The 141,599-nt window shown below is 45.4% G+C and overlaps 7 protein-coding genes across 10 annotated transcripts; 4 read left to right on the top strand and 3 right to left on the bottom strand.

The window, feature by feature from the left end:
- Positions 1 to 13,521: 13,521 nt before the first annotated feature.
- Positions 13,522 to 19,519, top strand: PSCA (prostate stem cell antigen). Its single transcript, XM_025169912.1, has 3 exons — positions 13,522 to 13,573; positions 16,774 to 16,881; positions 19,305 to 19,519. The coding sequence occupies exons 1-3, from the start codon at positions 13,522 to 13,524 to the stop codon at positions 19,517 to 19,519; spliced, it is 375 nt and encodes a 124-aa protein (XP_025025680.1).
- Positions 19,520 to 29,618: 10,099 nt separating this feature from the next.
- On the top strand, positions 29,619 to 32,640 carry LOC148214732 (secreted Ly-6/uPAR-related protein 1-like). The gene is made up of 3 exons (XM_088149262.1): positions 29,619 to 29,670; positions 30,815 to 30,934; positions 32,429 to 32,640. The coding sequence occupies exons 1-3, from the start codon at positions 29,619 to 29,621 to the stop codon at positions 32,638 to 32,640; spliced, it is 384 nt and encodes a 127-aa protein (XP_088005388.1).
- A 5,527-nt stretch (positions 32,641 to 38,167) lies between these two features.
- THEM6 (thioesterase superfamily member 6) lies at positions 38,168 to 43,262 on the top strand. 2 transcript variants are annotated; one of them, XM_007433308.4, is made up of 3 exons: positions 38,168 to 38,805; positions 40,795 to 40,912; positions 43,137 to 43,262. In XM_007433308.4, the coding sequence occupies exons 1-2, from the start codon at positions 38,296 to 38,298 to the stop codon at positions 40,906 to 40,908; spliced, it is 624 nt and encodes a 207-aa protein (XP_007433370.1). In that variant the 5' UTR covers positions 38,168 to 38,295; the 3' UTR covers positions 40,909 to 40,912; positions 43,137 to 43,262. The 2 variants fall into 2 exon arrangements, with proteins under 2 accessions (XP_007433370.1, XP_088005018.1); XM_088148892.1 differs by lacking the exon at positions 43,137 to 43,262 and having other exon boundaries at positions 38,170 to 38,805; positions 40,795 to 42,194.
- Positions 43,263 to 43,693: 431 nt separating this feature from the next.
- LOC103067171 (protein THEM6-like) lies at positions 43,694 to 49,234 on the top strand. Of its 2 annotated transcripts, none has more exons than XM_007433306.4 (3): positions 43,694 to 44,213; positions 46,542 to 46,651; positions 48,547 to 49,234. In XM_007433306.4, the coding sequence occupies exons 1-3, from the start codon at positions 43,701 to 43,703 to the stop codon at positions 48,611 to 48,613; spliced, it is 690 nt and encodes a 229-aa protein (XP_007433368.1). In that variant the 5' UTR covers positions 43,694 to 43,700; the 3' UTR covers positions 48,614 to 49,234. The 2 variants fall into 2 exon arrangements, with proteins under 2 accessions (XP_007433368.1, XP_007433369.1); XM_007433307.4 differs by having other exon boundaries at positions 46,542 to 46,695.
- A 6,090-nt stretch (positions 49,235 to 55,324) lies between these two features.
- Positions 55,325 to 87,801, bottom strand: LOC112542394 (ly6/PLAUR domain-containing protein 2-like). Its single transcript, XM_025175113.2, has 4 exons — positions 87,741 to 87,801; positions 80,789 to 80,890; positions 57,620 to 57,739; positions 55,325 to 55,527 (listed from the first exon to the last, which is right to left on the bottom strand). The coding sequence occupies exons 1-4, from the start codon at positions 87,793 to 87,795 to the stop codon at positions 55,325 to 55,327; spliced, it is 480 nt and encodes a 159-aa protein (XP_025030881.2). The 5' UTR covers positions 87,796 to 87,801.
- Positions 87,802 to 92,160: 4,359 nt separating this feature from the next.
- LOC112542393 (lymphocyte antigen 6E-like) lies at positions 92,161 to 110,276 on the bottom strand. Of its 2 annotated transcripts, XR_015797543.1 has the most exons (4): positions 109,887 to 110,074; positions 96,623 to 96,742; positions 92,542 to 92,987; positions 92,161 to 92,509 (listed from the first exon to the last, which is right to left on the bottom strand). XR_015797543.1 is itself a non-coding variant. In XM_088148891.1 (3 exons), exons 1-3 carry the CDS (start codon positions 109,936 to 109,938, stop codon positions 92,779 to 92,781), a joined length of 381 nt encoding a protein of 126 aa, XP_088005017.1. In that variant the 5' UTR covers positions 109,939 to 110,276; the 3' UTR covers positions 92,161 to 92,778. The 2 variants fall into 2 exon arrangements, 1 of the variants encoding a protein (XP_088005017.1); XM_088148891.1 differs by having other exon boundaries at positions 92,161 to 92,987; positions 109,887 to 110,276.
- Positions 110,277 to 123,601: 13,325 nt separating this feature from the next.
- Positions 123,602 to 135,723, bottom strand: LOC148214731 (lymphocyte antigen 6E-like). The gene is made up of 3 exons (XM_088148889.1): positions 135,394 to 135,723; positions 127,530 to 127,649; positions 123,602 to 125,377 (listed from the first exon to the last, which is right to left on the bottom strand). Exons 1-3 carry the CDS (start codon positions 135,443 to 135,445, stop codon positions 125,169 to 125,171), a joined length of 381 nt encoding a protein of 126 aa, XP_088005015.1. The 5' UTR covers positions 135,446 to 135,723; the 3' UTR covers positions 123,602 to 125,168.
- Positions 135,724 to 141,599: the final 5,876 nt, after the last annotated feature.

Here is a 141,599-nt window from a genome sequence, read left to right as displayed (position 1 = left end):
TACAGTGCTTATCTAGTTTTACTGAAGGGGAGATAAATGCAAGGAGGCTATTTTTTCCCCTTCACTCTCAGTCAATTAAGTTTTAAAAGTTTCCTGCTCCAGGATTCAATGCAGTGAAGATAGTTCACTGCACCTTGGTGTTTATATCCTGTGGCTACCGCCCCATCTCACAATCAAGTCAGCTTCCATAAGAGCAGTTGCAGAAACTAAGTTTGCACACAACTATGTTTGGTTTTGTGCCTAAGAATTTCTGATGTCTTTGCCTAATCCATGGTGGCCCTAGTCCAGCGTTTCTCAACCTTGGCAGCTTGAGGATGCGTGGACTTCAACTCCCAGAATTCCCCAGCCATGCTGGCTGGGGAATTCTGGGAGTTGAAGTCCACGCATCCTCAAGGTGCCAAGGTTGAGAAATGCTGGACTAGTCAGTCCATGCTGAGAACATGACCATCCGGTCCAGGATAGGTTCTCTAGAACAAAATGGGGTAATTGAACGAATACATTCCAGAGTAGGAAGCAAAAGATTCTGACCATTTCAGAAAGTAAAATCTGGGCCCATCCATCTTTTTTTGCAGTGAAACTTCTCTAAGTTTGGCCCTGGCGTGTAAAAGGACTCCACTGACAAGGTGGATATTGGTAATCAAGAAAGAAACACTTGTTTAGGACCTGTTATTAGAAGCACAATGCATGACACCAGCCATCTATCCTCATTTTTATAGGACACCCCAGCCCCCCCCCCCCCATGGTAGCAGCACACCTGCTGAGGTGATAAAACTTAGGCATAAACATTATTTTCTCTCCAGGAGGGAATAAAGTGGATTTTTTAAAAATGAGAAGATGATCTTGTTTTACAGTAGCTGTTGGTGAGGTGCTAATTGAGAAAGCTAAGAGGAACAAGATAACATTTGGAGCGACAATATGCTTTCCGTCTACTTCTTTTCTGTCTTCAAAGCGATGACTTTTGAGCCGGGCATTTATTTAAGCAATTGATACGGCCGCCCAACTCACTCACGGTGACTCCGGGTGGCTTGCAGGAACAAAAATCCCAAATACCAAATCCACTCCACCTCGTCCAGTTTCCCCATCTGATCCAGTTTCCCCATCCAATAATCTTTCCACACTCTTGACGTTTCCTCAAATGATCCTACTTCAGATACCTTATGCCAAGACCCAGCTCTCAGGAGAAGGCTGTAATGCTGGGAAAGGTGGAAGGAAAGAGAAGAGGACAACCAGCAGCAAGGAGGATGGACTCAGTTGCAGTGGTGATGGGTGCACCCTCGGAAGACCTGAAGGACCAGGTTAGGGACAGACTGTCATGGAAAAGATCTATGTGGTCCCGAAGAGTCAACACCACCTTCATGGCATGTAATCAGTCAATCAGTTTCCCCATTCAATCTTCTTTCCATGGTCTCTATATTTCTATTTCTTGTAGCTCTGAGCTACCAACAGCAGTTTTGAATCGAACCCTTCCCTTTGCTCCTTCTTCACCATCCATGCGCTATTTGTTTCTGTTTTCCTGCCTCTTCAAGTGACTCAAACCAACTTGGCATCGTCTGTGGAACTCATCAGTCAGTGCGCAGTTATTACGGAGCCACAAAGTTCAGAAGAAGAACACCAGTGCGGATTAGTTCAATGTTATGACTGGGTTGATCTGCTACTGCTTTTATTGCCTTTGTATTTTTTTAATTAGCTTGCATCATAAAATTATGAAAAAGAAGCACAGAAGTCAGTTTCAGGGGATCAGCAGGGAAACTGTATGGCAGCAATGGGCTCCAAGGTGGGTTTGTGGACTTCTTAAAAGCATCTGGGTGCTTATGGTTGGAAGCAGGCTGCTGGCCAGAAGGACCCACAGTCAATTCTGCAGAAATCTTCTTCCAGACATCCTTCTGGGTGAGCCGACCAAAGAGAAGGAGGAGATCATAACACTGTGCAGTGTCAGTGTATTGGCAACTCTAGTATAACTAACTATTTGCTATTTTATTTATGTCATTTCATTTATAAGCTGCCTGATTCCCAGACAGCTCTGGGTGGCTTACAACAAAAAAAACAGCTTGTCGAAAGGAAAATACAATAGACCAGAAGAACAAAATACTTCAAACCAAAATGAAACAAAACGGGGCTCTCCAAAGGGGCGTTGATTGGAGACCAAGATCTCACTGCTTACACAAGTGTACACTTTAAGTAGCAATTTGCAACTTAAAGATGTTAACCAAAAAAACAAAAAAAAGGGAGACGAAAGGAAGCTTTGCCGTACAGTGGCCGAGGGGTGGAAAGCCAAGGGCCGTGAAAGGGTTAGATGAAGCACGAGCTTCTGGGGCTGAGGTCGGTTCGATGGATCGACCTCAAGCTTATTTTAAAAATAGCAACTGCCGACCAGCAGAAAACTTAGGACCCCAGGAAGAAATGGCTACCCAGGGCAGTGAGGAGCTGCTGGAGGGGAGGGGGCTCCCCGATGCTGAATCCAGCGGGAACTAAGTCTGCTATTACTAGAAGGGAAGGAAGCACTGGGGATCACCAGCTCCGAAGCATCTGAGATGGTTTGGCTCAAAAAGCAGCAGTGTTGAAGTTGGGAAACGGGGGCAGAGGGCACATTTGCAATGGGCTGGGAGTGGGGGAAGGACAACATCGTCCGTTCCGGTGCTCAAAAAGTAGGGAGCGCCCCCTACTGAGAGTGGGCCAAGCAGAAATGGCTGATCTGCCCACAGGTGTCTCTTTTAGTCCTAAAATGGGGGGAGAAATTTTGAAAATGCCACTTGGTTAGCTGTTCGGTTTTGATTCCCTTCCTACCATTGCAATTTAGCTCCCCAAGTGCATCAGGTCATCGGCCATCCGTTTCTAAAGGATTGTTTGAAAAATAATACAACTGCAGTTTTGGGAACAAATGCTTTAGCAATCATTCCTACCCGTTCAGCGTTGGACTGAGTGGGAAGTAACACCGTTTTGCTGAACTTTCATAATATTACATTAAACACAGAAGGAAGTACACAGATCCCAAGTACTGCTAGACAAGTGCCTTGGAAGAGGGTGGGGTTTTTTACACATGCCTAATGATTGTGCCTTGCGCAAACAGAGATTGTGGCAAATCTTTGGCTCTGGTGCATTCTCTGTCGGTTTGATTCGCACGTCAGCACTTTCAAACGAGGGGACGCATCACCAAATTCCACCTGCAAAGAACCAGGCGGCGCTTGGCGCCTGAGATCCCGCTTGCTTTCTTTCTCAGCAATGAAATAAAGTGGAGCTAATTAGCAAAATGACAAAAACGTCAAATGCTTTTTTGATGCCTTCATGCAACCAGGAACTTAAAAGAAAGCGTTTGGGGGGGGGGGCTGACCATGGAGGCTCCCAGTGTGAGCAGAAGTGCAACAGCACCCCCTTTGGGCTAAACACCAATCCTGCAGGTCTGGCTCTTACAGCATTTTCATACCTGCAAGGGAGGGGGGGGGGGAAGAATCATCCCTTCGATGATCAAAGCTTCCCAAATCAAAGAGCTCTTGAAAAGGGTCACAATGAGCCTTTCCCTAAATGGAAAATGAAATAAAATACTGAAGTAGAAATGCTCAAAGTATAAAAGATGCATCAGATTCTTGGGCGAGGAAATGGAGGATGTTCTGTGTTCATTCTGCAGCAAAAGGAAATCCTGCCTGCTTCAAACTGCAAAGGAGGATTTTGAAGGCCGATGCCAGGTGAATACGAAGAAAACTTTCCCAACTAAACAGCCATTTGAGAATGGAACCAGTTCTCCAGAGTGGTGGATGACAGTCATCTGCCAGGGAAGCTTTCATTTGGAGGACTGCACTGACCAGCAGGATGGACTTCATGGCCTAACTTCCCTCTCCAGAATTATAAGATTCTGTGATTTTCAATAGCTGTGGTCCAATCATCCTGCAGAGGCTACACTCTAAATCTAAAGGGATTGGGGTCAACTGCAGGAAGTAATCTATGACCTATTAGAACCTCTGAAGATATGAGGATATCATCCTGAGATATCAAAGGTCTGTTGCAACAGGTTTTACATACTTAATGTGTGGAATAATGATGATTCCTACATTCAAGAATATATCTTGATTTCTCTCTACTCTATAGCAGATGGCCAGCTCTAACCACCAGGTTCACACAACATGCTAAACCCTCAATCTGGGTAACACACTGTCATTTCTCTGTTACAACAGCAGGCTACATCCAATCAGAAAAGCCAGATGATGGCTTCTTATGATGATCACCCTGTTTCCCACAGCAGATGCTGGCTCTGAACCATAAATTAACCAGCACCATGTTAGCCTAGTCTAATATGTTATGCAACCCAATGTCTATGAGGACAGATTCCACTGAATAGTGTGGCGACCACAAAGAAAGAAAGAATTTGCTGTGTAGCCCTATTCACAGAGATGCTAACTCTTGCCATGGCCCCCATCATGTCCTGGACATGAGAACATAGACAAGTCTATAGGATCTAGAAGTAAGAAACCAAACAACCTCTGACTCTTTTATTATTCCTTGTCATAAAAGCAGATAAGTAGTGCTGGTGTGAACCTCAGATCAGTGTTCCTGCCACGTTTGCCTGAATTAGTTCCTTGACTTACAGTCAGGTGCCTCAATCTGACCAAGCCGGGTCATTGCACAAGGATCACACAGCCAACCTTGACTTCCGCTTTCACCATATGCCAGCACCTACCCACCACACTGTCTCTGCCATAAAAGCGAAGGGAAAAAAATATTCAAATGAATAGTCCCAACGAATCACCTGAGCCACGAAGACAGAGGCACTTTTTATGGGAAAATCTTGATCCTGCTAACTTGGCAGCTGCCATGGCTCATGACAGCTTATAATAAAGTGTGTTGGTCTGAAAAGATGCTGTCAGACTCTTCCTGATTTTTGGCTCCCATACACTCCACAAACCCTACAGCAAAATGCAAAGAATGTTGCCAGACTACCTTACAGAAAGAATCAGCAAAGGGACTTATCTATCACAGTTTGATTTAAAACAAAACAAAAAAGTTGACCAAGCTTCTCATTGTCTGGAGCACATTGCAAAGGGATGTAATTCTTGGCCCCGTATTCACTTGTAGTTTCACTGGTAAAGCAAATAAATCAAAGCAAACACCCTTCTTTTTGCGTTTTCCTTTGTCACCCTTTTGTTTCGCCAAAGCACTTCAAACACATTGTTGTTCTGATGCTCTTGCAGAACAAGAATATCCAGTGCTGAGCATCAAAGGCCCTCTTCAGTTCAATGGAGATTCCCAAACCCAGCAGGGACACATCACGCTTACCAGATGTGCTCATCCCACAGCATCAACCCCACCCCAATTACAATGAACCCCACGTCTCATTAGCCCCCAAGTTTAGTTGCACGGTGGCTTATCTAAGCCTTCCTATTTCAGGGACAAAATTAGATGCTTCGGTGTCCTGTTTTCCAGAGGACACACAGTTATTGTTTGTTTGTTCATTCTGAATGCTTTTATGACACTCCAATCACCTGACTCTAAATGGCTGACAAACAGCAGCAATATAATAATAATATAATATTTTTTAATTCTTTATTTACACAATTTATTAGCCGCCCATCACACTTTTGCAAGCAACTCTGGGTGGCTAATATAACATAATATAATGAATACAGTACCATACAATACAACAGACAAGCCCCTGCAGTTTTCTGGGCAATATTTCAGAAGTGGTTTGCCATTGCCTCCTTCCTAGGGCTGAGAGGAAATGACTGGCCCAAGATTACCCAGCTGGCTTTGTGCCTAAGGCAGGACTAGAACTCAGAGTCTCCCAGTTTCTAGCCTGATGCCTTAACCACTACACCAAACTAGCTCTCATATCACACTGTATAATAATCTTTGACGTTGCCCTCTTCTAACTGTCAGTAATAGAAGTAGTGCCCATCTGTGCTTCCAGACTTGCGTGACCAGGGATCCATCCCATTTGATTTCACCCCACCAGGAATAATTGCAAATACTGAACCAGAGATGACTTTAGCAACATGTTGTTTTAGGACTAGTAATGTTTCCTTCCAAACTAGAGGTGTTTCTAGTAAAATCCCCTCTCACCCCTATGGGTGATCTGTGTCTTCCTCAATCTTGGGTCCTCTCCCAGAGGCCTGGGAGTTTGAGGGTTCTGTGCAGGATCTGAGCTGTTGCTAGCACTGCACTCTTCTGGGCAGAGAGCTCTGATGTTGCTCCTGGGATCCGTGAGAGCCCCTCTCTCAGCTTAGCAGTCACAGCCCCGCGTGCTCCTACCACCACTGGGACCACTTTGGCCTTGACTTTCCACATCCTCTCTAGTTCTTCCTTCAGGCCCTGGTACTTCTCCAGCTTCTCATGCTCCAACCTGAGAAGATGCAGTTTCTGGGTGGTCTTCAAGGCCAATCCCATGTAAAGAACCTTATAGTAATCTATCCATAAGTTGATAAGGGCTTAAGTAACTGTAGCGAGTGCCTTCCACTCCAGGTACAGTTACAACAGGTGCACTAGTCAAAACTGGCTAAAGGCCCTTCCACCTGCTGTTCCAGCAGAAGCTAAGAGTCCAGGAAACCCCCAGGTTGTACGCCAACTCTTTCTGCCAAGCACAACCCCATCCAGAGCTAAAGGTTGTTTCACCCAAGAGTCAGTTCGGTTCTGAACTCCCAAGCACACTGCCTTGCTAGGACTGAGTCTCCATCTATTACTCCCCATCCAGACCCTTACATTTTCCAAGCATTGTGACAAGATAGTGACCCCAACTTCTGGATGGTCCAGAAGGTATCATAAGCATACCAATAATAGAGGACCCATCGCTGCTGTAACTGAGTCCATCTACCTTGTTGCTGGTCATCCTCTTCTTCTCTTTCCTTCATCAGAGTATTAGAGCCTTCTCTAGAGAACTCGGTCTTCACATAATGTGTCTGAAGTAGGATATTTTGGGTCTGGTCATTGGTGCCTCAAGTGAGAACTCTGGATTGATTTTTTTGAGGATCCATTAGTTTGTTTTCTTGGCTGTCCACGGTATTCTCAGGAGTCTTCTCCCACATCAAAGTTCAAAGGCGTCAATACTCTTCCAATCCTACTTCTTTAAAGTCCAACTTTGGCTTCCATAGAGTGTCACAGGGAATACCATGGCTTACAGAATTCTGATCTTTGTAGGTACAGACACATGATGGCATTCAAATATCTTTTCCAAGGCCTTCATGGCTGCTCTAACAAGTGCTAATCGGTGGTGTATTTCTTGACTGCTGGTTCCTTTACTGTTGATGGTTGATCCTAAAAGGCAGAAGCTCTCCACCACTTTGATATCTGCATTGTCAATTCTAAAGCTGGTTGTTCTACCTATTGTCATTAGTTTGGTCCTGTTTATATTTAATTTTAGTTCCACTGTGCTCTTTGATCTTTATTATTAGAGCTTGCAGATCCTTTGCATTTTCAGCTATCAGGATAGTATCATCAGCATTATGCAGATTATTGATGTTTCCTTCTCCAATTTTAAAACCATGCTCATCTTCCAATCCAACTTCCCTTAATATATATTCAGCATATAGGTTGAAGAAAAAAGGGGAGGGTATACAGTCTTGCCACACTCCTTTGCCAACCTGGAGCCAGTCTGTTTCACCATGTTGTGTCCAGACTGTGGCTTCCTGACCTGTATAGAAGTTTCTCATGAGGACAAGGAGATGTTCTGGGATTCCCATTTTTCTGAGCACATTCCGCAGCTTGACATGATCAACACAATCAAAGGCCTTTCTATAATCAATGAAGCACATAGTGACCTTTTTTTGGTATTTTTCAATTATCAGCAATAATGTCTCATGTTCCTCGGCCTTTTCTAAAGCCAGCTTGAACGTCTGGCATCTCTTTTTCCATGTAGGGCTCTAACCTGTATTGGATGATCCTAAGCATTATTTTGCTAGCATGCAAAATTAAGGATATTGTGCCATAAGCACCCTCTGTTAAGTCTTCTTTTTTTGACATTGGAATGTAGACTGACCTATTCCAATTGGTTGGCCACTGTGTTGTTCTCCAGATTTCTGGTATAGCTTGATTAGAACCTTGACTGATTCTTCTTCTGTTGCTTGCCATATTTGAGTGGTATTCCATCAGTTCCGGTAGCCTTCTGACTTGGTAATGACCAGAGTGTTGATCTAACTTCATCTTCTAGTACTAGAGGTTCTTGTAAGTAAGGAATATCTTCTAAGTTATCTTGGATGTTCACATCTCTTCTGTACAACGTTTCAGTATACTCCTTCCATCTTACTTTGAACTCCTTTGAGTTGGTTACTATCTTTCCATTGGCTTCCTTGAGCATACCAATTCATCGTTGGAATTGCTTTCTGAGTTCAGAGATCTTTTGAAAAACTTCTTTGTTCTTCCAAGTCTGTGTCCATCTTCAGTCTTTACAGATGTTGTTGTAATACTGCTTCTTGCTTCTAGAAGTCCAAAACACAACCAGGAAGAAGATGATGGGAAACATTTTTGTGGCAATGTTAAGAACGCAATATGGAAGCCAAATGACATCTCAAGGATGGGAAGGCCCAAATCCTTTCATTCTTTTGCCAGTGTTGCAGATATAAGGTTCTGAAAAGAAGCTTTCCTCAATGGATGCTTTGAGAACACTCTTATCTTTCCCTTTCATTCAATGGGTGAAGACAGGGAAGCCTCCTGGAATTTATTCTCAAAATAGATTCTGAAGCAAATTAATGGTAACACCCTTTTCAAACAGAAAAGCTTATTTTCTATGGAAGCCATCTGCTAACCTAAACTACAATTCTCCTCCTTCAAAACCAATTGCTTTCATTAGCAGTAAGATCTCAGAAATCATTTTGATGAGATCTCATGGTTCCTTCAGCCAAACATGACCAAGTCTCAGATTTAGGACTGGAAAAATCTGTAATTTGGGGTTGATAAGAACCTTAGAAGAGCCTGAGGCTCTGTGAAAAAGCATTTCTTGAACTATTCCATGTCTTTGGGTTATGACTGTTCATCACTGGTATTTCCTGCTTTAATGATTATGTGTTGCAATTGTTCATTTTGGTCCTGATTTGTTCATAACACCATTGTGTTATGAAGTTAAGACTGTAAGTTAATGTTCTTACCATGGAAAATGGCAGTTTCATTTTTTGCCAGCCACCCTGAGTGTAGATGATTTGGCAGGATACAAATGTACTTGATGGTGATGATGATGGTGATAAAGATGATTTCCTGCTGCTAGTCCTAAGCCTTCTTATTTTAGTTTCAATGAATGTCCTAATATTGGGAGGAAGAGAGAAAATCTTCTCTCTTTTCAACTTACTTATGCCATACATGATTTTAGATACTTATCTCCTGTTTCCTACTATCCACCTACATTCCAACTAAGGAGCACCAATTCTTGCAATCTTTCCATGAGCTTTAAAATGAGAAACCATGTCCTGTTCCAGAAGCCAGCCTGAATGGCTTATACCTGAGACCTATTTGACAACAGATATCCTCGCAGTGATGCAATATATATGAAATTTCCTACCCAGATTCTTTGGCTGGATTTGAAAACACATTGTTAGGAGCATCACCATAAAAACCACATGAACTAGGGTGGAGGTAGCAAAGAAGAATTCTAGACATTCTAGAAGAGCAGATGGCTTTTGTTGGTCAATTCTAGAAGCCCAGAAAGCTACACATAGCTTCAGGGGATTGTAAGATGGCTGTACTGGAGGAATCTCAGAGCTCCCTCTGGGTGTCCAGCCTTGACACTCAGAAGCTAAGGGGGGTTTCAGGCTCATTCCAACATGTGCTTTAGTGCATAGAACAAGTAACTCTGCCAGAGGGAGAGACAGAAAATCGTTGCTACATCCAGACACTAAAATGGTTATCCCTAATATTCTTCTTGGATCTCAGCAAGGAGGGAGCACTAACTGACTTTGGCTGATCTCAAAAAGCTAACCAGAATCAGACCTGATTCATACTTGGAAGGGTAACCACCAGAATTCCAAAGGCTATAGCTTACAAGGAGATTTTTTTTAAAAAAAATCCAGAAGATTGATGAATATGTACTATCAAGTTGGTGTCAATTCTTAGTGACCTCCTAGGCAGGGGCAAATCCTTTCTATATTGTTGCCAAGAAAGCTACATGGGTAACTACAATCCATCAGGAGTTAAGCTGTGTCATTTAACATTTTCTCCACTTAAAAAATCAGATAATATCAGCAAGGATCCATATTTGGACTGAAAGGTATTTGTTGACTCTGGTCTTTCCCTGATGACACAAGGTTTTTAAGCTTTTAAGACTAACTTTGAAACTAAGCTTCATGGGCTCCCAGTTAGGAGGTCCTGAAACATGTATTGTTGAACCATCTCTCATGCTCTGGAAATCTTCCATGAGCATATGGAATTGCTGGTATAGTTCACATCTGGTCCTAGACCTTTGCTTCTGGGATTTGTTTTGATTATGATTAAATGTTCAGGACTGCCAACTTTCCAGACCAGTAAGAAAAGTAACCAACTTAGTCTTCTTGGTTGCATCTCATAGCAACTCCATGCAGAAATCACAATGTCATCAGCTGCAAATGTTTGCAGAGCTGGCAATGGCTAAGGTCATACCAACAATGGCCCATTCAAAAGATGGCAGTCCTGGAGAAGAACAATAGGCCTACTCAAGAAAAAGCAATCCACCACAGACAGAACAGCAATCAAAATATCAAAAACTCTCTACAGCAGGTTGGTGATTTTCTACAGCAGGTTCGGGGATTTTATTTACATAGGAAACAGCAATGACTCTCCAGACATTTGTGGTCTCATTCTTTGATATCTCGAGACAAATGGACAAATTGTTTCATTTATATTTCTGACTTTAACAGCCAGTTTGGTCTAGTGGTGAAGGCTCCAGACTAGAAATCAGGAGATGGTGAGTTCTAGTCCTGACTTAGGCATGAAAGCCAGCTGGGTGACTTTGGGCCAGTCCCTCTCTCTCAGCCCAACTCTTCTCACAGGGTTGTTGTTTGAGGGGAAAATAGGAGGAGGAAGGAGTATTAGGTATGTAGGCCACTTTGAGTTATTTATAAAATAATAAAGGTAGGATAAAAAATCCAACAAAAAGAGTTGTGTACCTCTGATCTTACTGTTCTTCCTGGTGAACATCCCACTTCTTTGGTGGTTGGAAGAGCAGAGAAATCCATTATTTGGGCAGGAGAAGCACACGGTCTCCATGGTTTGCCACCAGCTCTTTCCTATAGTGTATACAGTATGTCCTGAAAGTAGATGATTCAAGAGGCAGCATTTGTGATGCTTCACTCAGCCCTGATGTCAGAAAGCTGGTAGAGTCAAAGTCCAAGAAGTCTTCCCCTACAAGTCTCTCCAGACATCCCATGAAAGTTCAGTAAGTTTCTCAGAATTGTCCATGGTTCATTGTAGAACCTTTGCTTTCCCATCTTGATAGTCCTGGCTGAGTTCCTTGTCTTTCCAGTTAATGGATCTGCACATACTAGAGAGCATCCAGCAGAACAGTCCACCCTCTGTTAGAACTTCCTTATTCATGTTCCGAGTCCCAGTGAGTTAAATGGCTGAGGATACCTTAGGAACTTCCTTATCTGGATCCCATCCCATCTACTGACAATCTGCCTGGAATACTACCAGGCTTCCTTATAAGATGTTGTATGAACTGCAAACACAATAAATGTGAAAAGCTTTGAAATGAGTTATGCATCTGTTTACCTGCAGGAACCCCTATCAAAGCTTTGGAGAACTTGCCACTCTTGGTGATAGATCGAACCACCTGATGTCAGAGTCTTGCTTAAGATCAAGGATGGGGAACCAGCTGTGTTGCTGAATTACAGAGCCCAGCACCCCTTCCTCTGGCTATGCTAGCTGGATCTGGTAGAAGCTGTCAGTCAACAACATCTGGAAGGGTACCAAGTTCTCCACTTCAGTGTTAGGTAGAAATTCACCAGCTGAATCCACACGACATGCTAGATTAGTAGTTTGTGGTTCAGGATATTAGGAGAAACTCAGACATTGCTTTTTTGTTTAAGCAGACTACATTATGGGAACACAGCAGTTGTTTCTTGTTAACCTTGATTTGGGAGTTAATGTTAAACAACCCACAATGGGATTGGAACTATATGAACTTCAGTGAAAGCTATCCCATCTATATTCCAGTGAATGGAATGGCAAAGCAAAAGGATTTATTACATATTGTCCATTTATGTATGTATGTATGTATGTATGTATGTATGTATGTAATGTTTCAAGGCCTTATTTGTTTTTTACTTTATCTGTGCCTTTGAATAATTAACATAGAAGGTAATATTGCTTACTTAAAAAAGAATAATGTAATGAGTCTACCTGTATGTAAGTTTAAGTGAATAAATGTTCAAATTGTACCCACATACACACACACTGCTTTTTCTGGTTATCATATCAGGCAGGTAGAAAAAAGTAAAGAAATTAAATAAAAGTAACTAAAAGAAGTTTAAACACACCCATAAATTACCATCCTCTGCCACCAAAACATTAACTCCTTTAGAAACACCTATAAAAAAAGTTACAATATTCTCAATAGCCTTTATAGGAATTTCCTTTAAACTGAATGTTACAGTTCTTTTTTAAAAAAACAGCAATGTTAAAAAGAAAGACAGGGCAGAGGAGAAGGCATGGTAGGAAATTCCAAGAGTAGGCCATCCTACAGGAATGTAGAAAATGCAGTTTCAGAATTAAAACCGAAATGTTTTTCTCATGAGATCTGATGTCGGAAATAGAGTCCTGGCCATAAGTATAGTTGCAGGACCATGGTTTATTCTGGATAGGTGTTGGTGTGCAATCAGAATGAACTAGGACTACTGAATCTGGGTTGCAACAATACAGATGGCCAGTAGATGGCAGCACACTGTCAAAGTTTGATGCATCATGTGCCCCCTCTAGTGGTTACCTGGAATTTTGCAACTTCGATCTGCTAATTCTTGAGTAGATGCCCAATGTAAGTGTCTGATCCTGGGACTAAGTGACCCTGACTTTCGATTTGTTAGCTGTTCCCTGACAGAACCGCAGTCACAACAATCCTGTGGGCTTTTCCCTTGTTGAGGTTTCTGAGGTAAAGTTGGTTGAGGAAAAAACTTTCAGATTTAGGTGCCCTCAGGTCTTCTCCCACCTCATCATAATACTCCATTGAATTCAGACAGACAGCATTTGCATGAGTTGAAATTAAAGGACCAAGTTAAGCTGAAGATGACAGTGTGGGTTTGACTGAGAAAGGGAATTTGTCATCTTAAGAGATGAGCTGGAGAAATTTCACCCATACTTTAGAGGAGGGAGAAGACCATTCTGTCGTTCCTTAGTTCTGCTAGTTTACACTTGCCTAAAAGCTCTGATATTTCAGGCAAGGTCAGGGAAGCATCAGTTCACAAAGCATTCTTGAACAGGAGGAACGGTGGTGTCACAGAAGTGCTGGGAGTGATGGGAAGAACCCACTGGAGCTCTAGATGGTCCTTCCAACCACACACGGTCCAACAGTTATTTTCCAGAGCTTATCAAGCAAGGTGGAGAGACGCTATCCCATTCTCTGCAGAACAGATCCAGCCACGAATAATGAAAGCAGTTCTGATCTTCCTGTTGGCTGGAGTCCTGTTTGTACAGCCAAGTGAGTCTTCCAAGTGTTCTTTCTCCATTTCAGCAATGTTTTCCCCGGGAAATTTAGCTTTACCAAATCCACCCTTCCCTTTCCTCATGTGTGTCTTGTGCTCATTTGGGGCACTCCTTTCTACAAATTTCTCTCATTCTACTCAGGCTAATCTTTATCTTTGAAATGGGAGAGCATATCTAGAGGAGATGAAGGGTTGACTCGTGATTGGGGGAGGGGACTGGCCACATTGTAGTGCCAGTGGGCACCCATTTGAAGCACTGTCCCAAAATGGCTGTCATGGAGGGGAACATTGCTAACTTATAAAATTACATCCATCTTATATGTAGTTATTCAGAAAGTTGATTAGGGTATTTCCAGAAACCCCATCCAGTCCCTCCCACCTCATTCTGTGCCTCAACTCCACACCAGTGGTCTGAGTGATTTGGGGACACTTTCAAAAGCGCGCTAGACTAATCTGACTGACAAGCCAGAGGCACAGAAGACAGGTTGTTAGGAAGATCAGGGCATTTCTTTCTTCCTCACCTTGCACCTTTTCTTCTTGTCTGTGGTCTATCAGTTAGCTTATTTGCATAGAAGGGGGTACAGTGTGAAGTAGAAAGGGAGCAATTGACAGCAGGCAAGATCTGACCTCAACAGGTCCTGCAAGGTGAGTGGCTGTGGTTCACAGCACCTGAAATAGCCCATAGAATATGCAAAATTGTATAGAAAGGCAGTCTTAGGTACACCACATGGAACCCTTGGTTGTCAGAAGCAGAGGAAATCTATAATGCACCCAAGGTTGTCAGAACCAACAACACACAGGTGGCAAAACCTGTCCCCCTTTCCTGGTTTGAATCAACCTTCTGTGCAACACGTTGCTAGCACTCCTTCAAAAGAGAGCTGGGCCTGTTTTAAAACACAGCTCTAGTGCTCTTTCTAGAGAGTGCTAAACCCACATTTAAAAAAAAAAAACAAGCTTAGTGCTCTTTCTAGGGAATGCTCAACCTGTGTTTCTTAGAAGCCTGTAAAAAAATCTGAGAAGTACTTTGAAAGCATCAGTCAGGCATTATGCCCACAGATGCCTCTCCAAAAGCTGGGCCCAGTTTTTCCTGCCAAACAGACCAAAATGGCTTCGAGGGCAGTTCCCAGGACCGGATAGGAGGGAGCATGCCCACAGTAGCCTGAAGTGGCTATTAAGAGCTAGACAGTTACCCTCCTTGATCACATTATCAAGCACACTGTTAATGAAGCCTCCTAGATGGGATCCATGGCAAAACTGTGTCAGGGGTAAAGGACACCACCATTTTCAATTATGCTCCCAACTTTGGCATAATTCAGGAAATAAAAAGGGAAGCTTGCCTGAAGATAGGAGGAAGCTTAAAAGGAAGATAAAGAGAGTCTGACTTTTCATTGATAGCTTTCATCTATGAATTATGATCACTGTACTTTCAGGGTGACATCATGGATTGACCAATCTTAGAATAAAATTGGACGCATCTGGCCGTTCAATTATTTTTAACAAATGGGGGAGGGGCACTGATGTTCTCACCCAGGTTCCCTATAACTCCAAGGCCATCACTGACCTTCTACAATCTCTCACCTTCCAGATATGTGGACTTCAACTCTCTGCAATGCTCAGGGTGGCTGGAATTCTCAGAGCTGAAAACTACATATCCTGCCAGAGTGCAGCTGGGGAAAGCTAAATCCTGCCTTGCTTTGATTTGGCAATGGGGTAGGGAGTATAATCTAAGTGAAGAAAGGAAATAGAATCATTTTCTTCCCAGAAATCCATATTTTTCAGTGGACTGCAAGATTCTGAGAACAGCAAAAGCCTTGGGAAAATAATTACTTCATCTACCACTCACTGGGGACAGCATTAAAACAGACAGCAATTGAATATTGTAGACAGGAGGGTCTGCAGCTACGTGGGTTTCAAGTTATGGAAAGGCATTCCTCTCAGTGACATCACTATACAAGCTCCTCCTTTATCTGCCTGCATTGCAATATGGCTGCCAGGTGGTGCTTGTGAAATGATTTCATTGCACATGCTCAGACATCAGGAGAGAACATCTTGCTTGCTTGCTTGCCAGCCAAAAACAGACCAGCTAAACTGCACTGTTTTGGGCTAGCAAGCAATAATTATTTTTTATTATTTTATTTTTGCCACGTTCTGTTTGGATTTTTTTTTTTTTTAATTCTGGGAAACAAGTTCTGCCAAGTGACTTCACTGGCTATAGTAGTGGTGCCCTGATTGTAGGTTTTTAAAAGTACATTCACAGAGTGATGGTGGTTCCCCCAGCCAATATGATTTTTCCATTCAGTGCAACTTTTGTCAGTTTTCTCCTGCTCTCTCTTTTAATAAAAATTAAAAGCTGTGTGGTCATTTGTCAAAGATAATCTAGTAGGTCCTGCATTGAGCAAGGGGCTGAACTAAATGACCCCTAAGGCCTTCCCGACTCTGTGGTTTTGTGCGTGCCTCTTGCAAAAAACTAAGTACTATTCTTGTTAAGGAGAGCCAGTGTGGTATAGTGGTTAAGGCACTGGGCTAGAGACTGGGAGACCCTGAGTTCTAGTCCCACCTTAGGCACGAAGCCATCTGAGTGGCCTTGGGCCAGTCCCTCTCTCTCAGCCCTAGGAAGGAGGCAATGGCCAACTACTTCTGAAATCTTGCCAAGAAAACTGCAGGGACTTGTCCAGGCAGTTGCCAGGACTCAAAACTGACTCAAAGGCACACACACATACAGTACTTGTTAAAGTCAGAGATTTAAAAGATATCCCGTGTGATATTGAGTGGCTGGGTTAAACCTATGACTCAGTGCAACTGTCTCCTTTATTGCAGTTCGCCTCTGTTGCTCGGAGGCAGATTCATGCATCACCTGGATGAACATGAATCACCTTGCTGTAAAACCGGGCAACGTGTATCTTTCTGAACTTCGAGGAAGCAAATGCAGCCAAGGCGGGAATTGCACAACTAAAACACCAAACTAGGCTAAAACCAAAGGAAGGGATCACGTGTCCCCTTCTTATAGCACTAAACACCCGCATAAATTGTGGGGGGTTTTTTGTTGTTGCTGTTTTAAAATCCCTCCTGGAGTTTGTTTCTGACAGCAATAAACTGCTGAGAACAGCCTCCAGCTGAATGCCTCCCTCTTTTAGCCAAGGAGGCTGACTTTCCTGCCCTATTCCTTCTTCCTATAAAAACATGTCTTCCCTTGCAGATGGCTCACTCAGGTGTTACACCTGCAACACACAATTCAACATTGACAACTGCAAAACAGCGGTAATCTGCAAGGAACAGGCGAGAGCGTGCAAAACAGATGTGATCAGTAAGCCAATTGCAAAGTGTTTCCCTCTGTCTTCTTTCTGCAGCATTTTCCTCTTGCTTTGTATATTGCAAAAATAAAAAATAATAAAAATGAAAGGTTACTTTCCTGGGGACTGCTTTTGGATCCACACCCAAAGAAGAAAGGTATTTTTACCGGCTGATATGCACGTTACATAGCCGTTAGAAAGGTCTTTAAAAACGGACCCCAAATCTCTAAGTCTTGCCCCCATCATAGGGTGTGACTGCATCTTGCCCCCGCCTGCTGTGGATCAGGACTAGCAGGGAGAAAACGGAGCCCCCAGTGAAAGGTTGGCGACCCATCATGGAGGCAACAGTGATCTGGCTGGACAAATGATCTGATAGGTTTCAGTGGTCTGGGATTAGGGAACTGTAGTCCAAAGCATTTAGAGCAGTGTTTCTCAACCTTGGCAACTTTAAGATGTGTGGACTTCAACTCCCAGAATTCCCCAGCCAGCCATGTTGAAGTCCACACATCTTAAAGTTGCCAAGGTTGAGAAACACTGATTTAGAGTCTCCTTGTTGTCAACTCCTCATTTAATGTCTGCACTAAATGCATACATAAACACATACCCCAACTGCAGAAATATGGCCAAGTGTTGACCTCCCTTCTGTTGTTACTGTCCCCCTCTTCCTCTTCCTTCTCATCTTCCTACCTCATCCTCATCCTCCTCTTCCTCATCCTCCTTCTTCCCTTCTTCTACTTCCCTCCTTCTCCTTCCCTCTTCCTCTTCTTCTTCTTCCTCCTCTTCTTCAACCATATCCCTTTCCTCTCTCCATTATTACACCTATTTCTCTACTCCAATCAGTCAGAGAAGCTGAAACATTATAAGGTTGTCCAGCAATGGAGGAAAGTGAGCTATTCAATCTAGACAGCCCCACATTCTTCATATTTCAAATGTCATTACATTATGGGATTTCCGGAGATCCCTGCATACTCTGACTTATCTATCTGAGAGCAGATGAGAGCTTTAAAGACACGTAAAATTGGCCTGACCAGCTTGGTTTCCCCATCCAGACCATCCAAGACACATTCTTCTGAATCTGTATAGCATCTGTAATCGGCTTTTGGGAAAATATTTTAGCAGATTGTATCATTGTTAGAATATACAGCGGTACCTCTAGTTACGAACTTAATCCGTTCCGTGACTCTGGTTGCAACTCGAGTTGGTCGCAACTCGAGGTAAATTTTCCCATAAGGTTCAGTGTAAATATGGTTAATCCGTTCCGCCCTCCGAATTTGGTCGCACCACGAGGCAAATTTCCCCATAAGGTTCAATGTAAATACATACGGTTAAACAGTTCTGAAACATATGCATTTTATTTTTAAACCACAAAAACATGAAAATAGTCGAGATGGTCGACTTCGCCATCTTGTACTCCAAGGCCAGATCAGTCACACGAATACCACGATCATGCTTTTCTATAATGTCCTTCTTAAGTTCGATCGTCACTTTTTTCTTCAAAGCCTTATTCTTGCCAAGCCTGCTCTGCATTTTCTTTGGAGCCATGCTGACAAGCACACCAAACACCTTCCAAATGCCACAAAACACACCACAAGCCTCACCGAGAGCCTCACCACAAGCCTCTCCTTGCTACCGCGATCTCACCCACAGGAAGCCGCGACCGCGTGGCAGCAGGGAAAATGGCCGCGGATCCGGTTCGTAACTCAAGGCAGAGTTCGCAAGTTGAGGTAAATTTTTGGGGCCAGAGCTGGTTGCATCTCGAAAAATTCGTAAGGAGGGGCCTTCGTAACTCGAGGTACCACTGTATACCCTTGTAATCTCTGCCCAAAAACAAGTGATCTTGCCTTGCGCCTTGGAAATAGGAGTCTAGTAGGGCGTAAATATATAAATATTTGCATGTGTCCATAATGACAGGGCTGAGCCTGTAGGACAAAAAGTGGGGGTCTCAACCCTCTTCTTCCTCTGGGTTTATGTGATGGAATGGAATTATGAAGGCCAAGCTCAGGGAGATAAGCATTTTCTTAGCTCACCGGAACCGCGTGGGAGGAACAAGAGGGTGAGACTGGCACCTCCCTAAGGAATTCACACTGTTGTGGCTGGAGGACTTTGGGAGCTGGGGTTTTAGTCTGGGAAGATTCTTGCTAGAGGTTGTAGCTAATAAACATAGCTGGACTGAATTTGCATGGTCTCTTGGAGTTCCTTGGGCTAGGCCTGACATCAATCTTCCCAAGAAAATACTTATCTCCCTGAGCTTGGCCTTCATAATTCCATTCCATCACAGTTTACAAATCCTGCCCCACCTTTTTGGGGAGTTACTGTTGTCAATGCCCATCATCCGGAGGGATGCCTTTAGGTGGGTTGGATAGGTGAGATGGATAGGAGTCCCACAGTCTATGTTCCTTCTGGGCATCATCAATAACCATACCAATCTTCTTTCCAGATACAGTGGGGTTCCTCAACATCATCTCTAAGGAATGTGTTTCATCCTGCAATATGTACTATAAGGACTTCTTCCTGGGCAAAAGAAATATCTCCTGCTGCTCCACCGATCTCTGCAACGCTGGTGGCATCTCCGCCTTCCGACCCAACTGCACCCAGATGGTGATGGTGGTTTTCATCAGCTTTGCCTGCATTATTCTTGGCAGTGTACTGTGAGGGGCAAGATGGTGGGGCACCATGTAGCTAGGCCAAAGAAAAGCAGAATCTAAATTTCCAACCAAGGCTACATTTAAAATGACTGACTAGGACTTCAATGCATTGATCTGTTATAAAGCAATCATGGGATTCAATCACTTATTGTCTGTTATTGGGGATATTTATTTGTTTAGTTAGTTAGTTAGTTAGTTAGTTAGTTAGTTAGTTAGTTAGTTTTTCAGCTGCCCATCTCCCCCCAGTGGGGGAACTCTGGGCGATTCACAACAAACATTAAAAGCATAAAATATATAAATACATAAAACCTTAATTAAAAACATATGGGATATGGGAGCTATTTGGGGCTACCTGGCATACAGAAGGGAATTGTAAACCAAGTTTTGGTGCTCATGTGGTTAGGGCGTCAGACATCCTCGCAAGTCATCTTCTGTATGGATGCTCACTTTAATTTGGTTCTGGCCAATGAGAAGCTGGTTTCTATAGGAATCAAACTGGGCCACCATTAGCAGAGGCTTTAACAGTCTAGGTCAGTGTTGTCCAAACTTGGCCACTTTAAGATGAGTGGACTTCAACTCCCAGAATTCCCCATGCTGGCTGGGGAATTCTGGGAGTTGAAGTCCACTCATCTTAAAGTGGCCAAGTTTGGACAACACTGGTCTAGGTTGTAGGGTCATGTTACAATCAGATCAAATTGAACAACAGGAATATCCATGAAGTTGGAATCCAACATTTCCAAGAGTAATTAGGAGTTCACAGACCTTCAGGCAATTAACGGTAGAATAAGAGGTTGTGAGAGGGAGGAACCTCAATGTGGCCTAGCGATGCAACCCCCCAAAAATACCTTTGAAAGATTATTTTCTAAAACATTCTACAACCTAGGTAGCAAATTCGCGTGACTTATTTAGGGTTGACCATCACCTTGGCAATGATTTCCAGCAAGGCATTTCCCCAAAACAAGAGATGAATTAGTATCAGCCTCTTCAGATAGCACCCACGGGAGAGAGATGAGGGAAAGTGACCAAGTGTGTAGTAATGTCATGATGCGAACTCCATCCCTTTGTTGCACTACAACATCACCAGGCACATTCCCTACTTTATCATCGTTGTGGTTAGGAATGGATCCCTGCAGCTCTTAAATTGGGAATTTGGGGGATTCAGCCTTGCTCATGCACACAGTTCAGCAACGGGTGTGTCTGCAAACTAAATGCTTGGTACTTTGCACGTGGTCAGGAGTAGAGCACTTTGGAGCATGCCATTAAAGGGGAGGGATTTGTTCTCAAGTGCCAATGCAGATCTTGAGTATCAGCTGCAAGGGGAATTTGCTTCTGGAGGTGGGAGGTAGTATCACCCAATACAGCTGCTTGCTGAAGTATTTGACCCATGGTTCATCTGCCCATCTCATCTCATCTCATCTCATCTCATCTCATCTCATCTCATCTCATCTCATCTCATCTCATCTCTATCTATCTATCTATCTATCTATCTATCTATCTATCTATGCCTACCCAGTCTTTCTATTCAAGAATTCCCAACTCTGTATGTAGCACTGGCTCCTTTTACTTTTTCCCACAGCCACAACCCTGTGAGGTAGGTTAGGCTAAGAGGGAGGGACTAGTCCCAAATGCCCCAGAGCTTCCATGTGGGGGGCAAGACCTGGGTCTCCCCATTCCAACACCTTCACTGCCACATCACAATGTTCACACCTTCTGTGTTCTTGTTACACGCTTCCCACCTCAGTTCTCTCCCCATTCGCAGCTTTTCCAATCAAGGGAGGGTCCCTTGGAATGACAGAGAAGCTGGAGAGATGGTGTGGTGTAGTGGTTAAGGTCTTGGACCCATCTATGCAAGACTATTTGAGCTGAACCGAACCCTTCTGCTGGGTGGACATGAGGATTTGCTAGGCTCAAAGACCAGCCCGAATTACTTTTTTGCCTCGCGTTGCCCCTTGGCAGCTCTATTCTTCTCACAGCCAGAATGGTTCAGACCGACACGGGATGCAAGCGTGCAGCATTGCGTAAGCCCAGAGGGAGGAGAGAGGATGTTCTGCCTGGGAGATTTGGAAAAATGCAAGCTGACCAGCAAATCTCTGAGAAGCCTTCCCTGTGCTATCACATGCTCTCAGTTTTATCACCATGCCCAGGAGGGCTCTCTTGATCCTTTAATTCTCCCTTTCAGAAGCCCAGTGCTGCTTGCAGGGAGGAGAAGCACCCAACCCAGCTATTGTCAACAGAAGCCCAGAAAGGTGAATGCCAACACTCCCATCCCTGAAGCACCATTGGGCCAGGTCCAAACTCCCAGGGAGGCTGTCATCCGCTGTCTCAGCCCTCTGCCAATTCTTTTGCCACTGTTCCCCTTTCGGAACACCTTGAAGGTCATTGAAACCAGCCCCCTGCCCAACTCATTCCCCAAGGGGAAAGTTTGATCTTGCCTCTTGTAACTTTTTTTCATATTCCCACCCAAACAGCCACATTCCCCCAGATTTGCAGAAAAGGCAGGCAGTGGGAGTCAAACGGAAACTCCATCATTCACAGGAAGGGGCATCATTTAAGGCAAGGCAAGGGAACTGGAGTGGAGACCACTCAGAGGGCACTGCTAGTAGAGCAATAAATATTTTGTGGATGGATATATTGTAGTATTTAGATGCTGCTAGCCCTCAGGGAGCTCAAAGGCGGCAAATATGGGGCAGGTGGGAAGTGAATTGTCGTATTCTCACAGCAACCCTGTGAAGTAGGTTGACCTGAGAGAGACTAGCCCTAAATTGCACTCTGTTCTCTGGTCAATTAGAGACTCGCACTGGATCTTTTCAGACCCAAGCCAGCATTTTAACCATGATCTGATATCCTTAGATAAATAAGCAAATTCCACGAGGCCTGAGCAGGCTCAGAAGAGGCAGTGTAGAAAAGCAAAACCAAGCTGAAATGCTGGATGGAAGTACTTCATACTACAACGTTGTGTTGCAGCTCCTAGTACCGTAGTTCTCCTAGTTTCAACTAATTCCACCGCAGTTTCTTGGGGGTGATGCCTGTCTGCAGTGAATGAAATTAGCAGCACTTGCGGACAGAGCAAAAAGCAATTATATTTTGGAATTCTTGTGGTCTCTGAGATCGGTTCTTGGTTTGTAGATGTTTCATTACCCAACTAGGGAACATCGTCAGTGCAATGTTAGGTAATGAAACATCTGTAACCCAACAACCAAGCTCAGAGACCACCAAAAACTCCACAACTCAACCCTGAGCTACAGATTTTCTCTTCTACTGCAATGATACTTTATTTTAAATTCCAGAATTAGGAGAATTCTCTTTACCGTGCTACACCCTTCTCAGTAGAGCATAGATTTTTATGCATATCAATAGGGCAATGCAAACAAAGGAGAGGAAATCATAGAAGCAATGACAGGTGAACTTTGACAGTCAAGAGTTTAACAGTGCTTCAGAAAAGTGCAAGATTCTCAGTACTTCCAAGGACTTAACAAAAGTCTTGAGGTGTGTAAACAGGGAGATTTTCAAACAATGTACACAGTACTTGTTGTTAAGTAAAGATCAATCTTAGCTGAGCTCTACCTGAGAGACTTCATTTCCTCAACAGTGGGGGAAGATCCAATAAAGTTGAAGATGCACTGGAATAACAGCAGAAAAGCCAGGTGGGGAATTCAAGGGTAGAGAAACAAGAAGGGAAAAAAATAGGAGGGTAGGCTTGTTCCTTTCTAAAACCCAAGATGTCCAGGGGTAAAACAAGAATCCAATGTAAAAACAGAAATATAAAATTTCCACCACAATCCTTAAAGAGAAATGTGACGGTCCTACAACAGATTTTTCCACCGATGGATTAAAATGGATAGCAAATGAACGGATATGATTACATGGGCTGTTTTCTGGGTGAACTCAGGGCCTTGCTTGGATCAGATCCGGTTTCTTATGCAGACCTTCTTGGCAATCCGGTGGTCAGCTGAACTAGTTGTTGACTTCCAGCCTGTAAAAGATGGATCAACCCAGAGGAAGGTGGGAGCCTCATGAGAAACTTAGTCCTAAAAAAGGGGTTTAGCCAAACAGACCTCATTATTATTAAGATGCAGAATTAGCTGAAACAACAAGGAATATTTAAGCAAGGTTGCTACGTTTACACAAGTGTAAGGGTGCATTTTGGGTGTGGTGAACAGTAGGTTGCTATGGAAATACCATTATTATATTCATGTGCAAACTTTTGGGGGGGTTCCATAGTAGGTTGCTATGGAAATACCATTATTATATTCATGTGCAAACTTTTGGGGGATTTTCCACTTGCTTAGAAATCTGCAAATAAGCAAATGTGGATTGGGGGACTGCAGTGTTCGCAATGCCTTGTGTGAAACTGACTAGGTAAACTGGCTTGTATGTGTATTGGGGGTCTTTCACTGGGGAATGTTACATAATGTGTCCTTGTGCTTCTGACCAAAACACTGTAGACCCATCATAAGTTTTGGAGACTTTTAATTCATGCCCTGACTGAGTAGATGAATGGATCTGAAGTGGAAGTGGGTGGTGGGGTATTTCTGCAACAAGCCCAAAGGGATTCCACCAGCAGATGTCCATAAGAAAACTTCCAAGAAGCCTAGTATGATTAACTGGACTGTTTGATTTCAACTGTTGTTCTTTCTGTATGATGAGACCTGGCCCTACCCTCCTCCATTAAATAAACAGCTTTTAATAAAATGTGAAAAAGTACATTGCCACATACAATTGTTCCTCTGAAAATGTTATACCTGAAGTTAAAGCCATATGTGATTCTAGTCTTCTTTTTTTCCCCTTGCTCCACGCTTAACATAACTGCTCCATGTTCCATGCTTAACATAACTGAGTACTTCTATTGACTTCTTGTAGTAACTCAGCCTTCTACAACCTCTTGTCCTTATAAATGTTGACTTCAACTCTCAGAGTACATAGCCAGAAGATTCTGGGAGTTGATGTCCATGTTTCTGGACAGCACCAGATTGAGAAAGATTGTAAGAATAGGTGGGCTTCCCAGGGATACCTCAGTTGGCTTCTAACAAAGACATGAAGAGTATTTGGCTGGGCCCAACCATGTTCTTCTTATGGTCCCACAGTTCTTCTGAGGTACTTTGTTCCCAGCAGATTACAGATTAATATCAGACACAGCTGTTAGGTCAAGAACCAAATAAGTTGTTTGCTCCAGTCATTGTCCCATCTCTTCTTGAAACAAATTGGGAAGGAAGGTAACTTCTGTTCTGGAAAAACACTCATTTGACTTCTCCTTATAAACTGTCTTCTTGAAACAAATTGGGAAGGAAGGTAACTTCTGTTCTGGAAAAACACTCATTTGACTTCTCCTTATAAACTGTCTTCTTGAAACAAATTGGGAAGGAAGGTAACTTCTGTTCTGGAAAAACACTCATTTGACTTCTTTTAAACTGTGGAGTGAACTAAGTTTGGCTGAACCTGTTGCACAATCTCTCCCCAAGGCTGCAGAGATAAGACTGCAGTTTCAGAGCTCCAAGACCTAGGAAATTATGACCCTGGTCTATCAGCCTAGAGCCACTTCTTCTGAAGACAGCACTTGGTTGTCTCCATCACTGATTCTTCAGCATATATTTTGGAAAGAGAAGTTCAGTGAGTCCTGAAGCTGTAATTAGCACTGCAGCTGACTTCTCTACGGAGCCTGATCACTTGGTGAGCTAAAATGTCTTGCATGCAAGGGTTTAAGGACAAAAAATGCAGTTCTTGGAAAATTGGTGGCATTCTCTTCAAAGGTTTTTTTTTTATCCCACCTTTATTATTTTTTATAAATAACTCAAGGCAACGAACATACCTCAATACTCCTTCCTCCTCCTATTTTCCCCACCATAACAACTCTATGAGGTGAGTCAGGCTCAGAGAGAGGGACTGACCCAAAGTCACCCAGTGGCTTTCATGCCTAGGGCAGGACTATAACTCATTGTCTCCTGCTTTCTAGCCTGGTGCTTTCACCACTAGATGTAACTGGCTCTCTGGAATTTCTGGAATGATAGAAATCAGAGACTGTTGGGAAAGGTGGGTTGGTGTGTGGGTCAGTGGAAAGGAACTAACATCAAACCTCTAGCAGTTTGAAATTCACAACCATCTCCAGTTGGGGTCCTGCTATGTGAAAGACCAGCTTCTCCAGCACAGATGGATAATATGTGTTCCTTGTGTTGTTTTGAGGCATCACCTCTCTTCATTGACCTTATTGGCTGAAACTGATGGGAATTATAATCCAAGAACACCTGGAGGGCAACATGGAATCCTGACCACTTATGAAGACTGGAAGTGTTTCTCTACTCCCACCTTTCCATCCTTGGGTCTCTCAGCTTTCGTGGCCTGGTAATATTTGGCAGGTGGTAGCATTTAACTAAGATTTTGAGTTCAGAATAAGTTAAGCAGGGATCAGACCTGGTTAACCCTTACATGGGAGACAGGAAATCCCAGAGGTGTAGGCTGGAGTGGGAAGTTGAAAAAAAAGTCCAGAAGAAAGCAGTAGAAAGGGAATTCTGTGTCGCTGCCAAGAAAGCAACATAGACATGTCAATGAAGTCACCAGTAATCAAGCTCAACTCATGAGAGTCTTTACTTCTTTAGTTGTCTTTATGAAGCCCATCCTTTCAACTCTGTAGCATGGCTGATGCTCTTTTGGTATATTTAACTGAAATATTCTTCTTAGCTCCTTAAAGATCTTCACTTCAAATAAAAGGCAGAGTCCAAACTTCTGGAGGTTCTACCATTAGAAGATGATGATGCAACTCTTGCTTGCTGTTGGCCAACTTCACTTCAGAAAATTTTGTCCTGAGATGACATTTCTTTTTAGGCTCTGCAACAAAGACATTCTTCAGTTTTTAGAAGGCTGGGCACTCCAAAGATATATTAAGACAAAACAGTGCCTCTCAAGAAAGCCACACCTATCACAGGTTCACACACCTGCTCCTTTCTTTGAGCTTTCGTGTCATCTCTCAGAAACACGTTCTTGTAAACAGAGTGTGAAAAGCAGCTGACTAGCTCAGTAATTCACCATGACTTTACAAGTCATTCAGGATCATCAAAAAGAAAAAAGAAAAGAAAAGAAATTAATGATTCATTGCCACAAATGCTTGATTTCTGAGAGTACCGCAAATTCCCGTCTCATGTTGCAGTGTCTTCCCAAAACAGAAGGGGGTGTGGTGTGAGATGTTTTGATTTGGTTCTTGCATGGCATGAGGCTCAGTTTGGCTTAATCGTCCCCACCCCATGGTTTTTTAAAGATTTCTGCTCATAAATTCTTGCCCTTATTTGCATCAAGCCTCAAATTCATCTTTCATCTTGCAGTAACTTGAGAGAGTTCTGTCCACTCAGAGGTGAGTCCGCTTTGCCCATTCTGCCTTGCTGCCCCCAAGCAGACACAGCTCATGATTTCATTTTCAGCTAGGTTCACGTTTTATTCAGCCGCAAGATCATTTCAGTCTGTTTCTGCATCATCAGGGCAATTAAAACATAAAAGTCTGCACAAACATTTGTAGGCAAATTTTCCCCTCAGGTGTACATGTTTTTACAAGCAATTTTCCCTAATATATGCCTTTTGCTCACTATAGAATTACCTATAACGTACAGACCTTTTTAAATGTAATTCAGCAAATGCAAAGGATAATTGTGTTTCCAGTCAATGCATTTGTCTGGGAAGTGCAAATTAGATTGGATTATGTTAAAATAAGAATAAAATAAATTGATTCCCTATCTCAACCATCTTCCTGCCTTTCATTCTCCTGCTTCCCCCATTTGTCTTTCTTCTCCATCTACTTCTTCCATTAAAAGTGGTGGATTCTCAGTTTTTTGAAGCCCAGAATCACCTCTGACTACAGTTGCCAAGAACTGGTTCCACGGTTTCCTGTCACCTTGTAGTGGAAACCCACACAGAGAAATAACTTGCATCCTACACTAGTTTTAACACAATTTATCAAAGAAAGGAACCCCTGACCCCACCCCAACCAAAACCTGGGCAGATGGAGTTTAAAAACCCTGGTTCTATCCACTTAGCCTCCTCGCCTGGGGTGGCCCTTGATTATCCCCAAATGCTAGGTGAGTTCTCCAACCATTCAACAGTTGCCCATCCCTTCCTTGATGTCTTTCATTCTGCTTTTTAATCCAGACTGCTCCAAAGTTTTATGGGGACTGCAACTCCTGGAATTCTTAGTATGCTGTTTCAGCTGCAGTTTCTCAACATCTGGAAAGCATCAGATTGGGGGAAACTGCTGTAATTCCTATCATTGCTTCTGTTAATCATCCGGAAGATATTATCTGCACTGCTGTTTCTAGATAAAGAGGTAAGCCACAGCAATTAAGAAAGATGCTTTTCAAGGAGACTTCTCCAATCTCACGTCTAAGAAAATTCCTGAGGAGACAAGAAGGTCCTGATTTGAATCTCAGGCTGGTTTGGTTTTTGCTTTGAAGAGAGGAGAAATCAACTCCAGGGAAGATGCCCTCGTGAACTGCCTCTGGCTTTATGCTGCTAAGAAAAAGTTAGGAGAAAGATTTCTTCCTCCTATCTCCATACTTTTCGAGAATCTGATGCAAAGCAAGAGGGCTTGAAACCCACCCAACGCCTGCAGGAAAAGGGGGGAGAAGAAGGAGAAGAAGAAGAGGAGGAGGAAATGTCCTCTATCAAATTTTAATTTAATCTGTAAGCTCCTGAACTCTGAGTGGTGGTGCGAAATTCGTCAGAATAAATACAAATTGCTTTATTGGTTTGCCCACAGTAGCAGGGAGGAGTTGAACTAAACCTGGCTGATTTCAACAGGCAAGCACACTCAAATCAGGTTAGTACCTGGATAGGGGACCAAGTGGGAATCTCAGTGATGAGAGCTTTTCTCTGGGTTGCAATATCACGGAGAAAATATCCTTGAAAAAAGTAATGGAAAATCATGTTTGCCTTGTTACCAAGAAAACTAATAAATGTGTCTGTTTAAGAGGGAAGCTCTGAATGGAGGAAATTTTATTCACACAGATCCGACCAGGTTCCTCTCTAATATTGGCCAAAGTTGGAGACTCAGAAGAAAAGGAATTCTTTTTCTTGTTGATATTGTTCTTCCTCTCCCCCAGCCCCCCCCCCCCACATATTTCTGTAAGCAATGGGGGGAGGGCAAAATCCTTCTTTCTTCACCTCTGCATTTACTACAGAAAGATGCTCAGCCAAGCTAAGCAAACCCAGAATAATCTCCAGCATGAAGGTTCTTATCTTTCCTTGCTTTTCTTTTTTAGCAATCCCATGCTTTAAAAAGAAAAGAAAACTTTTGTTCACCAGCGACACGGCATGAATGGTTGACATAAAACTGCTTTTGAAGCACTGAAAGCTGAATGATTGGCGGGTGGGAATATTCAGGGTTTCAAATTGATTTGGACCCCTTCAAATGGATTTAAGTCCCAACCAAATCTGGCATATCAAATCCTTTCTTCAGATTGCTGGAGAAGCACGCACACAAAGGGGGGAGTTAATTGGTCTGTTTTGGTCTGAACATTCAAATCAATTGGGAAAATTGATCCGATTCAGAGATTTTCCATGCACGTGCCCATACATTTTAATGATCCAAATCTGCACTGATTCAAAGTCCACAATGGGCTGTGATTTATTTTCCTTATTAATTCAGATCTTAGATTGGGAAGAGGTGCTTGGAACCACAGAGTCCATCTCTGCTCCGGGCTGGAACCCAAATTAAAGCATCCACTTGAAGACGTCCAATGAATGGGAACATCAAATTAGATTGAATTTTCAATCCAGTTGGGTGCATTTTGCCCACCCCTCCTAAAAAGGCACTACAGACATGGATCTTTCCACATGGTTCTCAACCAAGGAGCTTCTCACCACCTTTGAAGGTTCAAGCTCATATCCATTCTGGTACAAGCTCTGCTGACCAAACTCCTTTCTCCCACTCTGTTCCTTTTCTTTTTTAGCAATCCCATGCTTTAAAAAGAAAAGAAAAGAGAACAGGGAGGGGAAGAGGAAGGCAGGAGGTGGAGCTGTGCCCAAAGGAGGTCATCTTCTTGCTAACTGAGCAAACCTGTTCTCCTTGACTGCGTTGTTGAGCTCAGATCCAGAAAGGGCTGCAGGTGTATAGGCAGTTTTCGACCACGATGAAAGCTTTCCTTGCTACCTGGCTGACTTTTGCAGCATCTGTAGACCTTGGTAAGAACAGTTTCCATTGAGAAATATTTGGGTTGGACCATGTAAAGAGAAGAGACACTGAACCTTGCACAAGGGAGCTATGGCCAATTGGTTCTTCACAGGGTGGGGAAAATGCTTTATGGTGCCTCAGAAGTAATTTTTGCATGGTAGGATCTAGTTGATGCTAATAGAAAAATACTTTGGATGGTGATGATGATGATGATGATGATGATTTGAGTTTATTTTTAGATCTTTGCAAGAGTGCTTAAAAACATCGTTAGGAACTTTGCAGCTAATGTGCAGGAGACTGGCAAAATTATCTGATTCCCAGTTGCTTAAGAATAGCAACACGTACAAACACTCTTTCAGTTATTTTGCTGGAAACATTTGGAAGGAATCAGGGTCAGATGTTTGTGAGAAAAGAGCATGAAACCTTTTCAGGTTGGACACTTATAACCGGTCCCTGGGTTCAAATTCTTTGAGGATCAATGTGTGGGGTTTGTGAAGAATGTACAGAGCACAATGCAAATCCATGGGGGGGGGGGGAAACAGCTCTTTTTACATTACCTTAATAATAGAAAAGGGTTGTCCCATCTAAACTTAGCCTAGTTAAAAGTATGGAGCGAACTCAGCCAGGGTGATTTGCAGAGAATCTGCTGCATGCCAGTTTAAAAGAAAGTCGCCACGAACACAAGATGCTTACTCACAGGTAAGTTGCAGACTTAGCTGCCCGAGAAACAGCCTCCCTGCTCCTTGAGTAGCTTTTCTTGTTTATCAGCAATGCACAGAGATGTTCTCAAGCTCACCTAACGAAGCCTTACCTTTCCACTTTCTTCAAGACTTTTCCATCTGCCATCTCTGTTGATATAATTTGCAATACCCCATTCGACATGGGTTTCTGATGCAGGTCTTACAAGTTATTCAAGTTTTCTCTGTGCTTCACATGGGTATGGCTTTGAAGAATATTTATTCCAAGATGGAACCTCACAGGCTGATTCCAGTTATGATAGACAGACTGGAACTGAAATCATGTGCAGCAAAGTTCTCTTGCTTAGGCTGTCTTGCAAAGCTTCACCGGGTTGTCACGATGTGAATCTCACTCCCGCTCGAGGTGGAAATGGAGATATCATCCTGGAGATCCTGATGTTCTTCTCTTGCATTGTAGTTCTCTCTTTGCAGTGTTACACCTGCAGTGAGCCCATGGATGTGGGTTACTGTGTGGCCATCACCAACTGTACTATGGAGGCAACTGCGTGCAAGACAACAGTGCACTCGGTGGATTCAGGTGAGATGTTGCTCACCTGTTCATTTAGCTCCTGGGCTGACCTTTGACTGTTTGCATTGATGATTACCGCCAGTGAAAAGCTGTCTTCATTGTCCCTGTGGCTGATGGGTGCTGAGATTCTGAGCATTTTCTGCTCACTTCAATGGGAAGGGACCTTACTATGCACGAAACTGGCACCTTCATGGAAGGGAGAGTCCCAACCTGTTAGGGATTCGGGTAAATGATGGAGCATAAAAGGAAACCTGAAAGCTCCAGATTAAAGGGAGGGGGGATGTGCTTGGCTGACCATTATATCAGGTTGACTCAGTCCTAACTTCTTAGCCAGTGAAGAGTTTGAGCTAATATTTTAAGGCTTGGTGGGGGGGGGGGGGGTTGTTTGTTTTGTTTTTTGGATAAATGAATATTTAACCCCTAAGGGCCGGGTGTGTGCAACACATTTAACTGGGTCAAAAACTTCACCCCTGCAGCTACCCAAACTGCTAAGCTTGGTTAGGTTTAGCTGGGGTTGGTGGGAAGAAGAGAGGTGACAAAAAGACAATGAAAAAGCTAAGAAGGAAACAAAAAGTCCAGAACACATCTTCTCTAGCAACCAATACCCAGCTAAGCAGGGATTAACACCACACAAACAATCAGGCAGAAAACAATGCCCTAATCAAGGAACTACCAAGGAGAAAACCACACCCCACCAACACTGGCAGGGCAAGCAATTGTACATAGACAGGGAGCCAACCCCACCCTCACTAGCACTGATGATGTTGCCTCGTTGGGTGATGAAATATCTACAAGCAAACAACCAAGCTCAGAGAGCACCAAGGACTCCACAGTTCACCTCTGAACTACATATATTCTCTTTTAGAGAGAGGCGGCTTAGTTTGTTGTGCAAACCCAAAGGATATGGTAATTCAATAATCAAGCCTAGGCCAATCCCTTTTAATAGCTTTTCATTTATAGATAAAGCAGACCAACACACCAATCTAAGTCCATTAATTGAGCTGGGTGGTATGTTAATTAATTGAGCTGGGTGGTATGGGATGGATGGATGGATGGATGGATGGATGGATGGATGGATGGATGGATGGATGGATGATAGGAGATAGATTTATGATAGACTGATAAGTGAAGATAGAGACTGATTTATGGTAAAAAGATTGATAGACTGATAAATGAAGATAGATGATAGAGTGATGGTTTTATGATAGAAAGACTGATTGAGAGAGAGAGAGAGAGAGAGAGAGATCAAATTCTCCATGGACAGTGAGAAGATCCCAGAGATTCTTTACTGTTTTCCCTGAGCTGGGCAGGACATGACCTTCTGAGCTTGGGGAGAGATTCAGAGCCAGTTGGCACCTCCAGGTCTTTCTTCCTATGGCCTAAGCAACATTGAGGGCAAGGGGCTGAGTGTTCTAAACTTGTGGCAGAACCCCATTCTTGGATTTTTCCCTTCCCCCCCCCTCACCCCATCTCTTACACTTTGATAATTCTGATGTCTTCCAGGCTACCCCTTTTTTGGAAATATCACGGTTAGCAAATCTTGCTCCAAAAATTGCGTGCCCTCTGAGCCGGACGGAATTGGCGAGAGTCACCCCGACTACTGCTGTTACACTGATCTGTGCAATGTGGGAGCAGGGCAGGCAGCCAGTGCCGAGTTGGGTGCCCTGAGCTTTACTGCCCCCCTCGCCTTGTCCCTCCTCTGGCTCCAAGGCTAAGCCTTCAGGGAGAGGCTGGACTGGTTGCGGGGAGGACATCTCTCCCCAAACCCCAGACAAGGACCTGATCTGTTTTTCTGGAATACTGTTGAGATGTAGAGATGGGGGTTCAAGAGTCTTCAGGAACAGAAGAATGGAAAAGAAAGAAGAAGAACCACATCATTAGTATCAAATGTACTTTTCATCTGTTCTTACTCAACAGCTGAAACACACATACCCTCCTCCTCCTCCTCCTCCTCCTCCTCCTCCTCCTCCTCCTCCTCCTCCTCTTGTTATTACAATATGCCAGTGAGTGTCCTGTATCCAATCTGGGAGCAGTATTTCCAGTATACCTATCAAAAATCTTTGTTTCATACCAGATCCAGTTCTTTTACTTGTATATAGGATCCCTTGAAGCCATTTTGGACCTTCTTGTGTAAGGCAAAGAGGAATAGTCATCCTTTCTGTGACTTCCAGAGAGATGTGATTTCCGGTATTCCTCAATGGCGTGGATCAGTATCAGCCCTTCTGGAAGTATGTGGACCACCCTGTCTGTCGAGCTCAATACAAGCTTTTGTAACATAAAACGTGTACAGTTATGTTTTGCTTGACTAAGTACTGGAGAATGCAGATAAAGCTGAGAATCAACTATTTCTTCCTTGTGGTGTTTGTTTTTAAATCAGCGTTCTTGCCCTTGTGGTTACCAAGTCAAGGGAGTTTCAAGTAACGTTTGACAGCCAAATGCAGTTCTCCAACCCAGATTGCTTATCCTCTCAATCTATGTCTTGAATTCCCCCAACACGCTGAACCATACTCATCCAACTCTTATTTTACTCAAGCATGTTGTGGGGATTCTCCCAGCAATCTCTCTATGTTCCTGTGCGGCTTCCCCTTAGCAAATTTTCCCCAATTTGTGTTACTGAGCTATCCTTCTTATCCATTACTTCAGCTCTTCCATATACTGTAGTTCCAGATAATGGTGATTTCTGCCACTATCCACATGCTGCGGCGGGGAGAAATAGCTGATGATGTAGTGGCAGACAGTCCAAAACTCTTCCTGGTAGATAATCAGCAGCCATCTTGGCCCACACCCCTTTGTAGAGTTTTGATGGCTGGATTTTCTCTCATTCCACTCTTTCTCAATACATTCCTGCACACTTGTGTAAGAAGAAAAATGAAATAAAAACCTGTGAGGACATTCTAAGCTCCTGACTCCATGCAAACCAATGAAAGAGGGGTGTAAGCTCAGGTGTTCACCCTCTCTCTTCCATCTTCATATGAGACAAGCTGGACTCATGAAGGTAAGTAACTCCAAATTATCCAGAAGTGTTATTTGAAAGTAGAACCAGTCTAGAAACAACTGGGTTTCTGGTTTTGATTGGGCTAAAATGGGGTGGGCTGGTTGGTTGGCTGGGTTGCAGTACACCAGGTTGTGGGAGCCCCCCTTGTCTTAACATAGAGTGAGATCCAGGCCATCATATTAAGACATCATAGAGTTTGTCTATTTATCCCCCTTCTAATGATGAAATCCAGGTTTCCACACCCCCACCCATGGCTCTCTATGCCTCTTCTTCTTTGCCAGTGGCTGAGGATCATGGGCTTGTCAGTGGCTGGGGACTATGGGCTTGGAAGTCCAAGCCAAATGGAGGGCAGCTGGTTGACCAAAGCTCCTCTCCAGTGTTGAAGGTGGTAGAACAATCTTCCAGAACAAACCCTGACAGCTTCTTCCAGTTTATACATCACCGTGTAATTTATTTGGATTGAGCTGAACCTGTCAGATAAACCTAGCCATGATGATAATATATCACACTCCATGGTAACTTTTTCAATAAATCCTGATTTAAAGGAATCATGCCATAGCCCAGTAGGTGAGCCCAGACATAAGAAAGCTTCCAGTGGGATTCCTTGAGGTCTTGGGCCCCCTTCCCCAAAGCGTTGTCATCCAAATTTCTAAAAGGTTAAACACTGAATGTGGAGCACAGAATTCAGATTCTCCAGAGAGGGCTGACAATGCAACCTTCTTGACAGTTCAGCAATAAATGTCTTCTCCCCACCCCACCCCACCACACCCAGCTGAGAAACCAAGAAGGAAGCCAAAGAATCAGGAGGAGCCTGGGGGAGTTTTGGCTGACTCACAAATTTGATTCAGAGGCAGAAGTTCTAAGCTCCAGATTAGCTTCAGCCTTGGAACCAAATCTGTGAGTCAGGAAACACATTCCCAGACTCCTCCTGGTTTTTTTACTATCATAGACTAACGTGGCTCTCCTCCTACAACGTCTACAAAGAGGGGGAAGGAGGCTAAAGACAACCTGCCAAGATAATTAATTCATTGAACTTAAATGCAGTGCATGAGGTCCGGAATGCAGAGAGGAAAAATATAATAGCATCATTTGGGTCATTCTCAGCTTGCACGTACTACAAGAGAAAGAAAATCATCTTTGCTCCTGGACTGTTATAATGGAAACAGACTACTGGGAGTTTGCCAACTCCTCCTTCACCTTTCCATTGGATTCCCATAATCCATAAACTACCCAGTGCAGGGTGAGAGCTATAGGCCATAGTGGTTATTGGACTAGAACCAGAGAGAACCAGCTTCAAGCACCAGATTCATTTCTGGAAGGTCCCTGAAGAAGTTAGTGCCAGGTTGCTTCTCAGTCCGTTTCCTCAAAGGGTTCTGGATATAAAACAGAAAGAAAGGTTGGATCCAAATGTAACTCAATTCTATATTATAATTTCAGTGGTTAAATATAGGACAATTTGGCAGCTGCAAAGCCTCCTTGATGCTGGCCATGCAGACATCAATTTTAATCCAATTCTTTGCAGTATTATAACCATCAACCATCATCCACCATCAACAGTAAAGGAACCAGCGGTCAAGAAATATGCCACAGATGAGCACTTGGCAGAGCAGCCAGGAAGGTCTTGGAAAAGATGTCCAAATGCTGTCATGTGTCTATATCTACAGAGATCAGAATCATGAAAGCCATGGTATTCCCTGTGACGCTCTAAGGAAGCCAAAATTGGACTTTGAAGAAGCAGGAGAGGAAGAGTAATGATGTCTTTGAGCTTTGGTGTTGGAGAAGACTTCTGAGAAGACTATGGACAGCCAAGAAAAACAGACTGATGGATCATCAAAGAAATCAACCCAGAGTTCTCACTCAAGGCACAAATGACCAGGATTGAATTATCCTACTTCGGACACATTATGCCAAGACCCAGCTCTCTGGAGAAGGCTCTGATGCTGGGAAAGGGGGAAGGAAAGAGAGGAAGAGGACGACCAGCAGCAAGGTGGATGGACTCAGTTGCAGTGGTGATGAGGGCACCATTGGAAGAGCTGAAGGACCAGGTTAGGGACCAGGTTCGGTTACGGCAAAAATCCATCTGGGTGGTCACTAGGAGTCAAAAATGACTTGATGGCCCGTAATCAGTCAATCAATATGAGGCATTGCCCTTCTCAGTCGCCTTCCACTAAAAGCAGGGCCACGTCTGTCTTAGATTAAATATTCTCCAAGGACAATTCCACCAACTAGCCTGGGAAACATCCTGCCTCACTCGAATACCTTGCACAGTTTTTACACCAGTGCAATCATTCCCCTGCAGCTGGGTTGCGTGGCATCGGGCATCTTGAGAATGTCAGATCCCCAATTTCTAGGCCTCGAGATGAAATGAAAAGGAGTGGGAGGACAAGAAAGAAGTTAAAGCAGGCATGCAAGGACACAAATGTGTAGGTAACTGCAAAATCTGTGCATTGCCTTATTCAAGTATTTTTATTCCTTTTGCACGCAGTCACCATCACCCAAATGGCATGTTACAACTCAGTATATGGCATGAATCTCTCTGTATTATATTATATTATATTATATTATATTATATTATATTATATTATATTATATTATATTATATTATACTCTGCATTATCTTGCAACAGAGGGTGGGACTAGATGATCCTTGTGGTTCCTTCCAAGTTCCCTGTTTTATGAACAAGGTGCAGTATAGTCTCCCTTGAAACACTCTCGATTCCCAGCAGCCACACAAACACAGCCGAATACTTTTCTGGGCACTCATGTGCCAACAATTTCTTTCAGGGTTTTTTTTCCCCCATTCCCCAGCCTAGCCTACAGTCCTAAGCTTTCTTAGTGGTCTCCCATCCAAGTTCTAATCAAATCCGCCCTCACTTAGTATTGAGCCCAGACAAGGTTAATGCTGTCGCCAAAAGCCATCTTAATATCAAGCATAATAATAACATGGACTTATTTTGAAAAAAAAGAACAGTCATTTTGCGAATGCAACCCTTAAGAGAGCCAGTCTGGTGTCTAATTCCACCTTCGACATGAGAGCCGGCTGGGGGCCTTGGGCCAGTCCCTCTCTCTCAGCCCCAGGAAGAAAGCAATGGCCAACCACTTCTGAAATCTTGCCAAGAAAACTGCAGGGACAGTCACCAGGAGTCAAGGCTGACTTGAAGGCACCAGAGTAAGAGTAAGAGTAAGAGTAAGAGTAAGAGTAAGAGTAATCCTTAAAGAAATTCATGTGAAAAGCATGAATTTGTGTTTGGCAGCAGGTGGTGCTAAAAGACCAGAATATGCTTCAGGGTTTAATTTTTAAAGAAACTTGCATTAAGTGTGAAAATCTCAAATCTCCTGGTTTGAGGGGACAGCAGCAATAAATGGTTAAGGAGGTGTTGTTTTCAAATGTGGACGTCTGGATGCAGAGAGAACAGGGAGCATCCAGCCACCTCCTTCCCCTAAATTAATTCCTCCCTTCCTCCCTTCCTCCCTTCCTTCTATATATATATATATATATATATATATATATATATATATAAATAAATAAATAAAACAGTAGAAAAAGAAAATAAGAAAGGAAAAAACTCAGCAAAACAACAACGTTAAATGCATAAGGACTTCTCCTCAGAGGCGTGCTTGAAGATTTACCCCCCAGTTTCCATAAAGAGTGGCCGTATTTCATTGCAACCAACCCCCTCCATATTCTGTATCTATATGCTAGAGAGCCAGTTTGGCCCCGTGGCGAAGGCCCCAGGCTAGAGGCCAGGAGACCGGGATTCTGGTCCTGCCTAGGCATGAAAGCTGGCTGGGTGACTGTGGGCCGGTCCCTCTCTCTCAGCCCAGCCCACCTCACAGGGTTGTTGTGGCGGGGAAAAGAGGAGGAGGAAGGAGTGCATTGCCCTGAGTTATTTATAAAAAGACAGTAATCATCAAAGAGGGATAACAAGTGTGAAAAATAAAGGCACATCTGGTCTTCAGTCCCTCAATGAAACTTTGCAACGTTGAAAGACCAGGCCCTCTGCACCAGGAAGGGCACCCAGGATAAGTACCGTACTGTATATTCTTCAAAAAAAGGTGCGACGGCTTGCTTGGTGCGCTGCAGGGAGCGGGAGGGCCGCCAGAGGGCGCTGCTGGCTAAGCTTGGCCTAGAGCTAAGCATGAAATTGCACATTAAGGAGCTGCCGGGTGCTCAGAGCCGGAAGAAACCAAACCGCGGGGAAAGGAAGGGGGAGCCGGGAGAAGCAGCAAGAGCTGGAGCTCCCCCACCCATTGCAAAGTGGTTCATTCCTGAGTGGCACCGGCAGCCCGGAAGGGCATCAGGGCACGGTGGTGGCGAACGACCTCTCAACCTCTGCCCCCCCCCCGAGTCCTGGGCAAAGAGCCCGGGCTGAGCATGCAGGCGCTGTTCCTGATCTGCGGGGCGGCAGCCGCCGCGTTCACCTTCCTGGATGGCTGGTACCTGCTGAGGATGCCCCTCACCTGGCTGTACGCCAGGTGGCTGCTGCCCGCCGTTCCGGATCCGCTGGAGGAGCAGCGCTTCCACGCCTGGGTCCTGCCGTCGGACCTGGACTTCTTGCTGCACATGAACAACGCCCGCTACTCCCGGGAGGCCGACCTGGCACGCTGCGTGCACATGACCCGCTGCGGGCTCTTCCGCGCCATCCGGGCCCTGGGGGGCCACACGGTGCTGGCCGCCTCCTGCTGCCGCTTCCGGCGCTCCCTGCGCCTGCTGGAGCGCTTCACCATCCGCACCCGCCTGCGGGGCTGGGACCACCGGGCGTTTCTGCTGGAGCAGCGTTTCGTCAGCGCCCGGGACGGTTTCGTCTGCGCCGTGCTGCTGGTGCGGCAGCATGTGGTAGGCACCACTCCGGGCCTGGCTGTGGAGCAGGTGTGCCAGAGGAAGGTGAGGCCCGAAGGCCGGGCGTGGCGGCGTTGAAGCCTTTTCCCTTGTTGTCCTCCAACAGGTGCAACGGCTGGGTCCCGAGGATGGGGCAACGCGGAGAAGTCGAAGCGACCTCAGCAAAGCCTGGGAGAAAATGCCACCGAAGACCAGAAGAAGAGGCCACGCTTGGAGGGACAGCCTAGGGAGTTTAGCAATGCTTTGGCGTTTGATTGTAGGCTGGTGACATCCAGATGAACCTCTAGTGCAGGGCTTCTCAACCTTGGCCGCTTTCAGATGGGTGGACTTCAAGTCCCAGAATTCCCCAGCCAGCTTTGAAGTCCACCCATCTGAAAGCGGCCAAGGTTGAGAAGCCCTGCAATGTTTCTCAGCCTCAGCAACTTTAAAAGGCTTGCTGGCTGGGGAATTCTGGGAGTTGAAGTCCACACCTCTTAAAGTTGCTGAGGTTGAAAAACACTGGTCTAAGTGCAAGGGGGTTCCAGGAGAGGAACATTCCTGCCATGAGACATGGTTGAGTTTCCACAACCCACCATTTGCTCAGTGGTGGCACAAGGTGCTGTGGGAACCCTGCCCCTTGCAGCCCAATAGGGTTGTTCATTGATTGTAGGCCTTAAGGGATCTGCTTTCCCCAGGACTAAGTTGTTGGACCATCCAAGGAAACTATTGGCTGTCTTGCCCGGGAACAACTCAGCAGGGCCGAAACCCCACAGAGACATCTTTTAGGCTCCCTGGGGTTCTCCACACACAAGCCATTCATTCCACCTTGATGCTGCTGGAGTCCTTCTTCCAGACAAACCCAGTTGAAGGGATAACATCCGTGAGTGGGCAAGTAGGAGTTTGGGAAGGTGGTCCTTCTGAAAGGACTGTGTTCAGCCTGGTACTCTGTCGTTCTGAGTGCAGAGAAGTCTCCAGTCGTCCTGCCAAAGTCTCATTGGTGGCATCCCCTGGACCTTTCACAGGTGGAAGCTGGGCAAAGTTGATCTGGGAAAAGAATTGTCATCCCCTTGCCCGAGACGGACAGGAAAACAGGAAAGAGAGGAACGCACCCAAGGGGCGAGAGCAAAGGGCCTGGAAGGTGGAGGTCATCTCCAAAGGAACACTCCAGGCAGGAATCAGTGGATGGGAAGAGAAGTCCCAAAGGGCTATACGTTACGTTCCCATCTTGATTAGTGAATTCCAGATGGATTTTGATTTCCCCACTGTTGGAAAGAGATTGCTGGGTGCGGCAGGAGTTCTTGAATCACAGGCTTTGTCCATTTATTACAATCATTTCAACACCACTCAACCGAGCTGGCTCTGGGTGATGAAAGAGGCCCAGCAGCGTTCCTTGGCCAGGCGCATTCCAGCTGTTTTGTCCTCCAGAGGACATTCTGCTGAGCCAGAACGGTTGTTGGGAAATTTATAGTCCATTAGCTGTGCTGTAAACTTGTTTGCACTCTTCTGGTGAAGACGCTTTATCAGAGCACTCTGCTCATTCTCCATTTGTCCTCTTAGTAGCATTTTGAGGTTCTTCAGCAGAAAAGTGGACTGGGAACTTGCTTTTCAGTAGAAGAGGAGGAGGAAGAGGGAGATGGGGAGGAGACAGTTCTCATTCCCCCCCAAGACAGATATGGGTTGCCCACTATTGACAGAGCCAAGAAAATTTACAGTTACAGTTAAGGGCAGCGTCCCATCAGTTTAAAAACAGAATCTGCATCTCAACATTTGTTTTTTCAGCTTGAAATGCCAGCATTTCAATCTGGTGGAAGCAGTGCAGGACTGGGTGATTATAAATGTTATATACGGATTAAGAAAGACATTCAAGTCTGACCCATTCAAAAGTTGACCCACGTTCATGTGGGGTTTTCTCTTGAGGGATGGTATTTAAAACTGAATTTTGAGATCTGGATTGCACTGGCTTTGCTCCATGGTCATGGCGCCTCTGAAGTATGCTTTCCTGATATTATATGTTACCTTTACTGATGTGTTCTTTTGCTCCTGTTTGAATTGCAGGTAGAATCTCCAGCCCTCCCAGAAGAGATCCAACATTGGTTGAAGTACAATGAGGCCAGCAGCCAGACCCTCAGGGCGGAGAGTGACGTCCAAGAAAAGACCAAATCCCGATGATCAGGTTCCTCAAAAGCGTTGCCACCCCCACACACACACACCAGGCCTGCATTTCCAGAGCATCAGTCCAGATTCGCCATCTTTCCTTAGCTGCACCTACCTGAAGGAAAATCTGGAATTGCCGGATCTGAAGGTCCTGAATTCCAAACGAGCCACTTGGAGGGAGGCCAGCAATCCCAAAGTCCTGGTGCCAAGGTGTCAAAATAATCTCTCTCCGTCAGTGCTCATTAGCACCATGCTCCAGCGGTGGTCATGGGGCAGCCCTTGGCACATCTTCAGACAGCAACACGAGCGCATGTCATGGTACTCAGCCAAGAGAAGGGGGGCTTAATGTGTCCTCTCCTATGGCAGCCAGTCCTTGACATGGTTTGATGACCCAGATACATTAGGACTCAGTTGTATTTCAGTTCTACAAAGGAGAAAGCCACTAACTTCCCAGTTTTTTTCTCTACACCCCCCGTATAATTTCATATTTTCCTCCTCTCCCGTATTTATTTCCACTCAGGCATTCATAAACATTTCTTCCCAGTGCAAGAAGATCCTTACACTAGCCTGGCTCAAAGTGTTTGGCATCTGAAATGTTTGCTGTGCTACTGCAGTGTAGAAATATACAGGGATATTAAAAACCTAGGCTAGCCTGAAATATACATTTAGGGCATACAAACCGTCCCTGCCATGCATTCTTTATCCCGTCTCGGGAATTTTTCCCTCTAGACTTAAACACTAAACGTTGTTTAACAGGGCTGCAGAAATACTTCCTTTTGCCGTTTATACCCGCCTGTGTAAACCAGATCCCGCTATGGGACGCTGGACCTACATTTGTGGGAGATCTAGTAGTAAGAAGATGCTATTTCTCCAAACCCATTTCAGTTTTCATAAAGTCAGGGTAAACTTTCTGTCCTGCCAAATTCCCCATCCAAGGTCCCACCAGGGCCTGGACTTCAACTCCCAGAATTCTCAGCCATGGCCAGGGAATTCTGGGAGCTGAAGTCTTCCTCTCTGGAGGGCCTCCAAGAATTCCACTGCTCTGGTTAACTCAAGCCTTTGGAATTAACTCCAGAGGCAACTCAAAACTTACTCTGGATTGTGATTCTTATAAATGTATTCCTTGGATTGATGCTGTGGTGTTCAGTCTGGGCTATGTTATTTATTTTATTTATTTATTTATTTAATAGACTTGTCCCCGCCCATCTCCCCACAATGGGGGACTCTGGGCGGCTTACAACATTATACTGGTGGGGAGAAGAGTCAGTCCCATAATTTAAGGCAGTGTTTCTCAACCTCGACAACTTTAAGATGTGTGGACTTCAATTCCCAGAATTCCCCAGCCAGCCTTGGCTGGCTGGGGAATTCTGGGAGTTGAAGTCCACACATCTTAAAGTTGCCAAGGTTGAGAAACACAGGTTTAAACACTGAGCTGGAAAGATCAGCAATGGGACGAGTGGAAAAACTGGGGAGGTTGAGGTCCAGCCTGGTCTGCGATGAAACAGAAGCAAAACAAACGATGGGAATTTACAAATAAATAAAGCAACTGGAAAATGACACAAATGGGTGTTCTTTGCAGAAGCTGTGCAGGGTGTAACAGCTCTTTAGGGTGCACCGTTCAGGGTATGCATTGCTATTCTCTCTCCTCCCAGATCCCTCCCAACACACACACCAGTGCTGTAACTGGTTATAGCGGGCATTTCTACATGTTGGCAAGTTGGCATATTGACATATCAGAATAATACGAAACGTGGATAATAGTAACAGGGTTTTCCATGTTGGGGAGGGTCCAAAAAGCGAAGATGGTGGTGAGATTGTGCAATAAAAGCCCTGCCCCTTGCAATACATGTAAAAAAGGGGTCAGATCTTCAATGGCACAATCGGCGCGGTCATCTTGATTTTTTTAACGGCCACCACCCACTTACCCATGAACAGCGAGCTTTAAAAAAAAAGCCATTTTGAAGTTGAGAAACCTGTACAAAAACAGTCATAAAAGTTCACCTATCATGCTAAACCTTCTTGGGGTTTTTGGGGGGTAGGTTGGCCATTTCCCCACCTTTATCTAGAATTGGGGAGCGGCTTCACAAAAGTTACCTCAAGCCAATTGGAGGCTTAGCATCATTACCTTATATTGGAAGAGGGACACTGAGAATTCTTCCCATTTTGAGATGTTTTGAGATGCTGATCCCCTACAATTTCCAAGGCTTGATATCATACAAATCACATTTCTTCCACAAACCAAGGTTCCGAAACCATGGCTCAGAGTTACACCGGAATGTAGGTTTCCTCTCCCGCTTTATCGGCAGAACCAAAACCATCACTGAGGCTGCAAGACTGTCCAGGTGAGGTTTCTTTCAGCCTTGTGCTTTAGATCTGCAGAAAAGCAGGCATCTGGGACTGCAGGCTGTCCCAAATCTGCAGATGGCCCAAACCAGACACTGGAACAGAAGTAGCTCTTTGTAGCCGTGCCCATTAATTACAAATTGTAATTAGGAATTACAATACATTGTTTGCTTAAGCCAACCAGGACAAGCCCTTGCTTCATTGCAGTGAACAGCTGAAGCTGCAGGGGGAGTTCTCCATGAGGTCCTCAGGCAAAACCCTTTGGAAGAAGGATGGACTGGTCACTTCAGGCAGAACGGGGACAAGACCAAACGGAGTGGAGAAGAAGCAGCTTGGTGCCCTTTTCTCCTTTGTGAACTGCCAAGGGCTTCGATCCCCAGCTTGCAGCATCAACCCAAGAAGGGACCAAAGACTTGGACTTCACCTCCCCATCAGAAGCCCAAGCAAAACTTTAATATTTCAACATGGAGATGCTGCTGTGGGTTATATGTCTTGCTGCCACCATCTGCTTCGCCTTCCTTGATGGCTGGTACTTATTGAGGTTCCTCATCATCGTCTTCTACAACAGCTGGGTGCGCCCCAGAACTGGAGATCTGCTGGAAGAATTCCGGTTCCATAGCTGGGTCCTGCCCACCGACCTGGACTTCATGGGGCACATGAATAATGCACGCTACCCCCGGGAGGCTGATTTTGCCCGTTACGCCTACATGTCCCACTACCATCTCGTGCAGACCCTCTGGGCCCTGAAGGGCAGCACGGTGCTGACTGCCTCCTGTTGCCGCTACCGACGTTCTCTGCACCTGTGGGAACGCTTCACCATCCACACGCGCATGGTGGGCTGGGACGAACATGCTTTCTACTTGGAGCAACAGTTCATCAGCGCCCAAGATGGATTTCTCTGTGCCGTATTGCTTGCCCGGCATCACGTGACTGGCCCTTCTCCCAGTGAAGTCATCCAGCGTCTGTACGGGAGGAAGGTAAGGCTTCCAAACACGTTGGGAAAAGGGGGTGGGGTTGGTGGCCTTGGGCACACATCCGTATGTCAGCCCATCAACATGTACAGAATTCAGGACACGGTCCCTAAATGCTTAGCACATTCTGGGGCAGAAAGAAGAATCTCCACAGATTCTGCTAAACCATTAGAGAGTTTCGAAGCCCTTCCTCACACTGGAAGGAGGTATTCCTTGGCCCCCAAAGCTTTGCTCCTGACGTCATTTCCATTAATGACTCGGACTAAGAGGAGGAGGGAACGATCGAGCTGGTTAGCATCGGAACCTGGTCAGGACAGCCGATGCACCAGCAGAGGGAAGCCGCTTTCAAATCCAGCCTGATAACAGGGCTGAAAAGGAAAGAATGGAAGAACAGAGACAAACGCAGAATCCTCCACTAGGAAAAAGACGGCTAATGCACGGACGTCAGGAGAGGAGAGGAGCGGCTTATTTATAATTCATGCATGTATTGCAATTCTTTGCACGCTGCCTGCTCGAGTGACTCTAGGCGGCTAAGAATAGTACATCCAAAACTCCCATAAAATCCAAAACGTGAAAAACATCCGCTCTTAAAAAAAAGCTGCTTCTGTCTTCCAGTTTCCCAGAAGCCCTGTGGAAGAATAACTAAGATACGGAACTCATCCAAGGGCTAGTGTAAATGTGTTGTTGTTGCCAGGGGTGGGAGGTGTAGTAAGTCTTGTATTTAGGGTTTTTATTTCTATTAGCTGCCTGGAGTCACCGTAAGTGAGTTGGGTGGCCATAGGAAGGAAGGAAGGAAGGAAATCTTCAACTGCTTCCTAAAAGATAAAGGGGGGAGAGAGAGAGAGAGAGCAGCTAAGCTATTCCACAGTGGGGAGGGCGGCTGCTGAGCATGCATTTTTCCAGGTCCTCTTCTTCCTGATCTCTGTGTCATTATGTGTCAAAAGGATCTTGGACTTATAGTTAATTACAAGAGCCAGCCACGTTATGCAGCTGCAAATGAGGCAAATACGATTTTAGGCTGCCTCAGCCAAAATATACTTTCAGAAACAAGGGAATAGAACAGTTCCTGACTCTTCTTGTTGGCCAGGCTTTATCTCACAACTCTGAAAGCAGATTCCAGCTGAATATTAGGAAAAGAATTGAGGAATGAAAAAAAAAAAATCAGCCAGCTGCTATGAGCTGAGCTTCTCTATAGAAAATGTGGATTTCACCTCTAGATCGTTTTTATGCCTTCTCTAAAAAGATTGCTTGCTTGTTAGTATTTGTTAGCTCTCACATAAAGTGCAGTCAAGTTTGCATTCTCTGGAGAACATTTTAATCTCATTAAATTAAAAGGATAAAGATCAGACATTTGGTTTCAGCACAACTTATCCTTCATCATGAATCATGCCTGTGAAAAGGCGCTCCTCACTCAAATATATTTTTCAAACTTCAGTATGCAACATATTCTAAATTCCCCGTGTGTAAAATTCTTTATCATTTATACCTTGCACAATACATTTTCCTCATTCATTATAAGTGAAAGCTTTATGTACCCTTTTGACCCAGATAAATACTGGGTTCCTGGTTTAATTATTTCATTGTGAGGCATGGAGTTTATGTTAACATTTTTTATTATTATTATTAACGTAACTTTCGACTTGCTGCTTAACTTACTGCACGTTTACTAAAATCCTCTTAGTTTGGAGTCTGAATATCCTATTTTTTATGAAACATTTTTTGTTATACTTGACAACATTTCATAACAAAGCAGCCTCCATTCATGGACACAAGCTAAGAGTTTGTGTTCCTGGCAATTTCAGTTTTTTTTTTTAAAATCACAACAGAAGATCTTCTCTGAGGTAGCATCTCGGTAGAAAATGGGATCCTTTTTGACTGCACAGATTTTTTTTCCTCTCTCCTTTTTTTTTAGTGTAATTGCCCTTAGTCGTCTTAAACCATTTGCTCTGTTTAGATCTTAGAAGGTTGTATTATGAACTTGGTGGTCGATCACTAACCCAATGTCCTTTTCGTGATGAAAGTAAGGGATAAAAGTGTTTTAAGTGCCTGCCTTAGCTTCTGCTCTTCCAAATAATATCCATGGCGTTTTGGTTTTGTTTTTCGAGCCGTGGGCGACATGCAAGTTCCAGTTCCAAAATGTTCTCCAGAAGGTACCAATGAAGAGAAAGACAGACATCCTGGAATGGACATATCAGCTCATTCCAAGGAAAAGATGGAAGATTCCAAAAATACTGAGAGGCACCAGGACTCAAATCTACAGCTTTGCCCATCCCTGTTAAGTTCCCCATCCCCCTCCACCGCCTCCTTGTAACCTCTTCTGTGATTTAATTGCAGGTGGAATCCCCAGAAGTCCCTGAAGATGTCCACTACTGGCTGAAAAGTAACCAAGCCAGCAGCCAAAGACTACGAGTAGAAAGTGATCTCCAGAAAAATGGCAAAACCAAGTAGGAGGTTTCTCAAATCTGCTGCCAGGTCTTCTTCAGAAAGGGTTGGGTCACCTTTTCTTCCATATAAATCCAAAAAGATGCCATTAATAATCCTATCCTAGGTTTTGTGCGAACCGCCCAGAGTCCCCCATTGGGGGGAGATGGGCGGGGGAGAAATTTGATAGACAAACAAATTAAATAAATAAAATCCAATGCTGTCAGGGGTATCCAGAGGGTGGGGGTGGGGGGGTAGGGGAGGCAAGTGGCCCATATGACATCATTGTGCAATGCAAGCCGTATAATTTACGCCATTTGTGCAATGACGTCAGAAGGTGCACCTCATTCTGGCTTCTGCCGGATGTTGCACTGCTCTGTTGACTGAAACAAAGGCAGGATCAGCCATATTGGATGGAAGGCCATAGGCCTCAGAACATTAGATTTAGACAGGCAAAGCCACCTGGTTGAGTCAGCTCTTGCCAGCATTGTTACTGGGATGAAGCCTGGCAGAGTGTTTCCATCGTAGCGTGTTTCCAAGCTCCAGCGCTGTGGATTTCGTAAGAATGCAATCTGCATACATTGTTGATAGAACTTTAATCAGAGTTATTGCAGAGTAGTTCTGCAATCAGAGCTGTTGCAGAATCTCCTGCAAAGGAAACCAGTTCACACAGTTTTAGGGTGATCACCGTGGCCTGCCCAAGTTAAAGCAGTTGTGTTCTAGGTCTGCTAAGGAGAATGTGGTTACTTGTATTGATTTGCAACCAACAAGGTCTACTGTGTTGACAAAACCAAAGTATATTAGAGATACACATTCTCTGGAAATTTCAGGAGTGTTCCATAAATTCATAAGGATACAAAGTGTGTCTTCAAAACTCAATCCTGCCCCAACTTATATAAGGAAATTTCACATTGGCATGTTTTCTCTTTCATCTGGGATCATCTATCTCAGAATTGCTTTCAATTAGATCTTGCATGCAAATGTATCACAGGAGTACAGAAAGTTGTATTTCAGTCCTCCCGCCACTCATAGGGAAAGAATCAAAAATAGCTTTGCAAGAAATCCCTCATTTTAGTGTGCTCCTAAAGCATCTGATGAGCTGGTTAAAAACCAGAGGGTACCTCTGTAATTCCACTGAGAGTGAAGGAAGGTGTGTCTCTAGGTCAGGTCTTCTGAAATGGTGAATCATAATCCCCCAGAGAGAGGGTTTTTAAGGCTTGTGTTGGGAACCCCTCAAAACTTACTCATTGGGAGCAACTTTTCAGAGATGGCCAAACTGGTGGGTCTGGTCATCTGTCAAAAGCTACTTGCCAATCATAGCATTGCAACGATTCATAGACAATTTCATGCCAAAACGTCTCTGAACTGTCCATAGTCGTTTATGTATTAGTGAAGTTCGTGTTTGCAATCTGGTCTTTCCTTTTCTTTCCAAATGGAAATGTTTTTCCAGGCTGGTGAGAGAAAACCTAGGTGACCAGTCTACTAGTTGTTGTTGTTCAGTCGTTAAGACATGTCCGACTCTTCGTGACCCCATGAACCATATCGCGCCAGGCCTACTAGTCTACTAGTAGCATTGGTAAAAATAAAGTGTAGTCAAGAAAGGATGTTGAAAGTTACACATCTTTTAGTAAGGGGTATATTTATTTGCTGCCCAGCCCTAACTGCAATAACATCAAGAAAGGGTTGTACAGATTTATTATTTGAATGGGTCATGGCATCCCCCCCCCTTTTAGATAAATTCTAATTTTCTGGTTAGACCCAGGATATCAAAGATAATGCCCTAGATTGGGCTAATAAAAGTCTTCCCAAGGAAGTGGGCATTCATTGTCCCCCACAATATCCAAACAAACCTAAGTAATAATGTTTGAAATATTATGCAAACTGTCATTGTATATGTATATTTTGTTTTTCTTTTCAGATCCTGTTCAGAATGTGAAGACATTCGTCTTGTTGGAGGGCGGCATGTCAGGATCTGCGCAAGCTAGAAATTAAAACTTAATTAAATGTAGACTAGCAATGCATACTTGACAGTTAAATGGTTAAAGTGTTAATTAGGGGCCTGCTTGCTTGGTCCTGCCATAGAAGTAAGGAGAAGGGGGGAGGAAGATGCCCAGCCAGGTGCTGCTGTTATCTCTGCAGAGGCGCCAACAAGGTCAAGCAACCATGAGACCGGAGAAAGGCGCGAGGAATTTCAAGCGGGAAAAGAAAGTAGAAGGCGGGGAAAAGGGGCTTAAAAGGGAAGGTTTTGCTTAGCAATGCTTAGACTCAACAACCTATAGATGCTGTACATTTCTCTTAATAAAGACATCTTTAATGGGACTAATTAGACTCCAGAAGATTTACTGGACCTTGGGCATGAGTGTGCAGGCTCTGACAGCAATGGCTCTCTAATCTTTGCTTGAAGACCTCCAACAATGAAGCCACCACAACTCCAGGAGACAGGAATATACGTTAATCCAACTGCCTTAGGAATATCATACCTGCAACACTGCATAGTTGCCAAGAGTCAACACTGAGTTGAAGGCACAAATAACATAAAGTAGAAGAAGAAGAAATGGAAAGAAAAGACTGGAAATTTATATCATAAGCAAAACAGCTCCAACCGCCCCCCCCCCGCTTGCCAATATTGCTCAAAAGTTTTCTTCCCTGCCCTTTTTTTGGAAAAAAAACCCCACTCTCTTTTAATGCAAAGGTTGACAAACATTGTGTAAAGACTGGGCAGTACAGCCAGAAAGGATTTAACGCAGCTTTCACACACAAGCTGTGCGAATGCAATCGCAAGGTTTTGTAACTGACCTGGTTAAGCCCGTTGTGTAATCTGGAAAGTGTGAAGTTGGGCAAGGACAATCTAGAACATCTGTGGTTTCTATTACCCTTCACCAAAGTGTTCAGGATGATGAATGTAGATGTAAGTAGGTCATTTTGGTTCCAAAACTACCATTGGAAATTAGTCAACAGGGTGTGGGAGGTCTGCCCCATAGTTTTTTATCCTCTTCCCACTCCTGTGGATTTCATAGAATCATCACAGAATCCCAGGGTTGGTAGGAATCATGAAGGTCTCCTGGTCCAACCTCCTGCCAAGGGCAGGAATCCTCAAACCTTCCCAAAGCAATTGTCAGGATCTACGCAAGCTAGAAATCATAGTTTCATTTAATTTAGACTAGCAATGCATACTTGACAGTTAAATGGTTAAAGTGTTAATTAGGGGCCTGCTTGCTTGGTCCTGCCATAGAAGTAAGGAGAAGGGGGGAGGAAGATGCCCAGCCAGGTGCTGCTGTTATCTCTGCAGAGGCGCCAACAAGGTCAAGCAACCGTGAGACCGGAGAAAGGCGCGAGGAATTTCAAGCGGGAAAAGAAAGTAGAAGGCGGGGAAAAGGGGCTTAAAAGGGAAGGTTTTGCTTAGCAATGCTTAGACTCAACAACCTATAGATGCTGTACATTTCTCTTAATAAAGACATCTTTAATGGGACTAATTAGACTCCAGAAGATTTACTGGACTTTGGGAATGAGTGTGCAGGCTCTGACACCCACGCTATATAAAACTGGGGTTAAATGATCAGGGAGAAGAAAGGCCAGGTGCACCACTGTCACCACGATCTCCTACAAGCCGTAGATAATCTGCAAGGAGCCGTTGCTGAAACCAAAGAGCTTATTTAATGAAGCAATCAATCATAATTTAGCTACTAAAAGATTGTTTTTATTTGGAATTCTCTGTGATTGTCACTTTCTCTAGTTTTCCCAATTCTTCCCATTTCCGAATAAACTGTTTGTTCTATCGCTGGTGCATTTGCCATCATTGATTTCATAAAGGAATTTCTCATTAAAGCTTTCCTCTTGGGGGAGATGGTACAGTTTCACAGCTACCCGTTGTGTTTCCGGATTAACATAAGCTTCTGCATTTCTGAGTTGTCCAGAAGAAGAAGGACCTTTTTTCTGAGTGGCTGGCTCCCCTGTCAAACTCTTATTACTGCTCAGAGGAACTGGAGCAAGTTCACCAACGGCCGAAGGAATAGAGGGGGCAAAAAAAATGAGTCCTATAAAAAGAGTGGGGCGAGGGATACGATAGCCCTCTTCAGCTACCTGGAAGATGTGATGGCAAAGAAGGAGAAGATGAGATAGTCAAGACCTTGTTTATTCTTGCAGCAAAATGCAAGGCATGAAAAAATGTATCTTTAAGTTCTAGGAAGGCAGATCCCAGGTAAACAGTAGGGGGAAAATGTAATAGTAAGAGCAATTCAACAGCAGAACCAATAACCTACAGCAGTGTTGTCCAAACTTGGCCACTTTAAGATGAGTGGACTTCAACTCCCAGAATTCCCCAGCCAGCATGGCTGGCTGGGGAATTCTGGGAGTTGAAATCCACTCATCTTAAAGTGGCCAAGTTTGGACAACACTGACCTACAGAGAGGTTGGACTCATTTTACTGGGTGTCTTCAAGGGGAATCTGGATGGTCTCCTGTTAGGACGCTTTAATCTGAATCCCTCTGCTAAGCAGCGAGTGGAGTCTCTGAGACTGGTCAGAAACTACAAGTATTGTTGCTCTGTCTATCTGGAGGAAGAGGGTGACCTGTTAGAACATGGCCACTTGTGCTGAAAAAGTTGCAGTAGATGGCCTATAAAACTCTGCGTGGCTTCGTTCTTAGATATCGGAGCAAAGGCCACATGTATTATTTTTCTTAAATGTAAAAATCTAGCATTGCTATCTTGGAAGTTTTCCTGGAATTCTGCCTGAATATCCTGCCTGGAGGTACCATGACTTTCTTCCTCGCCAACTCCCCTGACTTTAAGCTGTTGCCTGGGTTTGAACCACAGGTTTCCACCCTGATCAAAGGCCTTTGCTTTCGGATCTGGCCACGCACACTCGTGCTAACCAGGCCAAAGCCCCACATTCTGGGGACCACAAAGTCTCTGCCTACTTCTTTGTTCCAGTCCAGCCTGGCATCGTGGAAGTCCTCACACCAGGAAAATACGGGCAGGGCTTCGTGACGTCAGTGGATCCTTCCCACAGGCTAGGAAAGTCGCAGTGGGAATGCCTTAAGCAGGGCAGCCAGTCAGTCGATAGACTTGCTCTGTACCACCAGCCCTCCTTGGTGGTGAGCTTTCTAGCCACTCTATACTTCAGGCTGGAGGACTGATTGAGCAGGACTTAGGCACTGCCCCACAGTTAGGGACTTGGGGGATCACACCACAGGGTTGATCAAGGGAAGGAAGTTTGATTTGTATGTTTCCCTCTTGCCCCAGGACTGGCTCTATTAGCACATCCACGCTGCACACCAGACTTCAACTGACCACGGCGTATGAATTATTATGTCTGGACTGTTTTGCAGTCCAAAGTGTGTTGAGGAACCCGTGAGGCACTGTCTTTGTCTATCACAACAATGCAATACAACTTGGGTTCTGCAAAACAGTATCAGGTGTGATTTCACTGGGGCTTAGTTGGTTGATTTGAAGCACCCCGATTTCCCAGTAGATCATGGCTGCTTCCCAGTACAAGAGTGGACCTTCTAAAAGATGCCTAAATTGGAGGAGAAGGAAATAATCAAAGAGTGGCCTATGATTGTGGTAATTGCAGTTGCGCTTCTAGAAAAACTCTGTGCCACATGGGCAATATAATTTAGAGGGAACTGATTTATTGTGGCCTTCAGAGTAACCCTTGCTTGGCTCAAATTCGTCATCCAACAAAGAGATGCTAAATTTTGGAGGAGTTTCTTATGGAGCAAAGTGTGGCTGAAAACCTGAGCTTCTAATGAATCTAGAAGTTCATCCACTCTTTGGGTGAAAAAAAAAAAGAGAGAGAAAATGTCTGCTAAAACTGAATTCTCTAAAGGTTCATGCCATGTGCAGTCTCTTTTATGGGCCTCCTAGCTAGGACCACCAGATCCAGATTACAAAAATCCAGGCAACTCTTAGATGGAAAAAAGGCATTTGGAGAATTACTTGTATTCTCCCTCCCTCCCTTCCAACACTTCTAAAAGGAAAAAAATCTATTCTGCTACAAAAAAGGACAAACATTTCAGCTTGTTTGGGCCTGTGGAGGGGTGTTCCCCAACCGCAAAATACGAGCTCACCTAGAACATTCTTTTTGTCTTCTTTGCAGGTGAGATGTGATCATTTGGCAGATGTAGGAGCATCTCCATCTCTGTAGCACACAAACCAACTAAAGCCCTCCAAAACATCTTAAGCAAACCAAAAGACCCAGTGGCCCAAGAAGAAAGAACAGGAGTCATCTACAACACACAACGTAAGGACTGTAACAACCACTATGCAGGACAGACAGGCAGAAGACTGACAAAGCGCATCCACGAGCACCAACTGGCAGTCAGAAGACATGATGAGAACTCCTTAATATCACAACACATGGACAGACTGAACCATAGTTTCAGCTGGAAAACTGTCAGCATCTTAGACCAAGCTAAATCCAAAAATGCGAGGGAATTCCTGGAAGCCTGGTATTCAGACAAGTCAGTCTTCAACAGGCACACAGAGATAAACAACATCTACACACTATTCAAAGAGACAATACAAAGGAAACAAAAGACCAGAACATCTCCTTACCAGCAATCATCACCCAGATAAGCAGAGATTAACACCAAGATTACCATCAGACATACAATCAGCAGTAAACAATGCCTTAATCAAGGAACTACCAGAGGGGAAAAAATAAAACAAAACAAAACCCACACCCCCACCCCCACCAACACTGGCAGGGCATGCCACAGTATATAAACAGAGAGCACACCCCATTCCATTCTAGCACTGAAGATGTTACCTAGCTGGGTAACAGAATCAAGCTCAGAGAACCCCAAGGACTCCACTTCGCTTCTTGAAAACCCATCTGGTGGTTTTGTGGGGCTTCAATCCCTTGAGCAGGCCCTTTTTTTTCCCTGTTTCCACAAAAGAAGGGCAGCTGATCTCGATCTTTAAAATGCTGGGGTAAATTAGTTACTCAAATTATTGCATTTTGGACACATTATGCAAAGACCCAGTCTTTTGAGAAGTCCATGCTGGAAAAGGTGGAAGGAAAGAGAAGAGGATGTTCAGCAGCAAGGTGGAGGGACTTGATTACAGTGGTGTTGACTACGTGTGGTTGGAAGATCTGAAGGGGCAAGTTAGGGGCAGATCATCTTGGAGAAGGTCTATCTATGTGGTCGCTAAGAGTCAACACCAACTTGATGGCACGTCATCAAAGTCAGTTGCTCTCAAGAACTTGGAAATGATTCTTCAGACATTCCTCTTGGAGGCAGGATCAATTTGGCATGACTGAAGCATTGTGGATAACTCAGTCAGAAGCATTCTTACCCAATGCCATTCAAGATAGCTGCTTGATTATTTGTAGGGTGTATATAAATAAGGAGGGAACATTAATTACATTAATTATGCAGGCCTTAGGAGAAGTCTTGCAGAATCTCCATTTAAATGCCCTGAATACAGCTTTAAACATGCTGTTGAAAAAGAATCACTGTAATACAGATGAAAGGATCAAAGAAAAGCAGATTAGATTCAGTTCAGCTATTAAAAAATGTGCAAATGTTCCCACTTTACATGCATAAAAATAAGAGCTAGGTGATAGGAAAAGATACTAGTTATCCTTGCAGAAAGCACGTAATATAGAACAGCCAATCGCAATGAGCAGAAGCCAGAATTTAAGGAATAAACCATGTAAAATTTTAATCTATGTTGTATTGAAACAGAAATTAAAATTAGTTTGGAATGTAGGTAACAATAGTGGCTGATTATATATAGCTACTTAGGATAAAATTCCTGGATTTGGATTATACCTGGATTAGATTACAACAGTGTTTCTCAACCTCAGCAACTTTAAGATGGGTGGACTTCAACTCCCAGAACTCCCCAGCCAGCATGGCTGGCTGGGGAATTCTGGGAGTTGACGTCCACCCATCTTAAAGTTGCTGAGGTTGGGAAACACTGGATTACTGTCAGGGCTGGATACAATTCCTACCATTCCCATTCTGGGTGGTCTTCAGCAGTTCAATCCCAGCACCTCTGCAGGGTCCCAGTTTGGGGAAAACCAATTTTCAAGGCCGATATAAAACATGCCTTGCAGTCTTAACCGAAAACAGCAGCTCAGTGCAGGATAGCTTTGAAATCCTTCTTTTTTAAAAAACGAATGGGAGGTAAAATTAGAAACAGAACAGCAATGTTTTCTAAATGGCGTTTTTTCAAAGCTGTAGGGGCATTTAGAATATGATGGGCTTTTCAGCCCATCTCAGACAGACTGAGCCCTAAAGAGGGAGAAATAATCTGGCCCCTGTGCCTTCTGATATAGATAAAGTTCATGTAAATTCTTTCCTGTTGTTTATGTCTCTCCCTTGGCCTGTTTTTTTTTGCTTGCAGGTTATCCCATTTTTCCCCTTTAACCTTCTTGTTGTTTGCTAATATTTAATTAACAAGCATCAAGCTATATTTTTGCTAGCTGAACTGCATGGTGTGTGAGAGTGCGCCGATATGGATCTAAGGACTGACTGGGAGTGCGTGCAGGATTAAAACTAAACTGGCAACCACCCACAGTTAATTTTCCAACATTTTTTCAGTGACTTTCAGACCGACATTTCTGTTCCCATTTTCTTTATTTGAGACAAATAGGATTCAGGATCATGAAGAGGAGGCAAACATTTGAACCCATCTTTCTAGGAACGCGGATTAGATTCCCTGCCAAATTGCGGAGAAATTCACAGTCAATGGAGGAAGAGGAAGAAAGAAGCCACCATTCCCCCCAGCGTGGTGTAGCTGGTCTCTAGCCAGGAGGCCCCATCATGGTTGCAGAGGTTGGTGTTGCAACAGGTCACTGGACGTGTGGAGCCAATTTCATCCACCTCGGAGAGGTTGCAGTTCAGAGAACAAGACCGCGTGACGGTTGCTTCTCCCACAAAAGGGTAGACTGCCAAACAACAAGCAAAATTCAGACAACCTGGGCATTGCTTTATGGCACACACAGAGAGACCCGTGTCTGCCATGCTGGAAGAGACACCACGTCCCCCAACCCCTCCTAATATCTGTGCCAGATCAGAAGGATGAGAACTGTAGCTCGGTTTCTCTGATGGGCACCCAGATTGGGGAAGCCTAATGAATAGACCAGTAAGGAGGCTTAAAAGCATGCAGATCAACTCAGTTATTGCTTAGGGGTGCCCTAAACGTCCTCACACCCCTAGGTGCTGTGTGGCCAACCTGTTCTGCACTCCCAACTGTTGTATTTCTCGGTAGGCAGAAAGTTCAAGTTCACAGCTTGTCTTATCCTAAACACAATGGGAGATGGCCATTTTCTTTGTGGCTGTTCCTTTGCTTCACTTCTCCTGCCCAGCAGAGGTGAGTCCTACGGTCAGCTGAGTACAGCACTAGGTACAGCCTAATTTGTATAATTACACTCCATCTCAACAACTGCAATGTGAAGGCCACTTTTACGTTCGGGGCTGTGCCAGTTCAAAAATAACTCAAGACCTCAGCGATCGCATGATGCCTGCTGTGTTGAGAATGGGCCCACTTATTTCTGGTTCAGCTACAGTAAGAGATTCCACAGGGTGTGGTCAGTAAAGTCAAGATGGTGGCAATCAAAGCTTCATCTGGGGGTTTTGTGCATCACATGTGCACAGTAGAGCTTCGATCACACTGTTGTGATTGACATCTTGACTTTTTAGACCAACTCTGTGTACACCCCTGAGCTGGGGTGTGTTTTAAACTAAAATAATTACAGAACTACATCACCCTGTGGTTCAGTGGACCTCCCCGTTCCTGGGTTCCTACCATCAAAACAGAACTTTCAAAGGGAAAGGCAGAGTGATGGTTTTGCAGTTCTCTCATAAGAAGCTCCCCACACACACACACACTACAGGAACAGACAAATCCATGCAGAATTTGGACTGGCCTTTCAGGAACTGCAACAGCTTGGGATACTTTGAATATTGGGATTCAAAGTCTTCAAACTGTCTTGGGGGGGAATCAGAGAGTAAAAAAAATGAGGCATTTTTACAGCCTGCATTTCCATGATTGTTTTCTTCCCCTCCCCTTTTTCTCCAGCTTGGTAAAATCTTCAGGACAACTCAAAAGTGTGGGTCACTGATTTATGGGCCCAATTAATGTATGTATGTATGTATGTATTTTTATTTATTATAGCCTCCCACTCCACCGGACTCTGTTTAGATCTGTATTGCCTTAACTATAAGTTTATTCAAGGCACAGAAGTTCTACATAAGTAGATCTGTACATGTCTGTGTGTCTATGTGTGTATCTCCCCATGAGAATTTCTTGTAAAGGATAAAATAATTTTGGAGCAATGTTCCTGGGTGGAATGTGATGAGGTTACTATCTAGCGCTGAGGTGACTGACTGTGTTGTATTCAAGACCTGTCTTTCATTGTGCAATCATCTCTCCAGTTCTCTGCCACCTCCTTGCTTTCCATTCAATCTCAAAGGAATAATTATCACGAAGGAATTCCTGTGACTGGACTGTTTGAGTAATATCACTAAACTCACAACTACAGGAGAATTCCTGTCTTGGAGATATTGTTGGAGAACTTCTGCTTCCCCTGAAGATAAGTAGAGAAACCATCCACCCAAATTTCATGGTCATAAAGTTGGAAAATTTTGAACAGATATGTGGGTCTACCTCTAAACTGTACGCTACATTAAATTTGTGTCCTGTACCATATTTAAAAAACTAACAAATATTGATATCCTTGTAACTCATTCAGTGAACTCCACCTAATTATGGTCCTTTGTTCTAATTCAGGAGGTCTCCATTCTTCCTTTACAGTAGCAGTCTATTGTCTCTAAGCCACTGCCAATGTGCAAAAGATCAACACACTTTGTCATGTTATGTGAGGATGATCCAAAGTCACATATTTTATCACCTTTTCATAGAATGAGGAGTGATGAGTAGGAGGAAAAGTCTTCTCCATTTGACCTTGAGCTACAGAAAATGGGAAATAGTCTTGCACTAGCTAGGTCAGCTCTGTCCTAGGAAGAAAAAGTCCTCACCTTCTTCACGGGAATGCATTGTTGTTTTACACATGGTGTGATTTTGCGTGCAGTTGGTCACTGTCATGCATTTCTCAGGTGTTGTGGGCTCCTGGCATGAGAAACATTGCAGAGATTGGACTGTCATGAAAAAAAGAGGTAAATATTAATATCTAGAACTATTAAATAAGGAGAGAGAACTACAACTGTATTAAAGTATATTTAATCTTCCATGGTTCTTAGATTCTTTTCTTTTTTCTTTTTATTGTACTGTAAATTTCTCTTAGGAAGACTATTAAACTAGGAGAAATATTGCACAGCCGTAAGAAATTAATCTAACATAATAATGAGCAAAACTTGTGTATAGACATAGAATGGCACAGTCTTTCCAAACATAAGATGAAGCCAAAGTCCTCTGCAGTCCAGATGATGGAGGGATACTTCCAACCTAGAGGTAATGTGTGGTCTTCTGGACCAATAGATCTGTCCTCCCTGAATTTATTCATCCCCTTTTAAAGCCATCCAAGTTAATGGTCATCCTTGTGTCTTGCTTAGAAAATTCTCCAAGTTTTCTAAGTAGCCTTCAACAATTCAAATAATGACAGCGACAAATGGATTGTGGACATCCTTGTCAAATTGGCCCATAACCAGGAAGGAAAGGGAAGGGGAGGGAAGGAAGGAAGGAGGGGGGGAGGGAGGGAGGGAGGGAGGGATGGAGGGTTCAAAACTCTCTTGCTAAGTTAGAGAATGGACTAAAAATAACACAATGAACACAGAAAAGTGCACATTTCTTTGCAGAAATCAAACACGGATAGAAGACAGAAAATAGGCAATTGTAAGAAAGATTTTTTGGAGTTGTAGATTTCAAGTGGAGTGTAAGTCAGCTTTTGTGAGGCTGGAAATAAGTCAGGTGCCTTTTTAGGCTGCATCACAGGGAAATGTCACACATAAAAGACAGGCAGAGCTTCGATCACACCACTGTAGCCACCATCTTGAGTTTTTGGACCACACCCTGTGGAACCCCTGGGGTTGCATTTGATATCCACAAGGATCTCTTCTCATGCCCTGGGTTTATGATTCTAAATTGTAGCTTCTCTGGTTTGCAAAACAGCCTCTTCCCAATTTCCCAAGCTTACTGAAAGACAATTTCTCAGGCAGTTCCTTGAGTTTTGGGGAAAAGAAAATAGCAGGAAAGTAGACCAATGAAATTTGAAGACTCAAGGTTCCTGAGTCTCTGCAGTAAAAGCAGTCTGCATATTCCACGCCTCCATTGTCAGTAGGAAGTCTGGCAAAAGTTTGTCTTTACTTCTTCCACTCACTAAACTGGGAGGAATAATGAAGCCAACAACTCTTGTTTTCTTGAATTGCACACTCTTGGAATTATCCTGCTTGATCTTCACAAAGCCGTTTGGAACTGCAGCTTTGGATTTTTTTTTTTGATGGAACCATCAAGGTACCTTGAAGCTTCTAATTCTATCAGTAATGGTATCTTTCTATCCCTTTGAAGGATTGGACCTTAGGGACATTGTTTTTCAGTGGGTCTGGACCTTCCTTTGAGGCTGTATCCAGAAGGTAGTCCTGGCGGACTTCCAAAACTGTTGACTTCTGAGGTCTGACAAGGTTGCAGGACACTGGATTCAGGAACTGAGGTTCATAGTGCTTTGGGAGAAAAAGCAGATTTCCAGTCTGGGAACCTCAACTGCCACTAGATTTGTAAGTGAGGAATACGTTCATACCTTTATTTATTTATGTATTTCTATAGCCACCAAATCCACCATTACATCTATTGTGCCAGCTGTGTTCCTCCCGGAAACACCTTGGATTTGGCAACAATTGTCCACACCTTAGTTACATCCAGTTAGTTGGATGTAGGTACTTGACTAAGACAATCTTGATCCGCTTTAAACTATCCAAAGAAAGTGTTAGGTGCTGCCACTTACAGCAGCTGCAACATTATTTATCTTGGAACATCTCCCTGAGATACTCTAATCAACTCCCAGCCTCCCTCACAAACACCTCCTTCACCAGACGTGTTAACATGAGTCTGTACAACACCTTTCTCTGAAAAAAAATCAAGGAAAATACTTGCATCAGCCAGGATATAAAGAATATGAGATTGCAGCCATCCAAAAGTTCTTTGGCCCTACATCCACAAAATGTAGCCACTAATGCAGGAAAAGGTCCATAATCTTCACCAGATGACATCACATCTGACCCACCTGGTTCAGGATCTGCATCTTATTCTTGCAGGGTACTCAAGACCAGTTCTGCTTGGTCCCAGCCATCACCCTGAAAGCCCTACATGGCCTAGGACCAAGTTACATTAGGCGCTATGTTACCAGACTTGAACCTGCCTTCTCTTGAGAACATCTCAGGAAGGCCTGTTAAAAATCCCCCCCATGGATGACCACAGGCCTTCCCTATCATGCCCCCCACAACTTTAGACTTCTTAACCCCAGAGGTCTATAAAGCACCAACCCTTGTGGTTTTTGGAATATCTTTACATATACTTCCACTGAGTTTCAACCTATTTCATTGAGTTTTCAACCTAGTGAAATTTGGTCGACCTCCATCTTGGAGGAAAGGCTGATTTCTCAATGTTGTTTTAATTGTTTTTTGATGTATTGTACTGTTATATTTATAATTCTAATTTATTGTAACCCACCCAGAGTCTAGTCATCTGGATGGGCTAGAAAACCTATCAATCAATCAACCAACCAACCAATCAATCAACCAACCAACAATCGATCAAATTCATTAATTAATGCAACATGAAAAAGTGTTCCTCAGTTGTCTGAAAGGAGAAACATTCTGAGTTACCATATCATACTCTGTCCTATTGACTGTGTTACGGTTCCATGGAAGACACAAGAAAACAGAGACACACAGAGTGCAGAAGATTGTCCCCTCTTGTTCTAGCTGGTTGCCCAATATGTCAGTGCTATTCTGTATTCTTTGCACTGTATGCAGCCTCTGCTTTGCCAACAATTTTGGCAAAGTAGGCCTCAGGATTAAGGTTAGCATTATGAGCAATTCCCTGGAACGCTTCTTCCTTGCTGTCCCCTCTGCCCTAAATTGCCAAAATTGTTGCTAAAACAGAAATGCTTAGTGGACATTTTCATTGTCACCTCTGCAATTCATAGCACTTTCTAGACGCTGCATGTAACAGTGTATGTTGCCATTGCCACATGTGCCAACAAGACCTTCCTTTTTAATTATTGTCCCCCCCCCCCCAAATAACAAGCTAATTATGAGATGTGCCATTGGAAGGAGGACCATTGTGGGGTTTGCCCATTCCAGGTATGTGATAGGCTGAAAAGTTGGTATCAGCTCGAAGTAGGCTAGCCACAGGGGAATGGAATTAACCAGCCGGGTGACTGAAAAACGAGAACAATTTGACAACATGAAGGTGGGAATGCCAAGGGGGAATGCAAAACAGTCATCAGAAGAGATGGGACTTTGTAACCTGGCAGTACTGACTGTCCAAGAAGACAAGATCTGATGCAGGTGTCCACATCTTGATCCATCATGGGGAACCAGGCCTTCACTCTAAGGAGCCAATTAGTTTTCGTTTTCACAGTGCCTTGACGTCCTACCTGTGCTAAAGGGACAATATGTGTTGAAAGGCTCCAAGGAATGACAAATCTTGACTCAAACATGGCCTGTGTCTCTTGCCTGATGGTATACTAAGATTGAACAAGAGGACAGACTTGAGAAGAAACCCCTTTCGGAAAAGCTGTCAATTTTTCTTTTTGGATTGTGCCTATCCCATGTTATAAACCTTATTAATTTTATCCCCTCCTATTTTGTGTGTTTTTACAGTTTTTTTATGAGTACTTATTTTTATGTATTTATTTTTTAATTGTTGTGCACTGCCCAGAGTCACCTTGTGTGATATGGGCAGCTATATAAATATGATAAATAAACAAACAGACAAACAAATTTGGCTACCTGTAGCTTCTAATGTCTTGGTGTTATAACACTGGGAATAGCATTACACGGGTGTTTTTTGCTATGTCCATGACAAGATCACTAGCTGGGGCCCATGACCAAGGATGCCTAGAAAAGTAATTCGCTGGATTATTTCTACCAAGGCAATAAAGTAAGAGGCATTCAGATGCTTGTAAGAGTAACATCCATCCGCCATTTGGCTCAAGTATCAAGTTCTTTAGCATCTGCCTAAAACCAAAAGTGATTTTTTTCCATGCATGATTCTTGAGAGTTTCATTAGCAAGATGAATTGAGATGGAAGGGATGGGACTTCTGACAATTGAACTATAAGAATTCTGACAATTGAACTACATTCTATCTCTGTCTATCATCTATCTATCATCTATCTATCTATCTACAAGCATTTGTGTGCCACTTATTTTCACAGCTCTAGACAGTAAACAATAAATAATTAAATCCAATTTTTTTTAAAAAAACATACAAACAATAAATTAAAACCATTAAATACCATTCATAAAGACTGCTGCTATTGTTACAAAGATCTTCCTACCAGAATGTGCTCTTGAAATGGACTGTTTTCATCATTTTATGAAAAGACATCAGGATACGGGCTTATATATCCTCAGAGATCCAGGCTGATCCAGAAATATGGGCTGCTGCAGTGAGTATCATCCTCCAGTCCTAACCCCACTAATCCTTTTGGAGGTGGGTCCCCAGGATTGAGCCTAGAAGCCTATTGGCAGAAAATGCAGCTTCTGCAAAATGAGTATTATTTTGCTAAACTGACTTATGTGGTCAATAGGCAGGCCACCGCACTCTGTGTCAGCTTCATCATCCAAGGTGTCTTCATGCACAACCCTGCGTAAAGTGAATTGCAGCAGTCTAACTGGGAGAAGTCAAAGGCATGTATCACAGCCTCAAGCACCTCCTGGTCCAGAAAAGCGTGCAATTGGTCGAGTTGCTGAAGCTAGTTAAAAACTGTACTGGCCATGGCTTCACCTGCTGTTCCAGTAGGAGCTGTGAGCCCAGGAGAATCCTATAATTGACACCTTCAATTCAATGGAAGTGTGACTCCATTAATAGCTAGAGATGGAACATTCATGGTATCAGAAGGGTTCTGAACCACCAGTAATAGTATTTAACTGGGATTCAGCCATGGTCTGTTTCACTCTATCACAGTCTTACACAGTTCCCAGGCATTGGGTCAGGACTTCCACTATATCTCTTGTTCAGCCCGGAGCCAAGATTAAAACTATCATCAGAATATTGATGATACCTAAGCCTAACCAAGGGATGACCTCTCCTAGTGGCTTCATGTAGATGTTAATCAAAGCGAGGGAGCAAACTAAGCCCTGAGGCAGCCCACATTGAAGTGCCCAAAGGCTGGACTACTCCTCCCCCAACAGCACTGATTGAAATCTGGAAGGAAGGAAGGAAGGAAGGAAGGAAGGAAGGAAGGAAGGAAGGAAGGAAGGAAGGAAGGAAGGAAGGAAGGAAGGAAGGAAGGAAGGAAGGAAGGAGTGAAACCAGTGTAAACAATGCCTCCATACCCAACCCTTGCAGGTGGCTGAAAACGATACTGAAAGATCTAATAGGGGAAGAAGGAAGCACCCCGCTTCCAAGTGGGTCATCTACAACATTACCACAGTGATTTTAATCCCATGCCAAGGCCATAAACCTGACCGGAAAATCTGTCTACTAATCTGTCTCAACTGACTTCCATATAGGAGGTGAAACCCAACCACCTTCTCCACAATCCTACATGGTATGATCTCTAGGACCAATATATCCCAAAGTGCATTAGGGTGGACTTTTTTTTTACATTTCCTAATAGCCTAATGTCAAGTCCATGATGTCCAACTCTCAGTTCTGAAGCATTCTCACGCAACCAGGCTTGGTTCAGACAAATACTTCTTTATTAAGGGGTACATGTAGCTTGTAAACAGAACATTGCTAAAACTAACGCCTTGGGTAAACCTCCCTCTATTTATCCCCCCTCCCCTTATTGCCTGGCGTTGTGACTCCTCTTCACCTGTTGTTGACCTCTCTCCTTCCTCCCCCTCCTCCCCGGAACTTCTTCCTGGTTCTTTGGGCCCCAGCTGCCTGGCCGGCAATCAAGCCAGTCTAAATTGCCCATATATGGTTAAGCTGCGTCCCAACTCCCCTTATAACCATTAACAGCCACCCCCTCCCTTAGTTACAAGTGGCAGAAACAAATCAATCCAACTCCCAACAAATGCAATACAATGGAAAACAACAACAGTTGGGTGATGCAGGTTCTGACACCTTCTTGAGATCCAGTGAGGAGGTGAATCTTATCTCTGATAACAGAGGTTGCAGCTAGTTGTCTACACAATGGTTTCTTTAATCTTTATCAGTCTAGGTATCAATCATCACATCATCCTGAGAACATTGGTAAAGATAGGATGCAAGCACTTGTGGTCAGTAATTATTGTGAACAGCAAACCATATAAATGTGTCATTCCCAGAGGGGATCAAGGTGGAAGTTGCATACTGGGAGTCAGTTCTGGGATTACCATGACTCCCACTTACCATGAGTGGCAAGGCCAAGACCACAACTTCAAAGTTGTGAAGTTTGAGGGTCTGAAGCATTCTTGATGGCTTTGACTTTCTTGGGATCTGGTGAAACATTGGAAACTTCAAAGATGTAGCCAGATTTTTCATGCAATTTTATTGTGATGATCAGGATTCAGTGTAAGATCATCCCATCACACACGATCTAAATCAGGGGCAAGCCAGTCATGATATTCAGCTTCATTTGCAATCAACATGAGAACACCGTCACTAAGTTTCAGTACTCAAGCAGTCTTGGCAGAATCTCTGAAAAATGGGGATAATGGACAGCCTTGTCTTGTTCCCTTTTGTATCTCACAATGGTTTTGTTAAATCTCCCTGAACAATAATTTGTGCTTTCTGTGAGGCATAAATCGATTTTACCCATTTTATGAAATTCTCTCCAAAATTCATATCTTTTAAAACTTTAAACAAGAATTTAAAATGGTCTTTTTTAATTTAAAAAATTTTTAATTGTCAAAGGCTTTCTCCGCATCTAAAAAGATAAATGCAGCTTGCTTTTCTCTATGCTGTTCCAAATATTCTATAATGTCCAATACTGTTCTGACATTATCTTTTAATTGTCTTTTAGGTAAAAATCCACATTGGTCTTCAAGAATAAATTCTTATAGAATTATTTTCAGAAACCCCTTTTGGACCTTTTGCATGAAACAGAAAAAAAAAAAACACGAAATCATGATATATGGATTTGGCAATTAGAAATAATAGTAGACCATAGAAAAAATGGAAGTTATGTGGTAAACTTAGACTAAGAACTTAAAGCACATTTATACTTATATCTGTTGTAAAAGAAAGTCAGAAGTCATTTTTCTTTTGTATTTCTTTTTCTTTCTTCACTTTTGACGTTGTTTTCTTTTGCATTCTTTGCCTTTTTCTCTTCTCCACTTTCTATCTTAATTATTAGTTCTTGTTAGTTTTTATCTCTTTATCTTAAAAAAAACTAATGAAGTTATTTGTAAACAACAGAAGGTTTATTCGGAAGACCAGATCTGTATCACAGCTCAGAAGAACATCATTCCTTTTGTGACAGGAAAGTGTCTGTGGTTTGGGCATACTGAAATATATATACCAGCTTTGTTGTTCATTGACCACATAATGGTAGCATCATTATATACTTTTGGTTATCTGGAAAGAGTAGAGGTAAGATAAGTGTGTCATATGTCTCCTTCTCCATCAGCTTCTTCTCCTACATAAGTGTGGTCATACTCATGAGACCCTTAATGGCCAATCAGTTCTCGGGTAGGGAAAAACAGTAAAAGCATAATTTCATTACTTCGATCACTCACCCAGTTTGCTGCAAACTGGAAAATGATGTGAGCCATCCTTTGGTCATATTCAATCCTGTTGATATATTGGCCTGGTTACATCTCATGTTTGGTGTTGCTATAACAGCTTTGGAGTCTAAGCTGCCTTGGGATTGCGGTGGTAAAAGGATGCCCTTGTGAGCTACGTTCACTACCCAGCCTATGAGATGCTGCCCCCCTCCCCACCCCATACATGTGAACTGCTTAAAGTTCCCTTGTGTAAGATTTGCCCCGTTCGACAGAGAAACTCTCGTGACACGTGTGGTTCACAAAGAAGGTTTACTCATGCGTAACGTAGTAGTCACAAGCAAAGCCAGGACTGGCTTGGTACAATTGCATCACTTGTTATATTCCCCCCTTCCCGCGCTTTTTCCCGCCTCGTGATCGCGTTGCAGCTGTGGACTATTAGGCCCCCCAATGTCCCCCTTGATCGTTCATGATGGCAGGGTCGGTCAGAGTCCATTGTCCTTGATTGCCAGTCCCCCTCCGGCTGGGTTGGTCCCTCCCTGCTACGTGCAGACCCGCGGGTTCTGTGCTGCGTTACGATCTTGTTTCGCTGCCCTGCGGCCCCGTTCCTTGCATGCTCGCGCCGTTATCAGTTCATAGTTAAAAGCTTCCGCTGTGGTTTTCCTGTTTAGCTGGCTGCAGGTGGCTCGTTAATTAGCGGCACTTTCGGTTCCTCTTTTCCCCGCTAGCTACCGCCGGTGGATTCCGCGTGGTCTGGTTGCGAGCTTCCCTGCAGCCCCGTGCTTCCCTGAAGCCTCGTGCTGACCGAACCTGACATGCCGCCCCCCTGAAGACAACTCCCCCCCCTCGGTTCTATTTCGGCTTCCCGGGGTATTTACTGTAAAAGTCCCGCACTAGGTCCGGCGCCCTTATGTGGGTTTTACTCACCCATTCGCTGTGGGACTTGGGGAAATGTTTCCATTGCACTAGGAGCTGGGTCTGCCCCTTGTGCCTCTGGGCGTCCAGTATCCGGTTGATTTCGAAGTGCTGCTCCCCCCCGACCATGATGGGTGGCGGTACTCCCTCCGCCTTGTGCCAGGCGTTCCCCGGCTGGTGCAACTTTAGCAGGCTGCAATGGAACACCGGGTGGATCTTCCCGAGGCTTTTCGGGAGCGTCAGCCTGACGGTCACCGGATTGATGACCTCCGTAATGGGGAACGGCCCCACAAACCTCGGGCTGAGTTTTTTCGATGCCTGGTGCGTCTTTAGGTTTTTGGTTGACAGATACACCTGGTCCCCCACTTTCCATTTTTCCTCGGGGAGCCTCTTGCGGTCCGCGTGCTTCTTGTAGTCGGCTTTGGCTCTTTGCAATGCCGCGTGCGCCGCTCGCCGGGTCTCGTCGATTTGGGCGAACCAGGCGTCCAGGGAGTTGATCTGGGATTCTGGCTGAGGCAGCTCCGGCATGGGGATGAAATCTCTCCCGGTGGCTACTTTGAACGGAGAGAACCCGGTACTCTTGTGGACGGCGTTGTTGTATGCCACCTCCGCGAATGGTAGTAGCTCCGCCCAATCGTCCTGTTGGTGCCCCACGTAGCAGCGCAGGTACTGTTCGAGCCCCCCGTTCAGGCGTTCCGTGGCTCCGTCCGTCTGCGGGTGCGCCGCGGAGGATAGGGCTTGTTTCGTCCCCACCCGCTTCAGGAACTCCCGCCAGAACCGCGCGATGAAGTTGCCGCCCCGATCGCTGACGACACGTCAAGGTGCGCCGTGGAGTCGGTAGACATGTTGCACGAACAGTCTCGCCAGCCCCTCGGCCGTGGGGACTCGCCGGCACGCTACAAAATGCGCTTGTTTGGAGAATAAGTCCGTGACCACCCAAATGGCGGTCTTCCCCTTACTCTCCGGGAGCTCCACTATGAAGTCCATGGCGACCTCTTGCCAAGGGCCGTCGGGTTCCGCTACCGACTGGAGTAGGCCTCTAGGTTTGCCTTTGGCTCCTTTCGCTGTTGCGCACACCGGGCAACCCCCCGAGTACGCCTCCACGTCCTTCCGGAGCGTGGGCCACCAAAACTGCCGCCGGATTAAGTGGAGTGTCTTTACGAAGCCGTAATGCCCCGCGCTCCGGCTGTCGTGGGCTCTCTCCATGACCTCCCGTCGGCAACCCTCGGGCACGTACAGCTTTCCTTCGTGCCACCACAACCCCTCTTGGCCGGTTAGCGCCTCTCGGTTCTGCTTGAGCCAAGCGTCCCGCTCCGCCGCCTCCGCGAACCCTTGCCTTACTTCAGGCGCCGCGTCCCGTCGCTCCCCCTTGGTCTGGCTTCGGGTCACCGCCTTTGCAGCCAGCCTGCTGGCGGGGATGACGGAGTCCACGATCTCCTCCCGTAGGCTGGCGTGTTGGGGCATGCGAGACAGTCCATCCGCTAGGAAGTTGCGCTTCCCGGGGATGTGTTTCAGTGTGAACCTGAACCTCCCGAAGTATTGGGACCACCGTGCCTGTTTGGGGGATAGCTTACGCGGGGTCTTCAGGGCCTCGAGGTTCTTATGGTCCGCCCACACCTCGAACGGTTCAGTAGATGCCTCCACGTGGCCAGCGCCCACTTGACCGCGTACGCCTCTTTCTCCCACACCATCCACCTCCTCTCCGTCTCGGTGAATTTGCGGGAGGCATAGGCGCACGGGTGGATGGCCCCCTCCGGGCTGGGTTGGAGCAGGACTGCTCCCGTTGCCACGTCTGATGCATCCACTTGGATTATAAACCGCCGGTCTGGGTCGGGATGGCGCAGGATCGGCTCCGCGGTGAACCGCCGTTTTAGTTCCTCAAACGCCCCCTGGCATTCTGCAGTCCACGCGAGTGCCATGCTGGGCTTGGGGGGTTTCCCAGTGCCCTTGGTTTTTAGCAGGTCGGTTAGGGGAAGGGCGATTTGGGCGAAGTTCGGGATGAACTGATGATAGAAGTTCGCAAACCCTAGGAAGCTTTGGAGTTGCCTCCGGGTTCGTGGCGCTTCCCAGCCCAGGACATCCCTTACTTTCGCCGGGTCCATCTCAATTCCCCGGCTGGATATTCGGTAGCCGAGGTAGTCTAGTTGCTCTCGATGGAACTCGCATTTCGAGAGCTTTGCGTACAGCTGTGCCTTCAGCAGTCTCTGGAGCACCGTGCGCACCAGGCTCACGTGCTCCGCCAGGGTCTCGGTGTAGATGAGGATGTCATCCAGGTAGACCAGGACGCCCCGGTAGAGTAGGTCGTGCAGCACCTCATTTATTAGCTGCATAAATACCCCCGGGGCCCCTTTTAATCCGAACGGCATCACGGAAAACTGGTAGCTTCCGAGCGGGGTGTTGAACGCCGTCTTCCACTCATCTTTTGCGCGGATCCTGACTCTGAAGTAGGCTTCGCGCAAGTCCAGTTTTGTGAACACCCTCCCCTTCGACAGATGCGACATCAAGTCCTTCATCAGGGGGAGGGGGTATTTGTACTCCGTGCTGATTGCGTTCAGCCCCCGGTAGTCTACGCACATACGGAGCGAGCCATCCTTCTTCTCCCAGAATAACACCGGGGCCGCTAATGGTGACTTCGCGGGTTGGATGAATCCCCGTGCTAGGTTCTTGTCTATGAACTCGCGCAGGGCCCCCATCTCCCTCCTCGACAGGGAGTACATTTTCGGCTTAGGCAGGGTCGCTCCTGGCTCTAGCTCGATGGCGCAATCACTGGGCCGGTGTGGTGGGAGCTGGTCGGACTCCTTCTCCCCGAACGCTGCCGCCAGGTCTTGATACTGCCTCGGGATTCCGCCGCCTGTCGGGGGTTCCCCGGGTCCGGCCCCTCGCTTTGCGGTCGCCTCGCCAGTCGCCGCTGCCTCCCCTCGCCTCGGGATCGTGGCGGGTCTCCGGGGTCCCGGCGCTGCTGCTGCTGCTGTTGCTGCCCGGGTCTCGGGCCCCATCTGCTCTCGCCCCGTCTCCCGGTGTCCCGGACCCTCCGCTTGCCCGCCGGTGGTTGCGGCTGCCTCCGTCTCCACGGCTCGGTCCCCTCTGCTCTCGCCCCTCGCCGGTCTGTCGACCCCGAACCGCACTGCCTCCGCTGTCCAGTCGACTCGTGGATTCCGCCGCCGCAGCCACGCCAAGCCGAGTACCACCGCGTAGTCGGCCACCGGGACCACCACAAACCTCAGTTCTTCCCGGTGACTCCCGATCGTCATCTGGACCGGCTCGGTGTAATACTGAGCTGGCCCCCCCCCTGCCAGCGTGCCATCTAGCTGGCTGAATGAAATGGGCTCCCGGAGGCGCCTCAGCTGTAGCCCGAGCCCCGAGACCACCGCTGGGTGCATCAAGCAGTGGGTGCAGCCCGAGTCCAGTAGCGCCCGTAGCTGCGCCTCCCCTCCGGATCTCACCCCCCGGACGTGTATCCTCACCCGGAACGGTGGGCAGTCCTCGTCTCCTATTGGGTCTGCGCGCCTCGACTCTCCTGCTCGCACTGGGACGCCGTTCAGTGCGAGCGCGCCTCGTTTCCCGCCGGCTCTGAGTCCTCTCCGGAGGATGCTGTCTCCGGGGTCGACCACCCCCCGCGTCCTTTCTCGGTCACCGCTGCCACTGCCCCCTTCCGTGGTCGGTCACCGGTCCTTTTCCCGTTCGCACGCGGGGTTTTGACTTCGGGCCGTGGTGGGGCGCCTTCCCGCTCCGTCGGGCACTGCGCCGCTCGGTGGCCTCTGCCTCCGCATCGGAAGCACAGATTCGGGGCTCTGGTCGCCTCTCGCCTCCCGGTGGACTGCCGTCGACTGCTCCGCCTCTCCTCGGGGGTCCTCTCCCTCGGCTGGTCCCTCGTCTGGTCCCGTCGCCTTGTGCTCTGTTGGATCTGCCGCCACGCCGATTCCACCGTTCCGGCCAGCCAGATCCAATCCTTCACTGTGGACGGGTCGTCCCGCCCCAGTGCCCGTTCCAGGATCTCTGGGTTGAGTCCCCTCTTAAAATACTTCACCTTCAGGGACTCCGGCCAGTCCGCGAGCTTCTCGGCCAACCTCCGGAACTCCAGGGCATATTCCGATACCGATTTGCCCCGCTGTCTGAACTGTAGGATGTCGTCCTCCGCCCGCTTGGCGCTCAATGTGTCCTCGAATCTGTCCCGGAGCGCCTGCATGAAGTCCGGGAAACTCCGTAGTTCCGCCGCGTTGGCATCGTACAGCCCGATCACCCAGCTGGCTGCTTGGCCATCTAGCAGCTCGGCCACGTAGGATACCCTGTCCTCGTCTCTAGCGAATAGGTGACCACCCCTCTGCATGAACCCCCTGACGTGCGTCAGAAAGTGCGGCAGCTGTTCGGGGTCCCCTGAGAACTTCCCAGTGATACCTCGAAGTCTCAGGGCGTCTGCCGCCCGTTGGTCCTCCGACCGGGGCGCCGTGGGTGGTGCCGGCGGGGGTGTCGGACCGCCCCCCCGTCGCTCGCCTCCTCGTTCACCGCCGGTGGCCCCACTCTCTGTAGTAGGGTCTGGAGCATCGCCTCCACGGCGTCTAGGCGTCGCTCGACTCTCTCCTCTAGTCGGGTGAATTTCTCGCTCCACTCACGGTTCTGGAACCCCGAACCCCGGGTCATCGTAATGCCTGAACCGTCTGGTCCTTGGTTCACGCCCATCGACCACCGCTCGGATGGAGGGCGCCCGGCCCTGGCCGCTGCCCCGTCGCTCCCGGGTGGCTCCGACCGCCCTTCCGCGAGCCTGGATTCCTCGCGCTCCAGCTGACCCACGGATTCCTCGTCGCTGGTCATGCCTGTATTGAGAAAGAAAACGCTCCTCGGTGGTACCGGGTAGCGCTGACGGTGAGTCCTGGCTTTATGTAAGATTTGCCCCGTTCGACAGAGAAACTCTCGTGACACGTGTGGTTCACAAAGAAGGTTTACTCATGCGTAACGTAGTAGTCACAAGCAAAGCCAGGACTGGCTTGGTACAATTGCATCACTTGTTATATTCCCCCCTTCCCGCGCTTTTTCCCGCCTCGTGATCGCGTTGCAGCTGTGGACTATTAGGCCCCCCAATGTCCCCCTTGATCGTTCATGATGGCAGGGTCGGTCAGAGTCCATTGTCCTTGATTGCCAGTCCCCCTCCGGCTGGGTTGGCCCCTCCCTGCTACGTGCAGTCCCGCGGGTTCTGTGCTGCGTTGCGATCTTGTTTCGCTGCCCTGCGGCCCCGTTCCTTGCTTGCTCGCGCCGTTATCAGTTCATAATTAAAAGCTTCCGCTGCGGTTTTCCTGTTTAGCTGGCCGCAGGTGGCTCGTTAATTAGCGGCGCTTTCGGTTCCTCTTTTCCTCGCTAGCTACCGCCGGTGGATTCCGCGTGGTCTGGTTGCGAGCTTCCCTGCAGCCCCGTGCTTCCCTGAAGCCTCGTGCTGACCGAACCTGACACCTTGTACATTCGCAGCAAGCTGAATTGACCCTGACTGGTGACAGGGGCAGAATCAGACAGGGACCAATGGCCTAGTAAACCCAATTGTTTCTATTCCCTGAACGTATCTCAGAGATGGCACAGCTAACACGCCAACCTAGTAGGAGGGATAAATAATAAGAAAGTCACACGGATGGGTTTATCGGAAACATTCCAACGTCATGCTGTGATTTACACTGTGTCTGCCTCTGTCTTTGTCTTGTTTGTGAAATGTAGTAGGCCGAGAGTATGTAAACTCTGGTTCTGCTTTTCCTCAGGGCTGCCCAACAAGCTGCCAATGTATGCTGGGAGCCCAGTGCACACTGTTGCGTTGTTGACATACTAATGAATTTCAGTTGTATCTTCAAAGTGATTTGGTTGCTTTAGGCAGGCCTGGGTTTGGCCACAACAGTACCTAGGACACTTGCAAAATGATTAAACTTGCAATATTCCCAACAAGGAGCGTCTTTGGAAGGACAGGTCCAGTTATGAAGGAGCAGCACCACACAGGAACAGCAAGCATTGTCTTTGTTCTCCCATTGTGCTGAACATTTGAAATGGAGGTTGCTTCCCCACTTTCTGAAGAGCCAATTGAGTGTGTGCTTCTCCATTTTCATGGGTTTGTGCTGGGTCCAAACCCTCTGGCAGGGAGAAGCCTGGATCTCCAAAGGCAAGAACAGGGATGCTTAGTGATGCTAAGTGTCAGGTTCAGCCGGCACCGCCCGCCTAGGAACTTGCCCAGCCCGCTTTAGTCAATTTCACCGCTCGAGCGCCAGCGCAGAAAGAGGAAAGGCGAAACCGCAAGCTAACGAATGGGCCCCCTGGCGCCACTTCACTAATCTGGAGCGGATGCCTTGTGTTAAGCCAGAGGGCCGCGGGCGCTATGGACAAAGGAGAGAGCCGGGAATTGAGGAAGAGATCAGCGCCGAGGGGATGCTCCCGGCTGGGCGCGCGACAGGAGCCCCAACGAAGGCAACGACCACGCCACAGAACTGGGCTGAACCGGCCATTCCAGTAGAAGGGGGGATTACAGGGGGCAATCTGCAATCTAATTTGTAATATGTAACCTAGCAACGGGGCCCGCGGGGGGATTGAGACAACTGGAAAGGAGTAATGTAAATGTACCAAGCCGGTCCTGGCTTTGCTTGTGACTGCTACGTTACGCATGAGTAAACCTCTTTTGTGAACCACACGTGTCACGGGAGTTTCTCTGCCGAACGGGGCAAACCTTACACTAAGCACACGTTATGCATTTGGGAGCTATCTGAGATGCAGAGGAAACTCATCTTGCCTTGGTGGGCCTGGTAGGATTTACATCTTTCAAAACCATCCACCTACCCCACCCCAGGAAAAAAGACTGAAGTCTGATCTTTAGTCTTGGCAATAATGCAGTGCCATGGAGAATGGGGCATGGGGCTCTTCCCCCACACAGTAAAGAAAGAAGTTCACCTTCTTGGTTGCATTATCCATATCGATCGCAAAGAATAAAGCTTCCAGTCTCTGGATCCATTTCCACAGCAGGGTCCTAATCCTGTCTAGACCACGTGGGTATCAGAAAGGGGAAAAAGCAGGAAAATAGCCACCCTGTTTGGGCCTATACTCATGTGCTTCAAATGGATGCAGAATAAATACTTTTCCAGTTGATTCAGGGCTAAATGAAGATTAATACAGAACTAAATAATGTATTATTATTATGGTTGGTCGCATGGCCAGCCAGATGTTTAGACTGGATTTGGATGATGATGATGATGATGATGATGATGATGATGATGATGATGATGATAAAAAACTGGATTGCATTATTTCCAAATCATGCCCAGTTATAGCCTCTTCAAAACCTTCTACATATTGTAAGAACCTTTAATCTTGTAAGACCCTTTATCGCCACAATTCATCCCACAAGATCCTGCAAATGCAATGATGCCGATAAAACTTTTGTCACTGGGATCAGACCTGTTTGCACATTATAAAAAATAAACATGCCTTTGTCCTGACAGTGTTACTTCCTGCAATCTGATGCAATCCTTTCTTTTCCATTCTTTGGCAAGGAGCTGCCATGTTAACAAAGCTGACCTGTTGACATAACTTCAAGAACGCAATGGCTCTTTACAGCCACGTTTATATAACAGACAGTACATCCAGAAAAATCAGCCTTCGGGATGATTTAACTTGTGGGTTCCAGAGAGAAGATTTTATCCCTTGGATTATTCGGAGCTTGTAAGGTAGAAATAGAGGCATTTATAATGGCATAAAGTTTATCTTTTGTGCAATGGAGGGCCATCTTCAAAGCTGGAAATCCTTGATGTAGCAAGAAGGTTGGAAAATGCTGGAGAACAAGTAGGCTTTCCCTGAATGTTTTGTCAAGAAAACGTCCTCCTTGTTCAGGTGCTCAGTTTCCAAATCCGGTTGTGAAGGAGCAGCACTACAGAAGACCAGCAGGTATTTTGTCTTTGTTCCCCTGTTGTGCTGGACGTTTGAAATGGGGTTGCTTTGGAGACTGAGAGATGGAACTTGGAGATTGGGAGATCAAATGATGACATGATGCAAGTCACTCAAAGTTATTTCAGTTTGGGCTACTATTACAGTAGATGAGATGGCATCTGGGTTGCGAAATTGTGAAATTTTGCCTCCTCTCATGATTTCACTCAGAAGGGATGGTACAATCTGGCAGTCAAGGTTACAAACGCAAGCCTGTTCCCATTATGTCTTAACCCAACTCCTGAGCACCAAGTCTGGTAAAGAATTCGTTCCTTTGGGAAAAATGCTCCCTCTACCCAAAAGTCCCCTAACTGCTGTGGCTTATGGTCTTTTTGCTTACTTTCTTTGCCAACTAGGGCTAGATCACCAAACGTTCTCACAGAGAAGAATGTTAGAGGTCTATCCCATTTTTCTATCCAATACTGCTACAAATCCAGTACCAGGACACCTCACATTTATTTTTCCTAACTACAAAAAGAGGGATTTGCTTAAATAAAAGGTTCTTACCGAACTCAGCAGACAAAACAGCAGTCAGTAAAATGTTCAGAAACACCACCACTCTGCCTCTCACACAAGTCTTCACCATCTTAGCATTCCAGTTTTGCTGCTCATTCACCTTCGGCCTCAACGGTCTCTGTCCTCTGCTTTTCTCTCTTGCAAACCAACTCCCTCCCTATAGAACAATATTATACGGGGGGAAAGAAGTTGGTTTTCAGTCTGGAGGGATTAGATTATCCACAACCAGAGACACACCTCCTCTGTTTGTTCCCTAGTCCCTCTTATGCAAAAGCACTTGTTACGATTTCTACACTGCTCCACAAACGATCTCTTCTTTTTATTGCTACGTACGCACAGTGTAGCTGATCGTTCTGATTGGGTTTGGTATTTTTGACTATCAGATCTTTCCCAAGAATCTAAGTTAGTTAAAAATAATATCGTAATGTACATGCTGTTCCAAGGAACACAACTTTTGGTAATTGATGAGTTGAGATTCTACTGTGTTGTTCATATTGCATTCTTCATCTTATTATGACATTAAGGCAACAATTCCCAGGAAGCAATCAATGTAGAAAGAAATGTTAGTTAGAGGGACTTCACTTAGGTTAGAAAAGGAGACTGCGAAACATCTCAGGGATGAGTTCTATTGTGTTCTGGTGCTTTTCCAGATCTTTTGGGGTGGCACCAGGTATATCAACCATTATTGGCTCCACTACTACTTTCTTTCCACATTCACGTCATCTCTATTTGAAGGTATGTTTCTTCCACTGTTTTTTTTCCCCTAGCTCTTTCTAATTAGCCCTTCTATCTCCAGCTACTGCAATGTCAATTATCCATACTAGTTTCTTTGTAACTACAGTCATGTCTGGCTTATTATGGGCCGAATAATTGTCAATCTGCACCCGGAAATCCTTTTAGGATCTTAACCGCTTAGTTCTCGATCACTTTTTCGATTTTGTGATTTTACCAATTCTTTGTTGCCGGTAAAGTTCCGATTCTTTCTAAGCTTCCAGTGAATCACAGCAGCCACTTTATTGTCCCTTTCCAAATACTCCAACTGGCCAATCATCTTACACTGCAATCTTCTTAAACTATTATTTTCTTCTTCTTCTTCTTCTTCTTCATCATCATCATCATCATCATCATCACATTGGTTAGGTAGACAAAATGAGTATAATCAGAATTCCTGCTCTAGATTGGTTCTTTGGCTTTGCTAATTGTTCCAGAATAGGATTTGTGAATACCTAAGGCAATGTTTCTCAACCTTGACAATTTTAAGATGGGTGGACTTCAATTCCCAGAATTCCCCAGCCAGCCATGCTGGCTGGGGAATTCTGGGAGTTGAAGTCCACCCATCTTAAAGTTGCCAAGGTTGAGAAACACTGACACAGGGACTGGACATCAGTCTAGTCACTCCATTGCACTTGATGAACTGACCTGTAGCTCTTGAAAGTAGATGCCTTTGAATTAGTCTGAAAAGACGCTCATCAACTGGAGGTGAGTCTTCAGTTAAAGGCTGACATGTATCTATGGAACGAATCAAGCTTTGGGTTTCCTTTGTTGAGCAGAGAGCTGGACTAGATACCTTCTGAGACTCCCATCAACTCCATGAGCCTTTCAGCAGGGGGGATGAGAAATAGCAGGTTGTGTTTGTGTCTTCCTTCACATGGGTCTGCCTAAGTTTACCAGGGGGTAGTATCTGGGTTGCACATGAGGTTTTATCATTTTCATGTCTCCTGTCTACAATTTGTATTCTGGCCTGAGCTAAAGCTTATACTGGAGCAGAACACTGGAACCTTTTCTTCCTGCAACAAGAATTTTTGATAGCTCTCTGAGCAAATCTGTCCCCACACCTGAGGTTGTAATACCTTGTGTTTGAATATGAGAAATCCATGCCCAGCCCAATCCATACCCAGGTTTCATTTCCTGCATCTTGGCATAACCGACCTGGCTCAGAAGCCAAGACACGTGGATTCAAGGTCCCATTAAGCTGCGGAATTGGCTTGTTCGAGCAAATCCTTCTCGCTCAACTCCAGCTAAGTCCACACAGTCCATCAAGCCATAAAGAGGTTTGTTGGCTTAGCATGGTATCCAGTCATTATTGTTTGTAAACCAAGCAAGTGAATATAATAATAAACCAAGAAACATCCAAGTTCAATGGATGTTACCATCAGTAACTTGCTTTGTTATTATATTCCAAACAAATTACAACATCAACACTGAAAATAGGGCTGTCTTGTCTGAACTTCACCAGTTGTGGCTTATTCTCAAGAAAGCAGGGTTAAGTAATCCATTGTTTAGCGCAATGGAAGTAGCATGCGTTGCTAATTTTATAAACTGATATGTGAGAATCCAGTCCATAATCCAATCAAAGTCTACAAAAGGACCTACAGTATTGCAAAGGTAAAATAAGAAGTGAGAGAAGGACCCACGTCTTTGACTAAGAACTTGAAAATCAGGTTCCAATTGTAACTCATAAAAAGGTCACCCAGAGTCCACTGAAGTGGGTGGCCATAATAAATTTAAGGCAAAAAATAAAATAAAATAAAATAAAATAAAATAAAATAAAATAAAATAAAATAAAATAAAATAAATAAAATTTCCCAGGACACATTCATGCCTGATCTCTTTCCTCTTCTTCCCCACCAGTAGCTCCCTCAGTGTGAGGGAGTGTTTACTATAGATTATTTTATTACTCTGCCGAGTTCAATGCATGTTACTGATGGCACAGCGGAACAGAATCAATCAAGAGCTGTTTTTGTCTTGTCCAGAGTAAAGGCACTGGGTCTTCTTGGCTCAGCAAGAAAAAAGCAACAAAATGACTAGGCCTTTCACCTGACTCCGTAAAGGGCCTCTCCCATTCTTCTAATAATAAGATCAGAAATCTCAGTTGGGCAATAGAGAACTTGGTTACTGGAGATGCAGGCTCAAGTTCCCTTAGAAGGAGGGGGAGGGCGGGCTGGCCCCTTTGCCACCAGAATATAACAAAGAAGTATCTCATTTTCCCAAACAGTTGGGATGAATCATTTGAGAACATTCCAAACCACCCTCTTCTAAACAAAACTCTTTACGGCCCATTAATTCTGAAAACCCCAAAGAGTCCGAAGATCTGCATTACAGAGACATTTCACTGCTCTGAGATGATGTGGTCCTTTGACCAGTTTGAGGATACGTCAGCCTTCTTCCCAACACCCTGAAGGGGCCCTAGAGAGCACCCTTTGGACATGTCGGCTAGGAAAGATGGGGATTGTGGTCCAAATACACCTGGAAGTAAAGGCTGGATTACCCCTTGCCTGGATTCTTAAACAGCCCTACTTCTGCCCCTTAAAAAGCAAATCTCAACTAGATTTATCATTCACAAGGCTGCCTGGTGTGGGAATGCTGGATTTCTGGAGCGGCTGTTCCGTAATGAAAAGCCGTCGAGTTCCAACCTGGAGGCTACATGGTGTAACCCCAGTCTAACCCATGCAACGTGGAGCTGTGTGTGACTTGGCAACTTCAATAAAATTTGGCATGATTGTTTCAGAATAAAGAAGACTCGTGTACTTTCACAAATCAAAGCATTGTTGGAGGGGATACAGGCTTTAAAGAAGACTAGCCTAGAACAAAAATAGATGTTTACCACAGAGCATCCGTATAAGCTGAGCCCTCCCCTTGGGGTGTCCTCTTCAGCAGAACACCTCACTCACCCTGATGTCCTAATTTTCTTCTAGTTTTCTTTGAACTTCCCCACTGCTAGACCTTCCTGGAGAATAAACCCCTGCCTTAGTGTATTTCTTAGGACAGAACCCATATTTATCTGCTAATTAATTGTTATGCTATGCTTGACAGGGAAACCCCACCCTTTCAGGGAGCAAGACTACTCCTTCCAGCCATTGTTTTCTTAATGGTTCCCGTCTGTCAACATGTGTGTCTCTACTGCTTCCCTCTGCCTTCTCCTTTTACTACCCTCACCCATTCAGAGGCCTAGATATACTCATTTTCTTTGGGGAAAAGATTCATGCGCCTGATGAAGGGCACTGTAATCCCTTCTTTTCTAGTCTGGCCAAGCAAACAAATCCGCAACAGAGACTGCCATTAGGTATTTCATCCCATCTTTCAAATTGAACCCCCACAAGACTGAGTAAAGGTCATCCAAAAGTGTCTGTGCTGTGAAATTGCAGATCCCTTTGTTCATCTGAAAGCCCAGCTCTTGCTTCTGCTTCAGCCTCGCTTGTCCTGAGAAAATCATCCACGAGGATTCCTTTTGCATCTTTGCCTGCTGCTGAAGACGGAGCATGCTTGTCTGTCAAACCTAATTTCCACTTTGGCAGCATTCAGAAAACAACACAAGAATAAGAACACGGGTGTCTTTCTGCAGGAGACAGTTCGCATCCTCCTGGGCCCTGCAGCAAAAGTGGGACAGAAACCTTGGAAGAAACGTTCAGGGCTGCTAAGAGGGCAAAAATGCCTTTTTCTCTGCCCCGGGTCAGAATTCCAGATCCGTCAACGCTCCACCAAATACAAGAGCCACAGCTAACAGAGACTTGGAGCATCTTATGGCCGACACATGGTTGCACTTGTTTTCCTGGCAGCAGGTAAAAGTATAGAGCGTTGGCCAAGTTGATTTGGAAATGGGGCATTGGCCTGTGCAACTTTGCTGAAGCCTGAATCCAGACAGAGTGGTAGCTAAACAGGAAAGGAAATGCACAACAGGTTAAATGAGCCAGCCTTCTGCCCTCCTCCTCCAGGCCTGAGTTAGCCTAGTGTTCCCCCACCCAGCCGGGCAGCAGGGTCAAACCCACATTGCCAACAACCCCATGGGGGGGAACATCTGAGTCCACTGTGCTTGTGTTCAGCAGGGGTTAAAAAAGGCCCTCCTGTGTCTGTATTATTGGGGGGGGAAAGTGTAATGGAATGCAATGGAGCATCAGGTTCTCAGGAAGGAAGGAGCATATTCCAGGAGGAGGGGTGGGGGGGAGACAAGAGTCAGCACAGTCCAGAGCACGACCATGGGAAGAGGAAGAGATTTAGGATAACCACTCCCTAGAATCTCCCATGGTATATCCACCAGGTTAGAGAAGTACAGATTTAGTCTGGCAAGATTCCATTTATATGGTGTAAGCAACAACTTGGATGGACTGTTTCCCTGTTGTTCTTGGGCTGGGCCTAACAGAAAGTATATTCCCAGAGTCCTAATGCAGCTTTCTTCCAATAGTTCCAATAGAAGAGAATCATTCCAGAATTCCCTCTTTTGGGGGGGGGGGGGGAAGGTGTGCCAGTTTAGGAAAGGATGCCCCAATGTCTCTCTTGATTTCCCCATCTGTAATGCAGGTGATTCTATTCCACTGAGCACATTCCTGTAGAGGGAAGAGGGAATGGCCTTGAAGGACAGGAGGAAGGGCTGCTACCAAGGCAGATAAGAAGAGTTGGAGCCCGGGCCAAGAAAGTAACTTGAGAAAACTTTTCAGACAAGCCCCTCCCTAGTTCACATGAAGATAAGGGGAGGGAGGGAGGGAGAAGCACATCCAGACTTGCAAGATTCTGTTATAAAAGGAGTCCTGACCTACATGGTGTCGGTTTCTTAGTCTGGTCTACTTTGTAGGACTGACAGTTGTAGACCTGGCATTTTATTCCCTGTAAATTAAATGGGGGGGGGGGTGTCCATCCTGGCTATGCCTGTGGATTTCTTCTGTTCCCACTACTTTCTGAAGGGTGGCTTTCAACCCACCCACCCCCACCCCAAGTTGTGTGCTTCTGCTATCTTGGCAGCCTGACGCAGGGCAAAAAAATCCACGCGCCAAAGGAATTTGCAACAAAAGGGGAAGGCTGGCACTGAAAAGAACAAAAGAGAAAGGGGAGGAATCCAAAGTGCCAAGATGCATGGGGCCAAATAAAAACTTCTGCTGCTTCTTTTGTTCACAAAAAGAATGTGCAATTTTCAGTTTAATGGCATACCAACAAAACATACCTCTCTCCCACAGCCAAGCCATGAAATACATACACACAGAGTGGCCTTAGCACATGCAGGCTGTGTGCTTACCTGTAAATTTTGTACAGAAATGCTCATCTTTAGAACAATTAATAATCTTTGGACACCCAAGGTATCTTGTGTCATTGCAGAAGTAACATTCCAGCGAAGAAGCTGCATGGAAAAAAGAAACAGGGTTGGCATTCGTTCAGCATCCTGAAACTCAAAATGTCAAGATGGAAGCAGTGACTATGCAGTTGAAGCTCTGATCCTTTTTCACAAGCACGAAGTATGTAAAAAAAACGGGGGGGGGGGGGCTTCAATCATGAACTCACAGCTGCCAAGATAGCAGAAGCACACAACTTGGGGTGGGGGTGGGTGGGTTGAAAGCCAGCCTTCAGAAAGTAGTGGGAACAGAAGAAACCCACGGGCATAGCCAGGATGGACACACACACACCCATTTAATTTACAGGGAATAAAATGCCAGGTCTACAACTGTCAGTCCTACAAGGTAGACCAGACTAAGAAACCGACACCATGTAGGTCAGGACTCCTTTTATAACAGAATCTTGCAAGTCTGGATGTGCTTCTCCCTCCCTCCCTCCCTCCCCTTATCTTGATGTGAACTAGGGAGGGGCTTGTCTGAGACGTTTTCTCAAGTTACTTTCTTGGCCCGGGCTTCAACTCTTCTTATCTCCCTTGGTAGCAGCCCTTCCTCCTGTCCTGTCCTCCTCTACAGGAATGTGGTCAGTGGAATAGAATCACCTGCATTACAGATGGGGAAATCAAGAGAGACATTGGGGCATCCTTTCCTAAACTGGCACACCTTCCCCCCACCCACCCAAAAGGGGGAATTCTGGAATGATTCTCTTCTATTGGAACTATTGGAAGAAAGCAATCTCTTGATGGCTACTCATCAAAGCAGCTGCCTTTTTCAAGTTTGCAAAAAAGATTCCGATGCTTCAGAGTATGTTAACTTTAATGAGAGGTTTCCTTAAAGCAACTACGTCTGCCAAAGCCTGAAAAATGGGGAGTTGGGGATTCTTGATGGAATAGCAGAGAGATGGGGTAACCAAGCAAGGTCTGAAGCTCTTCTTCCCCATCATTCCCAAGTCAAGGAGTTTTGCTCTACTCAAAGCCTATCCAAAGTTTAATTTGGGACAAATCTGTGAAAGTAGAAGAGAAAATCCTTTCTCCTTTCCATTTCTGGAGAATTAGGTATGCCAGCTGCTGGACTATTACAGCTATAAGAAAAGGATGAACTGAGAACATGCATGTGGTTTACTAAAGCAGGGTTTGGACCAAGGGGCCAGAGTGTTAACAAATTTCCAGAAATGGCAGAGGGAAAGGAAGAAGAGTTAAGGAGTGTCAGCAGTTGCACCAAGAGAACGAGTAGTATCCATTTTATGGAATGCCCTGATTTCTAATTCAGAATGACATCTTCTTCAACAACAATAACAAAAGGGAAGTAGGTAGTGGCACCAAGGAAGACCAGAAGGAAAAAGGGAAGCTCACATAAAACAATCTGGGTTTCTTGTTGGAGGACCAGAAACTGAATCAACAGTGTGACGCAGCTGGGAAAAAAAAGCAAATGCAATCCAAGTTTCTTTCAACAGAAGAAGAGTGTCTGTCTAGATCAATGTTTCTCAGCCTTGGCTGCTTTAAGCTGTGTGGGCTTCAATCCCCAGAATTCCCCAGCCGGCCAGGCACTGGCTAAATTTAACCCAGAGAAGAGAAGACTGCAGGAAGACATGTATCTGCACAGTTCTTATGTAGAAGGTGGAGCAGAATTCTTCACTCCAGAAAGCAGGACAAGAAACAAGAGGGGTTAAATTACAAGAGAGCAAACCTTGGTTTGACACCAGGAAAACTTTCCTAACAATAAGAACTGTTAAATCATGGAATAGACAGCCTTGGGAGGTTCATTGGAAGTATTGAAGCAGAGGCTGGATGGCCATCTGTCCGGGAAAATGTACTAGTAGATTCTTGTGTTGAATTACCAAGCCTGGCTTCACATCTTTTCAAATTGCCACAGAAAGTTGGGAAGTAACCAACTAACAGAAAACCTGCAAGAAACAACATTTGCTGTACCGTAGGGTATCTGTGAGAAAGAAATCAAAATATGCCTCCATGAAAGCAGGAAGCTAAACCTTCCTGCTTGTCTCACCCTGCCATTCAATCTTGTCAGAGCAATCGAGGTAAAATTTACAATGAGAAGGGGCTTGCCCAAAAGATTAAAATGTGGCAGAGTCAAGATTCCTTCACCCCAGCCAAAAGATCTCCCTAATCACATAACAAAAGTCCTGTTCCCCGAAGAGATCTGCATTCCAGTTAGACAGTGCTAGACAAGGAAAACACAGGATGCCTGATTAAAAGGAAGCCACAGCTCCGTGGGGCACCTGACCCCTCAGTGCTCTCTTTTGGAGATCCAGCTACTTACACTTTCACCTAAGAGCGCTTTCTCTTGGAGCTCCAGCTAACTACACTAAGAATTCCTAGCAGGTGGGCAGTCTTTGCGCCTTGGCGCGATCTTCCCTATATAAAGGGCTCTTGGGGAATTCTTGCTTGTGGTCACCTCCAGGACCCGATCCGGTGTGCCGTGCTCTTGGAAAGAAACTGTTCCCTCTGTTTCAAGCAACTGCCTGTGCATTTTATTCCCAGCTCGGAAACCAACTTGGTAAGATTTCTTTCAACGTAACCTATATTTTGTTCTTTCTCTTGCCATGTAAAACTTTGTGTCTCTGTGTGTCTGTGAGTGAGTGATGAGTGAGTCAGACTCCTGGCAAGTACAGGAACAAGTCTGTGCAGTTTTGTAGCTAATCTTTGTGAAAGTGATTTGATCTTGCCTTCTTCCTAGATCTGAGAGGGAATGACTGCCCATTGGCTTTTATGTCCAAACCAGGATTAGAACTCTGGTTTCCCCACTCCTAGTCCAGCACCTTCACCACTGGACCACACTAGCTCACATAAAGAATTGCTGATATACATTCTCCATAACTGGATCAAAACCTGTCTATGGAGAAATGTTTGGGTCCACTGGAGTCAGACAACGTCTCTGGATGAGCGACTTGAGTGCATGTTCATGGATAGAGGGCACCATGGAGATGACCTTGGAGAAGCCATCCAGAAGCCATTAGGATAACAACAGGGGAAGAAGAAGCAGGCACTGAGCCCAGGGAGGTGGGAAAGGGTTAGAAAGAGGCTCAGACTGGCTCCCCCCAACTCCCTGGATATAAGATGAAGGGAAGGGAAAATACGCCCAGATTTGCAAGGTTCTCGTAGAACCTAGCTCCTTCAAGTAGAGTTTTAGTCTTCCTGTGGAGCCAGTGTCTTGATCTGTTCTACCTCCTAGGGCTGAGAGTGAGCAACCACAGAAACAGGATATGGTACATCTCATATGCATCTTGGGTGTGAAGGTTTTAAGACCCAAAACAGAACTCAGAAGAAAAGGGCAGATGTCAGAACTAAGAAGGAGAAGGCACCATCAATATTTTTCAGAAAGGAGCTACCATATGCTCCTGCACGAGTGATCAGGAGATTTTCTGCCTGTAGGAAAGTAGGCAGTTTAACTGCAGGTTGCTGGCATGAATACCAGGACAAGTAGAGCCATGACCAGCCCTGTCTGGAAGGTGATGTCATTGCTGTACGGGATGAAGGGATGAAGGGTCTTATCAAGCAGTCAGTCTTACCAGGTAGATCAGACAGGAAACATGACCAGAGAAGCTAATTCTACTTCATTGTAAAGCTACATTAACAGCTTCTTGCAAGTCTGAAAGTACAATTCTCCTCTTATCTCCTTTATAGCCCCAGAACTTAGGGAGTGTCCCTCCTGAGCCTCTTCCTCCACCCATTGCACAGCTGCGGGCTCTGCTGCCTCTTATCTGGCCACTCCCTGAGCAGCATCTCTTTGCCCCATTTCCCAAGGTCTTCCCCACATATCATTACACAAGCATAGGTGGAACCCATAAGAAAGAAGAACAAAAAAGTTTAAGAGAATCTTTGGATCCACTAAAAAGAGTATTTGGTCTTACAGGATTGCTATAGGTATCAGAGAGGTCCTACAGAAGGGAAGAAGAATGATCCAAATGAAAAGAGAACGGGTTTTCAGAGGACAAGGAGAAAGATTTGAACAGAAAGAAACAATGATCAGGCCAAAGACGGTAGACAAAGGTTTCCAGTTAAAGGTTCTGTCCTGGTCCTGTGGTGAAGGGATCCTCCATCTGATCATATAGTGTTCTAAGGGAGGGCTTCCAACTGGACATATGTTTGTGCCAGTGGAGTTGCATCTGTGGATGAGCAAGGTTGCCTTATGGCAACACAGTAGTCTTCAGAACCAACAAGGTATCACTGCCTTAGGTTTATAGAAGTGGTCTCCTTGGATGAAATTTTTGGCTTCCTCCATTTGCTAGGTCCTCAGACCCTGTCATATCAACATGCTAGCTTAATTAGAGCCTAATGCTGAATTGTCAGCACTCAGCATTCAGAACTGGGAAGATAACTGAGGTTAAGTGAGCATTAATGGGTTGGAAGGTCTCTGTGCTCTATTATTGGCCAAAAAGACCAAACACTGATTAGAAGACAGAAAGCAAAACTGTCTTCCATTCCATATTTGGAGAAAACTGGCAATGAAAGGAATAAGTGGGACATCTTTGGATTTCCCACTCACAATCTCATCAACCATTACATGTTTCAGGCAGTGAAAAGTGGTCATGTTGAAGAATTCTTAAGGTCTAAATTGAGTTGAGTTTGTGTCATTGTTTAAACACTCATCACATTTATAGTTGTCCAAAGGAGTCATCCAAATCCAGTACTAACCTAAGAACTGAGAACATCAGAAAACAAACAATTCATTGATTTTGGAGCTTAGTATTTTCCCTTTAAAAGAAGCAGCCACTTAATTGACCCTAACCCTATGACTGGACTTGTAGAAGTTGCAGTAAGATGCAGCCAAGAGATGAACCACGAAGCATAGATAAACAAACAGAAATTGATACTTCACTGTCTGTGGGATATTTTTTCGGCATAGTAGGTGAAAAGGATGGCCAAGTACAAGGAGGCCTGGCCTCTGAGAATGTTCAGATGGTCAACAATGGTGTCACAGAAAGAGGAACAGGGGAAGTGATGCAAGATGAGCTCTCGGTGGTCCTAACATCTCAAATGGGTGAAAAAAGAAAGAAACTGATGCCTAGTTTTTTATTTTGCCTTTTTGTTTTGTTTTTTTGGATGCTCTGTGAACAAAGAACATGTTTAGGGAAAGTGGGTAATATGAAGCCTGACAATTTTCTACTTTTCCTTTCTTTTCCATTCATTCCAATTTCCTTTTTCTCCTTTGTTCTCTTAAGAGTTTTGGACTGGTTCCTTCTAACCAACCAACCATTGGCAGATAGCAGATGCCAAGCAATGCCATTAGCAGATGAAAAGTTACATCCTTAAGTGGGTGGCCATCCATTTATCTTGTACTGTGTCTTGCACATGCCCTATAATCAGTCCAGGATCTGTTAATTAAGCCAGTTCCCACATTTCATCACCCTGTAGCAGAAAGCAGGTTTAATCCCTTCCTTGATAGTTTCTCTCTAGCTTCCATCTCCACCCCAATTCTTAGTTGTCCCTCAACAGGGAATGAAAATCATGCAGAATTGACAACTGATGTACTACCCCATGTTTGAAGATAGCATCTTGTTATCTTTGTGAATGGTTACTGGTCCAGCCAGAATCAAACAGCAGCTCCCCAAAGAATACAAGAAAAAGTTGATGTTGTCCAAAGCTTTCATGAAAGATTATTTGGAGTCTGGCCTCAATAAAAAAGGGTCAAAAGAAGTATGAAGGTCAGAATGTCTAGAAATCATGAAATGACAAATTTAAAACCTGAGTAACTTTGCTGCAATGGCTTTGCTTTCTCTGGAAATCCCTGAAATAGGTTGAAGAATATGGAGATGCTCTTAGTGAAGAGATCCATTGAACCATTTGATTCAATTCTACTGAGTAGTAACAAGACCATATCAAGCCAAACTCCTGGACAACGAAATCAAGGTTGGTAGCTGTCTAACTAGGAAGCTGCAGAGCCCAGATAGTTGAGATTCAGTGGTCTCTGTCTAGGAGAGGCTCCAATTGGCCCATTAGTCTTAGGACCATTATGCCAAGATGTTCCTCAAATTACACATGCTCAGGCCTGAAGGTTCAGATTTACACATCCACCAATCTGGAGAATCTTTATTATGAAATGAATGTCACAGGAGGAGCCCAACACACCACAATAGTTTGTGCTTAAGGTCTACACAGTCTAGACTCTCAACACATTGTGGTGAAGGTACAGGGAGGAACTATTTGGAATCTAATCATATGCAGTCAGGGGGAAAACTGGTTTGTGTCTATTTTTCACTTATACGAGGAATATGTTGTTAAAATCATTGCTGGTTAAATTCGTGGCAGACATATGCCTTCTGTCGCAAGTCTGCAGAACATCCATCTTAGTGAATGAGGGAGATAGATGCATTTTGCCTTGAATATCCAAGTACATTTATTTGTTTACAGTCAATAACCAGCCAAGAAGGCTATATTGGGAATGAACAACCTTGTTAACTAGGGTTGCATTTAATACTTTTGGGAGAGCAAGGGGCACCATGAGGGAGGCAACAATTCAAAAGGGACAAGGCCATATCATACATGTCATTGGGCCCAGAATTTTTTATTTTTTCCTCAAAGTTTTGCAGAGAGGAGGTGCCTTAATAGTGGGGGGAAAATAGGCATTACACTAGTTTTTATATATTTCAATGCAGCTGATTTTCAGTTACTGTGGGTGGAATGGGCTCTGGGTCTCACCAAAATGGAGGTTGAGATCTCAAGGAACCCCAAGGTGAGGCTTCAGGTGTCCACCCCAACACAGATGTTGACCTCCATGACCAAGAACCATGAATGTCAGGGGCATCTAGCAATTTGCACCTGGGCATTCCTTCCTACCCATGATCTTCCTGTTCATTGTCCCCAAAGAAGAACTGGTGGCTGCCACCCTACCAGAATGCCTCACCATTCTTGATGTGCAAGATGATGGTCAGCAATAGAACTGGAAGAAGGGTCTTCATGTCTTTCCCGAATCCCTCCATGACGAAGTTGCCGGGTTTGAAGGCTCCCTGCTTTTTTTGGTGCACAAAAGCATTGGGTCACTAAGGAAGCTAAGAAACACACCTTTTCATACCCAAAGGACTGATACAAGCAGGATGTAAAGGGAGGTAAATAAGGAGATGGCCATTTGAGGTTAGGAGAAAGTTTTAAAACCTTCACTATGCACTCTGAAGCTGTTGGATGAATTTTAACATGGGGGGGTGGGTGGAATTGAAGGAAAACTGTTGTGTGCATATTATCCACCCAGAGTTGGCATGATCTTTGGTTAAGATCATGCCATCAGATGCATTCAGCACCTTCCCCTTTCTCCCCTCCAGTGCCGATATAAATCCTACACCAGTCTCACCACCCCACACATCTGACGTCAGCTGCAGCTCTCGAAAGCTCCTGCCTTTGAACCAAACGTGTGAGTCAGAAAAGGTACTCCCCATACGCCTTCTGATTTTTTGCCACCATAGACCAACATGTCTGCTCTCCTCCAGTGTCTCCATGCTTGGAGAAACTGCAGGCAGATTCACTTTCAAGGGAGGGCAAAAAACACTGTGATTATACCCCTTCCTCCAGCTTGCACCTGGCTGGAGCTAGCATGTTCAAAGACGGCCTTCAGAAGTTGCAGCAGAACAGCTTGTCAAGCAGAAGGAAAATAGCACCATCTAATGTCCACTTTGCTATTTCCAGTTTCGCTGATTGTTCTATTGACTTGTGCTGTTGGGTTAATAGAGCTATGCGTATTTCTGTAAATATGGGCCTAGCAGTTAGTTATTCAACAGGTCTGCCAATCTTTAAGGGGTGAGAGGATGAAAAAGACCCCACCCGTCTCCCTTTCATCCTCAGAAGCAGTTCTAGGAGACATTTCTAGGTAAGGGTGCTATTTTTTTCAGGGGCAAGGGCCATGCTGAGCCTTTGAGTGACATCCCAGAGGTCAGGTCAAAACCTAAATTGGAGTTCCTTCTTTTACAATCCCACAATACAAGGAGGACGCTGAGGAACTGGGGAGAGTGCAGAGGAGAGAAAGGTGGCGTGGCTAAAATTTATGAAAAACAGTGAAACAAATTAGGTACATTTAGCCTAAAGAAGAGAAGGTTAAGGGGGGACATGATAGCAATCTTCCAAGACTTGAAGAGCTGTCACAGGGAAGATGGGGTGGGTTTATTCTCCAAGAGTAGGACAAGACCCACTGGATAGAAGCTTAATAGGGAGAAATCCAAACTCAAAATAAGGAGGAATTTCTTGACCATGAGACCCATTAATCAGCTGGACTGATAGACACATGGATAGACAGCCCATTTTAAACCATGTTTTCTCCTTTGTATTCATGTATATTGACAAACCATTTTAATCCATGCATTGCTTATTATTTAGCACATAGTTATAACTATGATGCTTTGCACTCATTGGGAGTGACCTGACCGCTGGGTGACCTGCTTGTTAGATAGACATGACAGTAATAGATGAAACCCAGACCATGTGCCTTTCTATCTAGGAATGCCAGTTTGTTAAGGTGATGGATGGGACCCTGGTACCAAGTTACTCAGGAATGTTTGATCCAACAAAACTTCAGTGTATCTCTTAACCCTCAGATAAGCCATGTTATGTCTCCCTGACTGGTTAACCCTCAGTTAAACCAAACACATGGCTTTTGATTGGTTTATAGTTAGGTACGTTGTTCAAAATCGTAAAAAAAGAGGGTTCACTCCAAGCAGGGCTGTGCCCGTTTGGAACTTACTACCGGGCAACCTTTTATTTGCAAATAAAAGCTTTATTCCTTTCCACCTATCTGGTGTGATTTATTGGGCTTGCGTGCCAGGTAAAGGACCTGAGCTTTCTGGGGCAACAAAACAGCCTGCCTCCTGAAGTCACAGACGCTTCTGAACCAAGGTTGGACAGCCCTTTGTCTGGGATGGTCAGAGGATGCCTCCCCCAGGCAGGGGGCTGGTCTGGACTTCCAAAATCCCTTCCAGCCTTATGATTCTATGATAATTTTAAGAGAAACCTGAAAACCCAGTTTTGTAAGGTTTGCTTCATGGGGGCCCTGATTTATGATGCATCTTTATTTTGCTTTCTTGGTACAATTTGTTCTTTGAATCTGTGGAACTACTGCTACAATCTGAAGCTCTTGATGTGTTGTGTTGTAAACTGCAGCAGGCTGGTGGGCCAGCAGCATGTGGCTCTAAGGTTGAAAGGAAACCCCACAGAAAGCATGTGTCCCATCAATGCCCAGTTCCCACTCAGCCCCGACTCCAGGTCTATTGCCCCTTACCTGCTTTTCACCTCCCCCTGTGCCTTCCCCAAATTGCTGGCCCCTAAAATACTCTTGGAGTCACACTAAGCCTGTTCAGCAGGTGTACGGTCTGCGAACTGCCACGGAACAGACCATTATTCTGGTTAGGGTTCTGCTGGAATTGGAGAACCGTTGGAAGGATCCAGGGTGTTCTGATTGGTGACCACCTCAATCAAGCAACAATAGGCAGCAGCCAACTTATAGTCCATCATCCAAGCTAACCCAGGAGGATGAGGAAATTCCCCTAGGAACCAGCTCCGGACTCCCTTCATTGGATATTCCTAACATGATGACTTGAAACAAAAAAATAATCAGGAATCAAAAGGGAAACTATTCTAACTCCACCACCACCACCACCAAAAAAACCAACAGTGGTTGGAAGACAGAAAGGGAACTGCTTTCTAATGGCATCAGGTGTTTGTAATAGGCTTCTCCAACCACATCTCTTCTCTTTTCTCCATTTCAAGACGTGATCAAGGTCAACCTGGGGATTTGCAGATCAGACTCGCTTTCTCTGTGGCTGGTTGTCTTTTAAGCCATTTGAGAAGCTCCAAAGCAATTTGAGTTTTGTGAAATGTGGGGGTATTTGCCTGGCTGAGGTTAATGTTTCCAATGAATCCACTCTTGATATAAAGGGCACCAAATATCAACTCAAAAGCATGATAGAATAGGGTCTATCATATTTTTGATGTATGCAAAGACCCAGCTCTCTGGAGAAGTCTATAATGCTGGGAATGATGGAAGGAAAGAGAAGAAGAGGATAACCCACAAGATGGGTGGATCAGATTACTGTGATGATGGGCGCACTGAAGGGCCAAGCTGGGGACAAATAATCCTGCTGGTCTGTCTGTGTGATCGCTAAGAGTCAACACCAAGTAGATGGCACATAATCAAAATGACAGTGGAAGAACCCAGGAGTAGCCCTGTAACAATAAATATCAGATACTCCAAATCACAAACAAATCCCTTTCTTTTCACCTGTGTCCTGCCCCCGTTTTTTGTTTCCCCCCTATTTTATCTTGGGTCCCCCCCCCCCAGTTCTGTACATGAGAGCAACCAACTCCCTTGCAGCTAAAAACTGGGATCTAGCTTCCTAAAACACAAAGTTTGTCATCTCACAAAGAGTTTTGGCTCTATCAAGCCAGGGGTATGGCAAAGAAGGCAATTTTACATAACTGGAAATAGACTTACGCTTCTGTTTTTAAGGAATGGATCCAGGATGACATTTTTGAAAAGCCTCGGTATTCTAAAAATGAGAGGATGCGTGCTCCTTGGACAGAAAGCATCCAGGTCTAATTCCTTTGATGCCTAAGATACCAGTGTGCAGTTGATTCGTTTCACATCACCGTGTTGAGCTTTCCCGTGTTCATGCTTCTTATGTTCCATGTTCCCACCGTAATTCTCTCTTTGCAGCTTCAGGTTTTCTTCTCCTGTGTGGCAATTTCAGCAACGGACACCCCAAAGGCTTTCACCTAGCCACATCGCAAACACCATTCAGACTCTGAAAGACCCTCAGTTCTTCTTAAGAGCACACTGAGCGCCATCCGAGCTGACAGGCCCATCGTCCAGCATCGTATCGTCAATCGCGTCATTTCATCACTAGCTTTTTCTTTTCTCTTTTGGTCCTGAACGTCTTTGTATTTTACCCTTTAAAAAAACCTGGGAGCTCTCTCCAAGTTATTGCTGGACCACAACTCCTTGCCATCCTCCACCATACCAACCTTTGTCCCTCCACCAGCGTAACGTTCCTATGTAGACAAGCAATCCCCCATACCCTCCTGAGATACTGGTGGAACCCCATCAGTTGACTGAAGTTGACTCTTCCAGCCCATTTTGAAGTTCAGTGGTGTTGCAATCACCTTAGTCACACTGTCTTGTTTCAGGGCACTAACTGCGTGTCGGTTGGTTTTTCCGCCCCGCTTGGGGCTCCTTTGGAAAAACGCTATGCAAATAAAAGACTGAATAAACAGCACAGCCCAAAACATTGTCCCGAAAAAGCGTAATGGGGCCATGGCGATGAAAGGAAGAATAAAAGAGAAAGGGAAATGTTACGAATCAAAATGTTTATTCCATTCAAAAAGCGTATTATGGTACCCAACAATCACACTTAATGTAAAATGTAATAGACTGAAACTTGGATTTGCTGCATTCCTTTGCATAACAGACCTTCATTAAGAGCTACGCAGCCTCGCACTCAAGTTTGGTGCCTGGAGGTCCACCAAGCAAAACCTTGTTAAGGCCTCGGTAATGATTTCAAACCTTCTCACAACCTAGAGCAGTGTTTCTCAATCTTGGCAACTTTAAGACTCATGGACTTCAACTCCCAGAATTCCCCAGCCAGCATGGCACCAAACTCATGGACTTCAACTCCCAGAATTCCCCAGCCAGCATGGCTGGCTGGGGAATTCTGGGAGTTGAAGTCCACAGGTCTTAAAGTTGCCAAGGTTGAGAAACACTGGCCTAGAGGTTCTCTCTTTCGGGTGTGCCTCAGCCTCCAACAACCCCAAGTGATGCTAGAAACCAAAATTTCCCCACCCCTGACCCTATTTCCATAAACCTAGTAAAATTTCAGGTTAAAGAGCAGTACAGTTGAATAGCATTCTCGATACACAATTTCTGGAACACGCTTGGCGTCTTGATGCAGCCGGAGAGATGCCTGAAATCACAGCCTGGATCCAAAGAGAAAGAAGAAGCTAGCCAGCATTGCAAAGGCCAACCCAAGGTGGTTTGCTTTGACGCTGCTCGCCCCGCTGACGTTGCAGAAAGACGAGGAGCAGCATTTCACCGACATGGCCGCGATGCCGATATTGATCCCGCCTTGGGGGCAAACCTGCACGCAGCCCTTGCTGATCGACTGCGTGGAATAATCACCTGTTCAGAAGGGAGGGGGAAAAGGAAGGAAGGTCAAACTGTCCAGCTGACTTGCCCAAGGGATGGTCAAAAAAGTCAAGATGGCTGCCGCAATGGTGCAGTCAAAGGCTTTCTTTACATGCGTGGCCTGTCCAGTTTTGATCGCATTGTTGCAGTCACCATCTTGACTTTCGGGTGGCACTTTACAGACCCTCCTCTATCTGCCAAAGGTGCGTACCAGACCCCTTCCCAACCTCTTCTCCTCCCAGAATCCCAATCCCCAGGATTTATTTATTTATTTTTTATTGATTGATTATTAAATTTATCTGCCATCCATCTCCCAGAGAGGGAGACTCTGGGCGGCATACAATGAAACTCCCAGACAACAAAAACATAAATATCCACAATTAAATTAAACACAAGTAAGGATTCTCAGCCAGAATAGCTTCCCAATCACAACATCTTCCCAGAATCCCCCACCCTACTTTAAGCCAGTGATGAGAATTCTGGGAGTTGAAGTTCTGGTCCCTGGGGCAGAAGACAGGACTGAGGGCCACCTGAATCAATTTATTCACAAACCATTTGAGGCTGTTATAAGCCATAAATTAGCTCCCTCCAGAGCAGGGTTCCTCAACCTTGGCAACTTTAAGATGGGTGGACTTCAACTCCCAGAATTCCCCAGCCAGCCAGGCTGGCTGGGGAATTCTGGGAGTTGAAGTCCACCCATCTTAAAGTTGCTGAGGTTAAGAAACACTGTTCAATTGCAGTGGGCTGGATCCTGTAGACAGGGTCTACAAAGAAACACACCTAGAGGTGGAGCTCTCATAGGCTGATATCCCCCCCACTGGACCATTATGGGATAGGATGCTTTTGCGCGCACATCTATGACGTTTACCAACTAGCTTAGAATCACTTATTTATTTATTCAATTTATATTCATTTATTTATTTATTCAATTTATATGCTGCCCATCTCCCCCCAGAGGGTGACTCTGGGTGGCTCACCATTGCTTCCTTGTTTAAACTGTATAAAAGATGGTTTGGGCTTCATGAAGGGTGCGCTCAATGTGGACATTGGTCCCAAGCGTCCCTTTTTGCTTCTGCATAGAAACAAAGTGTTTAGATTCCATTTTCCTCGACTCGGCGTGACTGATGGGCCCCCCTTGCGCCAGGTGACACAGCCCCAATGTTGGGTTCAGCCAACAGGACAATCTAACAGAATTTATTTATTTAAGACTAATAAATACTAAATTAATTTAAATTTCTATTTTAACACGGGCTCGTTTTCCCACCTGTCCTACCACAGTTGCACCCTTGCAAAAGTACTTCCTCCTTCCTCCCCAACAACCAGTTCAATGTCTCCAGGTTGCCCATTCTCCTTGGGGACAATTCTTCCCACCCAAGTAGAAATGCTACAACTGCTTAGCTGAAAAATGCCCTGGAGCTTTTATTTGTTTCTGGGGGGTGGGGAATAAAAACCATTGCATCCTACAGTTCTATGTTTGCTGTGCCCTAAAAATGGGGAAAGGGACTGATTATTACAGTAGCCAGGAATAAGAAAGGCCAAGTCATTAAAAAATAAAAAAATAAGAGAGGAGTCATTGACTCACATGATTTGGGCTGGTGAGTCATTGGCATCTTTCCAGAACAATATTTTAACATACTGGAATGTTATATTAAATTATACCCCTGAGGTCTTGACTATTTTTGAGAAATTATGGCTATACTGGGTGTGGAGCATTGTTAAGATAATTATTTTGAGAAATGGAGTGGTTTTAGTCTTGATCTGAAGAACGGGCTTCAAGAGATTCAAGAGATAATCTATCTGATTTTGAAAACAGCTTTATAATTTTATCTTCTAATCAAAAAATGATGCACATGTTTCCCTTTCATGATATTTTGCAACAACAGAGTATTATCATTTATTCTCTTAAATCTATGTTTTTAATTGTATAATATTTGTATAATGGGGTATTTATGTATTTATCAAATGTGTATGCTGCCTGACTCCCAAAGACTCTGCTTCAATCATCTGTCATACATTCTTCTTTGGTTTGTTATGGCTTTCTACGTTTTTGTTTGTTTTTTCTATTTTTGTGTATTTTTTTTTATAAAACTTGTTAAAATAAATTATTCTTTTTTAAAAAAGACCACCAAATCAGTAAGACACCAGGGTAATGAACTGGGGCCTCCCAGAGCACCAATCCTGCCTGTAACACTAGGAGTTATTAAGCAGGCTTGCGTGTTCCAGGAGTGCAAAAAAAAAAAAAAAGAATCTAATTTAATAAGCATTTAATGCCATTTATTAACTAAGACTTGAGACTACTGGCACAAGGACAGCCAAGGAACAGCATTCAATTTATGGGGGATGCAGAACACAGGAGATTGAAGGCTACAATGCAAAGGATTGGAATGAGAGCTAATGATCGATGGAGAATTTAATACATTTAATACACTCAGTTCATTTATTACCTAATTTAATATATTCATAATTCAGTTCATTGAGGGAAAGGCAAGGAAGGCAGAAGGTGGCAAAGAAAATAGGGAACATTTCAAGATAATCCACTTTATGTAGTGATCGAAAGAGAAATCAGACTCCTCCCCAGAGTTGGAGGGTCAGAGGGGGAGAAATGTACAAGATATAGTCTCTAACAAAGGGTATTTATTTTTATTTTATTTATTTATTTATTTATTTTCAAATTTGTATGCCGCCCATCTCCCCCAATGGGTATGGACAGTGGAGGTCAAAAAATCAAGATGGCAACCATGTGACCAAACCGAATGTAACACATGTTAGAAAGGGGCAGAGCTTGGACCACCCTACCATGGCCAGCCTCTTGACTTCTTTGACTTCCTCCGGTGGACACCCCTGGGAGTGGTCCAGGAAGAATTTATGGCTCTGGCAGCATTGCTTTGTGGCTACCCTTTTCTAAACCTGCCAATGGTTTGCTGAAACCTTGCAACTGGCAAAACAAATGGGGAAAACGTTGAGGGAGATCGCTGTGCAATCTTTGTTGGAAAAGATCCTCCTTGGTTCCTTTCCTTTCTTATCCCCAGTGGCTGTTAGAATTGCTATCACATTGGGGGTCATGGAAGGGGTTCTCAAAGGCACCCCACTTTTCTTCAAACCGAGTCCTTCTCCCATCCAAACATGTCAGCCAGATTCCATGCAGCACATAAGAGGACTTCAAGACGGAACAACACGGTTCCTTGCAATCAAAAAGTCCACAGGAGTTGGGCAGTCAATAAATTTAAATCAATTCATTATTTTTTTAAAAAAAAATTGCCCTGTTGGGTTGACCACAGCAGGCACTAACCCCAAGCTAAACTGGGTATACAGATCAGAGGCAGGGGGCAAATAAGGTAACATTTTAGTTTGGCAGGTCAAGAAAGAGCTTCCACGGTGCAATCAGGTCCCACCTTCTAACAATTCAGTGTTGCTGCCCTTACAGGGTCTTACTCCCAGGTTACAATGGTAGGACAGCTAGCAGTACATCAATGCAATTAATCACTAATCCTAAATATATTTACAATGAGGAGAGAAGAAAGGTGGGAGGAAACTACAATGTTCCTTGATTCCAGGGATGATCTACCAGGCCAACTCAGGGAGGAGATGTTAAGGCCATCCTGACATTTCACCGTGCCAAGAAAACGTACCAATTCCTGCACCGGTATACATGGTTGCACAGAAGTTGTCATCACTGGAACAGATCTGCAGCCTCCAGCAGCCCCAGTTCGTTGCAGCATTCTCACACGACCAACACACCAGCGAGAAAACTGAAAAACATTTCAGAAAGCCCCACATGAGGTCTGCAGTGAAACAAATGGGCAGCAGACAGTAAACCACCCTGAGTCCGAAATGCCCCATTGTGAAGGCAAAAACGCCGCACCCAGGCGCCTGGGAGACTTCCACAATAGGGGAACCACATTTCAATCCTTCTGATCAAGTCAGAACCTGCTTCAACCTGAAACAGCTCGAGACGGAAATCAACCAATGCTTATTACGGCCAGGAGGCCAGAATCAAGTACAAATCACTTGGATCAAAAGACAATTCATGACTCCCAAGGAAAGGTGGACAGAACAGGTGGACATATCGAAGCACAAATGTAAGCAAACCAGGAGGACAGGCTTGGAACTTGGTAGAATAAAAGAAGCAGTAAATAAAGTCAGGGGATTTTTCAGGAGAGGAAGGATAAAACTCAGCTAGGGTTCCTTTTCAAGAGAACAGAAAGGAGCATAAGGATTTTATGGAGCCCCACAGAGACATGCCTGCTGGGGGGGGGGAGGGGGGCATTTTTATAATTCCCTAATATTGGAATGACGTCCATTTGCAGGGCTTTAATTCACTGATGTTTCCCTGTGACCCTCTATGGAAGCCAAGCTTTAACTTGAATGAAGCAGGAGAGGCAGAGTATTGACCCTTTTGAACTTTGGGGTTGGAGAAGACTCCTGAGAAGACTGTGGACAGCCAAGAAAACAAACTGATGAATCATCAAACGGATCAACCCAGAGTTCTCACTCAAGGCACAAGTGACCAGGCTCCAATGATCCTATTTTGGACACATGATGTGAAGACCCAGCTCTTTGGAAAATGCTCTAATGCTAGGAAAGGTGGAAGGAAAGAGAAGAAGAGGATGGCCGGCAGCAAGGGGGATGGTAGCCATGGGGGCACCTTTGGGAGACTTGAAAGAATAGGTTAGGGATAGATAGGAATAGATAGGAATAGATAGTCATGGAGAAAACCTGTCTATTGGTCACTAAGAGTCAAAAATGACTTGATTGCACATCACCAATCAATCAATCAGTTCAGACATACAAAATGAAGATGGTAATGTAAGTTCCTACATAAAAAATGTATCTGATACACCTTCATTCCCAACTTTTGGGTGCATATTTCCAATGTTCATCCATCTGGACTTGTAGCCACTGAATAAACCAGAACCTCCCCCGCGCCCTCCCAAACAACACAGTAGGAACAGTGCATTGCCAGTAATGTCAGTAGCTAATACTCTGATGGTAACGTCACCTTTTTCTTTTCTTTTTTTGGGAGGAGAGTTTATAGGGGGGTTCCCACAAAATAGGTATATTAAACCTCTTAAAATGCCTATTTTAAAACTTTCGCAAAGACTGTCCGACCTGAACCTAGAAAGGTATGAGAAGAGATTCCCACTCCCGCCCCGCGAAGCTAGAAATCGCCATCTGCTCACACTGCAGGCCTCCGTAAGAGAAAATGGCCATAAAGAATCCAAGATAGCAATTCCCCATTTACAGAACCACGGAATGAATTCCAGGTAATTAGGCTGCAGCCAATTAAGCACAACTGCCTTCACTTAAGAAATATAATCACTGCTGTCTAATGATTATGGTTGGTCGCACGGTCAGCCAGATGTTTAGACTGGATTTGGCATTTTTGTCCACCTATCGACCTGGGATAGGCAGATGTGGTTTAATAATAGTATTAAACCCTAACCACCATCACCACCACCACCACCATCATCATCATTATTTTGCTACTGTAAGTCAACTCTGTGCAGGTTAACAGCTGAATGTTCCAAGCAAAGTCCTGACCCAAAATTGTTAAGTTACAATTTATAACATTTTACAATAAGTTAATTCCCCCCACCCCAGGTAAGAATTCACTGCTTTGTCTGTCTGCTTAGAATAGGTAGCTAATCAAACTAATGAGAAAGGATCATTTTAATTAAGATTGTTCCTAAAACAAAACTCAGCTGTGATTTGAGAGGCCGATGGGGCAGATCATACCCATACTTTAATGGAAAAATTCCTCACTGGTTCCAAAAAAAAGGAGGCATTATTTTTGTCTGTTCTGCAACTAGCCTCCAACCATCTCTGGGCATAAATATCCAGGAATTTTGATTAAAGCAGCAGCAGGAGAAGTCCACTTGGAGAATGCTTCCTGTTAACTCTAACAGAATATAGAAAGGATGTGTTTATTCTCCCACTTAAAAGAAGTGAAGGGTCAGAAGAAGGGGGTTAATCTCCCTCCCCCTGGTTCCTATGTGGAGCTAAGGCCATACCAACACCAGGTTGAAGAGGAATGAGCCTGACCACCCACTGTTGGGGCAGCTGATAAGGAAAAAGGGGGGGGGGATAACATGCTGGAATGCTTGCAAGAGGGTCCATGACCTGGAAAGCAGGATGTGTGAAATTTAGATACAGGCTTAAAGCAGCTTGCGCCATGGGGAAAGAAGAATGTAGATAATTATGACAGGGGGCTGTCCTGCAGGGACACGATAGCCTTTAAGATGACACGTAAGTAGAAGCCCCAAATATGAATAACTGTAAATAAGGACAAGGGGCTTTGGAGTAGGGTAGTGGGAGATGTAAACTAAGGCGGGACATCCGGGAGTTGTATTTGGCCTACCTGACAGGTTGTAAACTCCATAGTACCTGATCAATGAAGAGCTGGGGAGGGAATTTGGAAAGTATAAAGATTGTGACCAAATTGTGTTCGGGGCTCTGGCCGCCTTACAGGCTGGAGTCCTTTTGTTTCTGGTACCTTAATAAAAGCAACCCTTTATTCTGCACCTCGTGTTTGGATGTCTTTTGGCTTCGGCACCAAGCTCAGACTGGTTTTGTGGCACAAAGAAGCAATGTCCTGAAAAGGAAGTATTTCTTCATGCAGCATGTAATCAACCTTTGGAACATGCTGCCTCGAGATGTGGTCCTGAGCAGAATCTGTGGGCTTCCCAGATGCACCTGGTGGACTCTCAAATAAGACAGAATATTGGTTACATGGACTAAGGCTTGATCCAGCAGAGCCATTCTCATGTTTCTGGGTTCTCAAACTCCAAACTTCTGCAGAGGGATACACCAAGAGGCAGACTCATACACACAAAATACTAGGCCAGAAAATAATTCCCATCTGACTATTTCTGAAATAATACGGTATATAGGCAGTGATCATCAAGACTGGTCTATCTTGTATAGATAACATGGTCTGGAATTAAGGTTGTGGGGTTTTTTTCCCCTCATTTGCTCAGTTACAAAAGCCATGTCAATTTCTAAGGACATAATCATTTCAAAAAATAATCCTCCAGATCTGTAAGAGGCATACCGTTAAGACTGTGCCTTACAAAGAAGACTGCACTTTTAATGGCTCAGTTATTAGACAGACCCTTAGCTTGTGAATGGCATTAACTCGAATGAAATTAAAAGGTGATTTGTTCCCTGTGCACAGAGCACAAGGGATTTCTTTCAGTTAGCAGGAATCTTGGAACGGAATCCCACCTTGGGTATGTCCTGTGCCACAGTTACAAAGGAAAAGGGTTGAAAAAAGTTAGCCTGGGGAAAATGAATCAGCATTTCAGAAACTGAAAGAAGGCATCTCTCCAGACATTCTGGAGTCAGGCACGATATGTTTTGAATGTGGCGCAGTTAAATTCAGCTTCTTCTTTGAGAACTGCTGAAAACTGAGAAGTGCAGATGGCTCTACAGGCTCTTCATTTCCTCTGATGAAATGAAGTCCAATCAACTGGGAAAAGTTCTTTCTGTGGTCCCCTGAACCAGGAGAGTGTCAATATGGCCCATCCTAACAGAGCAGGGTGATGATTATTATATCCTTACTGGGTGCCCTTTGAAATGACAGCAGACCTTTGTCCACATAGTCATGCAGAATGGGAGCTGTGGAAAAGTAGGATGGAGTTGCAAGGGAGCACGAGGACCATCTAGTCCAACCCTCTGCAGTGTGCAGGAAAACCAGTTAAACCATCTATGAGAGGTACCACCCAGCCTCCTCTTAAAGACCTCCAGAGGTGGAGAACCCATCACCCCCATAAGAAGACTGTCCCACTGTTGGAAAGATCTTACAACTGGAAGTTTTTCTTTATATTTAAATAAAATCTAGACCACTTATACCTGTTATGTCTGGACCTACTTTCTGAACACATCTAGAGGACCACCAGGACTGAGGGCCTCAGGCCAGGACTGTGGAAAAACTAGGTTCAAGATCCTTTGTGAACTCCACTGATGAAACTGGGACAGTCAGACCAACCTCTTCATCCAATGGCAGGAATGGCGGGAAGTCAGTGTAGCAAATACTAGCAAAACTCAAAGTGTAACTGGTTGTTCACACACACACACACACACACACGCACACGCACACCAGTTTCCTCATGATGGTATTCCTAATGATACTTCAGGGGGCTCCATTAAGGAAACTACTGTTTGTCCCACCATCTCAATAAGATCAGCCTAAAAATTCTCCATCTCCTTAATCTTCAGCAGGCTTTGTTATGGGCATCCCCCCACAAGTATATTCAACCAAAAATGTGAAATCTCAATTGACAAGCGCCATCACTTCTGCTGGCTACAAGGCAACAGATAGCAGGTTACCCTCCTGTTGAAAGAGAAGCTCCCAATTCCCCTGTTGATCCTTCTCCTGACACCAGCGGGATCGATTTATTCCTGAACTGCCGCTAATCCGGCCTTTGATTCTTTAAGTCATCTTACAGTCATCCTTACACACCCTGAAAAAAAGTGCGAGGAAACTATGAGGCATGATGGATTCATCCCACCCCCACGTGCTCAGCTAGCATCATAGGGATACAACATGCACACTCTTGCATATCCTCTATTGACCCTCTGTTAGCAAAATTTGAGAATTTCTGACTCTCCCCAATTAGGATTCAGTCCGGCAGAAGATTAGACATGAAAGTACCAGCTGAGATTTTAAAGTGTTATTGAAAGTGGGCCAATAGAGTCAGCTGGGGTCTCCCCTTAAGAAAAGAGGAGAACCCCGGTCACACCCAAAGAAGATTTTATATATGTTTCTTACAAAGAGATACAGCAATTAACAAATGATTGGCTGAAATTGACATAAGTTTTGGATCCTCCTTATTATTGGGGGAAACTTATCTTCCTGATGACCTATTGGTTGCTAGCCAGAGTTCAGGGCACCCCCCCCCCCTTTGATCTTCTGAATTTTATTGTTTCCTAGAATGCAGATTGGGGTTACTTCCTCCCATACCTTAATGGCCTCGACACTTTGGGAGACAGGATGTCTGCCTAAAGCCTTTCAACATAACAGAAGTGAGAGAAATGTGTGAAGGTTCATGAACATCAGTTTCCTTGTTATCCCTTTGGTTTTCAAATGTAAGGAAATAAAGATGAAAGAAACTGGGAGCCCTTTTTCATAAGGTTTCACCTCTACTATGGAGAAGGTCTACCTGGAGAGATCACTACCTGTAAGAGCACCTTCACTCCGGGCTAAATGTACGGGTGTCATTGCTCCAAAGTGAGGATAGCTACCCCCACAGCAACACAATATTTCCCCTAATTGATTCAATGGCTGTGTTCACACCGTACCTTTAACCTGGATTCACCACTGAGTAAAGACAGAGAAACTCCTCCCCCTCAAAGAGTGGGGTGGAAATCATGTAAAAACTCATACATGGAGACATGACATAATGTAACTTCTGTATCTCTCTAACCTGAGAGCTTAAGAACTGGCTAGACCATTCTGATTGATTCTTGTAGAGAGTAAGGAAGATGACCTTGACAGAGATAGGCCAGATCCGTTACCAAAACCGCAAGGGGGAAAACATGACTTAAGTCCAAAACAACAGAAGGTGACTCAGACAGACACCTCCCTAATTCATATGAGTATAAAGGTGGGGGAGGGGGGTTAGTAGACTTGCAAGATTTGGTTACTATAGCCAATATTAATAAACATAGTTTTAGCCTTCATGTGGAGTTGATCTCTTGGTCTACATAGTGGGGCTGACAATTCTATATAACCCTGCAACACTGCTGAGCACCAGGACCTGGGTAGGTCCTAAAGCTGATGCCTTGTCCATAGCTATCTAAAGGGCAAAGGTCCAGGAATTCAATCTGAACCCACAGAATAAGATCTGGCTAGGCACATCTGCTGAGTCTCAATAAGGATGAAACTGGTTACGTTCAGCAGAGACCAACCTTTGCACATTCTGCAAATGCAGCTTTCAGGTTTACAGCTCACTTGATAAATGTGTTTTTAGCAGCCAATCTGCCCTTGTTGCTAAGCCAGTGAGATATGGGAAGAAAATTCAAGGCATCAGATCAACCCTAAACCAAGGAATTTTAATTCAAGGTTACTGAGAGCCTCAATCAGATAATTACTACAGTATTTGTAGAATGTGGGAGACGGGACTGAGAAGAATGTTACTGATAAAAACAAATGCAGTTAGTAAAGGAATTAAGCATGGGAAGACGTCATCCACACTTTTTTGAGGAAAATACAACTTTGGGTGAAAGAAGTAAGTTTTTAGAGGCCTCAGATGAATGGGATCACCTTAATAAAACTGAAATATAAAAGAATGCGCAGGCCGGCTGTAAAGAGTTGATCCAACTGGGGTGAACTGGGGTGATTGCAAAAAGCCTCATCTCCGAGCCTTATCGCAAGCATCCCATTGCACAGGGCATCTGTCTCGCAGTTCCTCCTGGCATTTGGCACCTTGACTAACTTGTTCCTTCCTCTTAGGAAGGCTGTTGCTTTCCTTGAAAATAGCAGAGAGGAAGAGGGGCAGATCCACAAGGCATCTGTCTCGAAGGAGGATGAGATAGGAGGGGGCAGAAAGTAGCTTGAGATCTATTGCTTGCTGATGTATGCTGCATGAATAGGTATGTGCATGCATTTTTCCCTTCCCCTTCCTGTGGAAATGTCTAATTATCAGGGTATCCATTTTGCCTGCAGGGGAGTGTCTCCCACTGACCCTTGGGGGGTCCCCTCCAGTGAGCACTGACTAATAAACACAGCAGTGAAGCCTTGGTTATTTTACCTTTGAGTCCTGCGTTTGGACTCCACACTTTGTCTACACAAGTTTCCAATTTTACCCAAAACCAAACAATAAAACTACTCTCCTTTTGCAGCTTCAGCCTCAGTCTTTTTTTGTTCTGGTTTCTTCCCCATGGCAGTCTTTGTTTGCAAAGCCAGCCCTCAATGCCTCTCACTTCAAAAGTCACGGTTCAAAGACCATCTTAAAATTGTCAAATTCCTCATTCTTCTCCACACCGCTTTCGTTTTATGCTTTTAGGTTTCGATTTCTTAGGCTGTTTTTTAAAAAAAAAAAAACAGCTGGCAAGGACAGGCTTAAAAAGGAAACACTAAGGACATGAAGAAGGCCAGCCCCCACAATGGCCAAGGAAATGCTTATGAATGGAAATGCTTATGAAGAGGCTCTCCGTCCAAACTCAAAGGGAACATCTTTACACCAAGTCCCTTTGACATGATCAATTCTAGGGCTGTGCAAACCACCCCAGGAAGACTTCTATGGAGTCCATGGTGCAAGCCACACACTTCTCCTCGGAGCAGAGGCCGGCCCATCCTCCAGAAAGCTGTTTTAAGAGCCTTCCCAGCATGCATGGCTAGTCCTGTCCTTGAGCATGCAGAGATGACCTATACTCAGCCTTCAAATCCTTTGCCCACCCTAGTCAGTTCCTTCTTCTCGGAATGACTTCTTCTTTTCAGCCTGGGCCACAGGTGGTCTTCCAAATGCTCCTGAACTACAACTCCAGCATCCCTCTTCCAAACGTTTCCTGGGTGGGGCTGGGGGAGTTGTGGTTCAGCTGCCCTACAGGGCAACCCACGGCTCACTTTCTCAGGCTCTGTGGGAGATCAAGGCTATCGGGAAGGAGGGGGTGCATTCCAGGAAGGGAAAGGAGACAAAAGACAACACAGTCCGGAGCAGGAGCGTGGGAAGCATAAGAGGTCCAGGATAGCCACCCCCTAGAATCTCCCAGGCTATATCCACTAGTTGCTGTACTATAGATTCAGCTTGGCAAGGTTCTGTCTATATGGTGTAAGCTAATAAAGGATCTGGACCGGACTGGTCTGTTTCATCGCTGTTCTTGAGCTGGGCCTCACAGGCTCCTTGTGAACTGGGACACCAGGTTTATATCTCTGGAGATCTCCAAAAGAAACCTCCTCGCCCTCTTGGCTTGGCCCCCAAAGTCCAAATTCTTTCCCCATGAGATACATGTCCCTTGCCCTGTTCCCCTCTCCCCTCCCATGACCTTAGTCCAGCCATCAGTGATTCCTACGTGACATCACCCTTTGCAAAATTCACCTGCCTGTTTCATCAGGGGTGGAGAGAGGAACTGTTAGACTCTGGACTTAACGGTGTTAGAAGTGGGCTCCTACAGAATGCCACAAGGGTGGCTTCGGAATCCACAGTTTGGTGTCAGAAAAGACTAGCAAGCTTTAAAAGAAAAAAGGGAAACAAGCCTCAAATTGCAACTTGGAAAGAAACATAAAAGGTGGCGGAAAGAAAAAAGATGGCTCTGACAAACAGGATTCTTTCCGGCAGAATCAGGTGTCCTTCTCAGCTGAGGAACTGGGGGTGGATCTGTGGGCTTCTGCCCCATCTTCTGCCGGGAAGGAGTGGGCAAACCTGGGCCCTGAGGCTCACTCTGAGCTCCTGAAGACTTTGCCAGGTGACCTTAAAGGCTCCCTGTCTGGGCTCCTCCTGTCCCGCATCTGCCCTTCCAGATCTGACCTCCCTAACCAGGTGGCCCAGCTCCTCCTAACGCCCTTGCTAAGTTTCTGTTTCTGCCCCACTTGCACAACTTCATTTAGGGAAGTTTCTATTCTGGAAGCGCTGCATCTCTTCGCCCGGTCACTCATGGGGCAACAACTGCCAAGATCCGCCCTCGCGGTGGCCCATCTCCAACCTCCAGAAACAACAACCAGGAAACTGAGAAGACTCAAGAAGCCCAGAGAGTGGTTGTCACACTCAACCCAGCAGGCCTTCTCCACCTGTCCTGTGCCACCTCCCAAGTTGCATTTCCTGCCCCCTCCCTTGCAGCCTTTCCTACATAATCCTAACCTACAAAGGCCAGAACAAGCTTTTCCAGAATGTATTAACACGGGCACCCACTCACACAGAATTCCTGCCATCCAAATTTAGCCCAAACCATCTAGTTGGAAGATGTTGTATAGGTGGTCTGTTTCCTTTTTCTGGTGTTCTGGGTTGCTGCAGGGTGTGTGTGCTCATTTGAATAATGTTCTTACACAGCTCCTCTTGTGGGAGGCTGGGTTGTTACTTGGTAATGGAGCATTTGGTTAGTGTGGGTTGTTTTTCGATAGACTTGGGTTTCTAATTTGCTAGATTTCCTCTGCTGATGGGGATATCCAGGAAGGGTAGCGTGTTGTTTTCTTCAAACAGTGAAGCAGGAAACAATACCCTGATCAAGGAGCCACCAAGGAGAAAACCACACCCCATCAACACTGGCCGGACAAGCTGCTGTATATAAACAGGGAGCAAACCCCACACTCTCTAGCACTGATGATGTTAACTAGTTGGGTAATGAAACGTCTGCAATCAAACAACCAAGCTCAGAGAGCACCAAGGACTCCACAGTTCAACCCTGAGCTACAGAAATTCTCTTCTGTTGAACAGAAATTGTCAAAGGTCTCTCAAGGTTGGAATATCTACCCCCATCACACTAGCTTTCTACAAGCGGGGAGGTTCTTGAGTCCAAGGAGCACTCTGCAAAATACTCCATCACAGAATCAGGAACTGTCTTTGTTTGCTAAACTGGCACTGGAAAATTTGGCCCTTGACAGCCTTTGGCATTATTTGCATCCCATGTACTACAAGGCACATTTCATTTGGCAACATTTATCTCTCACCTTTCCATTCAGGGCAGATTCCAGCCCTCCCACATCCACGCAATCCGAAGAAAAAAGCCACAGGAAGTGATGGCTAAACAAAGATCAAGACATCTCCTTCCCCAAACAAGGCACCCCACAGGTATGTTTTTGAGAAGCACTTTGTCGGCTAGCATAATCTCCGCGTCTCTCAAAGAACCAAGGTTGACAGCTAACCTACCCACATCAGCAGCAAAACCAACTGATGTTAAGAATTTATTTTCCAGATTGTTGCAGTCCATTTGTGCATAATAAATATTCATTCATTCATTCATTCATTCATTCATTCATTCATTCACTCACTCACTCACTCACTCACTCACTCAATCTATTTATTTTCACCATTTAAATCACCCTTTCCTTTGTTGCGGCCATACTGTTGAAACACACAACTGGTGCAACTGACTTAACTTAGCTGTTGACTTATTTTCTGGCTCCATACAATATATGGGGCCCAAACCTAGCCAAGCAGGCTTGATTTGCACAGTGCTTTAAAGACCAGGGAAGTTGAAAACTAACTCAGCTTAGTAAGTCTGGCTTTGTGCGAACATAGGTAATGAATGTTAATTGCACCAATAGTGCACCCTGGGCAATTTTCAGTTTTCCTTTCTAAGCTTGGCAGAACAGAGTTCTCTTTGGGCTACCAAAAATGTCCACAGAAGCTATAAATCCACAGCCATGTGCCCAATTCAACCTCTACCCCCTTTATGGTTTGATGAACCAACTCTGTTAGGTAGTAGATACAGTCCCCCCCCCTTTTAATAATGTGTTCCTCTCCTCTCGTTCGTGCTAATACTGCTAAAACATTCCACGTCTGACCAATGTTCAGCACACGGTGATATTTTCTGCCCTCACCCCCAATTTAATGCTCTCCAGATGTGGGCATGTCCAACTTGCATATTCCCCAGTGCACACAACTGGAGGGCACCAGGTTGGACAGGGAGAGGGGAAAACCAAAAGGAGGTTTTGCAAGGCTCTCCCCAGTCTTGCAGCCGGACTGAACTCAGTTTAACCTCCTGTGCTGGGAGGGGAAAAAAGAAAGGGAAGCTGGAAAAAATAGCCGAAATAGCATATCATACAGAAGTTGAGTCCAGGCAGAAATCAGTGTCCAATGTGGTACACATCTCCCCCCCACCCTCCATCATATCACTGGTGGCAAAATACCTGTAATTTTAGAACTGACCACTTTCAGAAGGGGTCCCTAAAATAGCTTTTCAAAGACACCCTAACTTATTTCATAGATGTTTTTGGAGGCCAAACACTCTACAGCAGTGTTTCTCAACCTCAGCAACTTGAAGATGTATGGACTTCAACTCCCAGAATTCTTCAAGTTGCTGAGGCTGAAAACATGGCTCTACAATGTTTTCTTGAGCCACGTTTTAGGGGTTCCTTCAAGGAGAAGAGGCGGCTTTGGAAAGAAAAGATCCCTCCCAAGCATCTGGAGCAGACCAGCAGACCACGCAGGGAAGGCGTTGCACACATTCTTGACCATTTCTTCCAGGAAGGACTTCTCATCTCCTTCCACATTCAGCCTGGAACTCAAGCAGCCTGTTGTCCCCCTTGTCCCCTGCAGAAGTATCGCCTTACAGCAGGGCTGGTAGGAGAGAAGACTGAGTTTTATAGTCCAATACAGGCTACAAAGAGAGAACTTTGCAGGCAGTTATGGCACACTGGGGGTCAACGTTGCTTGTTGAGAACTTTTTCTAACCACTTTAGAGGCCCTTTGGAGCTGTGACGGTCTTTAAAGGCAGTAAAGTGAAGAACCAAGCCTTTCTCTGGACATTCTTTCCCTTGTTGCCCAACTCCAAAGGAACCCACTTTGGAAATGGATTGAACTGGCGTGTACTGGGGAGGGGAAGGAGATCCAAACTAGTTCCCCAAACCTCTCCCCACCTCCATCTGGACTCCTCAGATGTTTGTGGTTACAAAAGCATAGCCGGGGGGAAATCCTGTAGCCCCCCACAGGGGCACCTGCAGCTTTGCACAACTTCCTTTCATAACAACACACACACAGAGACACACACATGCCGCCTCACCAGAGCAGCCCTCCAGATTCGGAGCCTTTTTACCACTTGGCAGCCTTCCCCCAGCATTCAAGGCCTCTGGAGGCAGCTGTGACGCCCAGCCCTTCCTCTCCCAGGCCTGAAAAAATTGGAGGAACCCCCAGGAACCGGGCCTCGCCCTTTCTCGCTAGGTGGGGGCAGGCTTCCTTCCAGTTTGGTGGGAGGCAGAGAGGCCACTGCACAGATAAGCGAGGGTTTATCTTCCCTTAACTGGGTTGCCACATTTCCCTTTTGGAAACTACTCCCGTGCCTTCCACAAAGGTAATCCCACCCTGGTTTTGACTAGGTGTAGTCAAAGGGCCTGCCATGAACAAGGGAGGCTGGGGGAGAATGCCAACACAACCACAAATTGAAAAAGGCAGCGTTACTTGGCACAGCTCACATCCTGCGACGATACCTTTAATACCGTCAAACAACATCTGTCTGTTGCAGTTTCTTGGGAAGGACTCGATAGGTGGACAAAAATACCAAACCCAGTCTAGATATCTGGCTGACTGTGTGACCAACCATCATGATGATGATGATGATGGTGGTGGTGGTGGTGGTGGTGGTGGTGGTGGTGGTGATGATGCAACCTTTCAGTATCCACCTCCCCCGCCACCAGGCATCCAGAGGCACAGAAACCGCACATTCCAAGCTCTTGTACATGCTGAGGACGAGCAACAAGTAGGGCACAAAGCAGCCCCCTGTCCAGGATCACTGGGAACCGGCTGCCGGTGGGCCTTTGGTCTGATCCAGAAGAGCATCTGCCTCTGACCATGTGCAGGGAGCATTTCTCTTTCCATTACTCCAGGGACAGCCCCCGCCCCCGCCCAATTAAGCACCTGAAGCTCAACCCTGCCCAACCAATTCGGCACCGTCTGGAATGAGGAGGACCGAGGAGCAAACGCCTTCGCGGCAGAAGAAAGGGAAGAAGGGACGAGGGGAGGCAGGGAAGAAGGGGCGGGAGGCAGGGAGGGAAAGGCAAGCGTGCCGCTGCATCGGGGAGGGGAGGGGACGAGACCCACCCCATCACCCCCCGGCTTGCGCCTGCGGGGCTCCGGGATCAGCCGCCGCCGGGATTCGCGCCCCGAACTCCGCCAGAGCGCCTTCTGCGGGTTTCGCCTGGGCGCAAGGGGCGAACCGGAGGCGGAGGGGGGAGGCCACGGGGAGAGACCCGGGAAGGGGGGCGGCCCAGGGGGCCGAAAGGAGGCTGGGGAGAGGCCTCACCGCCGTCCACGCAGAGGCAGGCGGCCAGGAGGATCGCGAAGGGCGCCTTCATCCCGGCTGGCGTTCCGATGCCGCGGCTTCCTTCGCCAACCCGGCCGGGACGCCGCTCTTCGCTCCGCTTCGCCCGCGGGGGAAGGAGAATGAGGGTCGGCTCCTCCCGCTCCTGCTGCTGCTGCTGCTGCTGCTGCTGCTGCTGCTCCGGCCGCGGCCGACGTCTGGGGGGAGCGGCGAGCTTCGGCTGTGGAGGGGGCGGCGGGGAGGCGGCCACGTGCGGCGCTCCGCAAATCCAGGTCAGCCTGGGCGTTGCAGAGGCTCGGCTGCGCTGCCCACCCCGGCGCGGGAAGGCGGCGGCGGCGGCGGCGGCGGGGCTGCTCCTCCGCGGTCCGGGCAAGCCCCTCCGCGGGCTGCCTGTAAACCCTGGCTTATGCCCGGAGCAGGCCCGGAACCTCGGTTCCCCCTTGGCTGGGTTCTCCTGGCCAGCGCCGGTGGCTGCGATTTCACACGGCGCGACAGGCTTTAGGACGGGACGCTTTCTAGGTGGGGACACTCCCGGGTTACGTCACCCCGCCTTGTGAGTCAATGAACCGCGTCTCTGCGTCACCCTAAGCTTTAAGCCATGTAAACTATCCCGCCTGCTTTCTTAATCCGAGTATTCCATAGCCGTGCGGGGGCCTGCAAAGCAGAGCTGGTCGACGGCAGGGGGATGTGGGTCACCTGACACCGTGATCGTACATTCCGGGCATTATATCCATTAGATGTCTGACATTGTTGCGTCCCCTTCGCCCTTCAGAGATCCCTGCACATACACGGCTTGGTGGGGTTCGTAGCTCACCCTGGAGTTGGTGGGGAGGCCAAGCTGAGCCTGTTATGACTGAAATGAAAAGATTTATCTGTAAGACATCTCCCTTGGTCTCTGTGGATGGGGCAGAGATCGGGTCCAACTCCTTCCCCCCATCCTTTCCCTGCCCAGAAGAAAGAAGATACTGATCTCCTTAACAAAGGCAGAATGAAATTGACTAGCTCCAACAGAGATCCAGCCCCTTGCAATTGACCAGCATTTCTCAACCTCAGCAACTTTAAGATGCACGGACTTCAACTCCCAGAATTCCCCACCCAGCCATGCTGGCTGGGGAATTCTGGGAGTTGAAGTCCAGCATCTTAAAGTTGCCGAGGTTGAGAAACACCTGGCTATAGAAAACCTAATACCATAAAAATAAAGCAGCCATATCACTGAGGAAACCTTCTATAATCAATTGAGGGCAATGCCCCATCTCATCCCGTTTTTGCTGCTGGTTAACACAAACTATTTCCAGCACCACTGCCCCTTTTACAGAGCACAGTTTTCCTCCACCATCATACAATCCTCCTTACCCAATCAAACCTTTATTGGTTTTCCTGCCTACGGTCCCAAAATCCTAACAGCGAATCAGCGCCCGGAAATGTCCCACTCTCCAGTTCAAAATCCCTATAAAAGTCTTCCCTTTCTATTGTGCTTTGCTCCTCTTCTTTGGTAAGCTGGAATCCAGCAATGCTGGCTTAAGTAAAGTGTGTCGTCTTCCTCCTCTGAGTCGCGATCCATTTTTTACCTTCCATGACAAGCCTGCATGACTTTATCATTGAGACCTTTAAGTGTTCTTACTTTCTCTGCATTGATTAGCAGTTGGCCAATATCTGGATTGGTGGACAGTAAGGAAGATGACCTTGATGGAAATATGCAGGGATGGTTGCTAGGCCAAAGGGGCTGAGATGTTCTGTAAATCCTGGGAAAGAAGGTAACATTCAGAAGTGACTCAGGCAGACATGTCCCTGATTCATGGGAGCAGAAGAAGGGGAAGAAGGTTATAGCCTATTTCAGTAGAGGACATTTTAATCTTCCTATGGAGTTGATTTCCTGGCCTGGTCTACCTAGTGAGGCTGTCAGCATCACCTGAGCCTTGAATTCTCTTTTCCTTGCAGCTTTCCTCGATGGCTCCCTGAATCATGAATCATGATTCTGTCCTCCCTGAATCATGAATGACTTTGAGTTAGAAAGGGTATGTCTTGACAAGGCAATCTTCCCAAGTCGCAGATAAGAATATTCCCTTCCAAGGTTCCCTGTCCGAAGCGGGGAGAAGGTTCAAATTGGTAAAAGAACCATGAATGGCAATTTAGCACAATATCTGGGTTTTTTTAAGCTAAGTGCCTTAGCAATACAGAATGTACAGGACAGGAGGACAACCGTGATTCCTTGGGCAACGCCATCTGCATTTCTTATCAGTTATAAAACAAGATCAAGCCATGCTTATCCCCTTTCACGTCTTTGCCAGTCCCATCCTATGCTCTGATCAGTCTCTGTGCTCTGAGCTCTCGCTGGCTGGGAGGCCAGCGGTCACTGTAACTTGGGTAGCTGTAATAAAGAAACCACTTTGGAACCCTGAAATCAGTTGGTTTATTCTTAAGGTGGCTTTTGTCACTGCACAGGGCACTTTCTGATTCAAGGACTGGAGTGGATCAAGGTCACTTTGAGGATTAAGAGTTTGTTGTGTAGACCTAGAAAATGGGGTTCACTGAGGCTATTATGCAAATGCAAGGTGTCACTGGATGGCCATAGTGAAGATGGTTCAATGTGGAGTGACAGCCCATTGCAGGAGGAGAGCTGTTGATGGGCTGGTACAGCTAGCTTGAACCTTGAGCCACAGAAACCCCATTTTGTCCACCTTTTCCTCTCAAGTGCTCCCTTCCCTGCATTGCAAAATTCCTGGAATGATCACGTACGTTGCTATTATGAAGAAATTTCTACCATCCTGACCTAGATCAGTCTTAGACTTGAGGCCAACTCCACTCTTCTGTCATAGGCAACTTGAGTTTTGCACTCTTAAGTCAACCTTATCAACCAAGAACAGAAAGGAAAGGGCTATAATGCCTTAGCAAGAAGCCTAACCAATGAGGGGTGTGAATAATTTACTGCTTATTGCCTGTTGCTTGCTAATGATCATGTGCTTTTGTTTCCACCAGTGTATAAAAACTATGCTAATTTGAGTACTGGGCTCTCGATTTGTGACTTGGGTCCCAAGAGTGCTTCTTTATTGCTGTACAGAATAAACAAGTTGCAATTTCCCGACTTGTGTGTGATTTTGGCTCTTCGCGCCGGGTGAACAATTCCAGCCTTTGACTGGGCCAATGCAGAGCTTGGCCAGCACCGTGTTAGTCTACAGGAGCCAAAAATCATGAGGAATCAGGACACACCTTTTCAGGCCAGAACATTTTATTCAAAGGCAGAAGCTTTTGTGATCTGCAACTCACTTCATCGGCTGCATCAACAAGCTGACAAAAGAAGCTGTTATTATGAATAAGGCGGATTATTTCTAGGAAGTTGAGAAGCTAAGAAGCAACTCTCAAGACTACATTCTACCAACTTCTATCCTCAGATCCCATAGCAACGTATCACAAGCTGATGAAAGAATCTCCTAGGACATAGAAGGCCATATCTACTTCCACCCAGAACACCCACCAAATCCATCATCTACAGCCAACCTCTATGCTACAACTGTATTTGTTCTGACTCATGTGATAAAGGTGAGCTCAACTGATGGAATTAAACCAAGTGTTCAGAAGGTTGAATTACCCACCCAACAACACCAATAAAGAGAGCCAGACTGATTCCCAGCTAGGACCTATTAACAGGCAGAGCACAAAAACAGAACAGAACACCACTGGTTGTCATCTAGAGCTCACAGCTCAAGTCACTCAAATGCTTGATTAATAAGCTACAGCCCATATGAGATCATGATTGTGTACTTTCCCTGGAACTGGGTGGCAGGCCCAGCCCTGCATGCAAATAACCATCCAACCTGAAGTAGATTCTCCCAAGAAACAAGAAACAGCAGAACAATGATGCTAAGATGAGAACTGGACCCTGAAAAAAGGCCAGATGTCTACTTTGCCCCCACATCGACACCAACAGCACTATCACAGGCCCCAACAACATCCTACACAAGATTACAGATGCTGCCACATGGTCTTCCTCCAGTGCCATCAGCTGCCCCTCTGGATTCTACATAGAATAAGCAGGCCAAAATTTGCAAAAAAGAATTAATGAGCACAAATTTGACATCGGAACTCAAAACAAGCACAAAGGAATATCAGAGCATTTCGACCATTACAGATCTCAATTCCAATAGAAGAGAATTCCTGTAGCTCAGGGTTGAACTGTGGAGTCCTTGGTGCTCTCTGAGCTCAGTTGTTTGCTTGCAGATGTTTCATTGCCCAACTAAGTAACATCATCAGTGGGAGATTCTAGTTACCTAGTTGGGTAATGAAAAGTTTGCAAGCCAACGACCAAGCTCAGAGAGCACCAAGGACTCCACAGTTCAACCCTGAGCTACAGATAATCTCTTCTATTGGAACTGATAAGGAACTTGCAATCTGACTCACATATAACCTGTATCTGCACAACCACCCTCTCTTCCCCTCCTTTCAACTCCCCACCTCATCCAAATGTAACTCTTACATCAGTTTAGCACTGAAGATGCATCTGATGTAGCTCCCCAAATCTTATGCCTTTTAATAAGATGTGTTAGTCTGCAAGGGCGATAGCTCAGCAACCAAGGTTCTGCTTTTTGCACTGATTCTAGTTTCCAAGGCAGTCCCAGGAACATTCCCCAGATAGGCTGTGTTCACACAGTATGCTAAGCCATGACTTACTTAACCGTGGTTTGTTGAATTGACCCAATTGGCACAGAACCCAAGAATTTTATACCAATCGTGTTGGATGCATATAACAGGCTAGACTCTGTCTGTCTGTCTGTCTGTCTGTCTGTCTGTCTGTCTGTCTGTCTGTCTGTCTATCTATCTATCTATCTATCTATCTATCTATCTATCTATCTATCTATCGAAACATATATGGCCAGCCATCTCACAAAAAGTGACTCTGGGCAGTATACAACAAAGTTATAAAATAATAAACATATTTTAAAAAACAGTCATTATTAAAAAGTTTAAAAAGTCATAAGGCATACAGGAGTTTAGATGTTAACAGCAATCATGGAGCCACCTCAAGGTCTCACCGGTGCCTTGAGACAGGCCTCATGGCCTAGCCAGGTCTTGGGGGACTTCCAGAAAATAAGGAGGGATGGGGCAAACCTCATTTTGGGGAGGGGGGATGATGTTCCACAGGGTGGGTGTCATGGCAGAGAAGACCCACCTCCTGGGACCCACCAGGTGTAGTTCCCTAACAGATGGGACCCGCAGCATGCCTCCTCTGCCAGATCTAATGGGATGGGCAGACTAGTCAAGAATCCGGTGGGAAAGTTTGTAGGTGTAGCAACCCAGCTGTTGTCTTCCAAGTGTTAGAATTATTTCTTACCAAGTTCATTTCTGAGCTGGGATCAAAGAGACAACAGGCGGTTGCATGAAATTAAGTTCTTTATTCTTCACCCAAAAGCAGTGGCAGGAAGCGGTTAGGTGGGAGGCCACAGTTCAACCTCCTTCTTACAACAGCTTGTATACATTCCATTCAGCCCCTTACTCAGTCGCCCATTTCCCAATGTTAGGCACTCGCCTTTGTTTATTTGTTTACCCAAGTTCAGAGAACCAAACAGAACTTGGGACGAGGCTTCCTTGAAAGCAAACAGATATATTTTGGCCAAGACACATCTGGATGAGCCCAATCAACATAGTGGCAATGAATGCTGATGGAATCACACCTTGCAAAAGCAAACATCAGGAATTTATAGACAGTTACAAATGTATTCAAATAGTACATTCCCCCATATCCATACAAGGGATTTTTGGGATGGTCTAAGAAGGAATAAAGGTGGTTCCTAAAGAGGTGAATCTAAGTTTAACTTTTTCTTCTGGTTACCAAGGAAACACCCCATGTCAGTCCTTATCTCTTCTTTGGAATTGGAAAGTTCTTCTGATACTTTTTCTTTGCTAGTTCCAGCCTGGTACTGAGCTAATTTATAGCTTCAAAAAGCAGTCGGGCATCTAGCTCATTGCTTCTAAAGGAAATGGGGTGGGGGAATGGTGTGCTCTCTTGGAAGGCAAAAGCAAGTTAACCCTTTATAAGTAAGATAGAGTGCACTGTTACATGTATGTTTATACATTATGTGAAATATATAGAGAGAGTATAAAATTGTGTATCAAAACAATGCCCTTCACCACCTTAGTATCATTCCATATTAAGACCTTCCTTCCTTCCTTCCTTCCTTCCTTCCTTCCTTCCTTCCTTCCTTCCTTCCTTCCTTCCTTCCTTCCCTTGATTGTAAACCCTTTTCCTAGGGAGAAGCTATCCTTGGAATGTACGCCTTCTCTTGTCTCTGTGGGAACAGCTTTTTATCTATCAGGGTTAGGGAAAAAGGCCTCCAAGTTTACAAACTGAAAAGAATGAAGCAGGATTCAAGTCCATTAATAACTGTCTGTTTCAACACTAAATATAAGAAAATATATATAGTTGTATGTAAATTCTATATATGTAAAATCTTCTATCCCAATGTTGGAAGAGCTGTAATAAAGGGCATTTGTTTGGGGCACCACAGGTGATGCAGAATCAGCTGTTTATTTTCCTGAGCCAGAATCCGGCCAATGAGTCACAGATTGTTTGATCCCCTTTTAAGTAAACCTGAGTGTTAGGGTTTTTCTTAAAATGGTGCAGAACAGAGACACAAAGACTGAATTTGTTTTTCCCACACAAAACCGTTTTATTGTACAAAATTAGACTCCTATCTTATTCTACCATCTTCCTAAGGCTATAAGGTTACAGCTACTTCTGTTCTTAATCTATACATTTCTGCCTTTGTGTTCTGTCTCTGTGTTCCGACGCCTCGGTTAGCACTCTGTTTTCCTGTCTGAGCTATTTCTTAGCCCCTTGGACCTTTGCTTTTCCCCCGGGGCGAGTCCCAGTCCCTTGGCAAGCGAAGGCCCTCTTCGCTCCTCTGCCGACTGGCGAATGGGCTTTTCTCTCCCCCCACCCCAGCACTCCCGCTGCTCCCTTCCTGGAGCTGGGGGGTGGCGCTCTGCCCCTGGGCCGCCGCACGCCAGGGGCTCGGCTGGGCTTGCAGGCTCTGGTGGGGCACGTTTCCTCCCCGCCTCTCAGCTCTGCCCCTCGGCGGTCTTGCAGCTCCAAGAACCGCTGTTGCAGTTTCTCTTTCCCGCGTCCCTGCGGCCTTCCCGGCGTGACACACCCACACGCACGCTTGCTTTCGGTTCTCTTTCTGCAAAACAATCCCTCCCATTTAGCCCTCCTTTGCAGGTAGCACCAAAACTCTGGATCCCAGGAAGGAAAAATGCCTGCTCCCTCCAGGCGGGGAGTTCACTCTTCCACGCTGACTTTTGAGGGCATGGCAGAAATAGGGTGTGGGGGTTACCAATTCCTCTTACGACTCATTGTCAGGACCGAGGCAAGAAGGAAGCGATCTCTGTACCCATCGTCTAGAAGGCACGTTTTCCTTAGATGGGGCAGCTTATCCACCATCATCTCTGGCTCGTCCCACAGAAAGGCATTTGCGTTACGTTTCTTACCTGTGGTATCAGCAAAACTGGAGCTAACAGAGTTGGGGTTTGACCAGGGTCATAAAATGTTGAGCTTGCACCCCTCGACAGAACACGCCAACAATCTCTGTGGTTAAGTGTGCAAACCGGCTAGAACAGGAAGACATTGATCAGGTGTGAAATCAAGCCTAAAGTCTGTGGGCGCTTTGAGACAGAAGAAAAGGAGAAGGGGGAGATGTGAAACCAGACAAGACTTCAAATAAAAATGTTCTAAAACCACGAAGTGTCTCAGATACAGAAAACTGCCAGTTGTCATGGACACTGCCACAGAGGGTTTGGAAACGTGTTAGGTTATTATGGGATGTTAGTTATGGAGTGCACATGCTCAGCTATGTAACCAATCATGTAATCTCTGATAATGAGGCTGTTTTCAAAAAGGGATAAACCATTCGTGTTTTCTGTTTTCGGGGCTCTCTTCTTGGGAAGGCGTCCTCAATTACTAAGGTGCCTTCATAAATGAGTAACTCAGTTTCTTGAGTCCAGTCTTTCATTAGGTTAAAGGGCTGGGCTGAAAACCATGATTTGTGGCCAACAGTAGTCTCTAGGGCAGTGTTTCTCAACCTCGGCAACTTTAAGACCTGTGGACTTCAGCTCCCAGAATTCCCCAGCCAGCCTTCTGGGAGTTGAAGTCCACAGGTCTTAAAGTTGCCGAGGTTGAGAAACACTGCTCGGGAGCAAAGCAAAGCCTCGCAATTTTCAGCACAACCCCATCTCTTCCCAGGGACAAGGTCATCTCAACTTCTCCTAACCACCATCCACACATGGTCCTTCATCATAAAATTAAAGCCCCCCTGTAGCCAATGTCAAGGTGTTCTGGGGATTTCATGGTCACACCCATGGCATTTTCTTGGCAGCAAGACCAAAAGCGTTTGCCCTTACCACTTCCAGGATTTGCCCAGTCCATCCTACACTCCTGGAATTTCCTAGGGGTCTCCTCTTGAAGTGCTAACCAGTTCAGAATCTGTTTTAGCATTTGGGGTCACCCAGAGTTGGTTTGGCCTGCCCCCTGCTGTTAGGTCCTTCTTCTTTTTTCAGTACAGATTTTTCTAAGCCATGTTTTGCTGAATCGTTGTTGAATAAACCAGTTCTGTGAATAACCAAAGATCTTAGCAAGTTGGGGGAACTAGACCATTCTTTTAACCCATAATATATTTATTTGTTAGGACAATAGCAAGGCTCTGTGAACTCAGGAATGGTAGTTTGTTAACCCAGGATTAAAGAGTTGTATGATTCCAGTCCATGTGAAAGGAAACAGAGATATTTTGGAGTGATTTCTTTAAAGATTATGATAATAATACATTATTTAAGAGAAACACTTGCATTTATTTTCCAGCATTCAAGGATATTTTTGTACACGCAAATTTTAAAAAACGATTAAAGTTAGTTTTTTAAAAAGTGTTTTGCTTCCAGATTTCAACAGTGTTTTCTTGGAGGTCTAAAGCAGTTTTCAGGAGGAAATTGGGGGCTGCATGCAACCAGCCCAAGGGTACTGGTGGCCCTCACCCCCCCCAATAAATTATAGCATTGATTCAAGAGTTGTATCTGAAATCATAACCCACCTAGTGGTAAACCAGCTTCCTCCCAATGGGTGTCCTCAGATATATGGGACTACACCTCCCATAATTTCCAGCTAGAATTCTTCATGGTGATGCTGGCTGAGGATTACTGGATTTGAAGTCCAATACCTCTTAAAGATACTGATTTAGGAAAGGCTGGAGAAGGAAATGCCGATCTACCCAGTATTCTGCCAAGAGAACCAGAGAGACATCCACAAGCAGGACAATATCAAGAATGTTGGAATAAAACCTGGATTAGCATAAGACAATATGTGGATTGACCCACTGAATCTGCCTAGACCTGAGAGAGCATCCATGTTTGAAAAAACAAATAGCTTATGTGAAAATATTTAATTTCTGGCTAATGATCAGCTTAATGAAAAGTTATACCAGAATGACCCCTTTGTTTGTCAAGATGATTAGTGAAAACAGTCATGCCAGGAAGGACAGGAAGACATTCCATTCTGGACCTCCACTGTTGTGTCAAAGATGCAGAGCACAAATTGTGGGGAGGACATGAACAATGAGTCCCTGCAAGCAGTAGCCAGATTGCCCATTTTGATGGATGGAGGCATTGTGGAAGACCAGTCTGTGAAGATAACGTTCCACAGCAGAAAACAATTTACCCCATTGGCCCCCTTCCAAATGGAGAATAAAACCACAATCATGCCCAGATTTGAAATACTTTTAAAATTGCCAGTCAGAATCCAGCACATTGCTCCACTAAGCAATATAAAAGAGGGAAGAAAAAGAACTGGATAATTTGGCTCTTCATTCAATTCCTTGCTCAGTTCTCTCTCCAATAACGTATCCTAGAACTTATCATCTTCTCATCAATTTTCATTTCCATGGGAACATGACCACCTGCTCTTCTTTCCCCGGGGTCTAGGAACAGATCGCTTCACAGACAGCTATTTTAATCCCTTTTGAATTGGAGCTAAGCAAGACATTCAGAATTATAAATGAGATTTTTCTATTATCTGTGCACCCTGCAAATAAGCAATTGTTAATTAATTGCTAAAAGTAACTTAGCTAAAAATAACCTACTGGGCTGAGTCATGTCAGTACTGTATGAATGCATTAAAGCTAGAGATGAGGGTGGAAATCATAGACCCCATAGCGTGCTGGCATTAATTGAACGTGATAAACTGTGCCTGTGGTGTCAGAGGATCTATTTAAGTTCTGCCCATATCCTGGTGGGAGCCTGGGCATCCTGTTTCTGCATCCAAGGCCAGGTGTGATCTTCTGGTTCATCCCTTCACACAAGCACTATAGGAACAGGTGCATTATGTGGAGGAAAGGCACAAACATCGCACAATTGGCATGTGAGATTAAACAGTTCTCTTCCATTGGTCATCCTGAGTTGTCTTTCTCTGTCCACCTTCTCTTGTACTAACCAATGCTAACCTGAGCCCCACACAGCCTCCCTAAAACAGGAGGACAATAGGACACATTCCTGGTGGCCCCAGTTAGGTCAATTACTTCCCTCGTTATCCCACTGAGTCAACATTGTGACTGACTGTGTATCTCTGGACAGTTTATGCTGCAATTGTATGAATGTGTATTAAAGGGAGAATTGTTTTGGGACTTTGACTTAACAAACCTATGCAGCCGATGTTGCAACATAACCTTTTGCCTTCTGTGGTTGTTGTGCCCACCAAAGATCCTAAACTGGCATAAAGTTAGCTAATCCAACCCTCATACTCCGGGAAGATGAGCCCTCCAAGTCACAAGGCATCCAGCAAGCTGGTGGGGAAGAGCAGAGGAGAAATGCGAGTCGTATTGCTGTTTATGACCTAGCTAGATTAAAGCTGAAAGTATGTACAGATGCTGAGGTGGCCAGAGGCAAAAGGAAAGTTTGACGCTGCAAAGATGTGTCTATCATTGGTACATGGACTGTCAGAAGCATGGTCCAAGCAACCATTAAGTTCTCAGAGGAGAAATCTCAAGATTAAAGTTGGACACTCTAGGAATCAATGGACTGGAATGGGTCACTTCATATCAGGAGTGGACAAGAAAAACACAGGAGGTATGGAGATGGAGATCATTAGGCACAAAAGGATGTCCAGGTCAGTGCTCAGATACAACCCGAAGATGATACAATGATCACAATTTCAGTCCAAGGCAAGTCAATCACTGTTAGTGTGATCAAAGTCTAAGGTCCATCCACAGATGCAGAAGAAGCAGATGTTTTTACGGTTCTGTGGCAACTTGCAACGTCTTATCAATACACCAGAAAGCAGATTTTGCTCACCTGGAGCTGTGGGGGAAGGGTTAGTTCAGCGCACACTGTGACCCAGGCTGATTCTTAAGCTGCAAGATTGGTTTATTTGGGCAGAGCAATTATGTTCCCTTAACATGTTTAGGGCATTTGGGTGAACACATCCTTTGTTTCTGTTCCTTCCTTCCAAGAATCCTTTTGGCCTTTAAACATTTCAGAAAGCAACTGAACAAGAGTAGCAAACCAGTTATGCTTTCAATTTCACAAGTATCAGCAGCAGCACGAAGAGCTACAATTATTTCGGGTTCTTCCCCAGATCTGCTCCTGACGTCAACGTTGTACTTTTACCTGAACTTGGATGCTTCTAAAAATCAGGAGCAAATTTGCTAGGAGAAGAGAAATGGAACAATCACCTGTTGCTTCTTATCAATCAGAGTGGCATGACATCTTCCTAGTCAGATGGAAAGATAGAGTGTAACTTCAGTAAATAAATGAGTGAACCCATAAATGAAATAAATGATATCAGATGCCCAAGATGTACTGGCAGTTCCCAGTTTATTTGGGGGGATTTCTTAGCGTCTGGATGTCGGAGAAAGACACCTTCACAAGTCCCAAGTATGTAGTGCTCCACCTTTCCTAATGATCAACCTGCAACCTTCCAAACAAAGGCAACTTACAACACACATAAATCACTCTCCAGAAATCATTTTCTTTCAAGTAAACCTAAACCAAGCTAGAGAATTGCACCCCTGAAAGTCTTACTCCTAAAGGAGAAAAAGATGAGCATCAAATATGGCCCAACGAGTTTGCAGTATTTGTTGTAAATCAACATGTTCAAAAGGAGTGGAAAGACCCAGTTGTACCTTATCCAGATACAGTGGGGCAAAAAAGTATTTAGTCAGCCACCAATTGTGCAAGTTCTCCCACTTAAAAAGATGAGAGAGGCCTGTAATTTTCATCATAGGTATACCTCAACTATGAGAGACAAAATGGGGGGGGGGGAATCCAGAAAATCACATTGTCTGATTTTTAAATAATTTATTTGCAAATCATGGTGGAAAATAAGTATTTGGTCACCTACAAACAAGCAAGATGTCTGGCTCTCACAGACCTGTAACTACTTCTTTAAGAGGCTCCTCTGTCCTCCACTTGTTACCTGTAGTAATGGCACCTGTTTGACCTTGTTATCAGTATAAAAGACACCTGTCCACAACCTCAAACAGTCACACTCCAAACTCCACTATAGCTAAGACCAAAGAGCTGTCGAAGGACACCAGAAACAAAATTGTAGACCTGCACCAGGCTGGGAAGACTGAATCTGCAGTAGGCAGGCAGCTTGGTGTGAAGAAATCAACTGTGGGAGCAAGAATTAGAAAATGGAAGACATATAAGACCACTGATAATCTCCCTTGATCTGGGGCTCCACGCAAGATCTCACCCTGTGGGGTCAAAATGATCACAAGAATGGTGAGCAAAAATCCCAGAACCACATGGGGGGACCTAGTGAATGACCTGCAGAGAGCTGGGACCAAAGTAACAAAGGCTACCATCAGTAACACACTACGCCGCCAGGGACTCAAATCCTGCAGTGCCAGACGTGTCCCCCTGCTTAAGCCAGTACATGTCCGGGCCTGTCTGAAGTTTGCTAGAGAGCATTTGGAGGATCCAGAAGAGGATTGGGAGAATGTCATATGGTCAGATGAAACCAAAGTAGAACGTTTTGGTCTCAACTCGTCGTGTTTGGAGGAGAGAGAATGCTGAGTTGCATCCAAAGAACACCATACCTACTGTGAAGCATGGGGGTGGAAACATCATGCTTTGGGGCTGTTTTTCTGCAAAGGGACCAGGACGACTGATCCGTGTAAAGGAAAGAATGAATGGGGCCATGTATCGTGAGATTTTGAGTGAACACCTCCTTCCATCAGCAAGGGCACTGAAGATGAAACGTGGCTGGGTCTTTCAGCATGACAATGATCCCAAACACACCGCCCGGGCAACGAAGGAGTGGCTTCGTAAGAAGCATTTCAAGGTCCTGGAGTGGCCTAGCCAGTCTCCAGATCTCAACCCCATGGAAAACCTTTGGAGGGAGTTGAAAGTCCGTGTTGCCCAGCGACAGCCCCAAAACATCACTGCTCTAGAGGAGATCTGCATGGAGGAATGGGCCAAAATACCAGCAACAGTGTGTGAAAACCTTGTGAAGACTTACAGAAAACATTTGACCTCTGTCATTGCCAACAAAGGATATATAACAAAGTATTGAGATGGACTTTTGATATTGATCAAATACTTATTTTCCACCATGATTTGCAAATAAATTCTTTAAAAATCAGACAATGTGATTTTCTGGATTTTTCCCCCCATTTTGTCTCTCCATAGTTGAGGTATACCTATGATGAAAATTACAGGCCTCTCTCACCTTTTTAAGTGGGAGAACTTGCACAATTGGTGGCTGACTAAATACTTTTTTGCCCCACTGTATAATAGCTAACTTTACAATCTGGCAATGAGTTAAAAAATTAATTTGTTTTTAAGAACTCTAGAATCACTGATGTTCTCATTTTTCATACTAGGTGACTATCAATGTTCTGAACACCATCCAGCTCAGAAGTTGAAGAATTTATTCTGGAATGACAGAAATTCGTTGAACAATTATCACTATTTCCAGTGGTAGACATTGGTACTAAATAATTAAATTAAACTAAATTAAATTCTGTACAAACACTTGGGTTTTGCATCTACTGCTTTCAGCTGAAAGGAAGAAAGACCTGAATTTAAGATACTCCAGCCCCAGGAAAATTAGACAGAAACAAGGTTATAAACACGCATACCAATTCTTTCTATCCCCAGTTTATCTTGTCACTGGTGCTGAAATCAATGTACACTGGGGAATTCTGGGAGTTGAAGTCCACACATCTTAAGTATCTGACTTACTTCTGAGTAAATCTTTTAAGATTTGAATCTTTGGAGTGGAGCAAAATGTCACAACATGGTGCAAATCCAAGAAATTCTTAGTGGAATTAGGAAAGTTCTACAGAGTGAAGTCTGTATTTAATACTTTCCATTTTGGGAGCATTACTCTTATATACAGTCTGCCTCCAGGGGGCAGCACCATTTGTGGAAACATTCACCAAAATTGCGAAGCCAATACTGGCGTTCTCAACTGGTCCTTGTAGGATCAGATTCAGGAAAAAGTTGCTGTTCGGCTCATCCCATTCAGGTATCCCTGAGAAAGGTCCTTTCAGTTTCTCTAGTAAAGCAATCCCTTACTGAACCATGAACCCACCCACCATAAGACTAAACCCAACTACAATATGGCTGAATGTCATGTGTAAACCCAATCCTTATCATCTGTACATCACGTTTCCTGGCTCAGCACATTGTGTGAGTCCAGCCAATTGTAGTTTATTTAACAAACCGTGGACTGCATGAATCCAGGCATTCACTTCTCCACAATGGACATCACGTGAAATATATTCCCTTGGTGTCTGAAACAGCCAGTTTATCAGCTTATCAAGGAGGAAGTCCAAGTAAGCATGCTGAGAACATTATCCCCAAGTTGATTTCCTTGCAAGCAAAGCTGCTTCAAGCGAGAAGGGGGGCTTGATGTTCTTCTCCCATGAGAAGCAAACAACCACCCAGAGGGGCATTTTTCAACTCAATAATAATATGTCCTGCTGTCCACTTCCCACACCTCTTGGCACAGATGTGGGATGGCATTTGCAAAGAGTAATTGCAAAGAAATTACAAAAAGCTGCAAAGTCATGATTAGGGAGGAAAGGAGAATTAGGCCCTTGACCCAGATAAAGGTCCACGTTGGTCGGACACAACCGAGGTATCCCAAGAACTAGACTGGACTACCACTGTTGATTAGCTAAAATAGGCGGAGCTCGGAAGCAAGCAGGAAATTCTTTTTAACATACAGCTTTCCAGGGTAGGTTTCGGTCCTCCCTGGGGGAGCTGCCATGTAGTCTCTCTTCACAGCTTGGCTCCAAAGATGTAGAAGAAACTGGCCAAGGTGCCCACTACCAGCAGCAAGGAGCTGCTCTTCACGCTGATGGCGCCACTCGTGTTGCACAAGGAGCTCTCACAGCACTTCACCGAGAAAGCCACCAGCCCCAGATCGATCTCTCCTTTAGGGCACGTCGGAGAACATTCTTTGGTGATCGACTCCGTTTGACGCTCACCTGGAGGTCAGGAAAGAAAGAGCATGATTGTTTTTTCTCCACCGGTTTCATTTTTTCAAGAGTGGCTGATTTAAATAATCAGTCTGGGTCTTCAGGCTGCCAAGTCTTCAGAAGAACCCAACCTCGGTTTTTTGTTTTTGTTTTTTATCCTTTAGCAATCAGCATTGGTCATACCAGCTGGAAAGAGTTTGTGTGATGGAATGGTTTGGCAAAGGCCGCGCTCCGGGAGATAAGCATTTCCTTAGCCCCCAGAAAGAGCGTGGGAAGGTGAAGAGGATGAGACTGGCACCACCCTAAGGAATTCACAGTGTTTGCTTGCTGGCTTCGGAAGTTTAGATTGAGTCTGGCAAGATTGATGTCAGGTTCAGCCCAAAGAACTCCACGAGACAGTACAGATACAGTTCTATTGCATTTATTAGCTTTCACCCACAAGACAGAAATCTCACCAGACTGAATCTAAACTCCCCAAGCCAGCAAGCAAGCACTGCGAATTCCTGCCAGTCTCATCCTCTTCACCTTCCCACGCTCTTTCTGGGGGCTAAGGAAATGCTTATCTCCCTGAGTGCGGCCTTCGCCAAACCATTCCATCACAGTTTGGCGTTTTTGGGACTTCCGGGGCACACATGGCGAACTGAAGACAGCTCTACAAAAGCAGAGCCAACGACCACGACAAAGTCCAAGGAACCGGTGAGTTCCTTGGGTCCTTGTCGGATAAGGACGGAATGGGAGATCACCCACATGTGCTCCAGACAGCTGCTCCCTGTGAGGAGACCGCAGGATAGCGGTTTTCCACAGGTTTGAGCTCCGGGAGACCAAGGGATCAGCCATCTTGCTTGCAACCACGGTGATTTTTGAAGGACACTAAGTTCGCAAACCTCACTTTCTAACCACTTTCAAAAATTGCCTATTAACCATCTTAAAGCTATTAGAGACCTTCAGAATGACAAGTTTGAAAAGTCTTCATCGGGGGAGTTTATCTTCAACTCTGAACAAAAGAAAAATGAATTACAACCTCAACAACTTAAAGAATTTGAAATAAACAGCAAAAAGCTAAATAAGATTTTGATCTAAGAAAGTTATAAATGGATTCAGGGTCCAGATAAATTTGGAATATTGACTTTTATTATAAGACTTTGGAATTAACTATAAAACATAAACAACTTCTTGTGGGAAACAGACTTATTTTGGTTACCCTAGCAATTGCAAGTCATAACAAAAGGTAAGTGATGATTTCAGAAACTGGACACTAGAGGGGACTAAAGAATTTAAGCAGAAGAAAAAAATAAATGCATCATTTCAGTTATACTAGGAGTTACAAAATGCTGACTTTTTGCTGACATCAGATTGAAAAGTTGATGTTTTATGGCTTTGCTTATAGATAAGGGATGGGATATGGGAGGAAGAGATATCTGGTTAACCCTATGGGGTGAAGAGTTATTGAATTGTTTATACTTGTTGTGATAAAGGTTGGAAGTCATTTCTTTATATACAGTATTTCTTTTTATTATATTCTTTCTTTTCTTTTTCTTCTTTCTTTTTCTTTTCCTGCATTTTTAATTCTTTGTTTCCAATCTCTTCTCTTTCTCTAAGTTTAGTTTGTATTAGTTTTTACTCCTGTAATTAAAAGTCTTAATGAAAATTACATTTTTTGAAAACAGAAAGTGTTTGGGGGTTTTGGTTTGTTCGCAGGGAAGGGAGCATTAAAAGCTTCAAAATACATGTATTAAGAAGCATAACCTATCAGTACTGAGCTCCTTGAAAGCCAGAAATGCAGGCGAAAAAGTTGTATCATCAAAAATTGATGGCCCAACCTGGGGGCTGCATATTTAAGGCAGGGTTTCTCAAACTGGCAACTTTGAAGACATGTGGACTTCAACTCCCAGAACTCCCCAGCCAGCATGCTGGTTAGGAATTCTGGGAGTTGAAGTCCACATGTCTTCAAAGTTGCCACGTTTGAGAAACACTGGTTTAAGGCAAAAATATGTGCTCTGTTTGACCAAGAATCATCTAAGAAGCTGTTCTGAAAGGGGAGAGCCCACCTCTTCCGGAGTGAGGGTTGCAATGCAGCCCTTGGATGAAATGCCAGTAAAGAAAACCAACATTTTCTTGTACTTCTAGCAGGAAAGGGTGCCAGAATGCTTCAACCACTTACCAACACGTCCACCAAAGTATTTTGTAATGCAGTACTTCTCATGTTCATCACAAGCCTTCGTATTCAAGCAACCCCAGTTGCTTTTTGCTTTGTCACATACGAAGCACGTCAGCGAGGACACTGCAAAAGTGCACACAGGCACAAACACAGAGACACGTTCATTAGAGCCAGGTAGTGAAATGGAGATGGGTCCTCATGAGGACCTTATTGGCATCGCAAACAAAAAATGTGATCACAATCCAAGGAGGTGGTTTCTATTCTACCTTCCTTCCAGATGTTCAGAGTAACTTAAATGAGGATTTCCCTTGATTTCGCTCCCGCAGCAACAATCCTTTGAGGAAGTTGGGCTGACAAGCTGACATCCAGCCAGCTTCCATGGCTGAAGGTTCACACAGCTTGCTGAGCTACAGCTGAACTAACGCCTGAGCAAGTTCTGTGAACCAGACAAGAATCACAGACTTACAGATGTGGAAGGGCTTAGAGGTCATTTAGTCCACCTGCTATTCAGCACGGGTCCACTAAAGCAGTGGTTCTCAACCTCTGCAATTTCAAGATGGGTGGACTTCAACTCCCAGCATTCGCAGCCAGCATGGCTGGCTGGGGAATGCTGGGAGTTGGAGTCCACCCATCATAAAGTTGCTGAGGTTGAGGAACTCTGCACTTAGAGACCTCAACTGTTCATTTAATCCAGGGCAAAATCCTGACATTGCCACAAAGAAATTATTGATAATGTGTCCCCTACTTGGAGCATAGTCCAACCCCAATCAGAATCATGAAGTGAAGTGAAATGAAGCTTGATGGTCATTTACACAAAGTCCCTGTTTATACAAAGACCACGTTCAAACAACACACTCAACCTAGTGGCTTGATTGTCCCATTTTCTGCATTCACAGAACGTAATGAATCATGAAGTACCTCCAACGGGCCACGTCTGTACGATACATGAGCTCCCAAACTATTACCCAGAGCTGAAGCTCAACAAGGTTGTTGGGGATCCAGCTGCCTGATTTGTTAAAGGGCCTGACTAAGAGAGCAACAGCCCCCAAATTTGTGCATGTGTTTCATTAAAACAGGCTGATGTTACATCCTAACACAGCACCTGCAGAAGAACCAGGTCCTCAAAGCCTTTTTGAAGGCCAGCAGAATTTCAGATGTTCTTCCATAGAGCAGGTGTGGGGACAGAGAAGGCCCATATGATGACACTATTTAATTGGTGTTTACACTATTTAATTTGTCCAATGAGTCATAGCTTTGATCCATTTAAACAACATTCACATTCATTCATGACGTCAAGTCTCATAAGTAGCATATAAATGTATGGATAACGCAGAATTCTTGCTTCTGCTGAATGCTTAAGCAAATTTACAACATAAATAAATCTCTCTCAAAAGCTGTGCAACAGCCCTTCTGTGGACCTCAGGACCAGTCTGAATTAATTACTAAAGATTTTATCATCTAATCTTCTCTTTCCCCAGAAAATAATGCCAGCCTTCTGCTTATTTTTAGTAAGTCTCTTCAGCGCCCTAGTTTGGAGGCTGATCTGCATTTCCATCCCTCTTCCATCACTTTATCTCAACTGTTTGATGCCTCTTGAGAAATCTGTCACGATACACAGAAACCCAGCCAACGTGCTAATCTGGCAAGCCAACATGGTCTGTGCTCAGTCTGCAAGCTAAGATCTTACATGGCTGGTGCTTTTCCATGACCAACCCTGAATCCTCTCTCTAAGAGGACTTAATAGGAGGAGAGCCTTTGTAGCAAATCAGGAGATCGGTAGCATCTTTTCCAGCTCACACATTTTTGTAAAAGGCAGACGCTTCCATGCCTCCAAGATTCCTTCTGATTTTTTAATCTGTAACGGGTTTAGTATATAGTCAGAGGCTCCCCTTAACCTGGAAAGAACGGCTCGTCAACTGTAAATCAGGAATTTTCACTCCTGCTCTTGCTTGGCTGAGATGAGAGTTGGGTAGAAACGGTCCTTGGAAATTCTTCAGCAACTCTGTGGGCAGAGGATGAAGCATCTATTTGGAATTTCTCCAGAGAAATCCTGGATTTCTATGCAATTCCTTTGGAACTTCACAGCAGGGCCTGGACCAGGAGAGTCAACAGACCTTTGGAAAGAGGATCTGACATCAGACCAGCCATTCCCAGCTACTCCTTGTCCCCCTGGTCACAAGACTGCCACGCTCACCCCACAAGAATTTCTCTGAACTTTGTTCTTCTTTCAAAGACAAAAGCAAATCGTTGGAGCTTTAGAGAAATGGTATTTGCTCAGCTAGTTTTTCTTCTTGCAAATATTTCACTATCAATCTAGGTTACATCATCAAGGCTTTGACCCAAGGGAGTGGGGTTTCTTAACCTTTTATGCATGCCAGCTCGTCCTACCTGTTTTGATTGGGGTTACTGTGCTGTATGCCTGTTTCACACAATTTTTTTGGTTTTCCAGGGCATATAAAAGTTAGGTTTACACTATTACTGTAGTCTGTTAAGTGTGCAATAGTATTATGTCTAAAAAGACAATGTACATGCCCTAATTAAAAAACATGATTGCTACAAATGCTAATCATCATTTGATAGACTTGCTCAATGCAGGGTTGCCACAAACCTTCAATTTGTAAAAAAAGAAGAAGCAGTATCTGTTGAAGTGCAATAAAGTGAAGTGCAATAAAATGAGGTATGCTGTAGTTTGTAGACCCTGTTTATCTCTACTCTGACCTAGCAGAATGGCAGGCTTCTAGAAATTCTCTGGCATTCTTGAAAATGGCTTGATCTAAAATGGTTACAGCTTCCCAGTGGAATCTGTGGTTAAATTTGTCCAGGTGTTGCAAAATCAAAGTGTTTTCATCATGTCTTCTGGCTGCCCGCTGGTATTCATGGACGTGTTCTGCTATACGCAACCGGTTCGCTTCTTTTCGAAATGGTCTCTTAGCAAAGATGTTGAGCAAGATATTCTTTTCCAGTTTTCTCTACGCAGCCCTAAAGTAAGTAGCAGCCTCCTTTTGAAGCCCCCTGGGTCGGTCTCCGTCCTTTGAGAAAGGTGCTCTCACTGGAGAAGCTCCAGCTGCAAATGGAGACATTTGCAAGCTGGATTTGCAGAACGCCTCGGTTGGAAGTCAAGGGACTGGAGGAGGCGTGCATGAAAACAGAACTGGGCAAACAGTGGGAATGGAGGAGGAGGAGGGCAGAAGGTGAAGCAGCCAACGGCAAAACGGAAGGGAAGGGAAGGGAAGGGAAGGGAGGGGAGGGGAGGGGAGGGGAGGGGAGGAAGGAAGGAAGGAAGGAAGGAAGGAAGGAAGGAAGGAAGGAAGGAAGGAAGGAAGGAAGGAAGGAAGGAAGGAAGGAAGGAAGGAAGGAAGGAAGGAAAGGAGGGCCAAGGGATTGGAAAGCCAGCCTCATCTTTCATCTTTCCCAGTGACAGCCCCGGGGCCATCTCTTCAGTCATGCCCTTGGGCGAGTCCCAAGGATGGAGGCTGCTCAGAGGGGCTGGAAAAAACTGCACACCTCTATTGCCTGAAACCAAAAGCAGGCCAGAACGTGGTCCCTCTGCAGAGCAGGGAGATGGAACTCAAGCAGAGGACAAACATGTTTGCTGACCAAACCCACCGGCAATCTTTATTTATTTATTTTTTTGCATTCTTTTGCAAAGGTGAAACAACCTTGGAGGATCTAAGGGCCTCGGAAGGGCCAGGGGGAGGAAGAGGAGGAAGCGTAATCCGTTCTCATCCTGCAGTTCAGGTTCCCAGAAACTCCTCCTCCCAAGCAGCCCCCCCCCCAAAGGGTAGCTGTGCTCCTTTGGAGAGAAAGGCGCTTGCAGGGGGCGTGTGAGTGTTTGTGTGTGAGTGTGGGTGTGTGTTTGTGGGTGTGGTGGGGATTACAGTGACTTCACCCCTCCCACCCTGCTGTTTGCTACTATTAACAACCTCCCATAATTGTCCCATCTTGTCTTGCAGCTTCTTTCCAACATCTCTACTTAAGTGCCATCCCATTTGTGGTGATGGTGACAATTACTATTACGCTATGTTTACATGTTTTAATTTATTTATATATCAAATCTGTCACCACCCATCTTGTTGAAACGACTCTGGGTGGTTTACAAAACTCCAGGCAGGCAGCAAATGTGGGGGGTTCCTTCTCACTTTCACCCCACCACAGACCTGGAAGCAGAGAAAGAGACTCGGCCAGGGTCTGGAGAACCCCAAATTTCCCTATCTTTAGAATGTATTTGTTGTTTTAAACTTTAAACTTGGTGGTTGCTTTATTATGTTTTTATTCTGTTTTTAACTGTCAGCTTCCCAGAGTCATGCATATGAGATGGGTGGCCACGTAAATTTATTAACAGGTATGTATTTACATCCCATCTCCCTTTCCTTCAGCTCTCAGATCAGAGAGATTCAGATACTGCATTGCATCACGCCCTCTCCTAGGAGATTTTACATACACTGAAACCCAAATCGCTTTGCTAGACAGGGCAGACCTTGGTAAGTTCTTGGACGGGAGACCACGAAGAGCACAGGCTAGGCTAGGAAGTTGAAACACTCCCCTGGAAGAATTCAACAGCACTTCTGCGCCGTTACCAAGATAACCACGTGTCTGCGTCCGCGTAGTTGCCTGGAATCCAGCTTGACTCAAAGGGCACTTTTCTCTCTGACCTGCACTTTCTCAAGGAGCCTCAGCCCCATCTGAAACACTGAGAGGTGAAGAAGTGCCTCTGGGAACGCACAGAGGGCCTTTCCAGCAGAGGACAGGTCCTCTCCAGTCAGGGGGCAGTGTTTGTCAGAAAAGGGGGCAGGACAACGGACAAGGCATTCCAAAAGGGACGCCAGGTTTGCCAACTGACCAGAAAGCTGGCCTTGGCCAGGTCCTGGGCGCCGAGCAGCCGCCGGGCTGAAGAGAACCAGCGAGGGAAGCTTTTCCCAGCTCACAGAGAAATATTGCTACACACAAGGGCAGATGCAGAGCAAAAAATCTGGCAACCATTCCGGCCAATCGTTTATCCAAAGAGGCAACTGGAGTGGAGGGAATATTTATCCCCACGAAGCTTTTTTATCCCTCTGAAACTCTGGAAGGAGCTACTGGGAATTCTTTCTTCTGAGCCCCGTGGGAGTGGGAGAAGCCCGCCCCTCTTCCGGGCAGCATCGTTATGCCCTGCGCTGCATTTCCTGTGCTCTCCTTGCTATTCCTTCAGCCCTTTCAGGGGAGGGGAACGCCTCCTCCCCAAGTGAGTGTGCTGTTAGCAACAGCCGTGGCACCGTCATGCTTCGCACACTCTCTAAGAACGGAGAGGAGCGGTTTTTTTTTTTAAAGAACATCTCTGCACCCTTGCCCACACCCTTCCTCAAACCACCCAGTGAGAACCGACACGGGACCACCCCTCTTCTCCGCAAATCCAGCAACTCCTGCACAACAAACTCTCTCCCAGAATTCAGGAACTTTGTACCACCCCATCCCAGATCCTGCACGCGCACACACAACCCAATTCCTGACTAACCCACTGCCATTACATGGGTCAAGCATCCAAAACGATGTCTAGAAACCCTCTGCCAGCTGTACCCTCCCATGTGGGCAGCTCGCAAGGGGAAATGGGCTGTGCTTCTCTCTCTCTTTTCTTTTTTTTCACTTGCCCAGGTGACAGCTGAGTTAGGCTCCTGCAGCAAAGACAACCGAGGGCCCCATCTTGGGAAAGACGCCCCTAACGCACGAGAAATTGGCCAGCTCTGGCCAATTTCTCACGCATTAGGCGAGTCGTTCTCAAGCTGGGTGCCCTCCAGATGCAAGGATTTAATTCCCAGAATTCCCACCTGCCCTGCCAGGGCTGAAAATGCTGGGAACTGACACCGACACATCTGAAGGGCAGTGCCCAGGCTGGAGAAGGTGGCTGGTGGTGTTAAGAATTTGGTGGCAGGTTGGGGTAGGCGGGCAGAAGAAGTCCTTGTGGATGAGTTGATGATGTGGGCTGTGATGTGCGAAAGCTGGCACAAGCCTTGTTCAGCCATCAAGGTGCCACAGGATGCTTTCCTGCTTCTCTTCCCTCCCTCCCTCCCTCCCTCCCTCCCTCCCTCCCGCTTTTCCTCCAACCCACCCCTTAAGCATTAGACAGGGAGGGGCGGAGAGAAAAGGCAGGTGTCTGCGCCCCACCCTGGCTTAGATGCTCTTTCTCCCCGGCCTCAGTCCGGGCCTGCTGCAATTAGAACAAAATGACACAGGGAGCCAAAAGAGGGCAGCTTTGGGGCAGGCCACACCCGGCCCTTCACACACCCCAAAGCACCAGCACATAAATACATATAGGCATATTTGGCGGGGAAGGGGGCGTCGCAGTGGGAAAGCAAAGAGGTTCTTCTCTCTCCAACTTATGAATAATTATAACTAATAATAGCTCATTAGAGCCTAGTTAATTAATAACCTCAGCCCAAAGGAGAAACGAGCATCCTTTGTCCCTCCAGAGAGAAGCTGCATCAGCTCCCTTCAGAGAAGCCCAAACTGATGGACTTTTGCAACCACTCAGAGTTTATCCAAGGGTGGCTGGTGTGGGTCTTCCGGGCTGTGTGACGTGTTCTGGAAGTTTTGTTTCCTAACGTTTCGCCAGCACCTGTGACCGGCATCTTCAGAGTGCAGGAGCACAGACAGGAGCAGTTCTCTCTGTGCCCAGGGTGATGTGACCCTTTTGTGGGTATTTATAGAGATCTGAGGGGGGGAGGGATCTATAAATACCCACGAAAGGGTCACCTCATCCTGGGCACAGAGAGAACTGCTCCTGTCTGTGCTCCTGCACTCTGAAGATGCTGCTCACAGGTGCTGGCGAAACGTTAGGAAACAAAACTTCCAGAACTCGGCCACACAGCCCGGAAGACCCACACCAGCCATCGTATGCCGGCCGTGAAAGCCTTCAACAATACATTTATCCAAGGGGTTAGCTTAATTCCTGGATCTTCCTAACTGCGTCCACGTTCCCCTTCCAGCCCCACCTGCTCCGACTGGCCCCCTTCTCAAACTGGCATCTTGCCAACACTTTGGTCTGCAAAACATGGATGGGGAGAGGGTTGCCCTAGGTGACCTCCAAGATCCCTTCCATTCTAGAGCATTCTCAACCGTGGCCACTTTAAGGTGTGTGGACTTCAACTCCCAGAATTCTCCAGCCAGCATGCTTGAAGGTGTGTGGACTGCTGGCTGGAGAATTCTGGGAGTTGAAGTCCACACACCTTAAAGTGGCCAAGGTTGAGAATCACTGGTCTAGAGAGACTGGTCTTTCCTTGCTGCACCCAAAGCAGGTTCACACAACACACCTGCCCAGGGACCCCGACCGGGGTTTCCCTAACTGATCCAATGTTCTGAGACTGCATATTCCATCGACCCACTAGCCAGCCCCACAGGTGCCTCTTAGGCGCCATGCTAGGCGAAACTACGATTGGTTACTTAGCTGTGAACCCAGCCAGCCAGCCAGCCCCAGCTGCGCTCAGGAGGGCTCCAACCCAGCCGGTCGATGCAGTTTAGAGGTCAGGGTGTCCTCCGCGCCCAGAGAACTGGGTCCACTGAAGAAACCGCAGTCTGGTTAAGCCAGCCGCGGCAGTGCCGTCTAAAGCAGGGGATGCGAAAGACCTTGGCGAGGCCTTCCTTTTTCAATGCGAAGTACAGCTGCGGGCGGAGACCAGATCCCAGCAGCCGGACGGAGAACCGGACCGCTTTCTGCGGGCCAAGCGGCCGCTCGGCAAAGCTCGCGGCGCAGGTCGCCGGGGCTTTGAACCCCCTCCCTCCAGCTCCCCGCGCTCCTCGGGACGACGACCCAGCGGAGTTCGCCCATCGTCCCCGCCGCGAGGGGCCGAAGCACGAGGCGCCCACCGCAGCGCAGCCACGAGCCCGGGAGCCTTACCCGTCTGCAGGCAGAGCAGGCCGGCCAGCAGCGCGGCGAAGAGCGGCTTCATCGCGGCCAGCAGCGGACGGTCGCGGGCGCAGGGAGGAAGCGATGCGCGGATCGGAGGCGGCGGCGCCTGCTTCGCGCGGCATATAAGGACCGCGCGGCGAGGGCGGGACGACCGGCGAGCGACGCCCAGCCCAGCCCCGCGGGACGGCCGCAGCCCCGCCGCCCTGGCGCGCTCCTGCTGCGGCTGCTCCCTGCGTTGTAGACGCCACCGCCGGCAGCCCCGCGAGCGGGGCGGAGGGGCTGAGCCGGGCGTCCGCGACACTCCGGCGCGCCTCCGCCCGAGCCCGGCCCCGGCCCCGACCCTTCCGCCCTCCAGTCGAGCCCCCGCCCCTCCCTGTTTTGCGCTGGGTAGGCCCCCCCGCGAGGAAGATCTAGGGCGCCTCCCCTGGCCAGCGGGCGGCGGGGCTGCTGAGCGGGCGTCCCGGGGATTCCGCCTGCCCAAGGCTTCTCTTCCTCCCTCCCACCCTTAGGCCAAGTCAACTAGTGGCAGCCCTCGGGGATGCCCCTCCCTGGGCGGGCGGGGGCCTCCTGCCTTCCCCCCCTTCCGCGGAGCCTTTGTGGTCTCGTCGCTGTGGGGAGCCGCTGGCTTCGCTACCCCCCTGACAGCATCTCAGAGGGATCTCAGAGGGACTTTCCTGCTTGAGCTGGCCTAAGGTGGTGCATGGTTCATTTTCTTTTCTCTGTGTTTTCCTTTCATTCCCTGCGCTTTGAAGATGACTTGGGGATTGTCCCTTTCCTGGTGCCAAAAGATGCTGGGTTTCCACCCAGATGGATGACTCATGTCTTCTGCAGCACAATTACAGACATTGGTTCTCAATATCCTGGGGCCAAGACACTCTTGGAATCATCTCTTCGTTCTTGAGACGTGGGTATTTCTTCCCCAGAGAGCGTTGAGTTCCAGATTCAAATTCGTGCTTGGTTACGAAGCTCGATACAAGGCTTCAGTCAGTCACCTCAACAGAGACAGAAGCCAGGAGACAAGGTTCCAGAGACTTTGAAGGCAAGAGTCAGTCTGTTATTCCACATCTGTTGAAAAACAATGAAATAGTGGAAGGGAAACCATGTACCCTGGCTCGAACTTTTAGAAGAAAAGTGGCATATAAATGCAGATTATATTCTCATACTACGAGCCCCTTTAGCTTAGCATAGTCTATCAGGACTGATGGCAAAGGTAGTTTATCCCATCCGGGGTCCTATAAACAAGAAAAGCTTTCAGGGACTGACTCAAGGGTCATATCACCTGGTATAATCTATCAGAACCATCGGAGGATGGGAATGGACAGGAACAAAGCTGGACATGCCCGCACAACTAAGAAGTGAAAACAGGGCTGTTGATTTCTCCACAAACGCAGTGCAAAGTGCATTTACAAGCCTTTCTGTATATGCTCTGTTTATATACGTGTATATCTGTCTGTAGCAACCGAGTGTAAATTTGCACTCTAGCTTAATCTTTGGAACTTAATTAAAAGACTTAACTTGCTACTACTTTGTTTATAATACAAAAGTGCTTTGCTGTTAATCTCTTCTGCCTCCCACACTCACTTGTCCAGAGGCATAGGGATGCTCCTAATTTCTCCCTTTAATGTTCCCTTGCCCAGCTCTCCAACTCCTGAACCACATGGAGTTTGCTCTGCCATCCTCTACAGCAGTGTTGCTCAACCTTAGTTGTTTTAAGATGCGTGGACTTTGACTCCCAGAATTCCCCAGCCAGCCTGGGGAATTCTGGGAGTTGAAGTCCAAACATGTCGCTAAGGTTGAGCAACACTACTCTAGAGTCCAGGGTTGGGTCTTCTTTGTGCTGGCCCTTTTTGGCAGGTTCTTCTTGGGCTTCACCTGTTTTGGGCAGTTCCTGGATCTTCTCCCTGGCCATGGATCCTCTGCCTTCTGACTCTCCCATCCGTTGCCTCCTCTGCTCCACACCCCATCCGGCCATCTCTCCCTCCACCAGCACCTCCCGCCCAGCCTAGAACTCCCCTTCCAACTGTCTACCTGCTCTGGCCCTTCTACTTCTTTCTTCTGAACCCTATATCCCAGCCTGCAGGCACTTCTAAGGAGCTGTAAACCTTTTTTCCCCTTTCTCTGCCAGTGCCAACATGCCTAAGTTGGGCACTGATAGTCAGACCGCTGCAGAGGGAAGAAACCTCTGACTTTGACAGTCACACATAACATTCTTCTGTTTCAAGGCAGCCAGGACTGACCACAGGGTATTGATAGTGGCCGATCCCATCAGAGCTCCTAAAAACCAGGCAAGCTTTGCCTTCTACATCTTAAGGCAGCGTTTCTCAACCTTGGCAGCTTGAAGATGTGTGGACTTCAGCTCCCAGGATTCCCCAGGCTGGGGAATTCTGGGAGCTGAAGTCCACACATCTTCAAGCTGCCAAGGTTGAGAAACATTGTCCTAAGGCTGTTGGCCCCAGAAGCAAGGATTGGCAAATGACAGTGTTGTACATTATGACATTATCAAGGAAATGAAGCTGTTTCTGGACTCTGTTGGGTGTCACGATACAGAAACATAATTACATCATTGGTGTGATGATGTCATGACCTGTGTTATTTTGTGGTCATTGTGGCTTGTTATGGACACCTACGCATCTGGCGGTGGGCAGGGGGAAGGGAAATCTCATATGCCATGTTGTCATCGTAGAACTGACATGAATTATTTCATTCGCATAAGTTGCCTCATGTCATACATGGTGATGGGTTATACAGGATGCTTAAGAACAGCACCCGTAACTGGCAATAAAATTTATTGTAAATGTTAACGTGAGCAGAAGGTTCTCAGATTTGGCATCAATGCAACTATAATTTACTTGGCCACTAGATGGATTGATTGATTGATTGATTTTATCACATTTGTATGGCCACCCATCTCACCTCGTGACTCTGGGTGGCGTACATAAGACCATCAAAACACATAAAAACCATTAAAACAACCAATTCAAATTAAAAAGGTAAAAACAAAACAAAATAAAAAAGATTTAGAGGCAGGACAGCAAAAATCAGCCCCTTGAAATGCAGCATTTAGCTTTTGCTCTGGGGGAAGAAGTAATGGGAAAGGTAGTTTCTTCCTTGTGATGACAGGAGGGTCAAAAAAGTCAAGAGGGGGGTTGCAACCATATGATCGCAGCCCCCACTCCACTTTGATTTTGGATCCATTTGATCACTGTGATGCAGGTACTCAGGCCAGGTTTCAACTGTGTGGTCAAAAAAGAGGAAGTCGATGAGTCACTGACTAGAAATCATGAGAAAAAGTGTTCAAATGAACCGTCTAACCTTGAGCTTAAAATGGCTCTGCGTCTAATCTAGAAATATCTGGGAGACAAATTTGCCATCTCGAAGTTCTTCTGGTACCCCTCAGAATTATTCCACAGCGTCGAATGAAACACAAAACTGCCTCTTTCCACACATGACACATGGATTTCAAAGCCCGGTGAGTTGATTTTTAATCCAATTGTTGTTAACTGGAGACAGGAAAGTCTCCAGAAATTGAGATAAAGGTACTTTATGTGACATAGAGCTCAGGTTGTGTGCATAGTTTTCATTTTGCTTTTCAGACAGGCACTCCTGCTTCAGGATACAAAGAAGGCAGCTTGGTGTGACTTGCCAGTACCTCTGACGCTGGCAGAATCTACTAAGGATCGCCTTGTGGTCTGCAACGGTCTCTAGATGTTCCACCAAATTGTTCCATGGCAACTGTGCTCTGAGATAAGGTAAGGACACAAATTTAGAGCACCATTAAGTGGGGGACCAATTTGGGCTATGGATTGATTGACTGACATTGTGTGCCATCAAGTCAGTGCCAGCATCTGGCAACTACATAGACCTTCTTCACAATTATCTGTCTCTGATTTTGTCCTTCAGGCCTTGGAACAGTGCATCCATTGCCACTATAACGGAGTAATCCATCTTATGCTGGTCTTCTTCTTCTCTTTCTTTCCACCTTTCCCAGTATTATGGACTCCTCAAGAGATCTAGGAGTTTGGATAATGTGTTCAAAATATGATAATTTGAGTTTGGTTGTTTGTGCCTTGAGTGAGAACTTTGCACTGATTTGTGCTATGATCCATTTGTTTTCTTGGCTATCCTTAGTATTTTCAGAAGTCTTCTCCAACACCAGCTTTCAAAAGCATCAATACCCTTTCTACCCTGCTTCTTCAAAATCTACTTTCACTTCCATACAGTGACACAGGTAAAACTTTTTGCCTGAATAAATCTGATCTTTGTAGGTACAGACACATCATGGCATTCGAATATCTTTTCCAAGGCCTTCGTGGCTCCTCTACCAAGTGCTGTCCTGTGGTGTATTTCTTGACTGCTGGTTCCTTTACCATTGATAGTTGATCCTAAAAAGCAGAAGCTCTCCACCACTTTGATATCTGCATTGTCAGTTCTAAAGCTGGTTATTCTACCTATTGTCATTAGTTTGGTCCTGTTTATATTTAATTTTAGTTCCACTGTGCTCTTTGATCTTTATTATTAGAGCTTGCAGATCCTTTGCATTTTCAACTATCAGAGTAGTGTAGTCAGCCCAACACAGGTTACTGATGTTTCTTCCTCAAGTTAAAACCATGCTCGTCTTCTTCCAATCCAGCCTACCTCAATATATATTCAGCACGTAGGTCGAATAAGAGCCAGTTTGGTGCAGCAGTTAAGGGCACCAGGCTAGAAGCCAGGAGACCGTGAGTTCTAGTCCTGCCTTAGGCACACAGCCAGCTCGGTAACCTTGGGCCAGTCCCTCTCTCTCAGCCCCAGGAAGGAGGCAAGGGCCAACCACCTCTGAAAATGTGGCCAAGAAAACTGCAAGGACTTGCCCAGGCAGTGGCCAGAAGACAAGACGGGTTCAAAGGCGCAAAATAGAATAAAGATAGGTCGAATAAATGTGATGGAAGGCATGAGCGAGGTGGATCCTGGAATGGAGCTTCAAGGTTACAGGGAGGGGGAGAGACATTCCAAGCATCTCCTCAGCCCCCAGCCGGAGCGTGTGAAAGTGAAGAGAAGGAGACTGGCCCCTCTCTAAGGATTCAGGGTTATAGTTGCTGTTGTTGGGGGTTAGAGTTAGTCTGGTGAGATTCTGTCTAGTAGGTGTAATCTAAATAAAGTAACTGAGCTGTTCCTTGTGGTTCTTGGGCTGAACCTGACAATAAATAAGGGGAGAGTATGTAGCCTTGTCTCACTCCTTTGCCAATGGGGAGCCAGTCTGCTTCACCACATTTCATCCAGATGGTAGAGTGCTGTCCTGTGTATAAGTTTTACGTGAGCACAGTGAGATTTATTATTTTTAAATTTATTTATTTGAATTTATTAGCTGCCCAACTTCGATGTTCTAGGATTCCCATTTTCCTAAGGCCATTCCACATTTTGGTATAGTCAGTGCTATCAAAGACCTTTCTATAACCAATGAAGTCCATACAGACTTCTTTTTGGTATTCTTTAGCTTTCTCAATTATGCAGCAGGAATCAACAATAATTTCTTTTGGTCCTTGGCCTTTTCTAAAGCCAGTTTGAATATTTGGCATGTCCTTTTCCATGTAGGGCTCTGTGTTGGATGAACCTAAGTGTTATTCTGCTAGCGTGTGAAATTAATGATAGTGTGTGATAATTTGCAAACTCTGTTAAGTCTCCTTCTTTGATATTGGTATGTAGATTGACTTCTTACAAGCTGTTGGCCAATATGTCATTCTTCAGATTTGCTGGCATAGATTGGTTCTTCTTCTGTTACTTTGCATATTTCTGTAGATATTCCATCAATTCCTGTAGCTTTCCAAATTGCTAAAGACCAGAACGCTGATCTAGCTTCTATTACTAGAGGTTCTTGTAAATAGGGAATATTTTCTGAAATATCTTGGATATTGGCATCTCTACTGTACAGAATTTCAGTATACTCCATTCTTTGAATTGGTTACTTTTTTCCCAGTGATGTCCTTTAATATAACAATTTATCGCTGGAACCTTCTTCTGAGTTTAGAGGTCTTTTGGAAGACTTCCACATCTGTTTCCATCCAATTACCTGATTATGTTTACTAGCAAACAAGGTTATACACACTTGTATGGAAATTCTTTCTATCCCCAGTTTATCTTGTCACTGTTTGGGCTGAAATCAATGTACACTGGGGAATTCTGGGACTTGAAGTGCACACATCTTAAAGTTGCCATGA

Source organism: Python bivittatus, unplaced genomic scaffold (genome assembly GCF_059951505.1).
Source record: "Python bivittatus isolate LINGU-HERP-01145 unplaced genomic scaffold, Pbiv_v1 ctg000590_np1212, whole genome shotgun sequence".
NCBI lineage: Eukaryota > Metazoa > Chordata > Lepidosauria > Squamata > Pythonidae > Python > Python bivittatus.
The sequence above is the reverse complement of the archived record's forward strand: the minus strand, read 5'-3'. Positions and strand labels throughout refer to the sequence as shown.

Coding starts and splice junctions, on each gene's coding strand:
- PSCA (XM_025169912.1), top strand. CDS start 13,522: ATGAAAGCAGTTCTGATCTTCCTGTTGGCTGGAGTCCTGTTTGTACAG. Junction 13,574..16,773: donor AGTCCTGTTTGTACAGCCAA/GTGAGTCTTCCA, acceptor CTTCCCTTGCAG/ATGGCTCACTCAGGTGTTAC. Junction 16,882..19,304: donor GTGCAAAACAGATGTGATCA/GTAAGCCAATTG, acceptor TCTTCTTTCCAG/ATACAGTGGGGTTCCTCAAC.
- LOC148214732 (XM_088149262.1), top strand. CDS start 29,619: ATGAAAGCTTTCCTTGCTACCTGGCTGACTTTTGCAGCATCTGTAGAC. Junction 29,671..30,814: donor TGCAGCATCTGTAGACCTTG/GTAAGAACAGTT, acceptor CTTGCATTGTAG/TTCTCTCTTTGCAGTGTTAC. Junction 30,935..32,428: donor AGTGCACTCGGTGGATTCAG/GTGAGATGTTGC, acceptor GATGTCTTCCAG/GCTACCCCTTTTTTGGAAAT.
- THEM6 (XM_007433308.4), top strand. CDS start 38,296: ATGCAGGCGCTGTTCCTGATCTGCGGGGCGGCAGCCGCCGCGTTCACC. Junction 38,806..40,794: donor AGCAGGTGTGCCAGAGGAAG/GTGAGGCCCGAA, acceptor TTTGAATTGCAG/GTAGAATCTCCAGCCCTCCC.
- LOC103067171 (XM_007433306.4), top strand. CDS start 43,701: ATGGAGATGCTGCTGTGGGTTATATGTCTTGCTGCCACCATCTGCTTC. Junction 44,214..46,541: donor AGCGTCTGTACGGGAGGAAG/GTAAGGCTTCCA, acceptor ATTTAATTGCAG/GTGGAATCCCCAGAAGTCCC. Junction 46,652..48,546: donor CAGAAAAATGGCAAAACCAA/GTAGGAGGTTTC, acceptor TTTTCTTTTCAG/ATCCTGTTCAGAATGTGAAG.
- LOC112542394 (XM_025175113.2), bottom strand. CDS start 87,795: ATGAAGACCCTTCTTCCAGTTCTATTGCTGACCATCATCTTGCACATC. Junction 80,891..87,740: donor CATCTTGCACATCAAGAATG/GTGAGGCATTCT, acceptor TTTTCCATGCAG/CTTCTTCGCTGGAATGTTAC. Junction 55,528..57,619: donor AATGCATTCCCGTGAAGAAG/GTGAGGACTTTT, acceptor GTTGTTTGGCAG/TCTACCCTTTTGTGGGAGAA.
- LOC112542393 (XM_088148891.1), bottom strand. CDS start 109,938: ATGAAGGCGCCCTTCGCGATCCTCCTGGCCGCCTGCCTCTGCGTGGAC. Junction 96,743..109,886: donor CTGCCTCTGCGTGGACGGCG/GTGAGGCCTCTC, acceptor AATGTTTTTCAG/TTTTCTCGCTGGTGTGTTGG. Junction 92,988..96,622: donor GTATACCGGTGCAGGAATTG/GTACGTTTTCTT, acceptor CCTTCTGAACAG/GTGATTATTCCACGCAGTCG.
- LOC148214731 (XM_088148889.1), bottom strand. CDS start 135,445: ATGAAGCCGCTCTTCGCCGCGCTGCTGGCCGGCCTGCTCTGCCTGCAG. Junction 127,650..135,393: donor CCTGCTCTGCCTGCAGACGG/GTAAGGCTCCCG, acceptor GCACTTTTGCAG/TGTCCTCGCTGACGTGCTTC. Junction 125,378..127,529: donor ATACTTTGGTGGACGTGTTG/GTAAGTGGTTGA, acceptor CCTGACCTCCAG/GTGAGCGTCAAACGGAGTCG.